At 39.7% G+C, this 144179-nt stretch overlaps 1 protein-coding gene across 1 annotated transcript; it reads left to right on the forward strand.

Moving 5' to 3' along the window:
• Positions 1-240: 240 nt before the first annotated feature.
• PRCP (prolylcarboxypeptidase) lies at positions 241-70828 on the forward strand. Its single transcript, XM_065882551.1, has 10 exons — positions 241-442; positions 37374-37514; positions 40610-40711; positions 43741-43922; positions 44159-44316; positions 45012-45184; positions 60188-60352; positions 61289-61476; positions 70083-70299; positions 70401-70828. The coding sequence occupies exons 1-9, from the start codon at positions 269-271 to the stop codon at positions 70297-70299; spliced, it is 1500 nt and encodes a 499-aa protein (XP_065738623.1). The 5' UTR covers positions 241-268; the 3' UTR covers positions 70401-70828.
• The last annotated feature ends 73351 nt before the right edge of the window (positions 70829-144179 follow it).

A 144179-nucleotide genomic window follows, 5' to 3' on the forward strand; every position in this document is an offset into this window, starting at 1 on the left:
GTGCGACCCGAATAAAGGTGGACTCTAAAGAGGGGATGGTACAAGAGAGAAGTAAAATCTGGCGGCACCTTCTGGGACGGGGACAGGGTCGGTCTGGCTTGGGCGACCCGGGTTTGCGCGGAGTTGCTGAGGGGCGGGGTGTGGCTTTGGGTTTCCCCCGGGGAGGAGGAGCTTGTCTGCCGCGGGCGGAGCTGCGGGCGGGCCCGGCTCGGGCTGCGCGCATCTGCCAGTCTCCCTTTTACCCTCCCTGCAGCAGCCAGCCTGAGCCATGGGGCGTCGCTCCCTCCTGCTCCTACTCCTGCTCCTGGCTTTCCTGACTCCTGGGGCCGCCACACCCGTACCGCCGGCCCTGAGGGCCCTCAGCAGCCTGCACTTGTCAACCAGCTTCAGATCCCGTCCCGCTGTTGCCATGAAGTACTCGATTCACTACATCCAACAGAAGGTAACGGGGAAGGGGTTTGGGGTGGCGGAGCGGGTGGCGAGGACTAGCTTCGTGGTTCCCAGGCACCAGAGCTCACCCGAAATTTCGGACCCCTAATGCCTAGGACTTGTCCGAACTTTGGCTTACACTTTACAGATGGTGCCCCTAGGTCCCCAGTCTGTTTAAATTCTGTCCTCCCATTACCAATGATTTATTATCAGTACTGGCTCTACACTCTCTTCTGTGACTGGCCACAGCAGTGACTTCAACGCCTTCTGCTCCCAGAGCCTGCCCTAAAGAAAACTCCATTGGCCTCCCGCCAAATTCAAATTATTTAATCCCAACTCTGGTACCTACTTCAAGGTGACAGTCATCCTTTGTCCCTAAATTCAAACTTCCAATATCTTATTAGATAATATCTAATATTTCTTCAATCTAAATTACCAGCCTGTTGTCTCATGTTCAGCTCAGAGTTGATTTTGTAGACCTTTTTAAATTTTTTTATTTTTTAAAAATAATTATTTTATTTTTGGCTGCATTGAGTCTTTGTTGCTGCATGCGGGCTCTCTCTAGTGATGACGAGCGGGGACTACTCTGTTGTGGTGCGCGGGCGTCTCATTTCGGTGGCTTCTCTTGTTGTGGAGCATGGGCTCTAGGTGCGCGGGCTTCAGTAGTTGTGGCACGTGGGCTCAGTAGTTGTGGCTCGCGGGCTCAGTAGTTGTGGCTCGCGGGCTCTAGAGCGCAGGCTCAGTAGTTGTGGCACACGGGCTTAGTTGCTTTGCGGCATGTGGGATCTTCCCGGACCAGGGCTCGAACCCGTGTCCCCTGCGTTGGCAGGCGGATTCTCAACCACTGCGCCACCAGGGAAGCCCCGTGTAGCCCTTTTATTAAGAGTTTTTAACCTTCCCTATTTTCCGTGAAACTGAACATATATGTAGCTCACGCTTGTAAAAGTTGTAGGATTTTCTCAAGATTTGGGGAGGGGGGTGGGGGTGAGCATCTCTATAGTTCTGAAGCCTGAGTTTAGGGGTTTAAGGTAGGCATAATGCCTTTGTACTTGGCTGAAGCATGAGGTAGGTATTCCCTGAGAAGCCTGGATGAAGAAGTACATCCTGTGTGAAATGACAGGATCCCTTACAGTTCTGTATTTCTGGGAGCCTGTGAAAAGATAGGCAAAGATTTGGGAAAGGTTGGGATTAGAACTGCAAGAGTCTGAGGTTTGGCTTTAGGAGTCAAATACACCAGGATTCCAATCTACTACTTCTGTGACCTTGGGAAGTTTCAAGTACTTCTCTGTGCCCAATTTCTAGATCTCCAGAGGATTTGGTGATGGTTAAATGAGAGCAGATCACATGTCCCTAGCAGAGTATCTGGCCTCAAGTAGGCACTTATTAAACTCATGGTTACTGACCTATGAATTCTGAATAGGAGTTTGAGATAGAGGGATGGTGTGAACTTACAGAATAATTTGTAAGAAATTGTTTTTAACCCAGAAATTTAGAGATTATGAGGAAGAGAAAGCATTCTAGTTCTAGCAGGAGTACTAGGAAACAGGGGTCTTTTTCTTAGGCAACTCTGTAGGCTACAGTTTCCTCATTTGTAAATTGAGAGATCTGGACAAGGACCAGTGTGTTTCACATTTTACTGAGGAAAATTAAGGGCTCTTTATGGAGCTGTCTCAAACCGATGGGGAAGGCCCAAGTGGAATCCAAGTTAGGGTACCCCAGAACTCCCTCTCTCCCTGACCTCTTTCAGCCTGAACTTTATGTTTTTATCTGTTTTATATACTGAGATATTGCAGAGTTCCATAATTAAAGTGAAATTGCAGGGGAACTATTGGAATGAAGATCTCTACAATCCTTTCAGGAATGATGAAAGACAACTATCAGCAGAAAAGTGGGGTAGAGAATGAAAGGGTAGAAGAGACTGAATGATCTCTTAGGTCCTAATTTATATTCCTTCACTGTGGATTCCTTTCTTGACCACTTCACTCTTTAGATATATAAGTTGAGGCCAGTTCTTTTTCCATTTTTAGTGATTTATAAGATCTGGCCTTAGCCATGTTTTGCCCTCTGGCTTATATTTAGTTCATATTTTAGGACACAGGTTCTACAAATGTTTTATTACCATGATAATTTTCTTTACATCAACTCCAATTGAGTTTTATTTCATTTTTTTAAGAAAAACTTTCACATATGTATTTGTTGCATAATAATGGTTTTATAGTAATTGCCAACTTTTCTGGACCATAGATTTTTAGTTGGGACTGAAAAGTATATGTAAACTCAACTTTAATTTTTTTAGTTAGAGCACATGAAATACTTTTATGCCTTTTAATAATAAACAATTATTATTGTAACTAAGGTTTAGTTTTTTTATTTTTATTTTTTTTGTGGTATGCAGGCCTCTCACTGTTGTGGCCTCTCCCGTTGCGGAGCACAGGCTCCGGACGCGCAGGCTCAGCGGCCATGGCTCACGGGCCCAGCCGCTCCGTGGCATGTGGGAACTTCCCGGACCGGGGCATGAACCCGTGTCCCCTGCATTGGCAGGTGGACTCTCAACCCCTGCGCCACCAGGGAAGCCCCTAAGGTTTAGTTTTTATTCAAGGTTTAATTTTCATCAAACATTATAATAATTTTATTTATCTGTGGTTATATCTGTCCAGCTGACCAAGCGATTCCCAGCTGTCCTTATATGCACATAAGCTCCATGAATGGTCTTGGTAAAAAAGCTGAGCCCTCCTTCATAACTCTGATTACTTGCAGAATGAAGGGCCAAGTCCTTGGTATTGTTCCTCATTTCATAACCCCAGCTGGTCTTTCAGCTTCATATCCTGCCACAGACCCCCGCCTCCCCGCGCCTTCCCTGTACATATATATTTTAGCAACATAGAACATAGAATTGAAGTTGACTGTGTCAGAAATTGTGTCTGGAATACCATCCGTCTTCTCCGCTAGTTAAACTCATACCTCTATCCCAGCTGAAATGTCAACTTTCTTGACTTTAGTTGGTCTTTTTTCACATGTACTATTTTGTATGTGTCTCCTCAGCTAGATAGCACTGTCCAGTACCCAGAAGAGCCCATACAAATATAAAGTACAAAATAAATATTTGTTGAGGGGGTGAATGGATGACTATCCAATGAAAACCCAAACAAAGCAAAGTCTACCGTTATTTAATTGACACAAATCATTTTTAATTTATTTTTCTTTTTATCTTTTAATTCTGTTCTTTACCAATTATATTTCCTCTTCTTTCAGCGTCTTCAAATGTTGTTGATTTAGTAGGAATATTTGATTTCTTTTATCCAAAATAACTGAATCAGGAGACCAGACAAAGGATAGCACATCACTCGGGCACATCAAGGCTCTGGGTACATGTGTGATGCCAGTGTTGTAAAAGGCTCCTTGGGATGCATGGCTTGTGGGTATGAGGTTTCCCTGCTCTTCATTACCCTCCTACTCCCACCTGAGCCCCTCTGACTGGAATGTGAATCCTGAGGGCATTTTACTATGTGATGTAGTGAGGAAGGAGAATGGGTCCTTTCAGGCTGTCATTTTCCTCACTGGTGAAAATAGAAATCAGTGTTTACTGAATTAGTCAGGGTTCTCTAGAGAAACAGAATCAATAGGATGTGTCCGTGTGTGTGTGTGTGTGTGTGTGTGTGTGTGTGTGTGTGTGTGTGTTTATGTATATCTTTCTCCGCAGAGAGAGATTAATTTTAAGAACTTGGTTCATGTGATTGTGGAGCCTTGTAAGTCCAAAATCTGCAGGGTTGGCCAATGGGCTGGAGACCCAGGGAAGAGTGGCAGTTTGAATCCAAAGGCAGTCAATTTGCATAAGTCCTTGCTCAGGAGAGGTCAGTCTTTTTTTTTTGGCCATACGCGGGCCTCTCACTGTTGTGGCCTCTCCCGTTGCAGAGCACAGGCTCCGGACGCGCAGGCTCTGGACACGCAGGCTCAGCGGCCATGGCTCACGGGCCCAGCCGCTCTGTGGCATGTGGGATCTTCCCGGACCGGGGCACGAACCCGTGTCCCCTGCATCGGCAGGCGGACTCTCAACCACTGCGCCACCAGGGAAGCCCCAGTCTTTTTTACTATTTGGGCCTTCACCTGACTGGATGAGACCCACCCACCTTATGAAGGGTGAAGCTGCTATACTCGAAGTCCACTGATTTAAATGTTAATCCCATCCAAAAAACATCTTCACAGAAACATCTAGAATGTTTGACTATTCTGGGCACCATGGCTCAGCTGAGTTGACATGTAAAATTCACCATTACATCTACCAAGTTTGTTGTGAGGGTTAAATATGGTAATTCAGGCATAGTGCCTGGAACATTAGGAAATTAAGGAGCTTAATAGAGTAAATGCTGGTTCCTCCTCTGCTCTCTCTTAAAACCACACTCTCCGTAGTGCTATACCTTTCAGGTTGATCCAGATGCTGACAGTTGTGGTAATGTCTCTTCTAGAAACCTGGTGGTCAGTCATCTACACTCAACTATTCTTATTTAACTACTGAACAGTGTTTATGTGAGAGCTCTGCATCTTGGCCCAGCATTGAACTCATGGCTGCTGACTCCTGCAGGGCCTTCCCACAGCTCCTTCCTTATCTACTGTGAGACCATCACAGTGGACTAAGCTATTTTGATTTATGTATGTCCCTTACAGTTCTACTTTCAATTCCTTTTCTGGGTTTCCCTTTCTTGTCATGGTGGCCCTGATGTCTAGTAAAACGGAGCTGTGTCAGGCCTCTTGGAAGGGCCTATTGCTTTTTCCCCTCCTCTTCCTCTTTTCATTTTTCCCTTCTTCTCTTTTTCTTATTGGTTCGTCTGTTGATGGCCTTCCCCTGAGGCCTGGAGCATACCGTCACAAATATTATGTGAATTCTGAACTGATTTCTGTTTTTGCTCACAGAATCATTGTCAGAAGGGGTCATTGTAGTCCACCCCTTAGATATGATGAATTGACTGTGATCAAAATTATGGAGGGTTAAGAACTTGATAGAGCTTGAATACCATACAGGTTTGAGAATGAATTCTGTTTCTAACACTACCTGAGTAACTTCAGACAAGTTACTCTGAGCCTCCATTCTTATAATCAGCCAAATAGGGATAATTTTACTACTCATCTCACAGACTTCTTGTGAAATGAGCTGATATGTGTAACGTGCTTATCAGGCACAGTTTAGATCACTTGGTAAACACTCAATAAATGGTAAATGTTATTTTTATTTTATCTTGCAGTTTCTTAATATGGCTTTTAACTTACCTCCTCTCCACTCAGAATTAAATGTTTAAGTCATTCCTTGTCATACCTAAAATAATTATTCTTGAAAATATGAAAATCTTTGTGAATTCTTTTCTGTTACATAAGTAGTACATATGTGTCTTTTTACCAGTGGGATATAATATAGTACACTTGTAAATAAGGCATAGAAATTAATTTTTTTCCTCACTTGAAATCATTTTCTTTCACATAAGACTGATATATAAAGAAAGTCATCTGAAGCTATTTCTATTTTTTTTCTATGCTATTTTGAGTTTTGGTAAATTGTGGAGGGGAAAATATATGATAATAAATGTATCCTTTTAGGTTTTTGCAAATACCTTCTCTTCTTGATAATAATACTAAATCTAACCTGTCTTTCTGATAGAAGAGTTTTGAATATTTTATCAGTTAATGCTAAAATGTAATTTCAGCAAAAATTTTAGATTTTGTACTGTCATGTTTGTATCCATCAACATACAGGGACTTTGTGCTTTAGCCACATAAAACACATTTTCAAAATTTGAGTGCTAGTGTCAGCCCTGCCACTAACTTGTGTTAATATTGATACCTTGGGCAAATTGCTTCGCTCTAGATCTCAGTGTACTAATATGTAAGATAAGAAGATTAGATCTGCTGATCTCTGATGCATCTGTAATTCTGTTCACAACTGCCTCCTGTCTATAGGGCATTATATCAGGAGCTGTGGAGATGTGAGCACAAGTTCTATTTTTTGCCCTACCCATTAATTGCCTTTGGTAAATCAGACCTAAACAATTTTTCCATGTCAACTTTGAATAAGATACAGACTCAAATCATGTAAAATGTTTTTTAAATTAAAAATTAGCTCTCCCACTGACACCATATTTATAACATAGAACATTGTATTTATGTTTATGATTTTAAAGTTTGCTTAGTTGAAGGTGGATTGGAGAAGAAAGAAGAATCAGAGGTAAGAAGAATAACTGATGATATGTGTTATTTGTTTTCCTTCCCAGTGCCTTGCATGGTACCCTCTACATAGTATTTCTTAATAAAGATTTTTTGAATAGAAAAAGTTGGCTATAAATTAAAATGAATATGGAGTAAGGGGGGGAGAGTAAATTGAAATATGCAGTGCATAAGTGTCTAATGCATTAATAATAATAATAATCTGCTACCATTTATTGAAATATTTATATGCCCTAGATACTGTGCTAAATACTTAATAGACATTCACTTATTTAATCCCTATAGCCATCCTACAAGGTAGATGCTATTATTGTCCAGCTTTATAGGTGAGAGAACTATCATACAGAGAGGTTAAGTTACATGTTCAAGGTAAACCACTTATCTGTACCATTTTGTTTTTCTAAAAATAAACTCATGAGTTCTAAAATGAATGTCATTACCCTGCTTGTTGTACTAAGCAGGATAGGCTAGGTTGTGCTGCAGTAACAAAACTCCAAAATTTCAGTGATTTAACCCAACAGAAATTTGTGGCTCACAGTGTATTTCCATTCAGGTGAGCAGAGGGTTCTGCTCATTACATTCACTTAGAGACTGAGGGTCTGATAGAGGCTTCCTCTCAATTTATGCTTTCACAATCAATGTAGCAGTGGAGAAAGAACATAGAAGGCTTCTGCTAGCATGTAAATGCTCCAGCCTGGAAATGATAGGTCACTTCCTTTCATAAGTCATTGGCCAGAACAGGTTACATTGCTTTCTCTAACCACAGGGTGGGGAGACAAAAAGTATTGACTCTGGAGTGCCTAGAAGGAGAGAAGGCACTAAAGACTGCCATACTTAATCAGTCACTTACTCACCTACCCATCCACCTACTCAATGTTTATCTAATTCCTTTTATATTTCAAGCACCAGGCTAGGTCCTGGGGAGGCAGAGATGATTACATCCTGGAGGACTTCACATTACATTTTTTGACCATTCCAATAGCACATACTTAAGTTGTATCTGAAAAATATGAAAAAGCACTAATAAATTTGTAATGTCTTGGCATTTATTTGATGTTACGGAAAAACCCGAACGAACACTTTGGCCAACCCAATATATGGCTGCAGCTCACAGATTGCTTCAAAAAATAACCCTAGAGTGAGGCTGGTCTACTTAGTATTTTCTTGCTCAGCTTACCATCATCATATATATGTACATATACACATATATGTACACATTGAAGCACATAATAAAAAAGGGAATTAATTTATTCATATTGTCATTCAGTAATTAAAAATAATTGTTTTGGGGCTTCCCTGGTGGTGCAGTAGTTGAGAGTCAGGGGACACGGGTTCGTGCCCCGGTCCAGGAAGATTCCACATGCCATGGAGCAGCTGGGCCCGTGAGCCATGGTAGCTGAGCCTGTGCGTCCGGAGCCTGTGCTCCGCAACAGGAGAGGCCACAGCAGTGAGAGGCCCGCATACCGCAAAAAAAAAAAAAAAAATTGTTTTGCTTTTTTTTTTTAATAAAAGAAACAATATATAGATTTATACAAAAAATCTTACTTGTGTTTTGTAGGTATTAGATAATTGTCCATCAAAACAGGAAAATTCTGCATTGATAATATATATTTTATTGGGGAATATATAAAAATCTTTTTTCTTCTAGTTCACAATTTAAGAAAAGTCCTAGTTATTGTTTATGAGCAGTGAACAATGAAATTTATTGATTATCTAATCTGGGCCAGATATTATGCTAAAATCTTTTACGTACCGGTTAATTATTACAATCACTTTTAAAAATAGATGGCTTCATTGAGGTTCATATAGGCTAAATGTCTCGATCAAGTTATTAAGGGACAATATTGTGAGTTATATTTTAATCTGTTGCTTCCAAGATCTATGACCTTTCATTCAGTTGACACCATGATGCCTCTATGTTGTAAGCAGTAGTAACAAAACTGACATCTCTGTATCTATTTATATTCCACATTTAGTCTTTACAACAATCCTGTGAGGTAGATATCATCCTCATTTTTAGATGTGAAACTACCAAGGTTCAAAAAGATCAAAGAAGGAAACATCCAAAATATTCTACTTGTAAATCTACTGGTTTTTCACTGTAAATATATCATTGTAAGTGATTTGTGGTGTATCCATTAAATGGAATATTATTACCTGTTAAAAATGATGGTCTTGAAGTATATCTGATGATGTGGAGAAATAGTCATGAATTAATGATGTGAAAAAAACAAAATGGAAAACTGAATGTACAATGTATTTCCAGATTCATTTACTCAATTTTTTTTTAAGTGCCTGCTATGTGCTAGGCACTATTCTAGGCAGTGGGGAAAGAGCATTAAAAGCGTTGGGAAGAGCAAGTACAAAAATCATGAGGTAGGTGTGTGCCTGATGGGAAAAACTGCAAGGAGGCCAGTGTGGCTGGAGGGATGGGCCCAAGGGAGAGAGTAGTAGGGGATGAGGACAGTGAGGAGGAGAGAGAATGTACATACTCTTCTAGTAGAGAAGGAAGGCAAATGAACTAGGGAAATAGAGTTTGACTGCAGGGCAGTTGTGAAGTCTCATGCAAGTTAGTAAGACCACATGACATGGCTGTATGTTTCTATAGCTACATTCAGTTTCTTGGGTATGGGTGTGGGGTTGATGGAGAATTCTTTTCAACTAGGATTTTGCCCTTTTGCCAAATGAGTAAAACAAAATGAGAGAGAGACATGGAAGCTGAGGGGTGTATGCAAAGGAGTTATGGACCACAGAATTTAAGCCAAGTAGGGAGGTGAGTGAGGATGGGGTGAGGGACAGTGAAAAGGTGGATAATGTGAGGTTGAAAGATTTGGAGAATCATAGTAGAAGAGGGAATGAGCTGGAAAGATAGAGGAAGTAGAATGCTTAAAATTGAGGGTGTGGCAGGATTACAGTTACTGGGAGTGACAAGGTCTAGGGTTTGACCATGGGTTAGTGACCAAGGTAGGTGAAGGACAAGGTCCTTGGAGGAGAGGAGCAAAAGGAACTAAAGGGCCAAGATACTGAAGTCACTAAGAGTTTTTTTTTTTTTTAGTAAGTATTTATTTATTTATTTTGGGCTGTGTTGGGTCTTCATTTCTGTGCGAGGGCCTTCTCTAGTTGTGGCAAGCAGGGGCTACTCTTCATTGCAGTGTGAGCGCCTCTCACTATTGCGGCCTCTCTAATTGCGGAGCACAGGCTCCAGACATGCAGGCTCAGTAGTTGTGGCTCACGGGCCCAGTTGCTCTGTCACATGTGGGATCTTCCCAGACCAGGGCTCGAACCCGTGTCTCCTGCATTGGCAGGCAGATTCTCAACCACTGCACCACCAGGGAAGCCCATCACTAAGAGTTTTGAAAGGAGTTATGTTGGAGCCACAGTGAACAAGGAGCTAAAATCTTCAAGGCATGAAGGGAAGTGAACCAGGGGTCAGTAGATGATTGTAGTGAGAAGGGTAGTGGGGTGTTATAGTTTGATGACATAATATTTAAAGGTAGTGAATTGGGGAAGATGGAGGAAGAATTAGGAACAATGGAAATACCTATCCCACCTCCAGACCCAGTGGTGGGAGAGGTTTGAGAGAAAAATCAACTACCAATTGAGAGGGTCAGATATGTTTAACAATATGTTTATAGCTGCACAGAAAAAGAGTAGAAGAAAATATACTAAAATAGTAACAATGGTGGAAAGATGTGTGATGTTTCATTTTATTCTTTATACTTTTCTGTATTTTTCACATTATCTGTGATGAATCTGCATTGTTTTATAATCCATTTAAAAAGAGTATTATTAAAAAAAAAAAAAAAGCAGTTGCCCTGTCCTGGCTCACACAGGCAGTATGTGGCAGTGTCAGAACCTGGGCCTCAGGACTCCAGACTGCACTACCCAGCACCACATCTCTGGGTAAATGCTCAGACTATTGTTTCTCTTTCGTTGCCTGGCTATGGCTGCTTTGCCATTTTTTCCTTGACTCTTTTACATCCTTATCTTCCATACACAGTTGAAACAAGGATGAAGAACTCATTTGAGTGGAGATAGAGAAAAAAAAGAACAATGGCCCTTTATAACCCCATTTCAACCTAAGGTTTTACTGAAAGGAAGGGGAGAAGAGGGTGACAGGAAAGAAGAAAGGTTTCCAGAGGAATTGTACATGTTTCAAAGAGACGGGGAGGAATTCAGGCCACCTAAGTAGAACCAAGGCATATATTTTCCCTAAGTCTCCAACCCCTCCTATCTGTACTTTTCACAGATAGGAGCCCATGGTTCCTCTCGTGGCTGCTTTGCAGATCATTCCCAAATCCATAATTGTAGATCGATCTGTCTCTGTCTCACTTTTGACATATTTCTCTAAGAATAATCATAATAGTAATAATAGAAAATATTTATTGGGCTCTTACTATGTACAAGGCAGTGTTCTAAACACTTTACATATATTAGCTAATTAATTCTCACAGTGACCTCACGAGGTCTCGGTACTGCTATCCCCAATTTATAGATGGAGAAACTGAGGCACCAACTGCGTTTTAATTACTACCTCATCGCCTCCTTATATTTCTACTTGGATCTGTAGTTCTAACTCAAAACCAGACTTATCTGGTTAAGTGATGACTTTCTCCTCGTGGCACTATTATCATTTAAAAAAAATTATTGAGGACTACATATATGCCAGGCATGGTTCTTTAGACAATAGTTGGACTGCTCGTGTGGAGCTTATTTTCTGGTTAGGAAGTAGATAGTAAGCAAATAAACATTAAATAAATAAGATAATTATAGATTGTAATGATTGCCTTGAAGGAAATAAGCAAGGTGATATGTATGTGTAAATATGGGGTACAGCGGATGGGAAAGGCTTATCTCAGGAAGGTTTCCCTGAGGAAGGGACACTGGATCAGAGAGGGAGCAGAAAGTATAAAGTCCCTAAAGCTTGAAACGTCAGGTATTTTTGGCTCTTCTTTCTCCCATATTCTTTGTAACAACAAGTTAGGTTGATTCCATTCTCAGAGTATATCTGCTTTTTTCACTTGTATGGCCGTCATGCTTTGTTGCAGCTTCTATTACTGCCTTCTTGGACTGGAAGAGTCTCTTAACTGGCCTTCCTTGCAACCTACAGTTCCCCCTCCACTGCAGTTCCCATGGGCCACATTAATCACCTCCCCTCCAGTCAAACCACTCTTCTGCTCAGGACCTGCAATGATTCCTGATTGTTTGCTTTATTAAGAACAAAATCCTGTATGTTTGAGGCCTTCCACCCTTTGGCTCCAACCCACCTTTCCAGTTCGCTAATCTGTTCTCCGCACATGCCCATTTCTTTCCTGTTTCTATGCTTTAACCCACATTGTCCCTTTGCCTGGAATGCCTCTCCTCTGGCCCTTCCCTCCTTTATCAACCCCTTGCATTTTTTAAGCCCCATCTCAGACACTGCCTCCTCCAGGAGCCATTTCTTAATCGCCCAGAAAGTGTGTGATTGGTCAGATCTTTCTTTGTACTTCTCTCATGGCATGTGTCTTACTCTAGCCTTGTGTTAAAACCTTTTGTTCCCCTTTTAAAGCAGGAAGCCTGTCTTGAAGGATCCATACCCCTCCACAGCATACAGCACACTCTTTTACTTAGTGTCATCTGCACAAACGTTTTTTGAATCTATATCTTCCCCCTTCCCTTTTTCTGCTTCTCTGCACATTGCGGTAAGGAAGGGGTGTGTATGTATAGGGTAGGAAAGAGTGTGGAAACTTGATTCTCAACTGTCTAAAAGGCTTTGGGGGAAGAAGGTAGGAAGCCAGGCAAATAAAAACAGGCTTACTTGTTCTCGTCCTCTTATCTGGATGATCTGGAAGCTGGTTGTCTGTACTGACCCTTCTCCCAAAGTATCTACATAGAAGGAGTTGTGGGAGGGAGTGCTGCAGCCCCTGTTTTTTCTGCTTTGTGTGAGGATGTGGGCTAGGGGAAGGATGAAGAATGAATGTATCAGGAACAATATCTCCTTAAAAGCTGCTTCTGTGGTGGCTGTGTACTGCCTTTGTTTATTAGAGAGCTAAAGTAAAGGGAGTACTTTTTATGGTTTTGGCTTTTCATTTGTAAACAGAGGCTAATTAACTATGCGTATTTGTAAATCCTTGCTGTCTATTGTGTATGAGTCAGTTAGTTCCAAGTTGCCCTTCGGTGCTGTGACTGGAGAGAAGCAGCTGCCCTGTCTCTGTCAGGCTCATGATCTCTTTCTTGCTGCTTGTATTATGAGGACTGCCCACGTGGGTTTAGGATAAGGCAGATTTATTAAAGTCAGATTTCTTTAGGAACTTTTCCCAGAGCAGCCCTGCAGTTTGGTTATATGATACAATTTATATGTATGAAAGTATAACTATTACAGAAGTTATGATAGCTAACATTTATAGAGTAAAGCAGCACAGTTATATATTCATTCAACAAATATTTATTGAACTCTCCCTATGTGCCATATACTGTGTCAATAGCTAGGGATAAGGGAAAAACAAAAACGTACATCATGAAGCTTACAGTTTAGTTGGAAAGAAGATAGTGACAAGTAATTACAAGTGTGATGTGTGTTTTAAGGAAGTAGTTTGCTGCGGAATCTACGGTACAGTCCTAAGTCTTGCGTATTAGGGCTTCCTCTGGTCAGTAATGGTGTTAAAGCAGAGACAAGAAGCTGAGTAGGAGTTGGCAAGGAGAAGGGAGGTGATGGAGATTTCTGTCCAGGTAGAGGATGTATCATGTACAAGATACTAATTTAGGAAAGAGTAGGAGGAATTGAAAGGAGGTCAGTAAGACTGGGACAGGGAGCACAGATGATGAGGCAGGAGGTGGGCGATCAACACTGTGAAGTCAGTGTTGTCACTATTTCCACTTACACACTCATGGTGTGGGTATTCCTTCTTTGAAGCTTTCATTGACTTTAAGAACATAACTTGGTGTTGAGTTGGTGCTGGGGCAGAGCACTGCTCTGTTCACCATAGTACGACATGTTCACCTTGTGATAGGTACTGCATATGTGCTCTTCATATAATTATCTTAAACCCTGCATGAAAGTACTACATCTCTTTGACAGAGGAATAGAGGGCTCAGAGATGAAGTAATTTTATTCATGATCACATAGCTGATAAATGATAACACTAGGATTTAAACTGAGCTTTGGTGTCATCAGAACCCATACTCCATGTTGCCTCTGTAATAGCTGTATTTCTGGAATAGATAGAAGATTTCGTAATTTATGGTCTGATTTAGAGATAGTTGTGGAAGTCATATTATATTAAGGAAATCCAGATTACACGTTAATAAAGTTGAGGAATAAGAGGAGTTTCAATTCTCTTTTTAACAGCAAGTTGGGTGATTTCGGAGAGTAAAAAGAAACATAACAGAGTTTTTAACAATACAGAGCTTTCTTCTGGCTTTGGTTTTCTGTTATGGAAAGAAGAATTTAAATGAATGGGATTATAGGATTATATGGTAGCTCTAACTACCATATGATCCTGCATTCCCATTCCTAGGCATATACACAAAGAAAACCATAATTCAAAAAGATACATGCACCCCAGTGTTCATTGCAGCACTATTTACAATGGCCAGATATGGAAGCACCCTAAATGTCCATCGACAGAGGAATGGTTAAATATGTGGTATATATATACAATGGAATATTACTCAACCATAAACAAGAATGAAATAATGTCATTTGCAGCAAGATGGATGGACCTAGAGATTGTCATACTGAGTGAAGTAAGTCAGAGAGAGAAAAACAAATACCGTATGATATTGCTTATATGTGGAATCTAAAAAAAATGTTACAAATGAACCTATTTACAAAACAGAAATAGAGTCACAGATGTAGAAAAAAAACTTATGGTTACTGGGGGGGAAGGGGGGGATAAATTGGAAGATTGGGATCGACATATATAACTACTATATATAAAATAGATAACTAATAAGGACCTACTGTATAGCACAGGGAACTCTTCTCAATACTCTGTAATGACCTACATGGGAAAAGAATTTTAAAAAGAGTGGATATATGTGTATGTATAACTGATTTACTTTGCTGTACAGCAGAAACTAACACAACGTTGTAAGTCAACTCTACTCCAATAAAAGTTAATTTAAAAAAATGAATGGGAACTACGTTAGTAACAGAAGGGGACTATGACACCTGAGACAAAATGTACTATGAAATATTTTTGGGTGGCTCTGTACATTCTAGAGTAAAGGATGTTACGAGACCTCCATTGATGATCACAAAAAGGCACTCTCCATGGGGAATAAAGTAATGAGGTCACTACTGTGGAACTTTGTCCCCTTAAGCTTGGTGCTTAATACAGTTTACCATAAATACATTAGCGCATCCTCCATTTTAAGCTTTCCTAGCAGTCCATGTACAAAATTTGGCTTGGAATAAGTTAATAAGAATTCATATAAAAGTCCCTAATCTATGCTGCGTGGACTAGTCCCTGCCATATCTTCATCTTCCACTCCACTTGCAGAGGGCCTTGCATGTTCCCCCTCCTACCCAGTAATTCCAAAGGACAGCGGTCACTGTTTGGCACTCTGTTTTTGCAAGTCTCCCAGTCCCTGGGTTAGGGAGTCAAGTCCAGTTAACTCTACCCATGTATTTTGTTTTCTTTAGAAGTCTGGATATTGGTCTCATCTTTAAACACGCTGTTTAGAATAATAGTACTAGGCTCCTGTTTATTTAATAAAGTGTTATTGTTTTAAAGGATATTAGACTGAAAATTTAAGCTAATCTCTTTAACCAGTTTTATGAGAAGGCCGGCTATTTGAACCATTGTTTTGTCACCTAAGAGGAAATAAGTAGTTCCTTGAGATGTGGCTTTATAATCTTCAGCATATGAAGTGATGAAGGGGATATCACAGATTATTTTAAATTTCTTTATAAATAAGATATCCAAAGCCACCGTGTTTCATTGCTGCAGTATGTACCTTTCCTCAGAGCTACATAATTTATACAGCAATGAATGTGTACCAAAAATATATTGCACTGTCCTAGCACTGGTTACTGGTAACTGGGCAGAAAGTCAAAAGCAAAAGCATATCCCATACTAGACCACAACATATTTGGTGTGTGAGATGCTCTCACTGTCACCAAGTCATTACCTAAGAGAGCTGAAAAAAATTTTATTTAAAATTTTACTTTGCAAGGTTATGGCTTTCTAAGTGAGCACTCAGAACAAATTGCTAAGGTTTCATATGTTAATTTCTTCCTTCTAAGTGGCAATATTAAACACATAATATAAATTGTGTATGTTCGTGTGTGTTTTTGGAAGTGGTTTCAGACTTGGAAGGTGCATGCTAATAATACACTGCAAAATATATTAATAATACACCAAGCTCTCACTTCCTGCCGGCCCTTGCTGGGCACTTGCATGAATGTATTATCCAAGTTAATCATCACAAGACACATCTGGGATAGGTATCATTATTATTATTATTTTTTATTTTACAGATAAGAAAACAAGCCCAAAGACATGAAGTACCTTGTTCAAGTTCAGATAGCTCTAATAGATAGCAGATTTGGCACTCAAACTCAAACCTGTCTTCAAATTCCCATCTCTTTCCACTACATCACAGAACATTTGTGGTTTTCAGGAGGAAAACAAAGTGTTTGAAAGATGCCCTTGGTACTGGTTAGATTTTATTAGTGTAAAAGCACGTGTGTGTTTTGTGTGTGTGTGTATTTAAGCCTTGACACACTTTGGCATTTTTGATAAGTTTTGCTGATAGCATATGACTAGCATGTTTGGCCAGCATCATTGTGATTTAATAACCTAATTTAAACAAGGAACTGCAACCCAAACAATGGCTGATTCATCAGATAGGAAAGTGAGGAAGTACTTGTTATCATTTGTCAGTTAATTTTTATTTTTATGCAGTTTGAACCATGGGTCACACTGCAGACACTGTACTTTAAAACTGTCGGAAACCTCTGTCACTTCCTGAGCACTGATGGCCTCTTCCTTTGAGGGAGCCGCTCATACAACAATTTTGGAAAGCAGTGGTGATGACTCCCTTCTCCTTGGCGTCGGATGCTTCCTTTCTCTTGAACAATTGGCTTTAAATGACCATGACTGGGGCAGCCAGTGCAGACCAAAACAGGCTTTTTGTTTGCCTTTTTATATAGTCTCGACTATATAAATATCTAGAAAATGACTACACTTTAAAAGAGAAGGGGATTCATATTTACCGAGCATCTCTCCATGATCTCAAAGGCAACAATCTTGGGTTTCACTCATCTGTGGTTCTGGGAGGCCACAGCACCAAGCTCTGTATATGTGGAACTGAGCTGATGGAATGACACTGCGTATTATGTCCTGTTTTATTGCAGACATTAAATGCAAATATCTGACCTTAGGCAAGGTATAGAAGAGCCTATTGCTGTTACTTATATACCTCCAGTGCTTTGGTCCATCTCTGAAGAATGTGAGTGTTACCATGGTGAAATGGATGTTGGCTGAGATGCTAGGGGAGTTACTTTCCAAAAAATATGGATCATGGTTTTTAAAGATTTCCAGAAAGGCTTTTTGCAGTCAAATTCTATAACATTGCCAAATCCTTTTATTAATTTGAATTTATAGTCATTTGTCTGTAGTGTCTATTCTTCATGTGACCTTTCTCTACTCCACACTCAAGGCAAATATATATGTACACTTTTTCCTGTTGGTCTTCCTGCAAAGCTTTATTCTTTAAATACTTCAATTTTCGAGGTGTCTGGCTTGTTTTAACACTCGCATGTTCCCTTCTGTTAAAAAATGTCTCCCTCTAGGAAGCCCTTTTTTGTTAATTGGAAAAGTAGTGAGGTCTCCTGTTGGTCTTTTGCTCCTAATTCATACTCCAATTCATTTACTGTCCCTCCTTCACCTTTGATTACACATATCTAACAAGTGCAGGCAACTTTAGTTGACGTGCAGATTCCATGTACTTCATTTAATTCCAAACTGACTGAATCCATGCCTCTCAGGATATCTTGACTGCCCCATCCCTGGCTTAGCTAGTGTAGGCTTAGGCAATGGAAATACATTTTAGGATCAACCTTTACAAACATAAATGTGCTAGGAAAAAAATCTCTAGTACTTGTTATTTATTATTGACACTTTGTGCCATGCATTACACATTGGTCATCTCATTGTTTTGTACACACTATGCTGGGATGTGGTTTATACAGTGCTGGTATCTCTCTGCTTGGAATGGTTTGTCTTTCTCCTTTCTCTGCTTGGCACGCTCCTGTTCATCCTTTGCTGCTCATGTCTTGCACCACCTTCTCTGTGAAACTTTATGGGACTGCTTTTCTTCTTTTCGATGGGCTGGGTAATTGACTTCATCCCCTTTGTGTCTCCCATTGCACTCTACAGATACTTCTGTGCTACTACTCTGGATTGCAATGATTTGTTTATATATTTGTGTTCCCATTAGCCTGTGAGCAGCCTGAATGCTGGGACCACATCCATCAGTGTATCTTCAGTGTATGCGCTCAACAGCTGTTTGAATGAATAACTGGCCCAAGCTGAAGTGGTTACTCCATCTTCTGAACGCTGTTAACACTTGCTTTTATTATATTTTGCCTAGTGCTACCAGCGTGGCATAGACACTGCCCAATCAAAGCAGAAACTGGTCATAGAGCTGAGGCCTCTTGCAGTGCTGTAGGTTAGTTCTTTAGGTCTGTAGGTGTGGAGAAGGGACTGGGGCAGCTGGGAAGTTAGGCACAGAGAAGGGGATGGTGTCACTCAAGGTGCTAAGGTAATTATTTGCCAACAGGTATGGAAGTGTTTTAATATTTTAAGAACTGGCTGAGTGTCAAGCCTTGGTTCTTCCAGGTAATGAGTGCCTTAAGAATAGGATGCTACTTACATTGCTTAGTATCCCTCATATGGCTACCTAGGTACAACTCAGAGGTATAAGCGTTCAGAATAAGATAAACTTTTATAACAAATATTAATGTTTTATTACATTTTGCATGAGACTCCCTTCTAAAATGCCTTTGATTTTTTTCACATTACTGTTAATGGCACTACTCTCTTCTTGGTCACCCAGAATAGGAAACTTTAGAATCATTTGATTCCCTCACCTTCACCTTCATGCCAAAAATCCAATCAGTCATGAAGACTGTCCATGATTCCTTCCTAGTTTTTGCCCCTTCCTTTACATTCCCAGAATTATTACCTTGTGTAGGCCCAAAGTAAACTACTGCAGTAGCCTCTTGAGTTCCTCTGTTCTTTAGGCCTCCGTCCAGGCCAGCTGGCACTGTGTTTTTTTCTCTTCTCCTCTTTTCCAATCCACATCTTACTGGGCCCTGCTTAAGCCTCACTTCTCAGGTCAGTTCCCCAACTGACCTAGCCTAGCATGAGCTATCCTTCCTTGGGCTTCCCTAGTACTTAATGTCTGTAGCATTCATTTGACTGTTAACTGTGCTCTACTTTGTGAAATGGCTCTTGTTGCCCGAATTATAATTACATCTTGGAATGTGATTTAATAGGTAGCTATCCCTCAAGTAGAAAGCCTTAGAATACACCCATAGGAGCATAATGATTCAGGCTATTAGATTTTTAAAATTTCTTGGTAGACATAGATTCTGTAGCTAGCTTGCTGAATAATGTGCAATTTTGTTAAAGAGAAATGCTGACTGTGACCCACTAAATGGAGTTTATAACCCACTAATGAATCACAACCTCCATTTTATAAAACACTAATCTAGACTAGATGGACCTTACAAAGATGAATCTTTCTCCTGTAATGGAGAGGTTAAGTCCTGGAAGCAAAAATCTTTACTAAGGGTGAGTGTAAAGTATTGCAGGAGAGGTATATAGCATGAGAGTTCAGAGGAGAGAGACCTGCACGGTGAAAACTATTCCTACTGTAAGGAGATGATTCTGTTTGGGGAAGAAGGGACTTGGGGACTTGGGTATCCCTTAGTAGTCTTACAGATTTTTCCTTTGGTAGTTAAATCATTCCTTTCAGGGGTTTTTCCTTTCACAGGGGCAGGTGGGAATAACACACATTCATTTCCTCTTTACTTGTTTTCTTCCTTAGTGTTTATGTGCTTGCATAATAGCAGGGCTTGTAATTGAGATTTCCTGACTTGGGTTGTATTTCTAAATACTAAGGAGCAAAAGCAGGATACTGTAAGGGAGAAGATTTATTTCTTGTTTAATACTCATCCATTTTGGGAATGAACAAAAAAGACTTTTTAAAATGGGGAACTCCAAGAGGTACGATGCTATGAGATGAAAACACCATCACTTACAAATGGTGGTAATTACCTTTTCATTGTAGGCTTCTTGAATTATAGTTGTTTTTTTTTTTGCGGAGCACAGGCTCCGGATGCGCAGGCTCAGCGGCCATGGCTTACGGGCCTAGCAGCTCCACAGCAATGTGAGATCTTCCCGGACCGGGGCACGAACCCGTGTCCCCTGCATCGGCAGGCGGACTCGCAACCACTGCGCCACCAGGGAAGCCCTTGAATTATAGTTTTAAAGGAAGGGGATATTCTTTTTTTCTTTTTAACATTTATTTATTTATGTATTTGGCTGCGCCAGGTCTTAGTTGCAGCATGTGGGATCTAGTTCCCTGACCAGGGATCAAACCTGGGCCCCCTGCATTGGGAGTGTGGAGTCTTAACCACTCAACCTCCAGGGAAGTCCCAAGGGAGGGGATATCCTATAGTAAGTAGCGTTGACAGACTGTAATTCTTACCCCTGAATAATTTTCCTAAGAATGTGCTTTCTTTTCCACTGATTTTTTCCTTCCCTTCCTTTCTTTCCTCCCTTCCTTCCTTTCTTTTTTAAATGAAATGAGCCTTTGAGGCGAAGCTTTTCTTGGTTATATACTTTCTGGCAGCTCTTTTCTCTTGTAGAAGATCCTTTATGTAAAGGCTATCTTGCATGATTTTTTCTTTTTTTTTTTTGCGATTCACGGGCCTCTCACTGTTGTGCCCTCTCCCGTTGTGGAGCACAGGCTCCGGACGCACAGGCTCAGTGGCCATGGCTCACAGGCCAAGCCGCTCCACGGCATGTGGAATCTTCCCAGACTGGGGCATGAACCTGTGTCCCTTGCATTGGCAAGCGGACTCTCAACCACTGCACCACCAGGGAAGCCCCTATCTTACATGATTTTTACTGCCTTAGTAAAGACAGAATTATACCTGGGGAAAATGCATTGTCAAATTGCTTTTTAGGTTCCCCAGGGTCACATGTTAAATGTTGTAAAAATATCCATATGGTTGTAATGTACTTTTGTGTGTTTTTTTAAATACAAAAAATAAAATTATTGATGGCCATCAATCCTCAGGGGTTATTTGCTATAATTCAATAAATTTTGAGCCTTTACTGTGGTCAGGGATTTGTATACATACTTGAATCCTGGCAACCTTGTCAGGAAGATATTAGTAGCCCCTTTTAGAAATGAGGCAACTGAGGTTTATAGATGTGAAACTATTTGCTGGAATCTACCTCACTGGAAAGTGGTACAATCAACATTTCAACTCAGGATTGCCAGACTACAAAGCAGGGCTTTTTCCACTGGATAAGGAGCATTTTCCTCTGGGCCTAGGGTTGTCTTGGAAGGCTTTACAGAGGGGACAGTGCTTGAGTGAACACCTGGATGGATGGAGGGTGAAGTAGGAGTTTTCTGTAATGACGTGAGGGAGGAGGACATTCCAGGCAGGGGTAAATCTGTTTGCAGCGTATTATATCCAGATGATATGAAAAAGCATGTTATTATCCAGATGATTTCTGAATTTTGAAGACTTGAGAAAGCATATTATATCCAAATGATTTCTGAATTATGAGAGGGGCAAGTGGCAGAAGATGAGGTTGGAAAAGAGGTGGTCAGGGTCCCAGCACAGGCATTGTCAGCTTCTCTGAGTTTGCCTCTTCTCTAGCCTCCTCTACCAGCAGTTAGTTGGGTTGTGTCTCCTCTTGGCTGCCATAACAAGCATCCTGTGCATAATGTGCATCCCTTGTGTAGAAATAGTTTCTTTACTCACTTGTTTCCACTAGTCTGTGTCCTCTTTGAGAGCAAAGACTGTGCTTTTTATCGTATCCAGTATAGCCAGACACATGCAGTAGGCACTCAGGAAGTGATGGGGTATGAAAGGGCCTTGTCCTTGCTAAGGAGAATCAATATTAATCATGGTCACTTCTGTTTGCCACTCTTCTACTCTTTCACAGTTGAGTAGGATTTTAACTTGGTAATTTTAGGATCTCTTCACATTTCCTGAGGCTAACACACCTGATAGAAAGCTAACAGAGGGGGCTTTCCCTGGTGGCGCAGTGTTTGAGAGTCCGCCTGGCAATGCAGGGGACACAGGTTCGTGCCCCGGTCCGGAAGGATCCCGCGTGTCGTGGAGCGGCTGGGCTCGTGAGCCAAGAAAGCTAACAGAGCCTCACTGGTGGCCCCAAGGGCCCGGAGTAGAGTTAACTGGTATAGCCCAAGTCCAGCCTGGGTTACTTGGTCTCCTGGTGTCACATCACACTTCTCACTTTTTCTGCTCAGTTCAACTCAGCAGTCATTGATGGAGCAAGTCCTGTGCCCATTGTACTTTGTGCTATGGGGATTCAGACATGAACAAGAAAGGGGAGGCAGTATGGCACGGTGGAAAAAATGCAGCCTCTTCACTTCATAGGGTTCCTGTGACGAACAAGTGAGAGAATGTACATTTAGCCTTTAGTGCAGGCCTTACATTATTCACAGGGCAGGTGGGAATAATACACATGGTTTTGATCAATAGATTCTAGCATCTTATTATATAGGGTTACTTTAGTCTAGGGTTTATAATAGTATAGCAGGTGTACGACATGTGTAAATAGGTAAATACAGTGCAAAGGCTACATTTGAAAAGCACTATAATAGAGCTGAAATTACCATGGAAGCACAAAGAAGGCAGGAAGACCAAGGAATGCTTTGTGGAAGAAGTGGCATTGAATAGAATCCCCTTTTCACACAGTTGACATACCTAACTAGAAGGCTGTGGAGATTAAAGGCTTAATTAACTATTGCGTGTTCTGAGACCCCTTCTCTGATCACCCTATTAAAATTAGGTCTATCTCTGTTATTCTCTGTCAGAGTCAAACCTGCACAATTACAGTATCTAAGTGTTTCTTCTTTTTGAAATTTATTTTATTTTATATTTTATTTTATTTACTTATTTTGTCTGCGTTGGGTCTTCATTGCTGCACACAGGCTGTCTCTAGTTGTGGTAAGCAGGGGCTACTCTTCGTTGCGGTGCACGGGCTTCTCATTGCAGTGGCTTCTCTTGTTGCAGAGCACGGGCTCTAGGCGTGCGGGCTTCAGTGGTTGCGGCACGCAGGCCCTAGAACACACAGGCTTCAGTAGTTGTGGCACGTGGGCTTCAGTAGTTGTGGCTTGCAGGATCACTAGTTGTGGCTCGTGGGCTCTGGAGCGCAGGCTCAGTAGTTGTGGCGCCTGGGCTTAGTTGCTCTGTGGCATGTGGGACCTTCCTGGACCAGGGATTGAACCCGAGTCCCTTGCATTGGCAGGTGGATTCTTAACCACTGAGCCACCAGGGAAGTCCCTCTAAGTGTTTCTTTATTTGTGTATTTGCTTGTTTATTATCTGCTTCTTTCATTAGACTATAAGCAGTGTGAGGGCAGTGACCATATCTACCTTGTTCACTGTTGTATCTCTAGTACTAACCCCTGGTAGGCACTCAAGAAATACTTGTTAAATGAATGAATGACTGTAAACAATGACTGTCATTTATCTGTATATCGTATTAGCTCTGGGCAGTTGCTATGCAGGACTGTTGCCTAATGACAAAAGCACCTGAAAGTAATCAAGGAGCAACTTGGTCCTGTTTGAACTTGCTGCCATTGTTCTGAGCTTTTTTGGATTCAGCTGAGGATATCCTTTTCCCTTCCTTTATCTTTCTTACAGCGCCCTTATCATTCAGACCGGATGAATGCTGAAAACAATGAGTAGTCTATAGAGTGTATTTTTAAGATGATGATTAAGAGTCTCTAGAGGCCATTTTATAGTGAAACCAGGACTGAAAATTGGATGTTGGAGTTCCCCAGAAGGAAAAAGCTCAGGCTGCTACTTTCTTCAATGCTTCCTTTTGTGTATGATCTTCATGTGGGCATTTTGTAAAGTTTAATTTTTTGGAATGCTAAAAGCCTTTAAAGTCATGTATTAGTGTAATAAAAAATTATTTCTTTAAAGCAATCTCTAAAGAGAGAATGCTGTAAGTTTTCTGTTTCAGCAGTTCTCACAATATGATTCACAGAAGGTCCTTTGTGGGGGAGGAAGAGATGCATTTTAACATTGTATAGTAGTATCTTCTTTGTATACACTACTTTTTTAAAATGTAGTTTATTGATTTGACAGAGGTAACCAGGTAAAGATTGTGGTCCCTGTTGTCTTTTGTCACACCAGAGAGGAACAGAGACCATCAACTTTGAGAACAATTACATTCTCAAGTTGTATAATTTCTTTAAATAGTTTCTGGATGAAAAGGGTAGAAGTAAAATCTGCTTTGTTCACATCCATTAAATGCTACTGGGAGCCTGATGGCCTTGGAACTCTTTCACCGTTTTAGCGGGGCTCTTGCTATTTAGAATGCCCAGAGTCAGGGTCAGTGCAGAATCAGTTATTAAAGGACAATAGTGGTGGTTATAGCTATTCAAAAGACTACCTTTTGTTGATTGCTGTTATGCAAATACTACTGATGTCATACATTGGGTCTTTTTTCATTGTGATCTTTCCTGGGTGTATTATGATTTTAGAAAGTGGTGTATGTTATATATATTATATATATAGTGACTGAGGAAACCTGGCTTATTTTTCAGTCTTACCATGATCTCTTACCTGGACCTTTCAGTAGCCTTTTGTTTACTCTTCTCCCTTTCTTTATCATCTCATTCTCCAGGCCAGTCTCCACAAAGCAGCCAGAGCGATCTCTTTAAAACATAGATCAGAATAACTCCTACAGCTCTTTAAGGCTTTCTCACTGCTCTTTGTGTTAAACTCCCTACTGTGGCCTACCTGGCCCTGAGCCTCATCCCATACCACAATGCTTCCCCTTGTTCACCATGTTCCAGACACTGTGGTCTCCTTTCTATTTTTACAACATGCCAAGTCTCTGAGCCTTTGTATTTTCTGTTCCTTTCTAGAGTTCTTCCCCTGGCTGGCTTCTTCAGGCTTTACCCCCAGTGCCACCTCCACAGAGAGGCCATCTATGTTAGTTTCTTAGGGCTGTTGTAACAAAGTACCACAAACTGGGAGGCTTAAAACAACAGAAATTTATTTTCTAACAGTTTTGGAGGCCAGAAGTTCAAAATCAAGGTGTCGGTGTGATTGGTTCCTCCTAGGGAGAATCTGTTCCATCTCTCTCCTAGCTTCTGGTAGTTGCTGGCAATCCTTAGTGGCTTGCAGTTGCATAATTCCAGTGTTGTCTTCTGTCATCACGTGGCTGTCTTTCTTTTGTATATCTGTGTCTTCACATGGCCTTCTCTTTGTATATGTCTCTGTGTTTCTTCTCTTCTTATAAGGAAACCGTTTATATTGGACTAAGGACTAACCCTATTCCAACATGACCTCATCTTAATTAATCATATTTGTAATGACCTTATTTCCAGATAAAGTCACTTGCTGAGGTTCCGGGAAGAACATGAATGTTGGGGGAGACATTATTCAACGCAGTACACCTTCCCTGACTCTCAATTTAAAGTAGGCTGCATTAGTGGATCTATATCTATAAACATACTCACAAGTTATTTATTTCTAGCCATTGGTGAGCAAGGCACTTCATTAGACCACATTTCATGCATTGTGCTCAATTCTGGGCACACCGTCCATGAAAGGGAAGATAATTGAACTAGGTTGTGAATGGGGTTGTGAAGATTTTAGAAATCATGTTATATGGGTAAGAACTGGGGTTTTGCTCAGCTGGAAGAAGAGTAGATTTGGGAAGTCATCACAGCCCTCTGCAGGAGGACCATCCCTTCAGAGGAGGGGGAATACGGACGATTGGACTGTAAATTACATACATACACAGGTCTGTATCCTGTACTTGAGAAGTATGGTTTTGCCTTTTTGGGGGTGGGGGTGGGGGTCTTTATCGTTTTACCTTTTACCAGATACCAGCCTCCATCTCTTCCATCATAAAGGAAGAAAAACATTAGTTTGTCCCCCTCATCTGTGGTTTTCCTTTCCACAGTTTCAGTTACCTGCAGTCAACCTTGGTCCAAATATATTAAATGGAAAATTCCAGAAATAAACAATTCATAAGTTTTAAATTGTATGCTGTTCTGAGTAGTGTGATGAAATCTCACACCTTCTGCTCTGTCCTGCCAGGACCTGAATCATCCCTATGTCTAGCGTATCCACGCTGTATATGCTACCCATCTGTTAGTATGGGAAAAAACATAGAATATGTTCCCTTTGTACCCACAGGGAACTGGTTCCAGGACCCCTCTGCGGATACCAAAATCCACGGATGCTTAAGGCCCTTATATATCGTACCATACAATGGCATAATACAGTTGGCTCTCTGTATCTGTAGGTTCTGCAGCCAAATATATGGGTAAGAATATGGAGGGCTGACTATATTGGGTTTGCCGACCGTATAGGGTTCAGCACTACCTACAGTTTCTGGCATCTGCTGGGGGTCTTGGAATGTACCCACCATGGATGTGGGGGGGATTACTGTATATGAGTTCTGGCAAGATTTTTCACTTTTTAAAATGGAATAAATATAACATAGTTTAGATTCCCTTGCAATTCAGCAAGCAGATTTCAGCAGCATTTGCCTGTGATGGAGAGGACCTCATGGCTTTGGGTATTCATGGCTTTGGGGATGCATGGACATCAGGGATGACCTCAGCTCCCTTGCCTCCTGTTCTCTGTCACAGCCTCTTTATGAAATTCCTATCCTAGTTTTATCCAGCCATTAAACTTCTCTACTCCTATCCTGGGTGGTGGATGTCTGTTGAAGCAAACCCACAACTAGGTAGATTGTTGTACCTGCAAATTTAGTCTCTAAACTCAGGGATCCTATGAAGGCCTGAGCATCAGTTCCTTCTTCCATGCTGCACTTTCACCTCTCTCTTCAAATCATTGCCACACTATGCCCTTTTACTCTCTTTTAGTAGATAGCCTTGCCCCCTACTTCAGTGATTAAAAAACTTAGTTGTTGTACGAGAGGCGTTTTAGCCAGAACCCCGTCAGCGTTCTCCTTTTCCACCTAGAGATGTAGTTCCTTCTGTACCCATCTGTACCTCCATCTACCAAAGGAGGAGGGGTTCCTCCTGTCCAAATCAAATCCCTCCATCTGTGTCTTGACCCCATTTTCTCCTGTCTCCTCAGAATCTCCCAGCATCACTAATCCCCCTCTCTCCTATAGTCTCAACTATTCCCTCTAATCACTTTTTGCCTTTGGGCATTATACCTCTACCATGTTTCTTCTTCATAAAACTCTTTGTGGAAAAACGTATCTTACACATTGCTCAAATCGACATTTTGCAGCACATTTGGGTATACTGAACATTAGTATGCTGCTGAATGATCCAGTATAATATACATTTTATAAGAAGCTGTCATTCAGGTTAAATAACTGTGCACTGCCAGAGAGCCACAGGTTTAAGTCCTTTACAGCCCTAAAAACTGTGACTATAACCCTGTCACAAGGTCATACCTGACCTTTTAGGTTATATACTTCAGTAAAATGCTAATTAGTCCTTCCCTTGCCCCTCCACCTAGATGCTGGCCTTTTGTCTATATTAATTTGTAGGTATTTATCTTCCTGTTTCTCCTCCCAGCAGAGGGCATGCAGTTCCTGGTTCCTCAGCAGTCTGGATAACGCTAAACTCTTATGAGTCGGGTTTAGGTTTTATGCTTGGGTTCTTCCTCAGGCACGTGATTTGTCACTGGGCAAAAGGCACATCTGACTACAGCATTCTGCAACTCTTCCAAAGCCAGTAACAGACCCAAGCAATAAATGAATCCTCACAAACTTGGTCGTGGGAACTTTGATTTCCATTCTCATTGCTTTGAGTCATGCTGTTCTCTGAAGCTGTGTTGGGTTTGTTTTAATACCATCTGCAGAGCTAGGATGTATGCATGCGTGCATTTATTCTGTGTATGGTCATTGATCTTCTACCATGTGCCAGACATTATTCTAGTCACTGGGGACTTAGCAGTGGACACAACAGATGAAAGTCTCTGCCTCATTAAGGCTCTATTTCTAGCGTACCTATTTCATTCACTGTTGGTTTAGAGAGGCAATCTCAGATTTCAGTTAGGTTTCTCTTTATAGGGAGATTTTCCTATGTACATCAGGTGGCAGCCTGGTGAATCTAATCTCATCTCCCATCCCTTCTCCTTATGAATTATATATCTTCTGCCACAAACAACAACAGTTCCTGAATATGCTTGTTCTGCAGTGTTCCTCATGCTCCCTTTGCTTGACATGCTTTTCTGTACTTGGAAAAATTCTTGTTACTCTTCTGAGTTCACCTCAGATATCACTTCTTTGGTGAAGCCTTGCATGATTCCTTCAGGTCGGAACTTAACTTCTAAGCTCCCATAGCACTTTGTATATAGAACTTAAACCATATCATCTTGTGATTGTTTATTAGTATGCTCATCACTTTTTTTATATTCAAAACTTGAGAGATTGAATTGTATCTTACTCCGTTCTCTTTCCTAATGCCTGTCACTAATGAATACTCAATACACATTTTTAAGTGAAAGAAAAAAAAATTTTTTTAACATCTTTATTGGAGTGTAATTGCTTTACAGTGGTGTGTTAGTTTCTGCTTTATAACAAAGTGAATCAGCTATACATATACATACATCCCCATATCTCCTTCCTCTTGGGTCTCCCTCCCACCCTCCCTATCCCACCCCTCTAGGTGGTCACAAAGCGCCGAGCTGATCTCCCTGTGCTATGTGGCTGCTTCCCACTAGCTATCTGTTTTACATCTGGTAGTGTATATATGTCCATGCCACTCTCTCACTTTGTCTCAGCTTCCCCTTCCCCTTCCCTGTATCCTCAAGTCCACTCTCTATGTCTGTCTTTATTCCTGTCCTGCCCCTATGTTCTTCAGAAACAATTTTTTTTTTTAATTCCATATATGTGTTAGCATACAGTATTTATTTTTCTCTTTCTGATTTACTTCACTCTGTATGACAGACTCTTAGGTCCATCCATCTCACTACAAATAACTCAATTTCGTTTCTGAGTAATATTCCATTGCAAATATGTGCCACATCTTCTTTATCCATTCATCTGTCAATGGACACTTAGGTTACTTCCATGTCCTAGCTATTGTAAATAGAGCTGCAATGAACATTGTGGTACATGACTCTTTTTGAATTATGGTTTTCTCAAGGTGTATGCTCAGTAGTGGGATTGCTGGGTCATATGGTAGTTCTGTTTTTAGTTTTTTAAGGAATCTCCATACTGTTCTCCATAATGGCTGTATCAATTTACATTCCCACCAACAGTGCAAGAGGGTTCCCTTTTCTCCACACCCTCTCCAGCATTTATTGTTTCTAGATTTTTTGATGATGGCCATTCTGACTGGTGTGAGGTGATACCTCATTGTAGTTTTGATTTACATTTCTCTAATGATTAGTGATGTTGAGCATCCTTTCATGTGTTTGTTGGCAATCTGTATATCTTCTTTGGAGAAATGTCTGTTTAGATCTTCTGCCCATTTTGGGATTGGGTTGTTTTTTTGATATTGAGCCGCTTGTACATTGTGGAGATTAATCCTTTGTCCGTTGCTTCATTTGCAAATATTTTCTCCCATTCTGAGGGTTGTCTTTTCATCTTGCTTATGTTTTTCTTTGCTGCACAAAAGCTTTTAAGTTTCATTAGGTCCCATTTGTTTATTTTTGTTTTTATTTCCATTTCTCTAGGAGGTGGGTCAAAAAGGATCTTGCTGTGATTTATGTCACAGAGTGTTCTGCCTATGTTTTCCTCTAAGAGTTTGAGAGTGTCTGGCCTTACATTTAGGTCTTTAATCCATTTTGAGTTTATTTTTGTGTATGGTGTTAGGGAGTGTTCTAATTTCATTCTTTTACATGTAGCTGTCCATTTTTCTCAGCACCACTTATTGAAGAGGCTGTCTTTTCCCTGTTATATATTCTTGCCTCCTTTATCAAAAATAAGGTGACCATATGTGTCTGGGTTTATCTCTGCACTTTCTATGCTGTTCCATTGGTCTATATTTCTGTTTTTGTGCCAGTACCATACTGTCTTGATTACTGTAGCTTTGTAGAATAGTCTGGAGAAAAATTTAATATAAATGTGATTTAGTATAATATAATTTACATATGACTATAGTGAAATAGAAATAGAAACATCATATGTACATAATACGTGTATCTTAAAGGAAATCTTAAGTGTTTACAAATCTATTTGCTAATTATCTTATAGGTATAGAAAAATGCACCATCCTAAATCCAGAATCCTCTCATTCTCTTTTAGAGTGACTTTTCCCCGCAAGGTTAACCACTAGTCTGACTTCTAACAGCATGCATTTTGAACCCTGACTTTAAACTATGTGAATATATCTTTATTTAAAAAGAAAGATGTAAAATAATTGACATTTTTGTATCTCAGGTTTTTTCATTTAAGAGTTTGGACTTGAGATTTAAGTTCCCTTACTGTCCTAAAATTTTATGAATCTAATATTTAAAACCTAACGGTTCTCCTGCTTTACTCTATTGGATTGGCCAAAAAGTCGTTTGGGTTTTTCCCATAACACGGAAAAACCCGAACGGACTTTTTGGCCAATCCAATACTTATACAACAGCGCCCTCTGACTATGTAACATTTACTAACATTTAGATATTTAATAATTGCAGTGACACTTTATCTCTAATTTGAGAGCTTAAAATGTGGTCAGGTAATTCTAGTGGTACAGAGCTTCCTGAAGCCACAGGAAGTTATTGATCGTGTGGTGCTCTCACGGACCTGTTTAGCCAGCAGATGATGCCAGAATCTTCCTCTGCTGAAACACCTGACTATTGTTGGACAAAACATGTTATTTCTTGATTTACTGGAATGTTTTAGGTGTTCTTAAGGGCAGGATATCGTCACCTTTGTTTTAGTAGAGCAGAGAATATTTTGATGTCATAGAATTTAGTAATTTAGAATGGGATTCTCGTTTTGGGGTCCAAAGTCTTTGGTCAGGGGAAAGGAGGCTTCCTGAACACTGTAGAATTGTGTTGAATCCATTTTCCTACCAAGTATATACTATTGAAAATAGTATATACTGTTTTTAGATGCTGTTGTGATATTTATTTATACCACTATTGAATTTATAATAGCTTCTCATATTTTCTCAAGCACTGGCTTGATATAACATGATATAAAGTTTCTATGAGAATTTTAACATTAACAAGAGGACCTTTTACACAGAAATGTGGGGGACCACATTAGGAAGATTTGGACTGCATTCATTTAATAATTATTTATAAAGTATCTGTCTTGTACAGGGGCACTGTGGTAGCTATTGTGTTCTTGCCTTTCTAACAATTCATTTGTAGGTGTAGGAAGCTGGATAGCCAAACTTTTTCCACAGCAGACTCTCTCATATCTTTTTATTCCCTTCCCAGTTTGTTTTATCTTTAAGTAAATAATTTATATCTAAGAGTTTCTTTTTTGAGACTAGGAGCAGGTTACAAATAATATACAGAAGGAAGGAATACAGTTTTCTCTATTATATTAATATGGACAGAAAGATGTGTGAAGATATGCAGCATCTTATTACATAGAAGTATGATTTCACTTGAAGGTTATCTCTAAGGAAACTTCCACCTTCCTTGTTAAAATGGAAACTAGACCTGCTAAGTTTGGCAATAAAGGGAGCATTCCTGTGGGAAGGGAATGACATTCCTGTTTCTTGGACTCACCTTCCTCTTGGAGAGACTTGTGATTCGTTTCCTTATCACCACCACCACTCTCATCAAGGGATACTGTTTCCCTTTTAATTCTTTTAAGTCAGATTTACTCTCCAATCTTTCCTGGTATCTTTGTAGTACAGATGAACAAAGGTAGAACGTTCAAAAGATTCTTGAAAGGTTCTGACATGATAAAGTAGAAATAAACCTAGTCACCCATGATCTGACTCATAAGATATGGCTTGCTCTCCCGTCTTGACCCAGTTCTGTGGCTACTTCTGGGTGAGGGACAACTTAGTAGGACTCCACTCATAGGACTTTTCTCCAACTATAGACCTAGATCCTGCCTAAACCCCACCTTCCTTTCAGGTTTTGGTTCCTTCTTTGAGAAATTGTGTCCTTCTAACATGAAGGTGTCTAGCCCTTCAGGGGAGATCAAGCTTGCCCAGAAACAATGTCGGTCTCCATTTAGGAACTCTAATAGAATGTAATGCCATAATTCCATAATTAATACAGGGTACATACATCAAATGGAAGAAAGAACATCTTATTTCATTTTAACATCTCTGGATTAGAATTGGAGACCAGAGAGCCCTCTTTCAAGGTGCTTTAATGTATTGGAGGTGTGAGTCTATGTTTTTGTCTTGTATATCTCTGAGTATACTTTTCATATGTCTAGTAAAATTTCAGTTAACTATTATCATATATCTGGGTATGTAAATGAAACCAACTGTATACTGAGTTTCTTAAAACTAAAAGCTACTAAGAGTCAACGTGATTTTTTTTTTTTATCAGCAGCCTGATTAAATGAGTTAAAAACAATATAGTAACAATTCTTGAGTCAGGTCAGTGAAAACACCATATGCTTCAGTATAACTATTAGTATGTATTTGGGGATATGTACTTCATTTTGCAAATGAAGATACTCTAGTGTCCCCTGCTGAAGGTTGACCCTATCTGCCATAGTGTGTTACAGTGAAAAAAAGCAGGCTGGATTTTGTCAGAGGTAGGATTGGGTAGTGGATAAAGCACATGAAAAACAATTATATTTTATATATTTTATAATTATATTATAACTGAAAAACAGTTATATTACCTTGGACAAGTTATCTGACCTCTCTGAGCTTCAGTGTCCTTATTATATAAGACTGGTATAGTGAACGTGCCCCCAGAGGGTAATGGGGAGGATGGTGAGGTGATTTGTGTAAAGCGCCAGCACAGTACCAGACACCGAGCAGGTGCTCTGTGTTAACCCTCACTCCAAGTTGCCACCAAAACTGTTTCTAATAGATGTGATGTTCTTACAGGTTTTTCTGGGTGTAAATTTTATTTTTGAGCAGTTTTAAAGTCCAAATAGTTATTTTTGCCACAATAAACTATTTAAAGGATGTTGTTCTCTTTATTCCTTCTTGCCTACCCATTCTCATGGATCTCTTTATCCTGTACAAGGTGAAGAAGGGAAGCATCTCTTGGAATTTCTAGGACCACATTCTAGAAAGGACTGCTGTGTGTGACTAGAGGTGTTTTTACTTTTTGAGGTCATGCCTGTGTGGCTTTTACAGTGCTATTAATTATTTTAGTTATCTCAATACACCAAATTGAAAAAACAATTAAAAATTCCAGGTTTGCCTCTGACTTATAACCTTGACAAAGGCACTTGACCTCTTTGAGTCTGGTTTCTTCAGTTGAACAACGCAGATCAAATGGCTTCTACGTCCCTGTCTCCTTTTATGTTGTGATTTATAAAATCTCTGTTCAGGAGCACAGGACTGTAAGTGGCGTGCAGGCCTCAGTTCTCAACAGCAGAGGGCATGCTGCACCTAGTATGCTGGGTCCTTAGGTATTGGAAAATATCTATAGTTGTGTAGCCCGAAGTTGATATCGTTGATAATTAGGAAGAGTCAAGAAAATTCTGCAAATTAATGTGTTGTAAATGATATTTCACTACCTCTTTCTAGCTGTTTAATATTTAGGTGAAGCACTCGAGATAGGAGATTTTGACATTCTAAGCGTATGTCCTATAATTCTGTGAAGAGCTTCATCACTGTCTGCCTTATTTACCCCATCTAAGTACTCCATGCTTAGGACTGGTGTGCAGATGGGATGGAGTGGAGAGCTAACATTCACTGAGCATGTATTATATACCAGGGACTATACCTAATACTTTGGATATGTTTTCTCTCATCTTCACAGCAATCCTTTGAGTTATGTGTTATTATCCTTATTTTATATAGGACAACAGCGGGGCTCACAGAGGTTAAGTGACTTGCCTGAGGCCCCACAGTAGGAATTCAGGTTTAGATCTGTTGACTTCTAACTTGCTTTCTTTCTGTCATACCAGAGTTCCACCCACTTTTCGCCAAGCTAAACAGTTAAGGATTGCTAGGAGCAGGAGTGTCCTGAGAGCAGCCACAGGAGGTTTGGCTTTCTCTGTCTAAAGTTCTTGTGGCTCTTGTAATTCTAGATACAGGCTCTTTCTCTGGCGAGAATTTTTTTACCATATACATTTAACATGATATATACAAACACATACCCATGTTTTCAAATTTGAAACCTTTAGACTGTATTATTGAAATAGGTTTCTTTGTGGGCTGCTTTTAAAGGGAACGGTGGTATCTCATTTTACAAGGCTAGGCTCTAAAGTCAGTGGGTAAGTTGAAAATCACTATGGCAGAATTATCTTTGAGAATACCAGGAGAAGGCATCTTGTTAGAGAGCTGTGTACTTCCTTCCTTTAAGTCCAACACAGCTAGTCCTTCCTCCTTTGTTGAAACAGATGATGGTTTTTCCCGTTGAGCTTCAAATGATGCAGTTGGCTTGTATTTAGGGGCCATGTTGGGTGGTAATTCACATCTTTAAACATCAGAGTTTCATTCAGCATACTGAGATGCTTACATATTAGAAGTATTCTGAAACCTAGATCAAGATAAGGAATAGCAGATTCTTGTCTTATTTGGGGGCTTATGCTAACTCATTGTTCTCAAAATGTTAGCTGTACATCAGAATTACTTGGAGGGCTTGTTAAAACACAAGTTACTGAGTTCTACTCCCCACAGTTTCTAATTCAGTAGGCCTGGGATTCAGCCAGAGAATTTGCATTTTTAACAAGTCCCAGATGAAGCTGATACTGATATCTAGGGACCTCATGTGGAGAAACACTACTAATTTGAATGGAAGCAAGTGGAATCAGTTGTCTATCTTCCCTTCACTGTTTGCCTGTTTCTCTTGCTCTTTTTTACTTTTAGGCTTAGTGGGTATAATTGAATTAGTTTAAGTTAAATCAAGGAGCTGTGGCTCAGCTAACTCTTTATCCTGTTGCTTAGTTTACTACTTGGCCTAGAACAAGTACTTGGCCCATTCAATAGATGCTTGTTGATATATAAGTGATTGAGAGAGTTAACATATGTCATGGGAGGGGTTTTTTAGCACATGGACATCATTATTATATACCTGTTCCATACAGACTGCTTATTTTACTGAAAGGTAGATAGTCTTTATATTAGAACAGCTTGTATTTTAGGACTATATATGGTGATGATCGTGGACATTGGGAAGTGTGCATTAGGTGCAGTTTTGAGAAACTTGCATTTTGGGACCTCTGGTATGAATGTGAAGTATGCGTGTGTGTGTGTGTGTGTGTGTGTGTGTGTGTGTGTGTGTGTGTGGTTGGAGTGGGTGCAGGAAGTTCCATCTGTTTTAGAACGGCCAAGGGAAATCTTACAAGATCTGGATTAGGTCAGAACCAGCTCCTGCCCCAGGAAGGCTGGAGCAGTACTGGATCAGCCTATGTGTGCCCCAGAGCACCCTGCATTCTCACTCCTGTCCCTCCAAAGCACTGAAGAATTCAAACACTATGACCCTAAAGGCTCAGTGGGCTCTGTCCTGTTGGGTAACTCTTTAAATTCAGATAGTTGTATATGAACTTTACCATATTATAGGGTTTAATAATTGTATTTTTTAAATGGTGAGTTTATTAAGAGAAGGTGAAAAAGCTCAAAAAATATATTTAAAGTGCAATGTAAGCTTAAAATTGTGTCATTCTGACATGTTTTATATTGTATCTCACAAAGTCTCAGTATCCAGTGTGTTTTTTTCTCTCAGTGTAGATTATATTTTTTCCTTTAAATTCATTTTACTTTTTTATGCTGAAGTATTTTCAAGTAAATTATAAACTGCATGACGTTTTCTCTCTAAATCCTTCAATGTACAGCTGTAGAAAAAGAAAAACATTTTTTTATGTAGCCAAAACAATATGATCACTCTTAACAAAATTAACAAGTCCTTAGTCTCACCTAATACCTAGTCCATATTTAAATTAACCCAGTTGTCCCTAAATTGTCATTTATATCTTGTTTGTTCAAACCAAGATACCATCTGGAATCATGCATTGCATCTGATTATTATGTTCCTTAAAATTTATTTAATCTAAAACAGTCCTTTTATCAGGATATTGCGTTGCCTTTTTCTTGTAAAATGTCTTACCTTTGGATTTGTCTGATTGCCTCTTCAGAGTATCCTCAGTTTGTTTTCCTGCCCTTTGTATTTCCCAGAAACTGGAAATTAGATCTAAAGACTGGACTAAGCTAGAAGTCGAACATTTTTGGCAAGAATTCATCATAGGTGAAATGTGCTTTGTGTTGTACCATGTGAGGAGATACATAATTCCTGCTCACACCACTATTAGTGATGTTAACTTTGATTACTAGGTTAAGGTGATGACAGCCTGATCTTGTGACAGTATTCTCTATGGTATTACTTTGGAAGTAATATGAATGTTCATTTTCCTGTCATCCGTTCTCCTAATGCTTTTAACACTATTTGGTAATTCTTGCCTGAATCAGTAACTTCACTAGGGTTTGCCAAATATCATTTTTCTAATTCTGTCATTCCTTCTGCATTAGCTGACATTTGGTAAAACAGAGCTCTTTTTCATCAACTGGGACTATTTGGTACCCTGAAATATAATTCTATTGGAAAGGCAGGTTAAATGTTGAGTTCTTTACTTTTTTATTTACAACTTCTAAGTGAGGAGTTGGTTTAATAAATAACTTAAATGGTGGCGAATGAATATTTTTCTTGCTTTTTCTTTTTTGATATCCTTATGGAGTAATGGATTTTCATGAATTGAACGTTTCAATCAACTACAATCATTATTCTTATGTTCAATTTGTTTTATGTTCAATTTATTAAAACTTTAGCCAATGATAGTCCTTTGTAGTTGTCTCCTATATTTGTTAGATATAACTCCATTAATTTTTGAGTGCTTCTTTGCATAGGAAGATGCATTGGTTTATCTCGTAGCTTTCTTGTCCCAAATGTCAGGCAGCCATTTCACTAACAAGCCCTATTCGTTTTAGTGGGAAATAGTATTAGATACCAAAATCCTGGCCCTTGGAATGTTAATTGTTATTGGGGTGACAGTGTTTATAGACCTTTTCAGTGGTCTGTTTAGTCCTTGAATTTTGATATTAAAAGTTTCAATAATGAAAATTCAGGTAGTAAGGAATGTCTGTATTTTAAAAATGAATAGGTTCCAATTAATAGGTTCTACTGTTTCATTCAATTTTAACATTATTGTTTTTAAGTAGCTACTTGACTTTATAATTGTATCTTTTGTCTTACACTGAAAATCTTGACCACCAATAACATTGCTTTATCTTAAAATATAAAGAAAATAATTTCAAAAGAACAATATCAATATTACTACTACTAATGAAACCAAGTGAAGTTTAAATTTTTTTGTGATTTTTGTAGCATAGATTGATTTTAATGGAAGAATAAATATAAATACTTGTTTGATATTTAATTGCTTTCCTTTGAAATATGTCTTGTCTGTTTCTTTTTTGTCATAGGTTGATCATTTTGGATTTCATACTGATAAAACTTTTAAACAACGGTACCTAATAGCTGATAAACATTGGAAGGAAGATGGTGGATCTATACTTTTCTACACTGGTAACGAAGGGGACATTATCTGGTTTTGCAATAATACGGTATGTGCAGATTTGTGAAACTCTGGGCTCAATTTCCTTTTTATTATGATCAACTGGAAAAATCTTTTGCAGTATATATGACTGAGTATTTCTGTATTGTGAAGTTCTTTAAAAAATAACAAAAAGATAAACTCACAGATAATAGAAAAACAGAAAAAGTACATGAATAGGCAGTTCACAAAAGAATAAATACAGATATCCAACAAGCCTGTTCAGCCTTAAAGAATTACACATGAAAAGAATGAAATACTGTTTTTGGACAATTGAATTTTAAAAGATTAAAAAAAAATCCCAGCTTATTTAACGATTGAACAAGGATATGAGGGAAATGGGAGTGGGAATGTTATGGCATATAGTTTATTATTATTATTATGGTCTCTAGAATGTGAACACAAGGGCAGGAATTTTTGTTTATTCAGTGTTGTATGCTCAGATCCAGGACTGTGCTAGGCATATAGTAGGTACTCAATAAATATTTGTTAAATGAATGAATTAATAAAATCTAAACAAAGCCAGTGCAAATAAGAAAAAATAATACAAGTTTGATTGTCAAATAGGAATGGACAAAGGTAAAACTGTAGCTATATTTTAGCTTTCCTGTTCTACCATTTTTCTTATATTTGTGAGGGTAAAAAAGTGTAGCTGTTATCTTGCTTCCCTGACTATATATTCTGTCATCTTTTATAGTAATGCTTGAATCTGTTAACAAAACTTAATTTAGGAGGACACATGGAAGGAAGAAATTTTCCTTTTTAATGTTCCAGAGCTAAGACTAGAAAAAGGCAACTTTCTACCGAAAAGATAGTCTGTGAATTACCTTAAAGTGAGGACTGAATCGTATTTTCTCCACTGCCAATGTCTGGCATGGTGCCTGGTATACAGGAAGTCTTAGTAAATGTTGAACTGAACTGCACTGAAAGCAAAGATATGAACCCAATTATACTGTGTTATCACATTCCACATTTCTGATTATTTCCTTAGGAATGCTAATAGTCTAAATATGTTAGTTGAAAATAAAATAATTCCCTAAGAGCTGAGATCCTAGATATCTGTCTCTCTTAGATGAGTGACAGATGAAATCAGGACTTACTTTCCATCAGATTCCTGCTCTGTTATTCTGTGAAACAACTGAGGCTGCCTTGTCTCCCTTTCTCTTTCTAATGTGATTTCTCTTTTATGCCAAGGCCACGGGGCAGCTTCTCCTATCCAGTTATTTTCCCAGCTCCTGTTCTTTATCATAGGTAGGCAACTGTTCCTGCCTCCACAGACCCCACTGCTCTGACAGGCACTGCAGCATAATTTAGTAAGACTTGCTGGGAATCTCTGACCTCTGAAGTGGTAGAAAGGAAGAGCTACTCAGGGTAGGAAGAGTTCCAGGTACCTGATAGAGGCAGATCCTAGAAGGACAGATCTTGACCCTTTCCCAGCCCTAGACATACCTTCCTTTACATACTAAAATGTTTGGGTTGCATATTTACATATTCTGGACATTTATTTATTGAGAGGCAGTATAGCATAGTGGTCAAGAGTGAAGATGTCAGCCAGTGGTAAGATTTGAATTCTGGTTTTGCCACTATGCTTTGTGACTTTGAGTAAGTTTCTTATTCTGTGCCTTAGTTTTTATATATTAAATGGTTATAATAATGTCTAGTTAATTGAGTTGTTATGAGGGCAAATAAGAATTAGGAACTTAGAACAATGCTGACACATAATGTTATTTAATATTAATATGTTACATGGACCTCTTTTGAAAAATAAAACACCCTGAAATAGGTGCAGGTAAATAATCAATACAGTTGCTTCCTCTCAAACCCTGAGGTCAACTCCTCTGGCTATTTTGATGGATGATCCTTACCCTTAAGAAGCTCATAGTCTGGTAGGGTCAGACACACATGTAAGCAAATATTGCAGCAAAGTAATAGAGATCTATACCTAGCACAGTGGTGTTGAGAGGAGGGTGTGATCAGTAAGCCATAGTGGGCGCAGGCAGAGGAGGGCATCTTGAGCTGGTGTTACAGAATCTGTAGATTCATGGCAGGGAATGAGCAAGGTGTTAAGAGAGAAAATGGGGGTTATTGAAACCATCACAGATATCAGGTTAAATTCTCTGTCCTCACATGCATACAGCTCTTTTAATTGTTCATTTATTGGTCAAGACAAACAAAAAAAACTTAGAGGTTCTTAGTCTTTGTTAGGGAGCAACAGCTCATTAAAAAGCAATAATGTGCACAGGGAATGACAAGTAGTTTCAATCTGTGCTAAATCTAGTCGATTGAAGTTGGGCACCTAGAATGCTTTGTTAAGAAGGATTCTGAGGGCACAATTTGAGGTAAGGGAAAAAATGCAATGGTTGATTAATGACTAGCATTATGTGTGGAAATTAGGAGGTCTTACTGCACTTGATGGTTGTGTTCTGGAGCCAGATGGCCTGTACTTGAATCTTAGCTCTGCCGCTTTCTAGCTGTGTGACTGTCACAGGTTATTTAAACTCTTGTGCTTCAGTGTCCTTGTCTGTAAAATGGGTATAATCAAAATGCCTATCTCTTAGATTGTTGTGATAATTAAGTGAATACATATAAAGTGTTTAGAAGGGTATCTGACAAGTTGTAAGCACTCAATTAATATTAGCTATGGTTAGCTACTATTTATCTTCATGTAAATAAGATTAACCTAAAACCCAAGGGAGTCCAATATGTTTATTTGTACTGTTCTCTTTCATGTTATAAATAAAAGTTATCTGTGAGTAGACAGATAACTTAGTTATCCACAGCTCTTTCCTAGATTTTTTGGCACACAGTGCAATTTGAAGGCTATTTTAGACATAATGTTGATTCTGAGGCTAGAGTGTCAGAATAAGGAGAGTTGGAATGGCTGGTAGTTGAGCAACTTGGGCTTATTTTTAATTGTTTAACTCTAATACAGTGTGAGATTGATGTGCAACAGTGAAACAGCAATTATATTGTTTACCTGTGGAACAAATATGAATTGTGCAGCTTCTCAGAGAACTCTTTTTGGTCCATTTCATGAGTTGCAAAGAGATTCAGACTTTTTTTCACAACCTGATTTTATCCTGTGAATTTGTAAATTCCTCCTAGGGGTTCATGTGGGACGTGGCTGAGGAACTGAAAGCTATGTTGGTGTTTGCTGAACATCGATATTATGGAGAGTCCCTACCCTTTGGTGCCAACTCCTTCAAGGTAAGTGTATTTTCTACTTTTAAGTTTAGAACATTTTCTAATTACATGTCCCACTGTAAGAAAGAAATGATAGCTTTAAGTTGAACTGCCTGAAATTTCAGTAATTTGTATTTAATCTTTACTTTTTATGTATAATGATCAGCCTTTAACTCAGTGTGATGGGGCTAGCCTTCACCAGGCAAATCTTAATCTATGGCTGCAGAGATTGGAGGGAACTTTTCAGTGTTTAAAAAATGTCGGTAAATAATCCGCTTTATAAATTGTACACTTAAATTATTGGGTCTACCACTGGAAAAAAATGTAATGAGTGCGCAAATGTTTGCTTAGTAAGGTGTTTTTCAATAAAATAAGGACAAATCATCACTGTGATTCAGTGAGGCCAACTGGCCACTTGGATTCCCTTCTGGCCTTTCTGTTCTCACAAGGAGCTTTGGCCTCAGCCAAAGCTACAAATCTATACTTAATAAGCCAGGACACCTTTTCCTCAACTGAGTCACTCATGTACTACCCTTGTGATTCTGGCTGTATGAATTTGCCATCTGTATTATTATTCACTGACTATTTAAATAACTCACTTTTTTTTTTTTTTTTTTTTGCGGTACGCGGGCCTCTCACTCCTGTGGCCTCTCCCGTTGCGGAGCACAGGCTCCCGGGCCCAGCCGCTCTGCGGCACGTGGGATCTTCCCGGACCGGGGCACGAACCCGTGTCCCCTGCATCGGCAGGCAGACTCTCAACCACTGTGCCACCAGGGAAGCCCCCTTTTTTTTTTTTTTGATGTGGACCATTTTTAAAGTCTTTATTGAACTTGTTACAATATTGCTTCTGTTTTATATTTTGGTTTTGTGGACCCGAGGCTCGTGGGATCTTAGCTCCCCACCAGGGATCAAACCTGCACCCCCTGCATTGGAAGGAGAAGTCTTAACCACTGGGCTGCCAGGAAAGTCCCACAACGTACTTTTCAAACTTAGTGTTATCTTAGTAAGGCTTTATGTACTATTTTTCTCTAAATTACATTGAAATAAAACAAGTATTACATTAAAAATGTTTGCTCACTACCTAAGATCATCATGCATACCACCGTTATACACATACCATGCTTTTGGAGAAATCTGCGTTAGAAATGATTGGGGTTAATCATTTTCTAGGCTTCCTGTTTTGAAAGGACTTTTTATTTTCAGAGGTTTTATTATCTCATGTTATAAATAAATAAATAATAAATAGTCCTTGTTTTATAAATGAAAAGCAGAGCAATTTGCTGATATTTGTTAGGCTACATGGGAAACTCTATCCTTTAGCTTATTATTTTGCATAATTATCTGATTAGGGGAGTTGACAGGTCCTGAAACCATTGGGAGGTAGTCAGCTTGTTGCAGATAGAAACATAACCTCCTCTCCTAGGTCCCTGTGGTTCATACGTTGCTAGCAAAATGGCGGTAAGGGCTGTCTTTGATATGCTTCCTTCCCTTCATGTGCTCACAGAATTTGTCAGTAGCGTAGGGGAGTATTACAGATATACTGTGAGAATTGGAAAAAAACTGCACTCAGCTATACATAGTGCCATGAAAACTGGAAGTAAAGAATAGTGACAGACAATGAGAGAGAAGGTAAGAAGCCAGAAAGCATACATCTTGGATAAGAGGGAAGGTTAAAGGAGTAGGAAAGAGGAAAGATGGAACTCTGGTTCCAAAATATACCAGGTGATGGGAGTAGTCATAGTGGTGAGACTAAAGTATGAAGGTCAAATAGGATAGTCTGATATGGGTATGTAGGTGTGTTAGTCATCTATTGCTACATAACAGTTTACCTTAAACCTTAGTGGCTTAAAACATTTATTTTCTTACAGTTCCTGTGGGTAAGGAATTAGGAGTGGCTCAGCTAGGTGGTTCTGTTTCAGGGGATCTCATGAGCTTAAGATGTCAGTTAGTGCTTCAGTCATCTGAAGACTTGAGTGAGGCTGGAGGACCCTCTCTGCTCATATGGAAGATCCACATGAGTGACAAACTGATGCTGGGTATTAGTAAGAGGCTTCAGGGTATCCCCTCTTGGGTTTTTCCAAAGGCCTGCTTGAGTGACCTTTTGATATGGCAGCTACCTTCCCTCAAAGTTGACAATCCAAGAGAGCAAGGTAGAAACTGCAGTGCTTTTTATGACCTGACTTTGGAAGTCACATATCACTTCTGCCACATTCTATTCGTGTTAGAGCCAAGTCACTAAGTCCAGCCCAAGTTCAAAAGGAGAAGAATTAGTTTTCACCTTTTCAAAGAAGACACTTCATTAGCCTTCTCAGCTAAGCAGGACTCTCAGTTCCACCTTCCTATACTGCAATGAGGAAATTCTCCCTAGGTAGAGAACTAGATGATCATGGAACTTACTTGCGGAGTATCCTTCTCTCAGGGCTCAAAGTCTTGTGTTGCTTGTTTTCCAGTGTCTGAAAATAGTTGTTCCATAGGTTGCTGTTTTTCTTTTTTTTTTTTTTTAACTCCAATTTTATACTTGTACATCAGGCAGGCTGATTTGTTCCAGTTGTTGGTATATCAGACATAATAATCATCTTTCTGATGAGGAAGGATGAGTTTTATTTTTACTGATGATTCTTACTTCAGTTTTCCACAGGGTTTAGTTTACCTTTGCTTATATGGTAGTCATTGTAAATGTTTCAAGATTTGAAATAAAATTAGAATAGAGTAGTTGTCTGTTAAGATTAGTATTGTATTCTATCACATTTGTTGTTAACTGTTACTTACAGTTTGTCTCTGCTGTTTCTACTACCTCAACAAGGTCTTTGGTAAATAGCATTTAATAGAAATTACATTTGAATGCAAAATACATTATCTTCTTCCCACAACTTAAAGTCACTTTTTCATGAGTTTAAATCAGCATTGCTATTGCTTTGACTGGGCGTTTTAACTCAGTTGCCTAGAAATTCTATTTGGAGAAAAGCTTATCTGGCTTTTTTCTGGATCTATGCTATGCCTAAGCTGCTATTATGTGCACATTTATACCCATGTTCTTTGTTATTTTTCCTTAGGATTCCAGACACTTGAATTTTCTGACAACAGAACAAGCTCTGGCTGATTTTGCAACATTAATCAAATACTTGAAAAAAACAATCCCAGGAGCTAGAAATCAACCTGTCATTGCCCTAGGGGGCTCTTACGGTGGCATGCTTGCAGCCTGGTTCAGGATGAAGTATCCTCATTTGGTGGTTGGGTAAATGCACTTACGTTGGATGTGAGCACTTTCTTAATAATTGTCAAGGCAACTGTAGGGATTTGTTTTGGGTAAAACATGTTCTATTCTGTTGTACTGAGATTTTTAATTTCTATTTCATTAACAGCTGTTACTTTTCTCACCATTTTTGTTCAATATAAGTTTCAATTTTAAAACTTGAATTCGATGAGTTACATTTTTTTCTTTTCTCCTTCCTTGGACTTCTTACCATTTAGAGCTCTTGCATCCTCTGCCCCCATCTGGCAGTTTGAGGATATGGTACCTTGTGGTGTATTTATGAAGATTGTAACTACAGATTTTAGGAAAAGTGGCCCAAATTGTTCAGAGAGTATCCGCAGGTCCTGGGATGCCATTAGTCGACTCACAGAAAAGGGTAAGCTTTAATTAAGAGAATGGAATCTTGGGATTTTTTACCTTTTAAGTATAAAATTTAACACTTCCCACTTTCTAAGTAAACTTTTTATATATTTAATTATAACATATGTATTTAAGTATAACATATAGAAAAGTACACAAATCAAAATACACAGCTTGGTGAATTTTTGCAAGGTGAATATATAGTGTAATGAGCATGCAGATCAAGAAATCCCCTCAGAAATCTCCTCAAGCCCTTTTCAGATACTACCTCTGCATTTATCAGGCTAATCACTATCCTGCATTCTAGAACCATAGATTAATTTTGCTTGCTCTTGAATCTTTTAGTAATCAGAATTACATAGTATATATTTTTTGTCTCTGCTGTCTTTTGCTCGGCACTGTCAGATAAATCCATTTGTATTATTTAGTTGTAGTTTATGCATTCTCATTGCTCTATATGTTCCATTTGTTTATTTACAAAAGGGAATGATTCAGAATACTAATTCTGGTAAGCTTCATGAAGATAGGCAACTTATCTATCATGAGATTAACCAGTTCTAAAAATATTTTGTTCAATGTTGAAAAAGCATTCTTGGAGAAACTGTATAGAAGACTGAGTTTTCTAAAATACCAAGTGAAGAATGAATGATCTGTAAAGCCCTTCCGTTGAGCAGTGCTTATTAGATTTCAACAATTTGATTCTATTCTCAGGTACTGGCTTGCACTGGCTTTCTGAAGCCCTTCACTTATGCACTCCATTAACAGAATCTCAGGATGTTCAGCGTTTGAAAGACTGGATTTCTGAAACCTGGGTGAATCTGGCAATGGTGGACTATCCTTATGAGTCCAACTTTTTACAGCCTTTGCCTGCTTGGCCTATCAAGGTAATAGGAAAATGTCCTTTCATCACTTTTAATCACATACTTCTCTCTCTTTCTCCTTTTTTTTTTTTTTTTTTTTTTTGGTGCATTCTCTGACTTTCAACATCAGAGGAAGTCCCAGTGACAAAGGGGCTCTGAAGTTAGTCAAACTTCAAACCTAGGCAAATCCTGGCTTTTGTCACTTTCTGGTTCCTCAAACTTGGACATGTTACCTAGCTCTTCTGAACCTCAGTTTTCTCATTTGAATAATGGAGATAAAATACAGAGATTACAGAGTTGTATGAATTACAACTCTTAGAACTAAGAACCAACTCTTAGAAATAAGACCAATAGTTGCTGTTAATGGAATAATTACTATGTACCAAATTCTGTGCTCTGCACTTCATATACACAGTTTATATATGAGACACATAGAGCTATATAATACGTGGTCCATGCTTAATAAATCACAGCTGCTGTCAAAGTGCTATGATTCAGTCAACTGCTAACACATTCTAAGTGCTACATATATCATAAAGGCATGATCCCCACACAGCAAGGTAGAGTGGAAAGAGCACTGACTCTGGTTCCTTGTTCAGAATTACCATTTACCAGCTGTGTGATCTTGGGCAAGTCTGTTCTCTTCTTGGGCCTCCGTGTCTTCCTCTGCACAATGGGATAACAATACCTATGTTCTCAATAGGGATGTGCTGAGGATCAAATAAAATATTGGATGTGAAAACACTCTGGAAAATTTAAAGACACTTGACACAATAAATTTTAAGGTTATTTTCATGCCAGAATTCTTTATTGTATGTGTTCTTTTTAAGCATTCCTTTGTAAAGAGCATTCCTCTTAGTTTTAAAAACAAAAGCTGGCCAACTTGACGGTTATTAAATTTAGAGAATACAGCAGACTCTACAGCTAGAATGAATGCTGTGAATGTAGATAGAATTGGTAATACAAGAACCAGGTTTCAAAAGCACTTTTAATTTAACTGTCCCTTTGAATGATTAAATGCACACCTTGTTTAAAACTTTGTAACCTAAATGGAACAAGATCATTTGCTATTAGAGATATTTTTCTTCATCTAAAAAGTAGAATGACCAGTGAGTATATTGCACATAGCAAGCCAGAGGTAAATGCATATTGACTTAAATTGAATTTTGACAATACAAAGTTATTTTAAAGAGCAGATCTCTCTCATGGTAAGAAAACCTAGATCAAAATAATGAGAAAAAACTAAATCCGAACCGATTAGTCTCCATAAATGTCTATGTGCTAATAATATCTTATCTTTCTGTATTATTTTACTATTTACAAAGCACTTTCATATATACTATCTCATTTAATCCCCACAAAAATACTGTGGGAAAAAAGAGTTATAATTCCAGTTTTATGGAGAGGACATTTAAGCTCAACTAAGAGGTAGTGGTAGAGGATATTTAAGCTCAACTAAGAGGTAGTGGAAGTGGGATTTGAACTCGAGTCTACCATTGTTCAGAGGCTATGATCTTCTCCCACATTGCACTGAACTAGAAGACTTGACTGAAGATTTGGGTAGATTGCTGGCCACAGTGTGACAACTATCAGATTTAACTTTGAACTCTGTGTACAACGTGAGAATTACATTTGCATCTTTATGCCCACTTGGAGAACTGAGTTGTCAGATGATAAAAACATATGGGCAATTCCCTCATTACTTAGAATAGGGGTTGGCAAACTTTATGTGTAAAGGACTATATAGTAAGTATTTTAGGCTTTGTGGGCCATGTAGTTTCTGTCACAGCTACTCAACTCTGTAGTTCTAGCAGAAAGTAACCATAGACAATATTTAAATGAATGAGGAACACTATGTTCCCACAATACTTTATTTATAAAACAGGCAGTGGGCTGTCTTTGGCCTGGGGCCTGTAGTTTGCCACCCTGACTTAGAAAAAATGCCAGAGGAATACAGCTTTTTAATATTCATTTGTTTATGATTTGGAACAGTGAACAGTCTAACTGGTTTTATCTCTGCTTCTTTAATGTTCCTTTTGAGATATTTTGCTGTTGAGTCTTAAACGTAAATATATATTCCATCCTATCTCTCTCCTAAATAATCACTCAAAATTAGTGAAGTATATCTCAAATATTTTGTCATCTGTTTTTGATTTAGCACAATCTTTCTTTTATCTTTTGTGTACATATATATTTTAAAAGTTTATTTCTAAGGCAAGATAACTTTGTGTGTCTTTGCCTCACAATCACCTTTCACTTTTTTTTTTTTTTTTTTTTTGTGGTACGTGGGCCTCTCACTGTTGTGGCCTCTCCCATTGCGGAGCACAGGCTCTGGACACGCAGGCTCAGCGGCCATGGCTCATGGGCCCAGCCACTCCGCGGCATGTGGGATCTTCCCGGATTGGGGCATGAACCCATGTACCCTGCATCGGCAGGCGGACTCTCAACCACTGCGCTACCAGGGAAGCCCACCTTTCACTTCTTTTATCTAGGACTTGTTCTTGTCATTTCCTCCAGTTAATATTTTTTTACCAACTTTATCCTTTCTTTTGAAATACTAAGGAATTCTTGATTGCTTATGATATATTTATAATTCTGTTTCCTGCCTGCACCCCACCGAAAGTAATCTCTCTTTGACTTTTGCTTGAGAAACTTCCATTGCCTACATCTATCTCTAATTTTATCCTATCTGATTTCAGAATTTTTCCACTACATGCCTCTCTTCCCAACTCTTAGCTTCAGATCACTTTCTTTCACTGTTCATTCTGTTTCTCCTTTCTTGACCCCCTCTCTGTTCTCCCAACCCCCTAATCCCTGGAACACTACCCAGTTGGGGACTGCTCTTTCACTTGGATAGTTCCATTTAACCAGGACTCCTCCTCCCTCTGATACACTTCCTCCTTTTAAAGGGCTGACAAACAGTCATCCTTTTCTGAGCCTGTAACTCAGGCTTAGGATGGTGAGATAATATGTAATAGTTGGGTTATGAAAAAAAGCAGGTGATTTCCAATTCTGCCTGGGCCTTGTACAGTTCTGAAGTATCCACATGCAGCAACTGAATGCCATTTTCCATGTCAACTCAAATATCATTCTTTCTAATTTATCTTTGAACCATGCACACTCAGACTCCATTTGCTTTTGTTTACTGTTAACAGAAGCTGCAACATTCATGCAGAAATAATCATGGACTTGGCTGATAGAACACAAGGAAGAAGAGAAAAGGGAAATAGAAAACCCCTCTGTCATTTGACTGCTCTGTCAGCATAAAAACTGCTAGTTCTCAGTTCTCAGCTTAATGACCAGTTCTAAAGGATACTGTAGAGTTTGTCTATTTTGGAATCATTTTTCAGCTGATAACTCACCAAATCTTTTGGCTTAGCCTCCTGAGCATGCAGATAGATACAGTGAAATAATAAGATATAAGATGGAAAATCTCTTCCGTTTGTCTTGGTGTTTGATAATGTATGCGACCTCTCTGGGTGGTTTAAGCGGTTTAGGTGCATTCTATGAAAAGGGAGCTTTTAATGACAAAACTAATGTGATTATCTGAGTGAGGGTGAGAGGCGTATTGAAGCCTTAGAGAAAGAAAATCTGTTAGAAAAGCTGAATGTATCTGCTTAATCCTTTCTCTAATGTGGATGGACCATACTCTCTGAGAAGAGATGGGTCTTTTATTTTAAACCTATCTTCTTTCCTTCTTCTTTAAAAACATTTTCTTTGCCTTCTTTTTCTCTCTTATTCAAATGCTTATCCTCATAGGTACAGGGACACTTAAAGCTTTTAAACAATTCATTATCTTCACTTTCTCTGGTGTACATGGATCAAAGAGTAGAACCTAAATATTTGGGTACAGAGTTGATTAGTTTGGTACTAAGATTACAATGTTCTACTATCTCCATAATTTCTACACTGTTTAACACAGAATTATTAAAATGGACCTCTTATGCTCTTTTTACATTTTTCCTGAATGTTCACATTTGTTCTAGGAAGTAGAAAGTGAATTAAGTCTGTCCATTTCCTGAACCTCATTTTGCTCTACTCTTTTACAGTTTCCTTTTCACTATTGCATAATAAGTTTTATAATTTTATATTGCCACAGAATCCCTTCTATCTTAAGTTTCTACCTAAAACAAATAAACTTAGAAAAATAGAATAAAAAAATATTTGTTTAAAAAATTAAGCATGAGGCTACAGGTATGTTTAGGTACTGTTCGTGTTGTTATTTGTCTCTTATATTATAACTTCTAGGTTGAGTGTGTGTAGTGTAGTGTAGTAGTTACAAATGGAGGCTTCAGAGTGGGTCTGCATTTGAATCCCCGTTCTGCTACTTCTTGGCTGTTTGACTTTGGAGAAGTTTCTTAACCTCTCTGTGCTTTAACTTCCTCAACTGCAAAATGGGGATAATAGTAATTATAATGCTTCTTAGGGTCATTATGAGGATTTAATAGGACCTGGTGTATAGTAAGCACTAAGTTGATGCTAGTTATATGCATATAATTGTTATTATATGATGTCAAAGAGACATTCGTATACCAGGACTTTGTAGCCAAAGTTTGGGTTCAGAACTTATATTCAGTTTTAAATTTGTGTATCTGTAGCAGATCTCTCTGAGCTTATTTCCTTCGCTGTGAAATGCAGATGGTTATTATATGTTTCTCCCCGGGTCATTGTAGGGAAAGCACCTGACCTCAAGGAATAGTCAATAGTTTTACTAGCAGACTCAGCCCCAGCTGCCTCCTTATCAGTAGATTTATAGTCTAAGTAGGAATGCTGTGCCTTTGTAGAAATTGTTTAGAAGACACTGTTTGCTAGTGTCTACAAAGTAAATGGAAAGTGCAGTACAGGGGCTACCTCCGTGCTGAGTATTTCGTATGGAAGTGGTTGGCAGAGAATCTTTCCTTGTCTGATTAGATCACAGTCCCTAAGTAAATAATCAACAGACCAAGTGCTTGCCCTCATCAGATGGGTAATACCTGCAAATTATCAGGCAAAAACTGAAGTATTGTATGAGGTTGAACCAAAAATGCCAATATTTGTGTTTGACTTATAAACATGGCAATTTCATATGGTTCGGCTTAACATTTACGTATTTTGTGTATCCTATAGATCTTTAATAAAAGTATATGAATATATCCTGTTGAATTACTAGTCTTTAAATAAGCATGGGAATAGTGCTGAGGTTTTGCTAGTATAATTTAAGTATTTTTGGGAAAACTTTATTTACTCTTGGCTACTAAAATTCTTAATGGAATACAGTCTTCCCTCAGTATCCATGGTATCCTCAGGGGATTAGTTCCAGGAGCCCCTGTGTATACCAAAATCCATGGAAGCTCAAGTCCCTTATGTAAAACGGTGTAGTATAGTCAGTGGGCCTCTGTATCCATGGGTTTCCCATCTGTGAATTTAATCAACCTCAGGTGGAAATGTCTATCCATGGATGCCAAACTTGTGGATATGGAGGGCTGACTATATATTTATTGAAAAAAATCCATGTATAAATGGACCCACCCAGTTCAAACCTGTGTTTTTCAAGGGTCAACTGTACATAGAGAAATGTAGAGAGTGTGTCTTTTATCTAGAGGATGATGCTTAGACTCACAGAATCTTTGAGTTAGAGAGGAAATTTAGAAACACCTAAAATAACAAAATTCTCTTATTTCAAATATTTGTAAACAAATTTTAAGTGATATTTTTCAGGCCTACTCTCTATCATACTGGTAGAATTATCACCTGGTACTTCCTTCCTATAAGGCAGTTTGACATGATGTAACAAAGGCCTTAAAAATGTTTATTTCCTTCAAACCAGTAATTCCTCTAAGAATTTATCTCAGGAAAACAAGTGTAGATAGGTAGATAGATAGATAGATAGATAGATTTAGCTCCAAGGATATTTATTGTAGCCTTACTTGCAATAGTAAAAGATTGGGGATGATTCAAATGACCAATTATAGAGTTTCTTCAACTATTCCTCAACTCCCCACCCTGATTGCTCCCCTCTGAATTTCCTCATGTTGGTCAGTGTCCTTATTAGAGTGTGGTGCTCAGAATTGGACACAGTACTCCAAGGGTGCTCTGACCTCACAGAGGACAGTGGACCCAGGATTGCCCTTAATCTGGACATGGAATTTCTATCAGCAGAGGCCAAGTTTCTGACCAGGATGTTCTCTCTGTGTAAGTGGGGCTGCCAAAACCCAAGTATTGTCAGCTGGTGCCAGTCCCCAGCCATGCTTGTGTCTCTTAGGGAGTGACAGTAACTGCTGTTTGCAGAGATGGCTATTCATAGGGACTCCTTTTCTTTGCCTGACAGAGGCCCAGTGTTCTAGCTCTGAGAGGGGATCTGATGCCAGCATGTGAGTCACACTCACTTGTTACTGTTCTCTTCGAGAGTATTAGGCCACTTGCTGCTGCATATCAGCACTCTCTTCTCCCCCTGCCCAGCTTGCACTGTCACCCAACCTCATCTACCATGCTGTGCTTGAACATAATGCTCTTCTCTGCATTGCATGGGTCTACTCCGTAGTTTTGTGCTGCATTTTGAAAGAGCTAAGTCTAGTGGGGGTGTCCACATGCAGGAAAGAATGCTGATCAACTGTTGGCATTAGATAGTTTAATAAATTCTATGATTGGTTCTTGATTTCCATATATTCTTGAGTATTTCTAATTGGCGTATTTCTCAGGAACACTTTCTGAGAAAAGGGCTATGCAATTAGGTATTTTTGACTTACCATGAATAATTGAGAGTTGTCAGAATAGCAAAACAATCTTTTGCCTTTTCTCTTCAACATGCATTTCCTTATTGCTTTAGGCTTGATAGGTTTTTGCAGCTTTCAGTTTAGTTCAGTTCTGTTTCTTTCTTTTTTTTTACATATAAATTAATTAATTTATTTTTAGCTGTGTTGGGTCTTCGTTGTTGCACGGGGGCTTTCTCTGGTTGCGGCGAGCGGGGGCTACTCTTTGTTGTGGTGCGCGAGTTTCTCACTGCGGTGGCATCTCTTGCTGCGGAGCACGGGCTCTAGGTGCATGGGCTTCAGTAGTTTTCACGCACAGGCTTAGTTGCTCTGCGGCATGTGGGATCTTCCCAGACCAGGGATCAAACCCATGTCCCCTGCATCGGCAGGCAGATTCTTAAGCACTGCACCACGAGGGAAGTCCCAGCATGGTTTTTTAAATTAAAAAAAAAAAAATTTTTTTGGGGGGGTTCTACATATAAGAGAGATAGATCATATAGTATTTGCCTTTCTCTGTCTGACTGATTTCACTTAGCATAATGCCCTTAAAGTCTACCCATGTTGTCACAAATGGCAAGATTTCATTCTTTTTTATGGCTTAATAATATTCCATCGTATACATGTACCATATCTCCTTTATTCATTCATCCGTTGATGAACATTTAGGTTGTTTCCATATCTTGGCCATTGTAAATAATGCTGCAATGAACATGGAGATGCATATATCTTTTCGGATTAGTGTTTTTGTTTTCCTTGGGTAAATACCCAGAATTGGAATTGCCAGATTATATGGCATTTCTAGTTTTAAGTTTTTGAGGAAGCCTCCATACTGTTTTCAAAGTGGTGTACCAATTTACATTCCTACCAACAGTGCATAGGGTTCCCTTTTCTTCACATCCTTGCCAACACTTGTCATTTTTATAATAGCCATTCTAATAGATGTGAGGTGATATCTCATTGTACTCTTGATTTGCATTTTCCTTTTGATTAATGATGTAGAGCATCTTTTCATATAACTGTTGGCCATCTGTATGTCTTCTTTGGAAAACTGTCTATTCAGATCTTCTGCCCATTTTTAATAGGATTTTTTGTTGTTGTTGTTGAGTTGTATGAGTTCTTTATATATTTCGGATGTTAGCCCTTTATCAGATATATGATTTGCAGATATTTTCTCCCATTCAGTGGGTGGCCTTTTCATTTGTTGGTGGTTTCCTTTGCTGTGCAGGAGGCTTTTAGTTTGACGAAATCCCACTTGTTTATTTTGGCTTTTGTTGCTTCAGGAGTTGTGACTCACAGGCTCTGGAGCGCAGGCTCAGTAGTTGTGGCACACAGGCTTAGTTGGTCCGCGGCATGTGGGGTCTTCCCGGACCAGGGCTCGAACCTGTGTCCCCTGCATTGGCAGGCGGATTCTTAACCACTGTGCCACCAGGGAAGCCCCCCATTGTATATTCTTGATTTGTTTGTCATAAGTTAATTGACCATATATGCATGGGTTTATTTCTGGTCTCTCTATTCTGTTTCATTGATCTACGTGTCTGTTTTTATGCCAGTACCATATTGTTTTTTTGTTTGTTTGTTTTGTTTTGTTTTTGCGGTACACTGGGCTCTCACTGTTGTGGCCTCTCCCGTAGCGGAGCACAGGCTCCGGACGTGCAGGCTCCGCGGCCATGGCTCACGGGCCCAGCCACTCCATGGCATGTGGGATCTTCCCAGACCGGGGCACGAACCCGTGTCCCCTGCATCAGCAGGCGGACTCTCAACCACTGCACCACCAGGGAAGCCCCATATTGTTTTAATTAATAGAGGTTTGTAATATAGTTTGAAATCAGAGAGTGTGATGCCTTTACCATTGTTCTTTCTCAAGATTGCTTTGGTCATTTGGGGTCTTTTATGGTTCCACACAAATTATAGAATTTTTAATTTTATTTCTGTGAAAAATGTCATTGGAATTTTGATAAGGATAGCATTGAATCTGTATATTGCTTTGTGTATGTATATTTTAACAATATTAATTCTTCCAATCCATGAGCATTAAATATATTTTCATTTATTTGTGTCTTCTTCAATTTTTTCATTAATGTCTTGTATTTTTTTTTTTTCGTGGTACACGGGCCTCTCACTGTTGTGGCCTCTCCCATTGCGGAGCACAGGCTCCGGACGCGCAGGCTCAGCAGCCATGGCTCACAGGCCCAGCCACTCCGCGGCATGTGGGATCTTCCTGGACTGGGGCACGAACCTGTGTCCCCTGAATCGGCAGGCGGACTCTCAACCACTGCGCCACCAGGGAAACCCAATGTCTTGTATTTTTTAATATGTAGGTCTTTCATGTCTAAAATACCTCCTCCCAGGTATTTTATTTTTTGTTTGTTTGTTTTTTTGTTTTTTTGGTGGTACGCGGGCCTCTCGCTGCTGTGGCCTCTTCCGCTGCGGAGTGCTCCGGATGCGCAGGCTCAGCGGCCATGGCTCACAGGCCCAGCCGCTTCGCGGCACATGGGATCCTCCCGGACCGGGGCACAAACCCATGTCCCCTGCATCGGCAGGCGGACTCCCAACCACTGCACCACCAGGGAAGCCCTATTTTATTCTTTTTGATGTAATTGTAAATGGGATTGTTTTCTTAATTTCTCTTTCTGATAGTTCATTATTAGTATATAGAAACACAGAAGATTTTTGTATGTTGGTTTTGTTTCTTGCAAGTTTACTGAATTCATTGATTTTTCTTAATAAATTCATGAATTTTCTAACAGTTTTTTTTTTTTGGCCACACCACACAGCTTGTGGGATCTTATTTCCCTGACCAGGGATCGAACCCATGCCTCCTGCAGTGCAAGTGTGGAGTCCTAACCATTGGACTGCCAGGGAATTTCCTCTAACAGTTTTTTGATGGAGCCTTTATGGTTTTTTATATATGATATCATGTCATCTGCATATAGAGGTAGTTTTACTTATTCCTTTCAGATTTAGATGCCTTTTATTTCTTTTTCTTACCTAATTGCTCTGGCTAGGACTTCCAATAGTATGTTGAATAAAAGTGGTGAGAGTGGGCATCCTTGTCTTGTTCCTGATCTTAGAGTAAAAGCTTTCAGCTTTTCACTGTGAGTATGATGTTTGCTCTGGGCTTGTCATATACAACCTTTATTATGTTGAAGTATGTCCCCTCTGTACCCAGTTTGTTGAGAGTTTTTATTTTTAATCATAAATAGATGTTGAATTTTGTCAAATACTTCTTTTGCATCTATTAAGATGATCATTTAATTTTTATCCTTTATTTTGTTAATATGGTGGTTCACATTGACTGATTTATTGATGTTGAACCATCCTTGCTTCCCTGGATAAATCCTACTTGATCACGGTGTATGATCCTTTTAGTGTATCATTGAATTCGGTTTGCTAATATTTTGTTGAGGATTTTTGCATCTATGGTCATCAGGGATATTGGCCTGTAATTTTCTTTTCTTGTGGCATTCTTATGTAGTTTTGGTATCAGGGTAATTCTGGCCTTGTAAAATGAACTTGGAAGTGTTCCCTCCTTTTCTATTTTCTTGGAAGAGTTTAGGAAGGATTGATATTAATTCTTCCTTGAATGTTGGTAGAATTCACCTGTGAAACCATCTGGTCCTAGACTCTTGTTTCTTTGAAGGTTTTTGTTTCCTGATTCAATCTCCTTACTAGTATTCAGCCTGTTTGGATTTTCTGTTTCATCATGATTCAGTCTTTTTTTTTGGCTGTACTGCACAGCATGTGAGATCCTAATTCCCCAACCAGGGATTGAACCTGTATCCTCTGCAGTGGAAGTGTGGAGTCTTAACCCCTGGACTGTCAGGGAAGTCCCCCATGATTCAGTCATGATAGGCTGCATGTTTCTAGGAATTTATACATTTCTTCTAGGTTGTTGAATTTGATGACATATAATTGTTTATAGTACTCTGTTATGATCCTTTGTATTTCTGTAGTATCAGAAATACACAGGATCTGTAGTATCTGTAGTATCTCCTCTTTCATTTCTGATTTTATTTATTTGAGTTCTCTCTCTTTTTTTCTTGGTCACTCTGGCTAAAGATTTGCTAATTTTATTTTTCAAAATCCAGGTCTTAGTTTTATTAATTTTTTTTCTATTGCCATGCTCCAGACTGCAGTGTTTCCTGGAGGGGAGCTTTACATGTGTCTGGTGCCCTGGCTTTTATGTCTGGCACCCCAGTTTTTGTGGCTCCCACCCAGGGGACACCCCTTGATCACCTGGCTCTGGTGGCTGGGGGTGGGTGGGTCTTACATTCCTGAGTCCCATGGGACTGTGCTATTGGAGCTCTGGTTCTTGTCAGGCTGCTACCCTCAGGGCACTGCATAGACAGTAGACTGAGGTACACCCCCTAGTCTTTTTGTGAAGGAGACTTCTTTGCTTGTTTGGAGCTTCTGCCTGAGGGGCAGGTTTCAGGTTTAACACGTATTTAGTGGCCTGCAAAGCTGCTCTTAAGGGATGTAGCCCACGGATGCCATCTTGGTGCTTTCCCTCTGCCTTGCTTCAGCTTGCTGATATCACCTAGAAAAGAGCTTATACACTCATCTGGAGCCCTGTTTTTTGTGACTGCCCAGTGGACACTTCCAGATCACCTGACTCTGGTGGCCAACAGGACTTATGCTTGCAGTCCCACAGCACTGTATATATTTGCATACTTTTAAAAGCTAGTGCTTGAGGGTCTGGCTTCTAGTCATCCTGAATGAAAGGGCTAAGATCCTCCCTTTTGGGATGCTGACAGGTTTTGGCATGTCCTCAACTACTTGGAGTTATTAAAAATGTAATAGGCTGCTTGGATAAGCACAAAGGTTTGAAAGACACCCAAGAGCTAAGGCAGGGTTGAACAACAAGGTTCATCTCCTACACGAGGCCACTCCTTCATGACTGGGAGAGGTGGTTTTTTCTATTATATAGAAACTAACACAGAGAGTCAAACAAAATGAAGAAATAGAGGAATATATTCCAAATGAAAGAACAAGATAAAACCTCAGAAGAAAATCTTAATGAGAGAGATATTAATTTACCTGATAAAGAGTTCAAAGTAATGGTCATAAAGATGCTCACCAAACTGGGGAGCAAGAATGGATGAACACAGAATTTCAGCAAAGAGATGGAAAATATAAAAAAAGTATCACATAGAAGTTACAAAGCTGAAGAATACAATAACTGAAAAAAATTACACTGGAGGGGTTCAACAGCAGATTAGATGAAACAGAAGACAGGATCAGTCAACACAAAGACAGGGCAGTAGGACTTATCCAGTCAGAGCAGCAGAATGAAAAAAAGTGAAAATAGCTTAAGGGACTTATAGACTAACATTTACATCAGGTGGTCTAACATTCACATCATAGGGTTCCCAGAAGGAGAAGAGAGAGAGAAAGGGGCAGAAATCTTATTTGAAGAAATAATAGGTGAAAGCTTCCCTAATCTTCCAGATCCAGGAATCCCAGAGAGTTCCAAATAAGAGGAATCCAAACAGACCCATACCAAGACACATTATAATTAAAATGTCAGAAGTTAAATACAAGGAGAAAATATTAAAAAGCAACAAGAAAAAGCAATTTGTTACAGGCAAGGGAGCTCCCATGACTATGAGCAGATTTTTTAGCAGAAACTTTGCAGGCCAGAAGGGAAGGACACAGTATGTAAGGTGCTGAAAGAAAAAGCCTTTCAACTAAAAATACTCTACCTGGCAGTTATCATTCAGAAGTGAAGGAGAGATAGAGTTTATCAGACAAGCAAAAGCTAAAGGAGTTCATCACCATTAAACCAGCCTTATAAGAAATGTTAAAAGGTACTTCTTTAAACTGAAAAGAAAGGTCACTAAGTAGTAACAAGAACTCATATGAAAGAATAAGTCTCACTGGAAAGGCAAATATATAGTAAAGGTAGTGGATTAATTACTTACAAAACTAGTATGAAGGCCAAAAAAATCAAAGGTAGTAAAAATAACTATGAATACAGTAACTTGTTAAGGATATACAAGAGAAAAAGATGTAGAATGTGACTTCAGAATTATAAAATGGGGGAATAATAATGTTGAGCTTTTCAGTGGGATCAAACTTAAGTTGTTATCAACTTAAAATAGACTTTTATCGGTATAAATTGTTATATGTAAGCCCCATGGTAACCACAAAACAAAAACTTATAGTAAATATACAAAAGATAAAGAGAGAGGGATATAAACATACCACTAAAGAAAGTCATCAAGCCACAGAGGAAGAGAGCAAGAGACAAAGAAAGAAAAGAGCTAGAGGAGCTACATAAACAGCCAGAAAACAATGAACAAAATGGCAATAAGTACATATATATTAATAATTACTTTAAATATAAATGGACCGAATTCTCTAATCAACAGACATAGAGTGGTTGAATGAATAAAAAACCAAGACCATCAATATGTTGCCTATAAGAGACTCACTTTAGATGTAAGGACACAAACAGACTGAAAGTGAAGGGATGGAAAATGATATTCCATGCAAATGGAAACCAAAAGAAAGCTGGGATAGCTATACTTATATTAGATAAAATAGACTTTAAAATAAAGACTATAATGATATACAAAAAAGTGTGTTACATAATGATAAGGGAGTCAATTCAACAAGAATATATAACATTTGTAAATATCTTTGTGCCCAACATAGGAGAACCTAAATATGTAAAGCAGATATTAACAGACCTAAAGGGAGAAATAGACAGCAGTACATGAACAGTAGGGGACTTTAATACCCCACTAACATCAATAGATAGATTATCCAGGCAGAAAATCAATAAGGAAACATTGATTTTAAACAGCACGTTAGACTAGATGGACTTAACAGATATTTATAGAACATTCTATCTCAGAGAAACAGAATATACATTCTTCTCAAGTACACATAGAACATTTTCTAAGATAGATCAAATGTTAGGCCACAAACAAGTCTTAGTAAATTTAAGAGGATTGAAATCATATGAAGCATCATTTCCAACCACAGTGGTATGAATCTAGAAATAAATTACACAAAGAAGACTGGAAAATTCACAAATATTTCGAGATAAAGCAACATGCTATTGAACAACCAGTGGGTCAAAGAAGAAATTAAAAGAGAAATTTAAAAACTACCTTGAGACAAATGAAAATGGAAATGTAACATACCAAAATTTATGGGATGCAGCAAAAGCACTTCTGGGAGGGAAGTTCATAGTGATAAATGCCTACCTCAAGAAAAGCCTCTAATAAACAATCTAAATTTACACCTCAAGGAACTAGAAAAAGAACAAGTGAAGCTCCAAGTCAGTAGAAGGAAAGAAATAAAGATTAGAGCAGAAATAAATGAAATATAGACTGTATACTTCAGCTTTAACATCACTATCTAGAGTTCAATATTTGTTTATAAATTTTTTGAGGTAAAATTTACATACAAATTGTGTGTTGTTTGTTGTATAGTCCAGACCCCTATGAAGATAAGAAATATTTTCATAACCTTGAAATTTCCCCATGTCCCTGACTAGTCAGTCCTGCCTTCACTCCCAACCCCAAGTATTACCTGTGACTTTTAGCTCTGATTATAGTCGAGTGTTAGGAGTATTTTGAACTGGGGAGCTGCCTGATATGCTTCTTATAATGTTACAGATGTAGGAGCTTGGTGTAGTTTTTCCAAAAGAAATTTCATAAATTTTGCATTTTCATAAAAATATAGTCATTCATTCAGTAAACATTTAGCTGCCAGATGCCTTGCTAAGTACCAAGGGAGACATTCTGGAATCAAATGAGTGCGGTATCAGCTCTGATAGAAATAAGCACAGGATGAGGAGGCACAAAGAAGGGAGTGATTTAGTTCTCCCTGACTTGAGGGCATAGGCAACAATGGCCTCATAGAGGAGGTGACACTTGAGCTGCGTTGAAGAAGATGAGTTGGTGTTTGCCAGGCAATAGTGGAGTGGGAAAAGGGCATTTCAGTGTGAGCGAAGGCAGTGAGGAGGGAAAGAAGTTGGTGTGGTGGGAATGGTTTTGCTAGGCTGGAGCAAAGGCTGCAGAAGATAAACCTAGAGTGGTAAGTGGGGAGGACTTTGCATACCATGCAAATGACTTTGGTTTATTTCTGTAGTTTGGGGAGTAATTTGAAAGGTTTATTCATTTATGAAGGTGGTTATATGCAATAGATAGAAATCGTCAGGCAATGCCGTTAGATGCTTAAGATTGTTTTATGGTCAAATCAAACTCATATTTCTTCTTTGTTTTATTAAACTGTAATTTTATATTTATATTCGACTCTTCTCCCTTTTATCTCTCTAAAATGACAGGTAGTGTGCCAGTATTTGAAAAATCCCAATGTATCTGATACATGGCTGCTGCAGAATATTTTCCAAGCTCTGAATGTATATTACAATTATTCGGGCCAGGCAAGATGCCTGAATATATCAGAGACAGCAACCAGCAGTCTGGGAGCCCTGGGTTGGAGCTATCAGGTAAGTGTGTATATTTCCCCAAGTGGAACTTACTTTTCACTGATATGGTTGTGCTATAACAGAGAATTTGCAAGATTTTATCACCTGGATCCAAATCTGAGTTCTATTACCGTATACTTTGAGACTATGGATAAGTTTCTTCACTCATACATTCATTAAATACCAATTTTTTTATTTTACTGAAGTAAAGTTGATTTACAATGTTGTGTTAATTTCTGCTGTACAGCAAATTGACTCAGTTATACATATATATATTCTTTTTCATATTCTTTCCCATTATGGTTTGTCACAGGACATTGAATATAGTTCCCTGTGCTATAGGGTAGGACCTTGTTGTTTATCTGTCTTATATATACTATATATACTAGTTCAGTTTGGTATTTAATCATCACAAAATATATTCTGAGTACTTACCACAAGTCAGGCACTTTTCTAGGCTCCAGAGACACAAAGGTAAATGAGATACGATCTAATCATCAAATATAGCTTGGTGGAAATGATAGGTAACTAAACTAATGTTACAACAGATCTTGGTAAGTCCTATAAAGGTAGCATTTTATGGACACAGAAAAGAAGAGGGAGTCTAACTTGATTCTGTCTGAGCCTCCATTCATTCCTTCATCTGTACAATGAGACTAGTAATAATAATAGTAATACTTTCCTCCAGAGTTGTTTTGAGGATTAAATATGATAATAGATGTGAAATGAAGCAGTTTGCAAAGAAGAAATGTATAGCCCCAACTTCTGTGACTTCTCAGCTGAGCCTTTCCAGGAATAATGAGAGGTGGTATGGCGTAAAGAACAGGGGCTCTGAAGCCAGACTCCTTGAGTTCAAACCCTGGCTTTACTGCTTACAAGCTGTATGACCTTGGTCAATTTCTTTAACATTTTATGCCTCATCTTCTCACTGGAATCTCTCCTGGTTTGCTTTTTCAGACCTGCACAGAAATGGTCATGCCCTTCTGTTCTAATGGTATTGATGACATGTTCGAACCTCACTCGTGGAACTTTAAGGAATTTTCTGATGACTGTTTTAAACAGTGGGGTGTGAAACCAAGGCCCTCTTGGATCCCTACTATGTATGGAGGCAAAAACATCAGTTCGCACACGAACATCATTTTCAGGTGAATTTTTGCTGATCCAAAGAAAACTTTGGTTGACGGAGACATTTTTAGAATAGCTGAGAAAAGAGAACCAGGAAAATGCTGCACAGTTACAACAATATAGAATACAGCAGTGGTATCCATCATGTTTTTCTACTGCTTGAAAGACAGAGGATGCTGAGAGGTGATATGAATTTTTGCTCTATTACCAGTATGCTTAAAGGCTTAAAAACAACAGCAACAAAGTTAAAATATTAAAAAAATACTCTCCAACACAAAGTGAAGCATCATCTGTTGTTCTCAATTTGTGTTACTATTGTTATCAATGATAATAAAAAAGTTTAATATATATTTAACAAACACTTTTGAAGTGCCCACTCTGTTCTGTCCCAGGCACTGTATGAGGCACTTTAAATAAATTACTTAATTCAATTCTCACAACACCCTTGGAAGCAGTTTTTATAGTCCCTTTTTTACTGAGGAGAAAAGTGAAGGTCACTGTGAGCAGTCACTTGCCAAAACTCATCCAGCTTTGTTTTAGTTACCAAGTGATAAAGTCAGTTTGCAACCTTGGTGTGTCTGACTACAAAACCCATGTTTGTTCTTCTGTTACACTGCTGCACTAGTAGTGTCATATTTGGTATTGGTTCACTTTGGAGTTAATTGAGTAGACTCTATGTGTCTGATTGCAACTTCAAAATTTCCATGTTTTGGCTTGAATATTAGGTTGTTAGTTATTAAAATAGCAACCATTTGATTAAAAATTTCCCCAAATCTATATGGAGATAGTAGAGAGATACCTGTACATATCCCTTAAACTGGACCTATTGTTTAAATTGTAAATGTCATTCTTTTACAAACTCTTTTAAACAGAGTTACATTTGACCTTCTAGACATGGCCAATAGCTTTTAGGAGTGAGGAATGCTGTTTTGACTGAAGGATCACTCTCTGGGTTTAGGCCAGTGGCACTGCCCATTTTGCAAAAGAGCCTCTGTCTTATTGGGTTCATGCTATTTTCTCACTCAGTAGGGTACCTGCCCCCACTATATGGAAAACTTAAAGATTCTTTTTAATTTCCTGAAATTGTTTTCCTTGTCCTCAATAGGAGTCTGCAAAACTATACTTTTCATCTCAACCTTATGAAGTGACAGTTGAGCAAATAAGTATATTTAAGGTATTTAAGGAAACTGCCAAGTTAGGATGTTTGAAATCAGGAAAACATGAAAGGACTGAGAGGACTGAAAAAGGCTTACGTATAAGCCTTGGGTGTCCAAGGTCATCTTGTTGCCTCAGAGGAGGAAGTACTTTGTCATGTTCTTGTTTTTCTTTAGGACCTTACCTCCAAGTAGTATTTGTATGGATTTCTCTAGCATGCCGATGCTGTAAGCTCAAAGCTGAAGTTCAAGTTGAATTGTAAAGTGGAGTCTTTAAATCCTTGTATAAAGGTTTTAATATCTGAGTTTTCGTCAAATACATTATCCTTTTATATTGGATTCAACCATTACAGATGAGTATTTTAGTGATCCATTTGTCCTTTTATACTGTTTTCCTCGGGGTATCAAAATAACAATCGTCATCATCATCATTATCATCATCATCATCATCGGTGGAAAGGATAGATTTTGTGAAAAAAGGTTGAGGAGTAGAACTGAAGCCAGTAGGTGGAAATTATGGCTCAGTGTTAAAAACTTCTAGCTCAGTGTAAGAAAGGACTTCCTAACAGAGTTGTGCAAAGGCAGAATGAGCTGTCTTAAATTACTTAAGCTCTTTGACCCTCAGTTTTCTCTTCTGTAAAATCACCCACAGAGTTGTTGTGATGCTTAAAAAATTTAACCTAGTGAAGTACTTGGCCCAGACCTAGCAAATATATATGCTCAAAAAATGTACGTTGAATGAATAAATGGAAGTATACTCTCAGCCTGTACTTTACCTTCTAGCCAACAGGGGACTTATCTGTCCCTGAATGTCCTTTCCTTCCCCTTTTTTCTTTTTCCTAAGGCTCGGGCATCCTCCAAGAAACCTTCCCTGACACCTCCAGGGAGGTTAGGTTTCCCCCACACACTTAGCTCCACTAAGGCCTGTGACTATCCCTTAGCGCCCTGTGTGGGAATTATCTGTTTGTGTTTTTCTCTGCCCCATGAGACTGTAAACTTCTCAAAGACAGAGACTTTGTCTTAATCATCTCTGTGCCTTTAGCACCTGCTACAGTGACTGGCACAGAGTGAATGCCTAATATGTTTGATAAGGATGAGGAATGATATAAAGCTCAGAAAGGCTTCAGAGGCATGTGAAAGTTTAAAGGCAGAACTATATGAAAATGCTGGTTTATCTTTGTGCAGTGGCAAGACTACTTTTAAAAAGAAATCTTTTCCCATATGCTGCTAGGTGTGAAGAATTCAATGTAAAACTTAAGTTATTTAAAAATTCAAAATTCTACTGCTTTTCTGAAGAAAGCATATTCTGAAAGTAAAAGAGCAGCTTTAGGTGTGTCTGTTCTGTCTACTTAGTGACCATCAGCTAGAAAACATTACTGGTTGATGAGTAAGAAAATGTCCAAGGAACCATGTGGAAAGTGTATTTTATGTTCATGCTTCTCTCAAGTCACCTCACACAAATCCAACTGTGACTGCTTTTCTAGTTAGAAAATTCAGTCTGTTTTTAATGGTTGGATTAGAGATTTGCCAGTTAAGAGCTTGGGCTTTGAAGTCAGGGAGACCTGGGTGCCATTCTGCTTCTACCCTGAATTAGCTTCGTGACCTCAGGCAAATTGCCAATTTTTATGAGTTAGAAATAATGACTACCTGCCAGAGTTACTTTGAGGAGTAGAGAGATTATCATAGAAGTGAGCACTGTGAGGGCAGAGGTTTTGTCTGTTCATGGTTAAGTCACCTGTACCCAGTCAGTACCTGACACATAGTAGGCACTCAGTAAATGTGTTGAATGAATGAGGATTTAATAGTAGCTATTAATAGTTCCATTTCAGCAATTTTCTTATTCCACAGTGGTTTTGTTAGAAGGATTTATTTTTTCCCCAACTCCAGTTGGTAAGAAATTATCTTACAAATGGTCATTTTCAGTTATTTAAATATAAATTCAAAAAGGAGTCTCTGAGAAGCTGGTTACTTTAACATCATTTCTCAGGCAAATTAATTGTTGCCAGCAATTAAGTGAGGCTCACTGTTGGGAATTTTATCCAGGCATCTAGATTCTCTCATGAAAGCCAGTATTTTTTTTTCCTGTAAATTTCCCAGTGACTGGTTTAGCTTTCACATGTCTAGAACCAAGAAATTCAAGTCCATGTGCATCTTAGGTCTCTCAGCAACTCCAAACACTGTTGCTAAGCCACTAGGCTGATTCAGATGACCTTTTAAATCAAATGCAGTTTGCTTATTATGTGGCTGTTGGGATAGCTTTTTTGTTTTGCAAATAATGGAGAGTTTCCTATCTGGGTTGGTCCTGTCAAATTGCAATAATGATAAAGGCCATTTGTTCACTTAAGAGAATCCAACTCCTTGTGTAGTTTACTTTAAAAATTTATCTCATAGTTGAAAACTAAGGCTCCTATTTTGCATGTGAGTTTTTCCTCTTGCTTTTAACAAAACCCGCCAAAAAAAGTACATTTTTGGAGTGATTTTTTTTTCCCCAAGAATGATGTTGTTAAGTTGCAATTGAATTAATTTTTTTAAGAAGAAAAATGTGGTTAAAAGTGTGGTGAGGGTAGAACAGGGGTCTTAAACTTGTATTTCAGATACACATGTATTTAACATACCTAAATGCTTATTTCTTTTTTAATTTGTACATTTACCTAGAAAATTGATTGCATTAGTTTTCTGACCAGATTTCTGTGAGAAATGCTATTGCATCCCTTTTCATTATTCATTTACCTCTCAGAAGTATTAACACTTCTTATGCTTACAGAATATGATAATAACTATAATAATGCTGCACATTCATGTGTTTTATAGTTTATACCTTATTTCCACATATATTATTCAACTTGGGCCTCACAATATCTCTGTGAGTGAGGGGCATTATCTTTAAAAAAATTATTTTTGGTAATACACATGAGAATTGAGGTTCAGAGGGGTCAGGTGACTTACCCAAAGTCATGTGACTTACTAGGGTATAAAACTTAGGTCTGCTGACTTAGTTCATTGTTTCTTGCCAGTATTACACATAGCTGAAGGTCAGTCTCTCTATATTTATATGAATCACTTAGGTGAACTCTGCTTTCCCATGTGAAAAGTACTGAAGTGACTTACATGTTCCTAAACTTGCATGTGTGTATTTATAGATCTCTTTTGTGTAGGGCATCTGATGTAAGGCCACAAATAACTACATACATTCTTTTTTCATTCATTCGATAAATATTTGTATGGCTCCTACTGTGTGCCAGGTGCTGAAGATACAGTAATAAAACAGACAAAAAGCCCTGCCCTTGGGGATTCTAGTTTGAGAGATGGATAATGAACAAGATAGCACTTATAAGCATGTTAGAAGGAGATAAGCGCTAAGGGAAAAAAAATAAATAAGGGGAAGAGGGTTATGAAATCTTGGTGGGGGTGGGGAGAAGTTTGAAGTTTTAGATGAGGTGACTAAGGAAGACCTCACCAAGGGGTGACTTTTCTTTTTGTGTTTTTGTTTTTTTGGGGTTTTTTTGCGGTATGCGGGCCTCTCACTGCGGTGGCCTCTACCGTTGCAGAGCACAGGCTCCGGACGCGCAGGCCCAGTGGCCATGGCTCATGGGCCCAGCAGCTCCGTGGCATGTGGGATCCTCCCGGACCAGGGCATGAACCCATGTCCCCTGCATCGGCAGGCGGACTCCCAACCACTGTGCCACCAGGGAAGCCCAGGGGTGACTTTTGAATAGTGATGTGGAGGAAAGAGCTAGCTAGCCACGAGTTCGGTGGGCTAAGAATACTCCAAGCAGAGAGGTAAGCAGAGGCAAAGGCCTTGAGAGGTAAATGTCCCAGCATGTTCTCCTCCAGGTACAGTGAGAAAGTCAGTGTGGCTGGAGTGGAGTTAAGGAGGGAGAGAGTAGCAGGAGATGAAATCAGAGAGGCAGCAAGGGCCCAGATCATTTAGAGACTTGTAGGTCCTGCATGTTTGGTTTTTACTCTGAAGGAAATGGGAAAACTTGGAGTGTTTTAAGCAGAGGAGTGACAGAATCTGATTCAGATTTTAACAGCATCAAATTGGCTGCTGTATTGATAATAGATTGCAGGGAGACAAGAGTAGAAGCAGGAAGATCAGTTAAAAGGCTCTTCAGCTGGGTTTCCCTGGTGGCGCAGTGGTTGAGAGTCCGCCTGCCGATGCAGGGGACACGGGTTTGTGCCCCGGTCTGGGAAGATCTCACATGCCGCGGAGCGACTAGGCCCATGAGCCATGGCCGCTGAGCCTGCTCATCCGGAGCCTGTGCTCCGCAAAGGGAGAGGCCACAACAGTGAGAGGCCCACGTACTGCAAAAAAAAAAAAAAAAAAAAAAGGCTCTTCAGGCTAGAGATAAGGGTGACTTAGACCAGAGCAGTGGCAGTGGGGTGGTGAGAAGAGTTCAGATTCTGGGTATATTTGAATTTATAGCTGACAGGATTTGTCGACAGATTAGATATGAAAGACAGATTAAAAAGTAACAAGTTTTTGGCCCAGCAACTGGAAAGATAAGGTTGCCATTGACAGAGGTTGGGAAGATAGTCGCAGGGCTGGTTCGGAGTTGGAGAGTATAAAGAGCTCTGTTTTGGACCTGAAAGCTTGAGATGTCTCGTTAGACTGCCATGTAAAAATGTCAAGTATATAATTGAATATTGGTCCTGAAGTTTAGGGGAAAGGTCCTGGCTAAAGATACTATTTGATAGCCATTTGTGTATAGATCGTACTTATAGATGATAGGGTTTTTCTTAAATGATTATGCAAATTATGGAAATAATTTCATATGTCTGATAATATGACCTTGAAGATTTGTTATTTCAGGCTTTGTAACAATATCAGCAAAATAGAATGTGCATTAAACAAATGTCAGAACACACATTAAAATGTTCTGTAAGTGATTTCAAGTGATTTATAGATAGACATACCAAGAGGTGCTGTACAGGGAAAAGTGACCTAATACCTACCATGGGCCAGGTACTTAAATCCAGCTGTTTCAGCCCCTGTTATATCCTGAGGAATCTAAGCTTCCATGAGATTAGGAAGATGAGAGGCAGGCCTGGGACTGGAACCCAGGTGTGTCTGATCCCGAAGTTTGTGCTCTTCTTACTCTGTACCACACAAGCCAAGATGGTATGTGCTGTTGATTTCCAACAGCAATCATGTGTCCATGAAATGCAATGTGTAGTATAAAATGAGCGTTGGAATAGGCTTACAAGATCTGAGTTTGTATCTCAGAGGCTTGATTTGAGTAAGCCTTCTAACTTCACTAGACATTAGTTTTCTCATCTCTAAGAGTTGTAATTAAACCTATCTCAATGGTTGATATAATGTGAGGTCAAATATGAAAGGCTTTGTAAACTTTAAACCAGTCAGAAATTGACAAACTGATCTTAAAATTCATCTAAAAATGCAAGGGACCCAGAATAGCTAAATCAATCTTGAAAAGGAAGAACAAATTTGAAGAACTCATACTTCCGGATTTCAAACTTTGTATAAAGCTACCGTAATCAATACAGTGTGATACTGGCATAAACATAGACATATAGATCAGTGGAAGAGAATTGACAGTCTAGAAGTCAGCCCTTATCTGTGTGGTTAATTGATTTTTGACAAGAATGCTAAGACAATTCATTGAGGAAAGAATAGTTTTTTTTTAAGAAATGATGCTGGGAAAACTGGATATTCACAGGCAAAAGAATAAAGCTGGATCCCTATTTCATACTATACAAAAAAATTAACTTAAAATGGATCAAATGATTTAATTGATAATTGAATTTAAAATTGAGCAAGGATCTGAGTAGACATTTTTTTCAAAAAAGATATACAAAAGGCCAATCAGCACATGAAAAAAATTCTCAATACCATCAGTCATTTGGGAAATGCAAATCAAGACCACAATGAGATTCCATTTCACACCCACATAGGATGACTATAATCAAAAAGACACTTAATAAATGTTGGTGAGGATACAGAGAATTTAGAACCCTCAGATGTAGTTTGTGGGAGTATAAAATAGAGCAGTCACTTTGGGAAACAGTTTGGCAGTTCATCAAAAGGTTAAGTCATTATATATCCCAGAAATTCCATTCCTAGTTATATACCCAAAAGAAATGAAAATATTCATCCATGTAAAAACTTGTACACAAATGTTCATTGGAGTAATATTCATAATAGCCAAAAAGTGGAAACAACACAAATGTGCATCTGATGAATGGATAAATAAATGTGGCATATCCATATACAATAGAATATTTTTGGCAATAAAAAGGGAAAATGTACTGATACGTGCTACAACATGGATGAAACGAAAATATGTCAAAGCGAAAGAAGCCAATCACAGAAAATACCCATTATATAATTCCATTTATCTGAGATGTCCAAAATAGGCAAATCTGTAGAGATAGAAAGTAGATTAGTGGTTGCCTGGGGCTGAGAGTGAGGGGAAGTAGTAGAAGGGAATGGGGATTTGACTGCCAGTGAGTATAGGTTTCTCTTGGGGGTGATGAAAACGTTCTAAAATTGATCGTGATGATGGTTACACATCTCTGAATACACTAAAAACCATTGAATTTGTACGATATAAGTGTCCCTTTTGTGGGAGATGAATTATAGCTCAACAAAGCTGTTAACAAATATTATTAGGGATGCTGTCTGTGTTTGTATTGGCTTTTTTTTCAGCTAAACTAAATATCCTGTTTCAATAACTGATCCTGTTTATATCATTCTGAAATGTGTTGTGTGAACCAGCCAGGACTAATAACCTAATAGCATTTCCTTAATTTTAAAGCTAATGTAAAATGAGTATCTTGAGTAATGCCCAAAAGTTCTGATTCTAGATTCAGAGCAATTTTTTCAGTCCTACCGCCCTATTTCCCAAAGTACTATACTAAGAGGGACATTTTTTTTAAAAAATGGTTTGTTTTTTTAAAGAGCCAAGAGATAATTAACATTTTTAAATATGGAACATTTTCTTTATCACTTTGGTATTTGGGTCTTAGGAAAGAAGGAGACTGGCTTTAATTGAAGGACTCCTATGTGCCTGACACTTATTAAACATATCCACATGTAGAATCTGATTTAACCCTTGAAGCAACCTTATGAGGTAGGCTTTGTTAACTCTACTTTACAGATAAGGAGACTGAGTCAGGTAACTTGTGTAAGGTCATACAGCTTTTGAGTGATGAAGCCAGGATTGGAATTCAGTCTTCTAAATTCCAAGTCCCAGTACAATCTAGGTTGATTCATGGGGCATCACCTTCAGTCTTCTCTGGTCCTATTTCTGTACCTGCTTGCAGAAATATTGTCAAACTCCAGGATAAAGCACCTTTCTATATGACAGATTAAATCCTCAGATCAAATCCCCCAGGTTATAAGCTTATAATTTTAGGTGTTATGCATATAGTAGGTTTCTCCTATCTTATATTTGTATAGATATAAAAAACTAATAATCTGTTTGTTTTTTTTTCTTTCCCTCACTTAGCAATGGTGAAATAGACCCATGGTCAGGAGGTGGAGTAACTAAGGATATTACAGACACCTTACTTGCGATCGTCATCCCAGAGGGAGCGCATCATCTAGATCTTCGAGCCAACAATGCCTTTGATCCCGTCACTGTGCTATTAGCCCGCTCCTTGGAAGTGAGACACATGAAGCAGTGGATCAAAGATTTCTATGCAAGTCTGAGAAAGATGCACTGAGTAACGTTTGATCATTTTCAGTTTCTTCTTTTAAGTTCATTCCACCCACACTTCCATTCACTTTGGTTTTCTGTACATAATTACTTTCCCTTGTTTATTAGATTTGGTGTGGTGAAGGTTGAGATAGAAGAGAACGTGATGGTGGTGATAGCAGCCATCCAATGACCTGAGTCCTTGCCATCTTTGTGCCACCTCCAGGAAGAATCTCTTCATGACAGCTTTCCCACACCATCAGTGGCCTTGATAACTAGAGCAGAGTATTGACTGCCTTTCACAAGAGGGGGGAGTCACTTCCTTGGTTTCTCTGAAAGCAGGGATTTATTGGTTTCGAAGTTGAAGTCTCTTTGGCCCATTTGTCACTAGCCCCTCCTCTACTTTCCCAAAAGGAAAAGCAGAAGATGGATAAAAATGATGTAATTGCAGCTGGTAGGAAGGATATCCAGTGCCAAACCAGGAAATGGGAACCATTTCTTTTGTGCTTGATTTAATGACTTTGAACTGTGCTGTAAATAAAGAATAGGGCTGGACCTTATACCTGTGTGTTGCTTCTGAAGCTCACTCCAGCTGTTGGGAATGCTGTGTGCACTGGGCTTGGCTGTTTTTGTAAAGTCCTTTAATTTTCTCTCTTCTATTTGGCAGCTTTTCTTAGTTCTGGGATATTTGCCACCATGGTACTGCCAGTAAGAAATCTGGCCTTTTTCTGCTCCATTTCTCTTTGTTTCTGAGGTCAGTTTTGTGGTAGTTTGGTCAGGTTTTGCCAGTTTAGGAAAATGACTCTGTTTTCCTTTTCTTTTTACATCTGAGCAGGTTATATTCTGTGGTTACTGATGATACTTCAGTAAGAAGCCTTTAAAAACTGATGAATCAGCTATTCAGAAGGTAAAATATAATTATGTTCAGCATTTTGGTTTTTTAATTTTATTTTCTGGTGATTGTTATGCTGTCATTAAAGCCAGAAGTGTCAGGACACTAAGAGGCAGGTGCACAAGAACTTTTCTGTATGGCTTCCAAAAGACAAGCTGACTAATTCATGCAGGCAGCATATTTGACATTAATAAATGGCTGAGCCGTTCCTATTTCCAAGGGGTTGGCTTCTTTCAAGCAGTTCTTACACTGAGACCTTTCTTCAGAAGAGCTTTTCTAGGATAACAAATAGGGTTGGATCAAAACCTTTCAGGGACAGAGAGACTAACAGTTTCTACTCTGTTGAAAGATTTCTTTTCCCTTGTTTCCTTTTATTTTCTCTCAGTTTTTTTTTTCACTCTGCCTTGGGAACATTTTCTGCTTTTTAAAAACTGTATCTTGAGCTTGAGTATTTCTAAAGCACTTATTTTTTTTTATAAGATGCAGATATAATGTTCATTCTTGGGTGGGAGACTGAAATATTCCCCTTACTTTCCCTGGCATCTGGGAGATACAGAAAAATCTTTGTCTGGTTTCGGAAGCCTTCACTTCTCATTGTGATAAGTTGTCCATCAAAGCATTTGGTCACTATTTTCATTTCAGCATCAGAGAAAAGTCTGCTGGGGTGGGAATTTAAGGGTCAAGACAATACTAGTTTTTATTCTTTGTCAACTAAGAAGTTATATAATGCAGGGTTTATGGGCTTAATGGAGAATATTCTTACTATTTAGGCTATATTGATTTTAGGATATTTTCATTGAAACCTTTTTTACTTAAAATCTTTAAAATACTTTGCCACTTCACTTAATATTGATTGTTTGGATGAGTTGCATTTTTGTGAAGAGAAAAGTTGTCAAAAAATGACTTTTTTATGTACATGTTTTTTCTATGTACATTTCATGACAGATAGCAACCTTAACTAAAGTTGGCCTAATTATAATATGCTAAAATTTAATTTTAAATTGAAAAATAATTGAAGCATCAAATAAGCCTTATTTAAAGCATCCCTCTAATTATTAGATGATGCTTTTGAAGACCAGGAAAGAGAGACACAGAGAGTTGAAGTGTTTTTTATTCTGTGTCTTTGTTACTCTAACTACCTAGAGTCAATGGGCAGAACTAAAGAAATTTAGAGATCTTTCTTAAGGGATCTGTAGAGTCAAGAGATTATCCAGAGGAGCCAATGTCTAGTCTAGTGTATTAGAGAGTTCTGAAGGCAACTCTGATGTCATCCAGTCCAACCACATCATTCATAGGTGATGGCATTGTGGCCCACAGAGAAGGGACTTGTCTAAGGCCTCACAGCTCATTTTTAGCAGAACCCAGCTTTGCATCCAGGTTTGTTTGTTGTTGTTGTTTTGTTGCTTTCACTTTATTGGTGTAGCTTAAATCTTTGTTTGAATTCAAGCAACAAAACCTCATTAAACCAACTTAAGCAAAAGAGGGAATTTATTGAAGCTATGTAGTAATAGCTACGGGACTTGGGTAACGAGGAATTGTGAAAGAATGGAATTAGGGTCTAGAAAGTCATTAAAAGTCAAGACTGCTACTTTCTCTCGCTTACAGCAGAGGTCACCAGTTGTCAACCAGTGCATACGATTTGCTTCTCTTATTTGTAGTTTGGTTAGCAGTCTAAAGTATGCATGTGCATCAGAATTACCTGAGGGGCTTGTTAAAACATTGATTGTTGAGCCCCATCCCAGAGTTTGTAATAATATGTCTTGGGGTGGATCCTGAGAAGTTGCATTTTTAACAAGTTTACAGATGACGCTGGGGAATCACACCTTGAGCACCACTAGTTAAGAGAATTCTGCATTTGAATTTCCTCAGACAAGGCATGTGCCTTCAGTTCTCCTCACTCCTGTTGTCCTACCTGATCCCATTTGAGTAGAGGAGCCCTGCCGAACGCTTCCTTTCCCATGGCTGCTTCATCTCTGCAGATCAGTTTCCTCTTCTCTGCTCACAAAAGGCCTGTGACGACTTCCCAGAATGGTGTCCTCAGGCCCCTGAGGCTGCACCATCTCGCAAGCCCACAACTCTCAGATGGTTAGGGAGGGATAAAATCATAAGCGCATGGCTTCAGAGACACACTATTTAGGATGAGGGTGGAGGAAGAGTATCTCAAGCAATTCAGTGTATATCTATCAAACAGTGTTTCTTGGAACATAGATGTCCAACAAAATGCCAATGACTTATGTAATAGAAAGATCCATAGTTAAGCAAGGTTGGAAAATGATGGGTTAAAGTTAAGTAGTTTTTTTTTTTAATCTGTAAATATGCAGTGTGACTTTCTGAAATGGTGATCAAGAATACAACTTTTGGGTTTCCCTGGTCGCGCAGTGGTTGGGAGTCCGCCTGCCGATGCAGGGGATACGGGTTCGTGTCCCGGTCCGGGAGGATCCCACGTGCCGCGGAGTGGCTGGGCCCGTGAGCCATGGCCGCTGAGCCTGCGCGTCCGGAGCCTGTGCTCTGCAACGGGAGGGGCCACGACAGTGAGAGGCCTGCGTACCGCAAAAAAAAAAAAAAAAGAATACAACTTTTGCTTACAGAAATGCTCTTACTTACAGAGCATTTACAAGGCATAAGATGTTGTTCTGGAACCTGGAAGATACAATGGTGAAAAAGCAAACACAGTGTCTCTACTAATGAGGTTTACATTCCAGTGGGAGGAAGGCACGAAATGTCAAATTATACAGACAGAGGGTGCAATTATAAGTGTTATGAAGAGTGGTGTTATTAGGAAATTTAGCAGGGAATAGTCTGAGCTGGTCTGTGGGAGCAAGAGAATGCTGTTCTGAGAGGTGATGTTTTAGGTTATCTAAACGGTAAATGAGGGCTATGCTAGAAGAGGAGTGGAGAAAACGGCATGTGCAAAAGCCCTGAGTGTAGTGTACTCAAGGAACTGAAAGAAGGCCTCTGTGTGGGACAGAAGATGACCACATGACCACAGAGAAAGTGACATAAGATGAATCTGGAGACCTGGGCAGGGAGGAAGCTCATTCAAGTAGACCATGATAAGGAGTCTTTATAAGGAATGAGAAACCATCGACTGTCCTTATTCAGGGGAGTGACATGGACAGATTTTCATTAAAAAGATCACTCTGGCTATAAATTGGAGAGTGTATTGGAGCGGGTAAGCATGTAATATAGGAGGCCACAGTTGCAGTTGTCCAAGTAAGAGAAAGAGAGCTTTGACTAGGGTGGTAGAAGTGGAAATGAGAAGTGGATGAATTTGAGAGAGATTTGGTAAGGAATGCCAGTGGGATTTGGTGATGAGTTTTATATGAGATATGAGTTGGGCAGGAGGTGTCAAGGTTGATGATTTCTGACTTGTGTGCTTGGGTAGATGGTGGTGCCATAAACTGGAAAGAAAGCCCCACTGGGTGACCAGGTTTGGCAGGAAGATTATGAGTTCAGTTTTGTCATGCTGAGTTTTATATACTTTTGAAATAACCAAGTGGAGCTAGCCGTCAAGTAGGACTGTTGGATGTAAAGATCTGTAACCCAGTCTGGGCTGGAGATCCATGGTCAATAGATGGTAATCAAAGCATGGGATGTGAGCTCAAGGAACTAGTGTTCAGGAAATATACTTCAGGAGCTGCTACTATACTGTACTTACCACAATACATTCTTAAGAAGACCCCAAACATCCTAATTCTCCTACAACTGTAGTACATTTGACTCCACTGAGCCAACCCATCACTTGATCCCTGGTACAGCCTTTGCTAAAATTGGGATCTACCTCTCTGCACTCATTTCCTGTTCTTACTGCTGCCTTTGACTTTCCTAATAACCTGCACTTCAAACACAAAAATTTCTGTTATTCTAAAATACTGTTCCTGGGCTTCCCTGGTGGCGCAGTGGTTAAGAATCCGCCTGCCACTGCAGAGGACACAGGTTCAAGCCCTGGTCTGGGAAGATCCCACATGCTGCGGAGCAACTAAGCCTGTGCACCACAACTACTGAGCTTGCGCTCTGGAGCCTGCAATCCACAACTACTGAAGCCCGCGTGCCACAGCTGCTGAAGCCCGCAGGTCTAGAGCCTGTGCTCCACAACAAGAGAAGCCACTGCAATGAGAAACCCACGCACTGCAACGAAGAGTAGACCCCGCTCGCCACAACTAGAGAAAGCCCGTGCACAGCACTGAAGACCCAACACAGCCAAAAATAAATAAAATAAAAAATTAATTTATTTATTTTAAAAAATAAAATAAAATACTGCTTCTCTGTCTGATTCCCTTCTTATCACTACCCTCCAATGTGTTTTCACTGGCAAACTTCTTTGCATCCTTCAAAGCCCAGATCAACTTGATTACCTATCTGAGAGCAGGGACTATGCCTTACTTCTTCTAGTAATCAGCATCTAGTAATGCCATGGCGCTGGGGAGCTGGTCTCAGTAGGCCCTCGGTAAATTTATACGAATGGATACTTTCCAGGGTGGAAAGGCCAAGATTTCTGTCCATCTCTATAGCCAAGGATCTTTCACAGCTCTGATGTGCTCACATGACCTCCTGCCCTGGGCTCCCCTGGATTTTGGAAAGTACTTCCTGCCCTGGGCTTCCCTGGGTCTCCAAGTACTCAAAACCTCTAAAACTTGGACCCACTGATTTCCCCTCACTTCAACTACTCATGCCCCAGCCTCCCTCTCCTACTCCATCAGCCTGGCACTTTTTATCAAGGGAGCTGAATATAACTCTGCCTTGATGTTAGGTGGGAATAGAACACTGACTAGAAATAGCCATTCAGGTGGATAGATTTCTCTGGAGCCACTTTTCAATGCAAGGGGGTGAAGGAAAGGGCTGGTTCTAACAGATTTTGCTGCCTAATAGTGGAGACACATACAGTTGCAGAGCTGAAAAGCAGTCTTGGGATCATTTAGTTCTACATGTGTGTTTAACATGGCTAACGTCTTTAATAAGAAACCCACGGGCTTCCCTGGTGGTGCAGTGGTTGAGAATCTGCCTGCTAATGCAGGGGACACGGGTTCGAGTCCTGGTCTGGGGGGATCCCACGTGCCGCGGAGCGGCTGGGCCCGTGAGCCACAACTACTGAGCCTGCGCGTCTGGAGCCTGTGCTCTGCAACAAGAGAGGCCGCGATAGTGAGAGGCCCGCGCACCGCGATGAAAAGTGGCCCCCGCTTGCCACAACTAGAGAAAGCCCTCACACAGAAATGAAGACCCAACACAGCAAAAATAAATAAATAAAATTAATAAATTCCTATCCCCAACGTCTTCTTAAAAAGAAACCCAGGCCTGGAATGTGAAAGTTACTTGCCCAAGGTCATACAGCTCATGTGTTTATTTATTATTTATTTTAAGATTTTTGTCACACCTGGTTCTGAAAGGATTTCAGGTGATCTAAAGATATACAGTAAGCACAGCATAAGTGGGACAGAAGAGATTTAAAAGGGATAGCGATGTAAAATTTATCTAGGAATGCAAATCATAAAGCAGCATTTATCAGTTTCCACAGAATGCTAGTAAGGCCAGATGTAAGTGGGTGTTACATAAAAAAGAGGTACATGATCAAACTGTTTGAATATGGTTAAAATAAATTTAAACAGATTATCTTTACTACAGAATCTCTCAAAACTTTGATATGCCACGTTCATTGTGAAATCAACAAGAATGTGACATTTCCCAAACTTATTTGATCTCGAACCCCTTTTTCAACAACATTTAAGAACAAATGCTTTGCCAAACACACACTGGGAAATGCTGCCCTGGAATTCTAGCCATTTCCTGATGATAGAGGCCAAGAAAATTTGGCTCTAAGCTTTTTATCAGCCATCTACAAAGAGGAAAACAAAGTCAAACAGTTCACACTGTACTTAAGATCAGTCAGCCTGGAGAGTCCCAGGCAGGAACTTCCTGAAAGAGCCTCAAAGTGGAAAAATGTAATATAATGAATAAGATTTTCAATTTCTCTATACATATTGCTAAATTTCACTGTATTCATTCTTATATGACCTTTCAGTATAAAGGAAAGTCATAACACCAAAGTATAATGATTAAACTGTAATGAGCTAATGAAATATACTACTGGTATGTATATATATTTGGTGTGTGTGTGTATTTGCTGATCTGACTTAATCTAGAAATATATGGATTTTATAGTGTCTGGAGGAACACTCTCAGTCAAAATTTTTCTGAATAGATGTTCGTTGGCCAGTTTAAATGTCATTGTAGATAGTTGAATAAGGGGAAGAATGATGTTTTGTAACACAAATGAAGTAGTTTGAAAAACTGCTTCTGAATCTACTCAGACATTTGTATCTACTATTACCCTACTTGGCTCACAGATGAACTATGGGACCAGTGGCAGCTCACCAGCCATGTGGAGACAGAGCAGAGATAGGGAATCAGGTGCTTCTATGCAGTGATGTTTGCATCTGTTAACAAACTTCCTCCTTAGCTTTGGGAGAGTGGTTTTAACTGCTTTTCTTTGTTTTGTAGCCCCTGAAATCTAGATGCAAAGAGCCAAAGAAAGGCGTGCAGAAAACCATCCATCAATAACTCCAAGATATTAAACTCCAAGTGAAACTTTTTGCTCAGGTGATATGTAAGGTGCATGACACTGAGGATGTATGGTAAATGCCCTTGAATAAGTGCAGTACAGTGGAAATAGCCAGATGATTTGATAAATGGCCTCCTTTTTCATTGACACAGGCTCTCAGATTATTCTTGTTTCAGAAATCTCACAGTCGACGGGACATTTCATATGTTATCATGATGTCAGTTCAATTAGTTAATCATCTACCTTCAGAATGGAAGGTACAATATAAAACAGTAAAGTAAATCATCTGCTTTATCTCTAAGGAACTCATGGTCAGTTACACTACCTGTTTTGTCTCCTTTTCTGATGCCACAAAACCCTCACCTGCGGGAGTTTATTCTTTAGGTCTAAGCCAGTGGTTTTCAACTGGTGTCAATTTTACCACCCAGGGACATTTGACAATGTCTGGAGATGTTATTGGTCATCACAAGTCGATGTGTATGTGTGTGTGGGGGGGAGGGGGTGGGTTGTACTGGCGTCTAATTTAGTGGACATCCTGCAGTGCAAAGGACAGCCTCTCACAACAAAGAGTTGTCTGGCCCCAAATGGCAATAATGTTGGTGTTGAGAAACTCTAGTCTAACCTAAATCTTCTCCATTATAATTTAAGGCCCTTTCCTCAAGTTTTACCCAGCAAAGGAGATGAAAGACTGATGGTTTTTCAGCTCATCCAATAGTCTTACACTCTAAAAATAACAATAGCACAGTGTATAGTACAGACACATTATCTTCTCTAAAATTTAATAACCTTTATTTTGAAGTCTGATTCTTAAGTTACTCCTTGAATTTCTCTTCACTGGGCCAAATAACTGCAATTCTTTGGATTGTTTGTTCATTTATCATTTGTTCATTCAAACGTTTATTGAATGGCTACTCTATGCCGTACAGTGTAAGGTAGTAAGAATTCAAAGGCAAAGCCCTATTGTTTTCAAGAAGCTCACTATTAAAGGGGAGAGACGGTCACAATGTCAGATGATTAAATACTTTGGGCTAAGAATTTGGGTTGCATTCAGAATGCTGTGGGAGCATGAAAGCTGAAGTGATGAATTCATCCTGAAAGTTTGAGGAAGGCTCTAAAGGAGAAGTAACATTTGAACTGAGACTTGAAGGATGGAAGTTTGCAGGGAGGATGGAGCTTGATGAGAAAGGCAATAAAAGCACTATTTAAAAAAAAATCTTAAGCACTCATCATGTACCAAGGGTTAGGCACCCATCATGTTATTGTGAAAAAGATAGACATAGCTCCTATCATCATGGGGGTTATAAAAAGAAAGCCAAAAGAAACCTCCCCTGTAATGCTTGTATCATAGTTTACATGAACTCTGCTGCCTGCTTTTTCTCATTTTGAGCCCCTTAACATCCCTGTGCAGGAAGCAAGGCAGATATTACCTACCTCCATTTTATAAAGGAGGACCATAAGGCCAAGAAAAATGAAGAAACTCTTCCACCCCCAACCACTAACCACAGATCCAGTAAATGGCATGTTCTGATCCCAAATCCTGTGCTTTTCTACCATTCCTTGGTTCCAAATGCAATTTCCTGTGGCAGAGAGGCAAGCACACTCTTTCTACGCCCCTCCTTTCTCTGCTGTCTTCATCCCTGGCTAAACTTTTGTTTTCTTCTGGCCCCAGCGCAAAAGAAGTTTTTCAGTCTTCCCAGTTCTGATTGCTAAGGGACTTCCCAGGGAAGGAAGGATTGAGAATTGCTGTCCTGCCACTATCCATTTGCAAAGTAATTTCTACCTTGATTTCCCAGATTTTTTGAGGAATAAGGAAAACTGAGATGTGGAACAGAAAATCCCTTTTGTTTGTCTTGGTGTTTGATAATGTATGCGACCTCTCTGGGTGGTTTAAGCGGTTTAGGTACTTTCTACAAAAGGGAGCTTTTAATGACAAAACTAATGTGATTATCTGAGTGAGGGTGAGAGGCGTATTCAAAGCTTAAAGAAAATCTGTTAGAATAGCTGAATGTATCTGCTTAATCCTTTCTCTAATGTGGCTGAACAATGCTCTGGGGAGCCATTGGTCCGTTCTTTCTTCTAGTAAATGCCTGTCTCCAGAGGTAGGGACTGTTTGCAGCTTTTGATACCCGTATGCTTCACCTTCTCAGCTGCACAAAAGTACAGGAAAAGCCTGGAGGAGCTCAAAGCACTGGCAGAAACCAAGTGTCTCCTGAATGCTGAGGGCAAAATATACAGCCCATGCATGCTTTCTCCTCCAGCGTGCGAAGAAGTAGGGGCCGCAGTAACCAGCGGGAATGGCATCTCGGAGAAGGGCCCTGTCTTTGTGCCTGCTTTCATTGGGTGCTGGGTTGAGGGATCACTTGTGGAAGCTTAAAATCTTACACCTGAGTTTTAAGAGTGGTCGAGCTGCTCCTTTTTGGGGGGTGGGGGTGGGCAAGAGAAGCATAAGAGGGGAGAAAAATGATACAGGTTTGGGTTCTGCAAATTGCTCTGTGAATTTGAAGCAAAATCAAAGTCCTTTCTCTCATTTGTGAACTCAGGATAATAATACCTGCCACATAAATTCACTGTGAAAACCAAAGTGAAAACCTGAATATGAATGTGAAAGTGTCACAGCCAATCTAGAGCATGATCAGATAACATGTTGTACACTTTTATTTTTTATTTTACCTTACTTTATTTAAAGTATTATTTTGAATTCTTGTTCTTTTAAGAATACCTTTCTTTTCTAAATGTATAATTCAATTTAACTTAAAACATTTATTCGTTACTTACTATGTGCTGGGCACAGTTCTGGGAATACAGATATGAATAAGTCTCTGAACTTTAAGGAAGTCATAATCTTGTAGGGAAGACAGGCCTGTAAAATTCAGCTTGATAAGTATGCATCAGAAGTGATTAATTTTAACCTGGAGTCAATAATAATAGCTAAATGTTATACAATACTTATTATTTGCCAGGAGCTGAGTCAAATGTCTTCCTTAGGTTACCTCATTCAATCCTTGTAGCCCTATGAGGTAGGAACTATTATGCCCATTGCACAGATGAGGAGGCTGAGGCTTGGTCAGATCAATTAAGTCACTTTTCCACCACCATAGGTGGTGGGCCAAATTAGAGTCCCAAATCTGTCTGACTTTACAGTTTAAACCCTTATTCATTGTGCCATGCTGCATCTCAAATCAAGGAAGACTTCCCTGAGGAGTTAACCACGGCTGGGTTTCAAAACAGAATTAGAAGTTTTCCAGGTGTATAGAGGAGAAAGGCAGATGGAATAGCATAGGTAAGAGAGCACATTGGCTAGAAAAGCATTTGTGCAGAGAGGAGTTAGAAGCAGTTTGTGATGATAATGGAGTGGGCAGTTTGGATGAGTAAGTTGGGGCCAGATTATGATCTTTCACACTGCACCTTTGTGGAAAAAGTATGTAAATTATTTACTTTAATTAATTACTTGATTCATATTTTGTTTATCAAAAAGGGTTTTACAGGACTTCCCTGGTGGTCCAGTGGTTAGGAATCCGTCTTGCAATGCAGGGGACGCTGGTTCAATCCCTGGTCAGGAAGCTAAGATCCCACATGCCGCAGGACAAATAAGCCTGTGTGCTGCAACTACTGACCCTGCGTGCCACATCTGGGGAGCCTGTGTGCCACAACTATAGAGCCCATATGCTCTGGAGCCTGAGTGCCACAACTAGAGAGGCTTCATGCTGCAACTACTGAGCCCACATGCCGCAACGAAAGATCCCACATGCAATGCAGCCAAAAATAATAATAATAATAAATAGTTTTTAAGAAGGGTTTTGCAGAAAGTGGGAACGGTAGCCACTTTTATGGTGCAGAATCACAAAATATACTTCAAATTTTAGAATCAGAAAACTTTCATGATGGAAGGCACTTAAGAGATCATGGACTCATTCTATGCAAGAGGAAATCAAGGTTGAATGCGTGTAAATGTCTTAATCAAGTTTACAGAGCAGTTTAATCAGCTGAGCCAGGAATATCTGTGTTTTTCAGATGGATTATGGAGTTAAAGTGAACAATAAATGATAGTTACAGGATTATCTTCAGGTGCATTTATAGAAATTGGTGAATTGAAAAGAAGGATAAATAAAGTAGATAATTGCAGGGAATGGGAATAAAGTCCTTAGCTGAAGCTGTAGGTTCCCCACTGGCAAACTTCATGACAGCTCTCTTTGAAGAGTGGTGTTGGATATGTAAGTGAGTGTCTTGGCTGAGCTGAAGCTGGGAAACGAGTTTGCCTGGAAAACAGAGTTAAGATATATCTTCCTACGTCTACTTATTACATTTTTTTGGCCACTTTAAATGGGGACCTGGAACAGATGTGAGCTGGTTCTTGTTCTCATTGAGCTCACAGTCTGAAAGATGGGACAGACAAGAAAACAGGTAATTGCAACCAACTGAATTTAGTAATAAAAATAAGGTATAGGATGCTACGGCAGCCCAGAAGGGGCATGAGTAACTGTGTTCTGGATGGGCAAGGAAAAGCTTCCTTGGGTCGGTGTGTGGGGGGGTGCAGGTAGTGACATCTAAGGTAAGACCTGAAAGATGAGTAAGAGTGCAATGCAGGAGAGGGCAAAGAGTGCTCTAGATAAAGGGAACAGTTTAGGCAAATACCCCAAGTAATTTGGGAAAGTTAACTTGAATGTACCATTCCCATTTGGTATAGCTGAAGTGTAGTGTGTGAGGAGGGAGTGATATGAGTTTTCTTCTCTGACCTCCCCTTCCCCAATATGCAAGTTTACATATACAGGCAGTTTACTAGAGAGTGTCACAACTCTGACAAAAAAGATAGAAATGCGTTTGGGAGTACCACAGAGAGCAGGTGTTGACGTGCTGGGAGCACACTAAATGATTGCAGAAAACAAAAACTCCAGTATTCCCCCCTCCCTGTCACTACAGCTATCCCACTGACCTGAGAACCAGCCTTCCTAAAGAAACTACTTCTCACCTCTAAGACAGAAAACAAAAAGGCATGAAATCAATGCTCTGAATGTAAACGAGACAAATAAATGTCAGTGCAGCAGGAGGGGAGAGCAATAAAGTGAGCAGGCCTGAGTGATGGTGGTAACCTGCTGAATTCTCAGGTCACAGAGTAATTTACTGACTGGTCCTAGGCCACTAGATAATTATCCAGACAGCCCTGATTCTGGTGCAAAGCCTCCTGCTGCTTATGTTATTAATACCAGCAGCAATCAGCGGGCGTTGGTGGGAGCAAACCGAGTCCCCAGGCTGCTGAGTGAATGCACAGGCACCTTCCAGGGCCTTCTGAGCTGGACCTCACCAGGAAAACTGGTCGGCTCCAACATTCAGCTCTTTGCCCAGCTGCTGTGTGGTCCCCAGGGAGAGGCTCCCCAAGGGTGGCTGAGGGCTTGGACAAAGGAATAAGATACTCAAGGTCTGGAGTCTGACCACCTTGTGCAAAGAACCTCTGTCCTGTCCCCCCTTGGATCTGACTGGAAAGTGACTCTGAGGCCTCCCCAGAATAACTTAAATTAATATCCATGGAGCAATGTCAAACACTTCTCTTTGACATGGCGTGGGAATTAGATTCCACCGCGTTTATATGGGGCCAGGGAAAGTGATGGTGTCTGTTTTAGGGTTTAATCATTTGGGAGCTTGACCTCAGGTAACCCTGAAGGGATTTGGTATGGGAGTAGAGCTCTCTTATCCCATATCCCTCTTTAAAATATGATAATATATGCAAAGTGCCCAGCACATAGTAGACATTTTCAGTCAATGTGACTGTACTCCCTCTTCTTCCTCCTATGACATTATGTGGTGAATGACCTCCTGACTGATCTTTCATTTTCTTTTCCCTTCAGGGCAGTGGTTCTCATTCCGGGACAATTTTGCTTCCTAGAGAACATTGCCAATGTCTGAAGAGACATTTTTGCTTTCATAACTGGGGACAGGAGAGTTAATGGTAATTAGTGGGTAAAGGCCAGGGATGTAGGATGCTAAACATCCTACCATGCACAGGACAGCCCCTCACAGCAGAGAATTAATCAGTTCAAATATCAGTAGTGCCGAGGTTGAGAAGACCTGCTCTAGGAGATTCTGCACACTGCAGCCAGAGTAATCCAATTAAAGACAAATCTTAAGTCACTTTCTTGCTTAGGAAGTTCCAAAGGGTTTAGTCATCATAAATGCATAACTAGTTATTCACTCACTATATAGGGAGCACCTGCCCTGTGGCAGGCACTGTGAGATTGCACAGATACATCTGCATAGGGCCTGCCCTTGAACTGATGATTGCAAAACACTGACTTTCTGTCATCTCCAGGGTAAAGTCCAACCAACTGAGGGTGGAGAGGGAATGTAGGGGAATGAAAAATGAGAACTTGGTTTCAGGACATGAGGAGTGATTCTGCTTGTGGGACATCCAAGAAGATTGCACAGAAAGGACAAGAAATATCACCATAGTTGCAGCAGAACTCTCTACAACCAGAGTGGTGGGGGTGGAGTGCTGTGTTTCTAGGTTCAGTAAATAGAACTCCCAGCTTCTCAGGTGCCACGCCTGAAGCCCAGGCTTCCTTCTTGACCCTTCTCTCTTTCTCAGACTCTCAATTCAAGTCTTTTTTGTGTATTCAATGAAGGAATTATGCCCCAATGCTTAAAGTATCTATTGTGTGTAATGAATTAACTTTTCTCCATTGCATCTAGAAATGGCACCATCCTTAAGAGAATTAAAAAAAAAAGTCATTCAAAATATTTTCTGTAAGATTTAATTTTATCGGGGGACTGTTGTTGAAAAAGGTTGCCATGCATCACGTCCCTATGGCTTGTGTTTTAGTTGAACTCATTATTATGATCTTCAAATATTTTTTTCTTTGGAGAAATGTCTATCCAGGTCTTTTGTCCATCTTAAAGTCAGGTTATTTGTATTTTTGCTATTGATTTGTAAAAGTTTCTTGCATATTTTGAATATTAACTGCTTATCAGATGTATGGTTTGTAAATGTTTTCTCCCATTTCATAGGTTGCTTTTTCATTTTGTTGATTTGTTTCTTTTTTTTTTTTTTTTTTTTTTGCAGTACGTGGGCCTCTCACTGTTGTGGCCTCTCCCACTGTGGAACACAGGCTCCAGACGCACAGGCTCAGCGGCCATGGCTCACGGGCCTAGCTGCTCTGTGGCATGTGGGATCTTCCCGGACCAGGGCACAAACCCATGTCCCCTGCATTGGCAGGCGGACTCTCAACCACTGCGCCACCAGGGAAGCCCTCTCAAGTCCATTCTCTATGTCTGCGTCTTTATTCCTGTCCTGCCCCTAGGTTCATCCGTATCATTTTTTTTTTAGATTCCATATATATGTGTTAGCATACAGTATTTGTTTTTCTCTTTCTGACTTACTTCACTCTGTATGACAGTCTCTAGGTCCATTCACCTCACTACAAATAACTCAATTTCGTGTTTTTTATGGCTAATATTCCATTGTATATATGTGCCACATCTTCTTTATCCATTCATCTGTCGATGGACACTTAGGTTGCTTCGATGTCCTGGCTATTGTAAATAGAGCTGCAATGAACATTGTGGTACATGACTTTTTGAATTATGGTTTTCTCAGGGTATATGCCCAGTAGTGGGATTGTTGGGTCATATGGTAGCTCTATTTTTATTTTTTTAAGGAACCTCCATACTGTTCTTCATAGTGGCTGTATCAGTTTACATTCCCACCAACAGTGCAAGAGGGTTCCCTTTTCTCCACACCCTCTCCAGCATTTATTGTTTGTAGACTTTTTGATGATGGCCATTCTGACTGGTGTGAAGTGATACCTCATTGTAGTTTTGATTTGCATTTCTCTAATAATTAACAATGTTGAGGATCTTTTCATGTGCCTATTGGCCATCTGTATGTCTTCTTTTAAGTCAAGGTTTTTTTTTTTGTTTTTTTTTTTCGGTATGGGGCCTCTCACTGTTGTGACCTCTCTCGTTGCGGAGCACAGGCTCCGGACGTGCAGGCTCAGCGACCATGGCTCACAGGCCCAGCCACTCCGCAGCATGTGGGATCCTCCCAGACCGGGGCATGAACCTGTGTCCCCTGCATCGGCAGGCGGACTCTCAACCACTGTGCCACCAGGGAAGCCCTGTATGTCTTCTTTGGAGAAATGTCTAATAAGGTCTTCTGCCCATTTTCTGATTTTTGTTTGTTTGTTTGTTTGTTATTGAGTTGTATGAGCTGTTTGTATATTTTGAAAATTAAGCCCTTGTTAGTTACATCATTTGCAAATATTTTCTCCCAGTCCATCGGTTGTGTGTTTTTTTTTAATGGTTTTCTTTGCTATGCAAAAGTTTATAAGTTTGATTAGGTCCCATTTATTTATTTTTATTTCTATTGCCTTGGGAGACTGACCTAAGAAAACATTGCTTTGATTTGTGTCAGAGAGTGTTTTGCCTATGTTCTCTTCTGGGAGTTTTATTGTGTCATGTCTTATTTATGAGGGAATGTTCTAACTTCATTGATTTACGTGCAGCATCCAACTTTCCCAACACCACTTGCTGAAGAGACTATGACCATTATTTTGAATGCTTTATCAGGTAAATCCCTTATCTCTGTTTCATTAAGGTCTGTTTCTAGAGTTTTATCTTTTAACTTTGTTTGGAACATATATCTCTGTTTCTTCATATTCTTTGACTCTTTGTGTTGGTTTATGTAAATTAGATAAAAGAGCCAACTCTCCCAGTCTTGATGGAGTGGCCTCATGTAGGAGATGAACCTTATTGCTCAGCCCAGCCCTAGCTCTTAATTGTCTCACAAACCTTTGTGATTGTCCAAAGTGCCTTCTTTGTTCTTAATGACTATTTAGTAGTAGGCGTGTCAAGACCTGTCAGTGTGCCAAAGGGGAGGAATGCATTCAGTACCTACATGCAGGCTGATTGGAAGCTGGCCCCTCAGGCAGCAGCTGGGAAAGTATGTATTTAAGTCCCTTTCAGGAAGAACCTGGTAGATGAGCATTTTTGCCTGCTCCTTCTGTGCTTGGCCTGAGGTGTGTAACCAGGGCGGTGTATTCCTGAAACCATCAAGAACTGTGTCTTTGTTTGCTACAGTCCTGTGGGACTTGTGGATGCAAGCCCCACTGGCCTTCAGAGCCTGGTGTTCTGGGGGCCTATCCCTCAGGTTAAAAGTTAGATCACAAAATGTGGGTCCAAACCCGTTGCATTTCAGGGAGAAGCTGGATGTTGGGAACTCCTTCCCAACTACATGGTGCTGTGCTGCTAGTAGAGTCTATGGTGAGTGTGTCTCAGTTTTTCCTACCTGTTTTGATATGGGTGTTTTCTCATTTGCCTGATGTGTAAGAGTTTCTCAGCTAGTTTCTGTATTTATTTCAGAGGGAACTGCTCTGTCTACAGCTGTATATTTGGAGTGTGCATGGGAGCACGGGAGTTCAGCAGCCTCCTGTGTCAGCAACTTGGTCAAACTCCTGAATGTCCTTAAGGTTTTTAACTAAAAAATAATAGGTTGGGTGTGGAGGGAAAAGATGTATGTGTATATTTTGACAGGAGGATGAAGTGGTATGTGTGGTGGTGGTGGTGGGGTGTGTGTGTGTGTGTGTGTGTGTGTGTGTGTGTGTGTGTGTATTAGGGGAAGGGGAAGGTAGGTAGTGGATGTGTGTAAAGCCTTCCATTTTTACTCAGAAGGTTATTGTGATGATAAAGGAGGTTTTACAGGATTTTAGAAACTGTTAAGTGCTGTAGAAATGTAGTCGCTATTATTGTTAGTGCCTGGAACAATATAAGCCAGCCTCTTGGAGATGGCACCACATTGGGCCAAGCACCTGGATTTTCTCTCCTAACCCCTTCAAAGCTTTGCTTCTTCAAAGCCCTGCCTTCAAAGGGGTTCTCCTTGGCCTAGAAGCAGAGGGGGAGTATAGAATTTATACCATCTATCCAAGTCAAGACAGATTAGAAAGGAAGGCAGGGATACTTCCCTAAGCACTGTGAGCAGGTACTCCCTTGCAGCAGGGAGTGAGGGCCCGGAGAGGCTTCTTGGTGGTTTGTATTTGGCCTAAACTGAGATGAGTTGTTGTGTTGTCTCTAGCCACACAGACATTGCCAAAGGACATTGAATCCTTAATATGCACAGCAGCCAGGCAGTGAGCTTCAGGATAAGATGCTGCTTGTCCAGGTATAGGTATAGGCGCTTTACTCTCTCTGGAGGTATCTCAGAAGTGAGAACTAGCCCAGGTATCAGGACATCTGAATTCAAGTTCAGGCTTTGCAATTCACCAAGTGTGACCTCAGGCAAGTTCTTTTATCATTCTGGACCTCAGTTTCCTTAAGTATGAAATTAAGGAATAGAATTTAAGTTGTAAGGGCACTGTTGAGAATAAGAAAAGAGACTTCTCCCCTCCTTTTCCTTAGAGCATTTTAAAAAGAAAACTTACAAATTCTTTCTCTACCCCTTTGAGATGTATATAAATCTTTTAAAAAGCACCTTGCCAGTTTTACAACCCAGGAATGCCTTTCAAGGACTTGGTAACCATCTCTCTTTTTAAAATTGTGGAGAAATATATATAACATAAAATTTACCATGTTAGCCATTTTATTTTATTTTTTTATTATTATTTTCACGTTAGCCTTTTTTTTTTTTTTTTTGCGGTACACGGGCCTGTTGTGGCCTCTCCCTTTGCGGAGCACAGGCTCCGGACGTGCAGGCTCAGCGGCCACGGCTCACGGGCGCAGCCGCTCTGAGGCATGTGGTATCTTCCCAGACCGGGGCACGAACCCGTGTGCCCTGCATCGGCAGGCGGACTCTCAATCACTGCACCACCAGGGAAGCCCACATGTTAGCCATTTTAAAGTGAATGGTTCAGTGGCATTAGATACATTCTCACTGTTGTACAATTGCATCACCATCCATCCTGGGAGACTTCTCTTTGAAAGGTAACCATTAAGGGGGACAGAACACCTATATCCCAGTTTCTGGGAGAAGGTAGGAGCCTAACCTCAGTGGGTGACCTGCTCCAGGTTGTAAAACTTCCTCCTTTCATAGAGATATGAGAAGTTTATTTTTCTTTTGGATGAAACCAATTAGCAGACATAGATGGCCCCGTCAGGTACCAGGTGAATATAGGATAAACTATATGTGACAAGTCCTCTTACCTGAGGACTAGCTCTTCTTTGCTTGAGAACATGTTTGAAATGGATTGCATCTGCTTTGGTTTGTTGGGGCTGCCATAACAAAATACCACAGACTGGGTACCTTAAATGACAGAAATTAATTTTCTCACAGTTCTGGAGGCTAAAAGTCCAAGATCAAAGTGCCAGCAGGTTTTGTTTCTTCTGAGGCCTCTCCTTGGCTTGCAGATGGCTGCCTTCTTGCTGTGTCCTCACATGGTTTTTCTGTTATGCACACACACCCCGGTGGCTTTTATTTTATTTATTTATTTTTTAAAATTTTATTTTATTTTTGGCTGTGTTGAGTCTTCATTGCCACCTGTGGGCTTTTCTTTCTTTCTTCTTTTTTTTTTTTGGCACGCGGGCCTCTCACTGTTGTGGCCTCTGCCGTTGCGGACGCACAGGCTCAGCGGCCATGGCTCACGGGCCCAGCTGCTCCGCGGCATGTGGGACCTTCCCGGACCGGGGCACGAACCCGTGTCCCCTGCATCGGCAGGCGACTCTCAACCACTACGCCACCAGGGAAGCCCGGGCTTTTCTCTATTTGTGGAGAGCGGGGGCTACTCTTTGTTGCGGTGTGCAGGCTTCTCATTGCGGTGGCTTCTCTTGTTGCGGAGCACAGGCTCTAGGCGTGTGGGCTTCGTGGCGCGTGGGCTCAGTAGTTGTGGGGCACGGCTTAGTTTCTCCGCGGCATGTTGGATCTTCCCAACCCAGGGCTTGAACCTGTGTCCCCTGCATTGGCAGGTGGATTCTCAACCACTGTGATACCAGGAAAGTCCCCTTGGTGGCTTTTTGTGTGTCCAAATTTCCTCTTCTTATAAGGACATTAGTCAGATTGGATTAGGGTCCTCCTTTTAATCACCTCTTTAAGGGTCCTATCTCCAAATACAGTCATATTCCAAGGTTCTGGGAGTTAGGACTTCAACATATAAATTTTGAAGAGGAAATGATTCAGCTTGTAGCAGCTGTATAAAAGGATGAGATTTCTTTCTGTCTTTGTAATCTCTCAGTGGATTGCCTGTTCTTGCATCATATTCTGGTTTAATACTTATTCAACTTTTAAATTGTTCAATAAACAATTTAATGAAATTGTTTTCTTTCTCTTTGGCCTTTGTGAAGGTTTCTGGACTGGGAAGAGATTTTGCTTTTAGTTATATTTTCCCAACAGTATAAAAAGTACTGAAGTGGGAACCAAGGTAAAAGTTTTGAGGTCTGCTCACTATGGAAAGAAGATGTATAGAGTCACTTCCTGTTTGGAGCTGTGATTTCCCAATCTTGATGGGCAAGTGGAAGGTGGTTCTTGATTGAGATTCAAGTTATTTTTCCAAATTCTATGTCCTATGGAAATGAAATCTCTCAATTCTTTTTCTTATAAAATGTACTAATGGTAGTGGGTTGGGGAGAGGGTGGAGGGGGAAAAGGCCAGAGCAAGAGCAGCCTACAAGAGCACATTCTCTAAAAGACACCAGTTCCAGTTGCCTCCAGATTCCTATTAAAATATCTGGATAAATGAAGCCCCTTTTATCAGCATTCCCCAAAGGATTCCAAGATGCATGCAAATTACCCCGGGCCTAAGGATTCACTGGCTGTGAGATGTCAGCAGGTTGATCTACTCTAAGCCAATTTCCCAATTTCTCTCCTTTTTAAAAAAATTGAAGTATATCTGATTTATAATATTATATTAGATTCAGGTGTACAGCAGATTGATTCAGTATTTTTACAGATTATACTGCATTAAAAGTTGTTATAAGATAATAGCTATAATTCCCTGAGCTATACAATATATCTTTGTTCCTTATCTATTTTATACCTTATAGTTTGAATCTTTTGATCCCATACCCCTACCTTGCCCCTTCCTCCTCCCCTCTCCCCGCTAGTAACCACTACTTTGTTTTTCAAATCTGTGAGTCGGTTTCTATTTTGTTGTATGCATTCTTTTGTTTTATTTTTTAGATTCCACATATAAGCGATATCATATAGTACTTACCTTTCTCTGTCTGAATTATTTCACCAAGTATAATATTCACTAGGTCTATCCATGCTGCCATAAATGGCAGAATTTCATTCTTTTTTATGGCTGAAAACATTCCATTACTGCTGTGATATATATCTGATATATATATATCACATCTTCTTTATCCATTCCTCTGTTGATGGACATTTAGTTTGCTTCCATGTCCTGTCTACATAAATAGAGCTGCAGTGAACATTGGGGTGCATGTGGCTTTTTGAATTATAGTTTTCTCAGGGTATATGTGCAGTAGTGAGATTGCTGAGTCATATGGTAGTTCTATTTCTAGTTTTTTAAGGAACCTCTATACTGTTCGCCATAGTAGCTGTGCCAATTTACATTCCCACCAACAGTGTAGGAGGGTTCCCTTTTCTCCACACCCTCTCCAGCATTTATTAATTGTAGACTTTTTGATGATAGCCATTCTGACTGGTGTGAGGTGATACCTCATTGTAGTTTTGATTTGCATTTCTCTATAATAATTAGCAATGTTGAGGATCTTTTCATGTGCCTTTTGGCCATCTGTATGTCTTCTTTGAAGAAGTGTCTGTTTAGATCTTCTGCCCAATTTTTGATTAGATTGTTTGCTTTTTTGTTATTTAGCTGTATGAGCTGTTTGTATATTTTGGAAATTAACCCCTTGTTGGTCACATCATTTGCAAATATTTTCTACCACTCTTTAGGTTGTCTTTTTTTTTTTGCGGTACGCGGGCCTCTCACTGTTGTGGCCTCTCCCGTTGCAGAGCACAGGCTCCAGACACACAGGCTCAGCGGCCATGGCTCACGGGCCTAGCCGCTCCGAGCCATGTGGGATCTTCCCAGACCAGGGCACAAACCCGTGTCCCCTGCATTGGCAGGCGGACTCTCAACCACTGCGCCACCAGGGAAGCCCATGTCTTTTTGTTTTGTTTATGGTTTCCTTTGCTGTGCAAAAGCTTTTAAGTTTAATTAGGTCCCATTTGTTTATTTTTTTCTTATTTCCATTACTCTAGGAGATGAAAGACGAATCCAAAAAGATATTGCTGTGATTTATGTCAAAGTCTGTCCTGCCAATGTTTTCCTTTAGGAGAATTATTGTATCTGGTCTTACATTTAGGTCTTGAAACCAGTTTGAGTTTATTTTTGTGTATGGTGTTAGAGAAGTTTCTAATTTCATTCTTTTACATGTAGCTGTTCAGTTTTCACATCACCACTTATTGAAGAGACTGTCTTTTCTCCATTGTGTATTCTTGCCTCCTTTGTTGTAGATTAATTGACCATAGGTGTGTGGGTTTATTTTTGGGCTTTCTGTCCTGTTCCATTGATCTATATTTCTGTTTTTGTGCCAGTACCATACTGTCTTGATGACTGTAGCTTTGTAGTATAGTCTAAAGTCAGGGAGCCTGATTCCTCCAGCTCCATTTTTCTTTCTCAAGGTTGCTTTGGCTATTTAGTGTCTTTCCATACAAATTAAAAAAAAATTTGTTCTAGTTCAGTGAAAAGCCATTGATAATTCGATAGGGATTGCATTGAAACAGATTGCCTTGGATAGTATAGTCATTTTGACAATATTGATTCTTCCAATTCAAGAACACGGTATATCTTTCCATTTGTTTGTGTCATCTTCAATTTCTTTCATCAGTGTCTTATAATTTTTGGTGTACAGGTCTTTTGCCTCCTTAGGTAGGTTTATTCCTAGGTATTTTATTCTTTTTGTTGCAATGGGGTTGTTTCCTTAATTCCTCTTTCTGATCTTTCATTGCTAGTGTATAGAAATACAACAGATTTCTGTACATTAATTTTGTATCCTGCAACTTTACCAAATTCATTGATGAACTCTAGTAGTTTTCTGGTGGTGTCTTTAGGATTTTCTATGTAAAGTATCATGTCATCTGCAAACAGTGACAGTTTTACTTCTTCTTTTCCAATTTGTATTCCTTTTATTTCTTTTTCTTCTCTGATTGCTGTGACTAGGACTTCCAAAATTATTTTGAATAAAAGTGGCAAGAGTGGACATCCTTGTCTTGTTCTTGATCTTAGTAGAAATGCTTTCAGCTTTTCACTGTTGAGTATGATGTTACCTGTGGGTTTGTCATATATGGCCTTTATTATGTTGAGGTAGGTTCCCTCTATGCTCACTTTCTGGAGAGTTTTTATCATAAATGGGTGTTGAATTTTGTCAAAAGCTTTTTCTGCATCTATTGAGATGATCATATGGTTTTTATTCTTCAATTTGTTAATATGGTGTATCACATTGATTGATTTGTGTATATTGAAGAATCCTTGCTTCCCTGGGATAAATCCCATTTGATCATGGTGTATGATCCTTTCAATGTGTTGTTGGATTCTGTTTGCTAGTATTTTGTTGAGGATATTTGCATGTATATTCATAAGTGATATTGGTCTGTAATTTTCTTTTTTTGTGGTATCTTTGTCTGGTTTTGGTATCAGGGTGATGATGGCCTCATACAATGAGTTTGGGAGTGTTCCTTCCTCTGCAATTTTTTGGAAGAGTTTTAGAAGGATCGGTGTTAGCTCTTCTCTAAATGTTTGATAGAATACTCCTGTGAAGCCATCTGGTCCTGGGCTTTTGTTTGTTGGAAGATTTTTAATCACAGTTTCAATTCAGTGCTTGTGATTGGTCTGTTCATATTTTCTATATCTTCCTGGTTCAGTGTTGGAAGGTTGTGCTTTTCTAAGAATTTGTCCATTTCTTCCAGGTTGTCCATTTTATTGGCATATAGTTGCTTGTAGTAATCTCTCATGATCCTTTGTATTTCTGCAGTGTCAGTTGTTAATTCTCCTTTTTCATTTCTAATTTTATTGATTTCAGTCTTCTCCCTTTTTTTCTTGATGAGTCTGGCTATTGGTTTATCTATTTTGTTTATCTTCTCAAAGAACCAGCTTTTACTTTTATTGATCTTTGCTATTGTTTCCTTCATTTCTTTTTCATTTATTTCTGATGTAATCTTTATGATTTCTTTCCTTCTGCTAACTGTGGTTTTTTTTTTCTTCTTTCTCTAATTGCTTTAAGTGTAAGGTTAGGTTGTTTATTTGAGATTTTTATTGTTTCTTGAGGTAGGATTGTATTGCTATAAACTTCCCTCTTAGAACTGTTTTTGCTGCATCCCATAAGTTTTTGGTTGTTGTGTTTTAATTGTCATTTGTTTGCAGGTATTTTTTGATATCCTCTTTGATTTCTTCAGTGATCTCTTGGTTATTTAGTAGTGTATTATTTAGCCTCCATGTGTTTGTATTTTTTATAGTTTTTTCCCCAGTAATTGATATCTAATCTCATAGCATTGTGGTCAGAAAAGGTACTTGATATGATTTCAATTTTCTTAAATTTACCAAGGCTTGATTTGTGACCCAAGATATGAGGTATCCTGGAGAACGTTCCATGAGCACTTGAGAAAAAAGTGTATTTTGTTGTTTTTGGTTGGAATGTCCTATAAATATCAATTAAGTCCATCTTGTTTAATGTATCATCGTGTTTCCTTATTCATTTTCATTTTGGATGATGTGTCCATTGGTGAAAGTGGGGTGTTAAAGTCTCCTAGTATTATTGTGTTACTGTTGGTTTCCCCTTTTATGGTTGTTCGCATTTGCCTTATGTATTGAGGTGCTCCTATTTTGGGTGCCTAAATATTTACAATTGTTATATCTTCTTCTTGGATTGATCCCTTTATCATTATGTAGTGTCCTTCTTTGTTTCTTGTAATAGTCTTTATTTTAAAGTCTATTTTGTCTGATATGAGAATTGCTACTCCAGCTTTCTTTTGACTTCCATTTACATGGAATATCTTTTCCTATCCTCTCATTTTCTGTCTGTATGTGTCCCTAGGTCTGAAGTGGATCTCTTGTAGACAGCATATATACAGGTCTTGTTTCTGTATCCATTCAGCCAGTCTGTGTCTTTTGGTTGGAGCATTTATTCCATTTACTTTTAAGGTAGTTATATATATGTATGTTCCTATTATCGTTTTCTTAATTGTTTTGGGTTTGTTATTGTAGGTCTTTTCCTTCTCTTGTGTTTCCTGCCTAGAGAAGTTCTTTTAGCATTTGTTGTAAAACTGGTTTTGTGATGTTGAATTCTCTTAGCTTTTGCTTGTCTGTAAAGGTTTTCATTTCTCCATTGAATCTGAATGAGATCCTTGCTGGGTAGAGTAATCTTAGTTGTAGGTTTTTCTCCTTCATCACTTTAAATATGTCCTTCCACTCTCCTCTGGCTTGCAGAGTTGCTGAAAGATCAGCTGTTAATCTTATGGGGATTCCCTTGTATGTTATTTCTTGCTTTTCCTTTGCTGCTTTTAATATTTTTACTTTGTATTTAATTTTTGATAGTTTGATTAATATGTCTCTTGGCGTTTTTCTCCTTGGATTTATCCTATATGGGACTCTCTGCTCTTCGTGGACTTGATTGACTATTTCCTCTCCCATATTCGGGAAGTTTTCTACTGTAATCTCTTCAAATATTTTTTCAGTCCCTTTTTTTCCCCCTCTTCTTCTTCTGGGATCCCTATAATTTGAATGTTGGTGAGTTTAATGTTGTCCCAGATGTCTCTGAGACTGTCCTCAATTGTTTTTATTCTTCTTTTCTTTATTCTTCTCTGTGGTAGTTATTTCCACTATTTTATCTTCCAAGTCACTTATCTGTTCTGCCTCAGTTATTCTGCTATTGATTCCTTCTAGAGAATTTTTAGTTTCATTTATTGTGTTGTTCATCATTATTTGTTTGCTCTTTAGTTCTTCTAGGTCCTTGTTAAATGCTTCTTGTATTTTCTCCCTTCTAATTCCAAGATTTGGATCCTCTTTACTATCATTTCTCTGAATTCTTTTTCAGGTAGACTGCATATTCCCTGTTCATTTGTTTGGTCTGGTGGGTTTTTACCTTGCTCCTTCATCTGCTGTGTAGTTCTCTGTCTTCTCATTTTGCTTAACTTACTGTGTTTGGGGTCTCCTTTTTGCAGGCTGCAGGTTTGTAGTTCTCGTTGTTTTTGGTGTCTGCCCCCAGCGGGTAAGGTTGATTCAGTGGGTTGTGTGGGCTTCCTGGTGGAGGGGATTAGTGCCTGTGTTCTGGTAGATGAGGCTGGATCTTGTCTTTCTGGTGGGCAGGACCATGTCCCGTGGTGTGTTTTGGAGTGTCTGTGACCTTATGATTTTAGGCAGCCTCTCTGCTAATGGGTGGGGCAGTGTTCCTCACTTGCTAGTTGTTTGGCATAGGGGTCCATCACTGTAGCTTGCTGGTCGTTGAGTGGGTCTGGGTCTTAGCATTGGGATGGAGATCTCTGGGAGAGCTTTTGCTGTTTGATATTATGTGAGGCCAGGAGGTCTCTGGTGTACCAGTGTCCTGAACTCAGCTCTCCTACCTCAGAGGCTCAGGTCTGACACCCGGACGGAGCACCAAGACCCTGTCAACCACACGGCTCAGAAGAGAAAGGAGGAAAGAAAAGAAAGAAAGAAAGAAAAAATAATAAATTAATGTTATTAAAAATAAAAAAAATTAAAAAGTAATAAAAAGAAAGAAAGAAGAGGGCAACCTCACCTAAAAACAAAAATCCACCAATGATGAAAGTGCTAAAAACTATACTAAAATACAAAAAAAATACAGACAGAACCCTAGGACAAATGGTAAAAGCAAAGCTATACAGACAGTATCACACAAAGAAGCATACACATACACAGTCACAAAATAGAAAAAGGAAAGAAATATATATATATATATATATATATATATATATATATATATATATATATATAAAGGAAGAGACAAACCCAATCAATAAATAAATCTGCCAATGATAATAAGCTCTAAATACTAAAGTAAGATAAACATAAAACCAGAACAAATTAGATGCAGAAAGTAAAACCCAAGTCTACAGTTGCTTCCAAATTCCACCACCTCAATTTTGGGATAATTCATTGTCTATTCAGGTATTCCAGAGAGGCAGGGTACATCAAGTTGATTGTGGAGATTTAATCCGCTGCTCCTGAGTCTGCTGGGAGAAAATTTCCTTTCTCTTCTTTGTTTGCACAGCTTCTGAGGTTCAGCTTTGGATTTGGCCCCTCCTCTGTGTGTAGGTCGCCTGAGGGCATCTGTTCCCTGCCCAGACAGGAGGGGGTTAAAGTAGCAGCTGATTAGGGGACTCTGGCCCACTCAAGCTGGGGAAAGGGAGGGATATGGAATGTGGGTTGGGCCTGTGGCTGCAGAGGCCAGCGTGAAATTGCAATAACCTGAGGCGCGCCGTGTGTTGTCCCTGGATCACGGGACCTTGGCAGTGGTGGGCAGCAGAGGCTCCCGGGAGAGAGATGTGGATAGTGACCTGTGCTTGCACACAGGCTTCTTGGTGTCTGCAGCAGCCGCCTTAACGTTTCATGACGGTCTCTGGTGTCCGTGCTGATAACAGCAGCTCCTGCACGTCTCTGGAGCTCGTTTAGGCGGTGCTCTGAATCCCCTCTCCTCACGTACCCCGAAACAATGGTCTCTTGCCTCTTAGGCAGTTCCAGACTTTTACCTGGACTCCCTCCTGACTAGCTATGGAGCACTAGCCCCCTTCAAGCTGTGTTCACGCAGCCAACTCCAGTCCTCTCCCTGGGATCTGACCTCTGAAGCTAGAGCCTCAGCTCCCAGCCACCACCTGTCCTGGAGGGTGAGCAGACAAGCATCTCAGGCTGGTGAGTGCTGGTTGGCACCGATCCTCTGTGCGGGAATCTCTCTGCTTTGCGCTCTGTACCCCTGTTGCTGAGCTCTCCTCCATGGCTCTGAAGATTCCCCCTGCCAACCCCCATCTCCGCCAGTGAAGGGGCTTCCTAGTGTATGGAAACCTTTCCTCCTTCACAGCTCCCTCCCACTGGGGCGGGTCCTTTCCCTATTCTTTTGTCTCTGTTTTTCCTTTTTTTCTTTTGCCCTACTACGTGGGGATATTCTTGCCTTTTGGGAAGTCTGAGGTCTTCTGCCAGCATTAAGTAGGTGTTCTGTAGGAGTTGTTCCACATGTAGATGTATTTCTGATGTATTTGTGGGGAGGAAGGTGATCTCCATGTCTTACTCCTCCACCATCTTGAAGGTCTCCTCTTGCTCTTTCAATTGAAAGCAGCAGTTACTCTGCCTTTTCATTTTGCCTAACTTTCTCTGCTTCTATGAATTTAGGTGGAACAATTACCTATTGTGGTCTTGAAGGGGTGTTCTTACGTGGGAGCATTCATATACAGACTGCATATGCCCAATGCCTTTGGTGAGAGAGCTGGATTTGATGTGGACCCAAGTCACGTCTTTCCTCAAGTTGTGCTGGCAGCTATCACCTTGGTAGGGGGTGGGGCTGGAGATGGAAGTGCTAGAGCTGGAGCCCTTTGTAAGGTGAGACATCCCCTCTGCTCTGGCTATCACCACTCCATTGGGGGTGTGATCTAATCCCAACTGCTGGAGCAGAAGCCCTGAGGGTCTGGCCCAAGCTGGCTCTGTTTCCTTTAATTGTGTGTTTTCCCTTCTCTCCTCACTGGGATGGTTGCCACAGAAGGGAGCAGTGCTGAATCAGTAATTCATAAGTGTAATGGAATTGTAGAATGGGGTCTATTATCATTTGAGGCTGCTCAGCGAAAGTTAGCCAAGTGTCCTCCCTCTAGCTCATCACTTCCAGAAGCATAAGAGAATATAAAGTACCCCACTGGTTTGGGTTTTGGATCCATTCAATTTGCTTTTTCATTTTTGTCCTGACTGTGCCTTGTTCCTTTTGAGACTAATTTGGTGCATCAACAGATTCCCGCCGTCAAGCCCAATCTCAGCCATCTTTGACTTCTTTCTCTGGCCTGAACCCCACGTCCAACCCATTGCCAAGTTGGTTCTTCTGTTATCCCAATACCTGTCTCATCTGTTCATCTCCACTCATAAAGCTCATAGTAGCAGCTTGATCTGATTTCACTGGGCCCGCTCCTCAGATTGTCCTCCCAGCTTCCTTTATTTGGTGAAGTGTTACCTGATTTTTTAACACTCAGATTAAATTTGGCCAGTTTGTTAAATCTGTGTTGAAACTTCCCCTTGAGGGTTACTATACTGTATACTATGCTTTATACTTATTTTTTTTAATTGAAGTATAGTTGATTTACAATGTTGTGTTAATTTCTGTTGTGCGGCAAAGTGATTCAGTTATACATATATATACATTTAAAAAAATGTTCTTTTCGGGCTTCCCTGGTGGTACAGTGGTTAAGAAGCCATCTGCCAATGCAGGGGACATGGGTTTGAGCCCTGGTCTGGGAAGATCCCACACACTGCAGAGCAACTAAGCCCGTGCACCACAACTACCAAGCCTGTGCTCTAGAGCCTGCGAGCCTACTGAAGCCCATGCGCCTAGAGCCCGTGCTCCACTACAAGAGAAGCCACCGCAGTGAGAAGCCTGCGCACTGCAACGAAGAGTAGCCCCTGCTCACTGCAACTAGAGAAAGCCCGTGCACAACCAAAAATAAATAAAATAAATAAGTTTTAAAAAAAGGCTTAAAAAATTCTTTTCCATTATGGTTTATCACAGTATATTATTGAATATAGTTCCCTGTGCTATACAGTAGGATCCTGTCGTTTATCCATTATATATATAAAAGCTTACATCTGCTAACTCCAGCCTCCCACTCCATCACTCCCCACCCCCGCCCACTTTGGCAACCACAAGTCTGTTCTCTATGTCTGTAAGTCTGTTTCTGTTTTGTAGATAAGTTCATTTGTGTCATATTTTAGATTCCACATATAAGTGATATCATATGGTAATTGTCTTTCTATTTCTGACTTACTTCACTTAGTATGATGATCCCTCGTTCCATCCGTATTGCTGCAAATGGCATGATTTTGTCCTTTTTTATAGCTGAGTAGCATTCCATTCTATATATGTACCACATCTTCTTTATACATTCATCTTTCACTGGACATTAGGTTGTTTCCGTGTCTTGACTATTGTGAATAGTGCTGCTATGAACATAGGGGTGCATGTATTTTTTTGGATTAGAATTTTGCTTGGATATATGCCCAGGAGTGGGATTGCTGGATCATATGGTAACTCTATTTTTTGTTGTTTAAGGAAGCTCCATACTGTGTTCCATACTGACCACACCAACCTACATTCCCACCAACAACTTACATTCCCACCAATGGTGTAGGAGGGTTCCTTTTTCTCCACACTCTCTCCCACATTTGTTACTTGTAGACTTTTTTTTTTTTTTTTTTTTTTTTTTTTTTGCGCTATGCGGGCCTCTCACTGCTGTGGCCTCTCCCGTTGCGGAGCACAGGGTCCGGACGCGCAGGCTCAGCAGCCATGGGTCACGGGCCAGCCACTCCGCGGCATGTGGGATCTTCCCAGACCGGGGCACGAACCCGCGTCCCCTGCATCGGCAGGCGGACTCTCAACCACTGCGCCACCAGGGAAGCCCCACTTGTAGACTTTTTAATGATGGCCATTCTGACTGGTATGAGGTAATACCTCATTATAGTTTTGATTTGCATTTCTCTAATAATTAGTGATGTTGAGCATGTTTTTATGTGCCTGTTGGCCATCTGTATATATATTCACTTATATTTTGTACACACCTCTTGTAGCGTTCATAATATCACAATGTGCAGTGGACTGAATGTGTCCCCCACCAAATTTATATGTTGAAATCCTCAGCCTCAATGAGATCGGAGATGGGGCCTTTGGGAAGTAATTAGGTCACGAGTGTGGATCCCTCATGAATGGGAACACAGTGAGAAGGCAGCAGTCTACAACACAGAAGAGGACTCTCACAGAACCTGACCTTGCTGGCACCCTAATCTTAGACTTCCAGCCTCCAGAACTGTGAGAAATAAATTTCTGTTGTTCATAAGACACCCAGTCTATGGTAATTTGTTAACTAGAACTAAGATACAATGTAATTACTTGTTTTTCATGTTTATTGTTTTCACTAGGCTGGGAAATCCTTCAAACAGGGATTAACTCCCCTCCCCCTTTCTAAACTATCATTTATTGATGAACTTCTATGTGCCAAGTACTATTTAAGAATTGTACCTATGTTATCTCATTTTATTGTTTCCTCAGCAACCCCTGGAAATAGATATCATGAGTCCAGGTTAGAGGTGAGGATTATAAGAACAGAGAGTTTATTTATTTATTTAACATCTTTATTGGAGCATAATTGCTTTACAATGTTGTGTTAGTTTCTGCTTTATAACAAAGTGAATCAGTTATACCTATACATATATCCCCATATCCCCTCCCCCATGCATCTCCCTCCCACCCTCCCTATCCCACCCCTCTAGGTGGTCACAAAGCACCGAGCTGATCTCCCAGAACAGAGAGTTTAAGTGACTTGCTGAGCTGCGGTTTGGAAATGTCCTTTTTGTATTCTGTTGTTTCATCCAACTCAGTGACCAGGCATGTGGCAGATGTCCATTGCTGAGTGGCAAGCTAAAGTTCCTGAATGTAAACCTCAGTTTAGATACCACCCGTTCTAGGTACCCTTCTGTACCCTAATGTTACCTCTTTGTTGTACATAAATCCTGATCAATCCTCTGTTAACCACCCTTATCACTCTGACTTGTGATCTTCCACTAGGCAGGTCAGTTTTCTAAGTGTGTTGAGCCGGGTAGATGGATTACGCTCCTCTTCTGGTCTGAGGGGGCAGGGGTGGGAGGCTGGCCTGCTGGGCCAGCTTGGGAAGAAATGCTCCAGGAGCACCCAGGGCCGAGGCAGTTAATTTGCCCCAGTGGTGAGGAGGAAATTTCTTGTAAAAGCGAGCTCCCCTCAGAACAATGCGGCCTTTTATTTTTTAGCTTTGGAATGGAGCCTAGCTGTCCGTGGAAACAAAGAGAGGAGAGAATCACTGAACCAGTCTCGCACATAAAAAACTGACCATGTCTGTCTTTGAAGTCTCCTTTATGTCGTTTTGAAAACTTTGGATTATAGGGGTGCTTTTTCCTCTTTTTCTTCCTCAGTTCCTTACCCCACCCCAATTTTTTTTCAGAGAAAAGAGAGAACTGGGTGTAAGGGAACCTTTCTTTGAAACAGGGCAGAAGTCATTAATTAAGGCTCCCATTCATTCCTGCTGACACTTGCTCATCAATCAGATTTCCTCTTAGCATTCTGATGACCCTGCTGACCTGGAGTCCTCCATACTGTCTGCCAGACAGAATTGAAACTCAGACCACACACCAGAAAAGAGAGTGAGCCCTGGCTCCTGGCTTCCTGAGATGGAGGAGAAAGTGTCTGGGGACAAAGCTGGCTGGTCGGGAGTGCTTCGGCATCGAGGTGAAGGTGAATAAAGAAGATATTTTCCCTGCGGAAGCAAGTGTTGCTCACTTCACTGAAACAGTGATCTATAGTTGCCCTTCCCTTTCTCCCCTAATCCAGGGCCAGCCATGCAGCTCGGAGCCCGGCCCCTGAGCCAGGGAAACGAGGCTAGCAGTTTCTCTGCCAACACGGCACTTCTGAAAGAAGCTAACAGCTCGAAGCCTTCTTTCAGAAAAGTACAGGGAGCTGTTCTGGAGATGACAGTTGTGGGGAGGGGTAGTCAGCCTGAGCTGTGGGACATTTATTGTATTACTTATTCACTTATTCACTCAATAACCATTTACCTGGCACCCACTGTGTAGTAGGCATCACACTAGGTACTGAGGACAGAACTGTGAAAGAGGGAGATGCAGTCTCTCTCGTCATGGAGCTTATAGTCTATCTGGGAATGTACCTGGGCCTTTTCTTCAAGAAAAATTGGGTATTTAGGAGGACTGACTGTGGTCATGTGCAATTAGAATTCAATGGCTATGTGTTGGTCTCCTTCTATGTACTAGGCATACTGAATACTGAAATGAGAAAGTAAAAAAAGTGTCCACTTTCCATGTCCTCAAGAAATTAACGGAGTAGGCAATGGCAGACTGGTAAACAAGCTCATTAGTATTCAGTGTGATAAGTGTTATTACAGGTACATACATGACTCAGAGGAAATAGAGACTAGTTTATTCCTCATGGAACTCCTTGGCTCTTACTCTGAGTGCAATGGGAACTGCTGAAAAGTTTTGAGCAGAGAAGTGACACAATCTTTCACATTTTAAAAAGTTTGGAGAATAGATTTAGAGGGCAAGGCAAGGGAGGAAATAGGGACTCTGGTTAGTAGTTTTATCGCAATAAACCAGGTTTGTTGTCTTGGACCAAAGAGCTAAAAATGTAGGTGTGGAGAAGAGGTTGGATTGTAGATATTTGGAAAACACAGACAGCAGAACTTGGTAATGGATTCGATGTCTGGTATTAAAGGTGTCAATGTTGACTCCAAAGTTTTTGACGTGAGAAGCCCGAAGTTTGGAGTTTTCATTAATTGAGATAGAGAAAACTTTGGAAGTAGAGGTTTTAAGGGAAGATCAAGAGTTTGGCTTCAGACCTGTTAATTTCAGATGTCTATTAGACTTCTAAATAGAGTTATTTGATTAAACAGTTGGATATTTAAGTGTGAAAGGTGAGAAGTCTGGACTGAATTTATAAATTTAAGAATTGTCAGCCAGGCAGTTGTACTTGAGATCATGAGACTGGATGAGATCACAAGGATATGAGTACATGAAGGAAAGAGAGCAGATCTAAGGGCTAAGCCCTAGGGTATGCCAATGTTTAGAGGTCAGGAAGATAAGGAGGAACCAGAAAAGGACACTGAGAAGGAGCAGTCAGTGAGATGAGGAGGTTTTCAGTTTCTTGGATTCCTAGTAAACACGATGTTTGAAGGAGGGAGGAACCAAATATATCAAATGTTCCTGATTGTCGAAGTAAACTATGATTAAGAATTAGTCATTGGATTTGCTTGTGTTGATTACTAAAGACCTTGATAAGAGTAGTAGCTATGAAATGGTAGGAGTGAATTCTTGTTTGAGATGGATTCCCTAGAAAACACAAAGAGAGGAACTGGAGAAAATGAACACGAGACAAACCTTTCAAGAATTTTGCTTTACAGCAAATAAATAAATTAATATTTTTTAATAAATGGAAGAATTTCAGGCGCTGTTTATGTAGATGGGGATGATTTTATAGAAAGATAGTAATCAATGACATAAAAGAGAGAGAAGAGAATGACTGGAGTGATGCCCTTGATTATAGGGAGAGGAGAAAGAATCACTATAGGAGTAGACAGGTTGGCCTTTGGTAGGAGGAGACTGTCCATTCACAGTAATGAGAGGGAAGGTGGAGAACGTGGGCACAGACACATGTGTGAGGGCAAATGTGGTGATGCAGCTTCTGAAGTTCTATGTGAAAGGCAGCAATGATGGAAGAGGGGTGGAGGTTATAGAGAGGAAAACATATGAAATACTTATCTGAGAAAGTAGGAGAGTGAATGGATCAGGGAGACAATTCCTGAGCTCTGAGGGTCTGCTCAAGCTTAGGAGTCATGAGCTTAATTCAGACCAGTCAGCATAGTTGTGTGTTTATTTCCAGCCAGGTTCAGCTGCTTAGGTGCCGGCTAGGAGAAGTGAAGAGGTGGATCTCGCTGAGGTTGGAATTTTTCAAGAAGAGTACAATGAAGCGAGAAAGGAAAAGAGAGCCGAAGGAGCATGTAAGGGAGAAATTATTATGTTGAATTATAGATGCTAAGCTGGATAGAGATGAGAGGGAAGCCACAGCAAGGTGCTATAGTGGGGAATAGTGAAAAAAAGTAGGATCTATAGATTGTAGGTCTTTGTGGGGTCAAAGACTTGTTGGAATTGGAATACCCAAACTGGAAAGGTAAGAGGTGGTGGTGATCAGAATTGGCATGCTTGGAACTGAGATGAGGTAGAAGTTACAACTCTTTGTAATAATAAGGTGTAGGATATGACTATGGGGATGAGTGATTACGTTGGGGTATAAGACAATATCACTGGAGGAGATGAGGTCAAGGAACACAAAAGCCAGGACATGGGGAAGAACAGCTATATGATTATTGAAATTATGTCTCAGTGAAATTATTGAATTATAACTGAGAATAAAAGTGAGATACAGTCTCCAGGAAATGAAAGAGCATGACTTAAAGGTCAGGAGGTGACAGCAACAATGAGAGGGTAGAGGGTAGTATGGTCTGGCAACATTATTCAAAGTTGGGAGTTTTAGGAGGAAAGGGTAAGCGTGGTCAAGAGACACTAGGATGGGAAAGGAGAACATTTACTTCACCTGGGTCTGTGGTACAAGGGGTTTGGAGATAAGACAAAAAACACTTGAGAGCATTGATGGGTAAGCAGTGCCCTGCCAAGAGAGTCAGATTTCTGTTAGAATAAGAAGGCAAAGGGACAGTACAAGATCGAGGATATTAGGATTTGCTGATGACTGCTCTGACTTCCAGAGGGATACAGAGGAAGGGTCTCCTCAGGTATTTCCTGAAGTCAAAGGCATCAGAAGTTTGGATATAGAGAGCCAAGTGGGGGATGAGAGCCCAGAGGATGAGGATGCCCTGACTACAGGGTGTCTGACTTAGACAGGTATAAAGTGCATATGAGATTAAGCTTGAAGGTCTCAAGGCAGATAGTAGTGTGAGGCTGTGAGTGTTAGACAGGGGAAGGAGGGGGAGGTCAGGGTCCCATCAGAAGCACAGAATTCGGAGAGAGGCGGTCTTGTCTGTTTCAACCCAGCCTCCAAAACACTCTTCTCATTTATAAAGCACAAGGTACTCTGAGGCTTTCTTTTTCTTTTTTTCTTTTTGATGCAGACCATTTTTAAAGTCTTTGTTGAATTTGTTACAATATTGCTTGTTTTATGTTTTGGTTTTTTGGTCGTGAGGCATGTGGGATCCTATCTCCCTGACCAGGGATCAAACCCGCACCCCCTGAACTGGAAGGTGAAGTTGCAACCACTGGACTGCCAGGGAAGTCCCTCTGAGGCTTTCTTCTGACTTTGTTGGTGGATTTTTCTGGTGAAACTGGGTTGCTGTAACTTTTTAAAACCATCTGTGTTGATATTATATAATATAGACCTGCTTTAGCTCTCCGGATAAATTGGGGTCTTGGAAAGTAGCCTTGTTGGCCTGCCCCTAAATTTGACTCTAGGAATAATGAATAACTCAATTTGGCTGAACAGAATCACTAGATTAAAATAGAACATTTGTGATAGGATATAACTGAGCCAGGATATCTTTGATTTTGAGACGTCTGGCAAAACACTAGGGAGTAACAGTTCATTGAATCTTAATATGTTCCTTGGGCCAGATCTGCTAGTGGTATACATGCCTTTCTAAAAATATACTTTTTGGACATTCAGATGAATTTCAATATAAATCTTGTTGCCTTGTAGCTCCTTGCTCAATGACTCTTTCATTGGGAGGGCAGAGAGACAAGATAGCAGAGTAGAAGGACCTTGGGCTCATCTCCTCTCAGAAGCACACCAAAATCACAACCAACTGCTAAACAACCATCGATTAAAAAGACTGGAACCTACCAAAAAAAGGTATTCTACACCCAAAGACATAAAGAGGTTTAGGACATAAAGGACAGTTTCACTGTCCCTCCACAGTGAAACTGTAGGAGGGACACACTCATTCTATAATCCAGTCCCATACCACTGGGTGGGCGACCCACAAACTGGAGAAAAATTGTATTGCAGTTGTTCTCCCACAGAAGTGAGAGCTCTGAGTCCCACATAAGGCTCCCCAGCCTAGGGCTCCGGCATCGGGAGGTAGAGCCCCCAGAGCATTTGCCTTTGAAGGATAGTGGGGCTTGATTGCAAGAACCCCACAGGGCTGGGGAAACAGAGACTCCCCTCTTGGAGGGTGCACACAAGATCTCGCGTATTCTGGGACCCAGGGCATAAGCACTGGGATGACAGATACCACCTAGAACAAATTGTCTATTATTCAGCTTTAAGTTTCAGACCTGAATTCATTGATGAATCCTTAGGAGGAGAATATTTTTGAGAATCAGGCATTTTTGAAAGAAAAGATTGACTTCTAAAGGTCTTGAGCTACCTTTATATATCAAAGGTGAAGCTTAGATTTCCTAACGTGAACATTTAATTTTAGCCGTGGTTTTCAGACTTTTTGACCACAACCCATGGTAGGGAATACATTTTTAAAATCATCACCCAACATACACACACATGTCTATATTCATGTAAAATTGAAACAAAAATTTCAGGAAATAAAAACGAACAGTACAATTAAAAAATGAGCAGAGGACCTGAATAGACATTTTCCTAAAGAAGACATACAGATGATTAACAGGCATCTGAAAAGATGCTCAGCATCACTAATCATCAAGGAAATGCAAATCAAAACCTCAATGAGATATCACCTCACACCTATCAGAATGGTTACTATCAACAAACAAGAAATAACAAGTATCAGCAAGGATATGGAGGAAAGGGAACACTTGTGCACTGTTGGTGGGAATGTAAATTGGTGTAGCCACTATGGAAAACAGTATGGAGGTTCCTCAAAAACTTAAAACTAGAACTACCATATGATTCAGCAATTCCACTCCTGGGTATATATCTGAGGAGAATGAAGGCACAAATCCGAAAAAATATATGCACCCCTATGTTCATTACAGCATTATTTACAGTAGCCAATATATGAAAGCAACCTAAATGTCAATCAATAGATAAATGAATAAAGAAGATGTGGTGTATATATACAATGGAATATTACTCAGGAAGAATGAAATCTTGTCTTGCGGCAACACGCATGGACCTAGAGGGTATTATACGAAGTGAAATAAATCAGGCAAACACTGTATGATTTCACTTATATGTGGAATCTAAAAAAACAAAACAAATGAACAAACAGAACAGAACAGAAACAGGCTCATAGATACAAAGAACAAACTGGTGGTTGCCAGAAGGGAGGAGGTATGGGGATGGGCGAAATAGGTGAAGGGGATTAAGAAGTACAAACTTCCAGTTATAAAATAAACATGTCATGGGAATTTAATGTACAACATAGGGAATATGTATAATCAGTACTTTGTATGGTGACAGATGGTAAACAGATTAATTGTAGTGATTTTTTCATAATGTATGAAAATATTGAATCACTATGTTATACACCTGAAACCAATATAATATTGTAAATAATTATACTTCAAAAAATTTTCAGAAAATAGTATTACTCTTACTTCAGGGGATGCCCTCTAATATTTTCTATTCTGTTCAATTCTATTTTATTTCATTTATAAAAATGCTAGTCTTGACCCACTAAATTGATTTTGCAACAAATTAATAATTTATAACATAATTTAAATAGCTACTATAAATCATAGTCCAGGGAACAGTCAGAGTACACAGGGAAAGGCTCTGACTCATGAGACTGAAGAAATTTCACCTGTCTTAGCATTGTTAATGTTGGAAGAAGAGAGACCATGGAAGAGGTAGGGTAAGATAGACACTGGAGTCCTCATCATGCCCCCCCTCCTTCAGGGTACAAGCTTGAGGTGTGTGTATGTCACATTTATGTGTATGAATGTGTATGTGTACCACAGAAGTCTTCAGATAGGTATGAGGGAACAGTAAGCATTGGAACTAGTGGCCTGGGTGCAGGGCCTAGGGATGCTTCAAGTCTCTAGGAGAAGTTGTGCATTTGGGTTAGTACTAAACCTAACCAGAGTCAGGAACTGTACAGTGTAACAGTACCTGAGAATTGGTCTAGATAGATGGTGTAAGATAGCACTGCTGGTTCCCTTGGCTTGTAAAGAATACAAGGAATTTAAAAATTTCTGCTTGGGTTGGTGATGGGGCTGAGATGTGCTGAGAAGCTTGGTGGACTAAACAATAGGGCAGATAGCAATAGAAATTTTGCAACCACGGGCAAATGACTAATAGTTTGAACTTTAATAGCAGCAGACACTGATATGATATCCCTAAAGATCTGATGGCATCAACAACACCTCTGTGTGTACCAGTCTAGGGACCAGACATGAGGGTGATGCATAAGGAACTTCCTAAAGAGATATGAGGGACTTCCTCCCCAGCTGCCCCGGACCTGTGTAACCCCCTCCTCACAGATCCAAATACCATTCCTGGGGTGGATTACAAGTAGGAGGAGAAAGCCAAAAGCCTGAGCATTTACCCCCAAGACATCAAGATACACGCAAGAGATTGGTAGTTGCCTTTTTGTGTCTGGCTTTGCTGTTCAGGACTAATGGTGGCTGAATATCTGACAGGTGATAAATGGCAACCATTTATTTCCCTTTCTGTAGTCTGAGGGTTGGTAACCACTGCAGCAGAGAAGCCGCTGCCCAAAGCTGGGGTGAGGCGGGAGAGGGGGCTTCCGAAGATGCTTGGCCACAGGCAGATACAGTTACACAGGGCTCTGCTTCCAGATCCTTTGAAGGAAGCTCCTGCCTGTATGCAGACCTTTCTGACCAGCTGGTTTGGTGCCTTTTCCTCCCTGGTTCTGAAGCATCAGAGAGGGTGAGGGATAAGGGAAAATGCTTTCTTGCTGACTAGAGACCTAGATTGGAAGTCTGAATTATTTGGCTTTCACATTAAAAAAAAAAAAAAGCTCTAAATGAATTGTGAACAGAGGAACTGATGTGTCTCTTATCAGCCTGCTGCCTGTTGACTTTGGCTGGGAGATAATCACCATGGTTAACAAGGCTCTTGGCAGCCAGTTATTATTCATTCCTGACCATTCTCATTCACCATTGTTTTGGCATATAAAACCCTGAAAGAATATGAAATCCCCAGTGCTCTGCTGCGTTGTGAGTTTCTCTTTAGGAACCACAGCATCCTTATCCTTTCCCCAGCTCTCTCTCCCTTCCTCTCACCCCTACCAACTGCATGGGATAAGGAGGGGGCTGAGCAGATGGCCTTCCAGACCTCATAGCCTCACTCTACCCATAGGAGCTTTATGAAATGACCTTCGGGGCACAATGTACTCCGAAGGGTTCCTCTGTGAAACAGTTGAAAACTACACTCTCTCAGATGTTCACGATCTCCAGCTACAAGCCCTGACAGGGGTGAGGCAGTTGCATTCAGGCTTCCTGTTCTCCACCCATTGCATAAGTAAGTACAAATCATTGTTAGCCCTTGTTATCTGTCCTCCCCCGATCTGTGACACTAGAAAGAAGGTGAAGGAGCCCTGGTGCATCCTGTTTGTACAGGTGTCTGACAGCTGATTGAATTCATTTTTTAAGTCAAGCCCCAAGTCTCTGAAGGTAGAGCTAATTTTCCTGTCAGGAAAAGGGTGGTCACTCAAGTTTTCTCAGGCTTGGTCCAAATTTTCTTTGGTCCCTGGGGTAGGTTTGAAGTGCCACAGATTAACAGTGTCCACGTTGTTCTGTTTCTTTAACTATCCTGGGCCACTTACTCAAATTCACCGTGGGAGGATACAAAAGGAGCAGCAGGATTGGCTTCCGGTCTCCAGAGGTAATTTGGGCGTCATCACGAGCTTCCTCCAACCCAGTTCCTTGCTCCCTGGTGCCCAGTTTGTCTCTCATTGATCCCTTGGCTCTCTTTAGGTGACATACTATTTTGGACTCATTTTCCATCACAAGGTCATCATTTTAAGATATATATATATATATATATATATATATATGTGTATAGTTTATTTTGCAACTGGGCCTAAAAGTGTTTCCCTGCCAAAGCCCCCATTCCCACACTATCTTGAGGAATAAATCCTAGGGCAGCCTCTTGTCTGAATATTTTTGTCAGGGAAGAGCAACAGGAATGTGCACAATTAAGGGAAGTCCAGAGGAGATGGCAAAATCTGTCAGGAATGGAAAACTGGGCTAGTACATAAAGTTGTTAAATGTTACCAGGACCTGAGACAGGTGATCAAGACCCAGCTTTTATATTCATGGTGCTCATAGACCAGTGGAGGGGGTATCTTCCAAAGCAAATAGTTCCAATAGTTTGTTCAATGTCTTAATAGATTTCATAACAAAAACCAAAGGAGAGAGTAATTGTTAGACTGTTAAGATCTATGAGAGCAAAGATCCTGTCTATCTTATTCACCGTTATATATTTTGAACTTAACACACTACCTGGGACATAATAGTATTTAATATGTATTTGTTTAATTAAATTGATTCAATTATACCAGGTATATCCAATGGCTTGATTGATTCATTCAATTATGAAGTCATTCATTTAATTATTTATTCACTCCTTAAATAGTGTTAGCTATTTTTAGGTATTAAGGCAATTTATCACCACTTAATTTGAATGCAGTTATCCTTCAATAACAGTAGGAAGAATTTTGATTAAATATAAATGAGAGTATGACCTTGGATACACCTACCCTTAGTTGTACAATCATCATGTGCTGATTCCTCACAAGATGCATAGTATTGTTCTCCATAGGCAAGTAAGAAAACAAAAGTTTATAGAGCTGAAATAACTTGCCCAGCTTATAGAATGGGATTCAAACCCAGGTCTGTTCGCCTGACTCCAAAGTCTATGATAATTGCCTATCCTACACTGCCTGTGCTAGAGTGTGTGGAACCCTAATGTAAGGTCTTGGAACAGTGGATGGATCTGGACTCAGGCAGGGCCAGGGCTGAGAGAAGAAGCCTCTTAGCAAAGGTTTGTAGGGCCTTGGAACCCAGGTAAAGTAGGCTGGATTCAGGAAACTAAAGTGCAAAGCAGGAAACCATTTGCTAAATTTCATTGAAGGTCATTTTTAGGGTATACCTCTCATTTCCTCTTTTTGCCAATATCTTAATAACACAGCTGCAGTGTGGTGTCGTATGAAGAATCTTAGACTTGGGCCTCCTCCTTTCTATTTGGTGGCTTTGAACATTTTGTCAAGTGGCTTCATCTCTTTGGATTTCTTTTTCCTCAGTTTAAACATGGAGATTTTAACATTGGCTTCACTTTGTGACTAATAGGATAATATGAGAAACAGTTTGTGAAGTACCACACCGTTTGGATGCTGGGGCTCTGTATCCACTGAAGTCTTATTCTTATGTGTTACATTTTCTATAAAACCAGGGCTTGAAACTGGTCTGTGGACAATAGGCCTGGAAAGCAGAAGTTGGTGGAACAGTGCATGTCAATGATTATAGGGCAATGGGGCATCAATTAAAAATGGACTGCAACCTTCTTTGGGGGAGGTTGTGGGACTTAATGCAAAGTAACAAGAAATGCTCATAAAACAGCTCTTTATGCAGAGAGGAGCCAGTTTTTGCCTTGTTGCTAAGGTCCTGATTGTTTCCTGGCTGTTTTGTGTGTCTGTGTCAGGCCATTCTGTGTGTTCCTTTCAAAAACTTGGTGATATTGGCCTGCAGATAATTAGATCAGTGTCATCACTTTCACTGTCCCCTTTTTTATTCTGCCGGGACAATTTGCATCAAAATAGAAGTGGGTGATAGTCCTTTCCCATTAACAAGGCTTAATTTCTTACTGGGACACAACTTGGGGGAGTTATCACACATAGGGGCTTTGGAAAAAAGTCTCAAGTCAGTAAGTGAGTGAGCCTAGTTTAAAGGGGCTTACAAGACCCAAATGTTCAGATAAGTCATCCACTTCCCAAACTGACCCTTCAAATCTTCGCCACATGATATAGAAGAGCTTCATCTGGGGCTTCCCTGGTGGCGCAGTGGTTGAGAGTCCGCCTGCCAATGCAGGGGCACAGGTTCGTACCCCGGTCCGGGAAGATCCCACATGCCACGGAGCGGTGGGCCCGTGAGCCATGGCTGCTGAGCCTGCGCGTCCAGAGCCTGTGCTCCGCAATGGAAGAGGCCGCAACAGTGAGAGGCCCGCGTACCGGAAAAAAAAAAAAAAAAGAGCTTCATCTGGGGTTAATCAGGATACAGCTTGTTCCAGAGAAATTTTTGGAAGCCCACACTCTGAGTGAAATTGGTTCTGATGTTCATGAGCACAGATGTATATGATTTCGTAAATCTTTCCTCAGTTTAGGTCTTATCAAAGAGCTAAACCTAATAAAAACCTGTTTGTAACAAAGCAATTTGGGAGAAAGATTCACGTAGTTGTCATTAATTTGCTGTAAAGCAATGGAGGTATAGTAGAAAGAGGATAGATTTAGGTGTCAATCAGAACCAGATTTAAATGCTAGCTTCACTGTGTACTAGTGGTGTGGTCTCAATGACCCATACCCATGGCTTCATGGGGAATTCTCTGTTACCATTAAAAAAATTCTAGCCTGGTCTACATGTGGTTCCACATGTTTTACTGGCTCCAGCCAGAAGTGTGCTTTAGGAGCACATTTAAGAGCAATTTTGTAGAAGTCAGTCTCTTTTTTCCCAGCCACTCTGCTTGCACAAAGTTGTGCATGGGTTTAACAACATGGGCCTCCCCGTCTGTAAGGCTGACCTACCTATCATTACAGCTGAAAGCCCAGCTTGCCAACAGCAAACATGAATGCTGAGCCCCTTACTTCACACAGTACCCAGGGGGTTGATTAAAATTTCCCTTCCATCACTGAGGGAACACATTTTCTTTTCTTCTTTTTTTTTTCAAACAAATTTTCTCACTAGAATAGTCATTCTGGGTATAGATTTGCTTTCCTTCCCAAATGCTTCTGCCAGCTCCATCATCTATGGACTTACAGAATGCCTTATTCTCCACCATAGCACCTCACATTTCATCGTTTTGTCCAAGGAAATAATGATTTACAGCAAAAGAGTGAGGCTAAGGGCTCTAGCTCATGGGAATCATTGTTTTTATTGTGCAATCACATATCTCATTATCCAGAGGAAGCTGGCGTTATAGGACAGTAGAATATCAGCTGGGAAACAACACTTTTAGAGGTCGGATGCTATCCTACAATTTGCAGTATATGCTAATCTAGTGGCCAATATATGATGCTGTTCGTCTCATAGGTAGAATACACAGGCCTGGAAATCAAGGGGTTAAAGTGGGAGTTGCTCCTTTCATCACCCCAAAAATTTCAGAATTTTTTCTTCGCATATTTATGTATTTGGCTACTGCTGATTTTAAAAGTATTAATACTCAAAGAAAGTATGCTTTCATCAGGAAACATGCAATGGTTCCATTGAATTGGAAGTTGAGACTGTCACCTGGCTATTTTGGGCTCCTCATGTTATTGATCTAACATAAAAAGAAGGGTGTGACTGCCGGGGCTGAGGTGATTGATTCTAATTTCCAAGGGAAAATTGGGCTGCTGCTACACAGTGGGGAAAAGAGAACAATGTCTGGAAACTAGGGGATTCTCCAGGTGTACTATAGTGACCCAATAAAGGTAAGACTGCTAAAGCTTCAGACCCTTTAAGAATGAAGATTTGGGTCGTTCCACAAGATTATGAACCTTAATCAACTGAGGTAATGGATGAAGGAAAGAGGAACATGGAAAGTTAGTGGAATAAAAAAAGTGTAAACCTCAACTAGAGCATTGTGATCATTTATAGAAGTGAGAATTATAGCAGATATTATTTCACTCTTTGATTTTATGTGTATTTTAGTATATGTTAACTATTTTGCCTCCCTCCTTTCCTCTTATTTTTTATGGAATTGTTTGTTGGGATTAACTTTACAATTTACTATTTAGGCTACAAAATATTCAAGTGCAATTTTGACTGAACTAAAACAGAAGTTAACTTCATCCAGAGATGGATATGGTGGCTGTTGGGACTCTGTCTCCCCTTTTTGGGTGAGAATGTCATCCTTTGTATAAATGTTAGTTGCATCTTGTTAGGAGGCAGCCGGAGGCTGTTGCTTCTGTTGTATGAAAATTTAAATATGCATAGAGAGCTTTGATTGGATGCTGAGTAAAGGGGTATATTGTGCATTCTTTTTACTTACCTATTGTCTCCTAGATCTAAGTGCACTATTCTATATTCTGTACTGTGATGCTGGGGTGGGACTCTGCAAACTACTTTTCCTAGATTTCCTTGCTAGCTGGTTTCCCTCAGTTAGTTTGTGCCAGTGAGAGGCACTGGTGGGAAATTGGAAAGAGAGAAGAGAGGAGAAGGGACTGCCTCCCTGTTTTCAGCTCCCTTTGGTGTCAGCTGAAATTTTGATAGTGATGGTATTGCATCTGTAGAGTGAGTTAGTATTGCCATCTTAACAATACTGTCTTCTGATCTGTGAACATAGCATATCGTCCATTTATTTAGACCTTCTTAAATTTCTTTCAACAATGCTTTGTAGTTTTCAGAGCGTAGGTTTTGTACTTTTGTCAAATTTATTCCTAAGTATTCTATTCTTTTTGATGTTATTGTAAACAGAATTGTTCTCTTGATTTTACTTTTGAATTGTTCATTTCTAGTGTATAGAAATAAAACTGATATTTTATGTTGATTTTGTATCATGCAATCTTGCTGAACTAGTTTATTAGCTCTAATAGTTTTTATGTGGATTCCGTAGGATTTTCTATATATAGGATCATGTCGTTAGCAAATAGATATATTTCTGGCTTTCCAATCTGGATGCTTTTTATTTTGTTTTCTTGCCTAATTACTTTATCTGGACTCTCCAGTGCAACACTGAATAGAAGAGGTGAGAGTGGATATTATTCCCTTTTTCCTCATCTTAGAGGGGAAAGCGTCCAGTCCTTTACTGCTAAGTATATGATGTTAGCTGTAGTTTTTTTGCAGTTATAGATATTATTTTTGGACTTTATGTATAATTTCTTAGTGAAATTAATTTTCAGTCCTTTTATGATTATGAAAATATTGTTCATAGACTGACCCATGCAGTAGGTAGTAAAAGATCTATGGAGACTTGTGTCTGTGTATACATCTCATCCACTGGAAATTCCCAGAAATAACTTTAAGAAAAGCTTATTTTCTCAATTTAGACTAACAGGGCTCTTGAAGCAGATGGCATTTTTGTCTAGAAAAACATAAGACTCTACCTCCATTTCCCTTTCAAATTACAGTTAATTATTTAAGCATAAATAATTCAAACCTCCATTTAAATATTAGCTTACTTGTTCCGCCAATAGATTTAAGCAAGTAAATTCATTTCTTCAATGGAAAAATAGCAGTATAACAGGCTGTAACAGAATCGAGAATATCGAAAAAGAGTAGGGCAGAGTCAAGCCATGGAGTTTAGATGGGGCTGAGGCTGGTAGCCTGGAATAGCATGGAAGAATCAAAGAACCAGAGGCCCCTATTAGGTGGAAAAGCCTATGTAAAAAAAAAAAAAAGAAGAAGAGGTAAACTAAAAAGTTGGAAAAATTGGAAGTTGTCATCAAAAAGTGAGATATTAGGGTTTAATATTTCAGAACTGAAACATTTTCACATTTGGATCAAGCCCAGGGTCTGACAAGGGTTGTGGGTGATTGAAGCGAAGCAGGTCTCTGTACTTTCCCTATTCCCTGGAACACTTGTCACCTTTCCCTTTGCCATTCCTACTGGCCAACTTCTGCTCAGTCTTCAGGTATCAGGTGCAATATTATCTCAAAGAAGCCTTTGTTGAGAAAGTGTCTAAAACATGGAAATACAGCAAAAAGGTAATTCTATGCCTTTTCAGTGTCATACTAAAAAACATTATCCAATAAATTTGTCTAAGAATCATCTGATAAAACTTTGTTATGGTTTTATTGCCCTGTAGAACGTTAACTTAGCAGTCTTATTTTAGGATTCTATTTTTTTCACTGATTTTGAACTGATTTTGTTATCCTACTCTTTCCCTTACTTGTGAGTTAATTAAAATTATGGCACCCAATTTTAAAGTATTTGAATAAGAATTATATCTTTAACATTTTGAAAATTATACTTTGAGTCTTTCTCCCCATCTTTCTATTATCTGTCTCTCCTTTCTGTTCTCATAGCATCCTGTGCTTACTCCATACATTGCATTTTATATCTGTCAGTTTCATTCATTTGAGGAATACGTATTACATTCCTCCTAGGTGCCACATACAGTGATAGGTGCTAGTGATACTGTGTTGAACAAGTCAGATATGGTCTAGCCCTCAAGGACTTTTTCTGTTGCACAGCCTTCTCCACTTACCAGAGTGCAAGTCTCGTAAATATAAAGACTATATCTTAGCAGTTATGGTATTCTCAGTGTTTAGCATTGTGCTGGCCTACAAAAGTTGCCCAGTAAATATTTGTTGGATAAGTGCATGGATAAATATTTAACAATGGAAATGTGGCATGCATAGAACTGAGATGCTAGCGTGTTAGATGTACTGTATCCTTGAACATTAAAGTAAACTAAGGCAATGGCAGGTATTAGAGTGGAGAAGCAAACTACACCTCAGTCTTCAGTAAATGGAGAGAAGTGACTGGCTTGTGACAAAACCTTAAATTATAGGAAGTATCTACATGCTTGGAAGAGGAGAAAAGGCTGGAACTGGCCCTGGGAATTGAATGAAATGCAAGGCAAAGTAGGATGCTTAGGGTAAATTTAGGTTTTCATTAAGGCAAGATGGTAGATGGAATTTGAGGGAAGAGTTGAGAGAGTTATTTTCAGTGGAATAGCTTTCTAGAAGGCCCTGAGGAAAAGTTTGGGTTGGAGGGATTGGGAACAGTGAGAGGTTGATTCAAATCAGAGGATGAATCGAGATGACAAATTTTGATCACAACTTAAAGTTTGATCATATAAAAGCTCTCTCTTTCGAGTTCTGTTTCATAGCACTTTATCTCCTGCTGCCTGGTCTCATGGTCATTCTCCTCATTCATTGATGGTGTCAGACCCTGGCTTCCATGCCACTCTCCAGGCCAGTGTCTTTCATTATCCTAGTGACATTAGTGTCTACATGGACAAGCCATCCAAAACCTTTGTCTTTCTCTTTATTGAACTCTTTATCACAAATGTTTATTGAATATTTTCTTTGTTTCATTTACTATAATACATAGTGGGTTGAGAATGATTTAAAAAAATCATGCCTCCCATTGTCATGAAACTTACTCTGTACTGAGTGACACTGACATTCAATATAAATGCACAAGGAGGTATACAATTGCATTATTTTGGTACCAATGTTATAAAAACAGGTACTATGAGAGAGAATAATGCTGGAATCTAATCTAGCTGGAGGGGCAATAAAAGAAAGTCTCTCTGAGGAATTAGTATTTCATCCAAGCATAGAAGAACAAGCAAGAGTTATCCAGACAAAGAATGGAGAGAATAATTGAAAAACTACCACATGGGGTACAACGTTCTGGTGAAAGTAGCTCTGGCCTAGGAGATAGAGAACTTGAGTTTGGTGAGAGTTTGAAGTTCAGCTACACCTGGCTTGGATTGATAAATTGTCTTAGACAAGTCTTATTCCCTTTCTACATGTCAATTTCTCTGACTTTCTCTTTGGAATGTATGAGGAACTGTAATGGCAGATACACATTGTTTTCATACTACTTTTATTTTAACCTCCTTTTAAGGAGTATGGTTACTGGATGGAAGGCCCTTAGTTCAGCTGAGGCCTTGATGGATTTGGAGAGGCAAATTCGGAGGTAGGAGTTAGAGAAAGCTGAACTATCCTTTATAATAAAAGGAAGATAATTCAGTGGTGGGTGGTGGGTGGGGACCCACAGTTCAGGAAGGAAAAAACCCACTTTCGAGGTTGTATGTTGTGAATATAGAAAACTGACCTGTTATGCACAACTGTTCCGCCTTTTTTTGATTCAGTACTGGGTTCCAGACAGAACTTATCAGATTCTTCTGAGAAGGTTCTCTGGGTAATTCTCTTAGAGAATTAACCCCTTTAGCATTATGTAGTGTCCCTATTTATCCCTGGTATCTTACCTGTGTAAAATTAATATAGCTACTTCCACTTCCACTTTTTTTGATTAGTGTTGGCATGGTATATTTTTCTCCATTTACCTTTAATCTATATGTGCTTTAATTTAAAGTGGGCTTTTGGGGAATTTTCTGGTGGTCCAGTGGTTAGGACTTGGCCCTTTCCTTGCTGGGCCTGGTATCCAGTCACTGGTTGGGAAACTAAAGATCTCGCAAGCTGCGTGGTGCAGCTAAAGAAAAAAAGAAATCCACCAGAAAAAATAATAAAGTGGGCTTTTTTTGTGGATAACATGTGGTCATAATTTTTGGCAATCTGTATCTTTAAGTTGATGCTTTTAGACCACTGATGTTCAAAGTAATTATTGATAGTTGGATTAATATCTGCCATATTTATTACAGTTTATTGTTTGTTGCCCTTTGTCCCTGCTCTTTTTTGTTTGTTTTCCACTCTTTTTCTGCCTTTTGTTGTCTTAACTGAGCACTTTATATGATTCCATTTTCTCTCCTTTCTTAGCACAGCAGTTATACTTCTTTTTTTACTTTTTTTAGTGGTTGCCCTTGAGTTTGCAACATACATTAACAACTAATCCAAGTCTATCTTCAAATAACTATATTGCTTCACAGGTAGTGCAAGTGCCTCATAATAACAAAATAATTCTAATTCTTCCTATCCCTTGTGTCATTGCTGTCATTCATTTCATTTATACATAAGCATATATAAGCATATAGATATACACATACATATGTATGTGTACATAAGCATATATAATCAAATACATTATTGCTATTATTATTTTGAACAAACATCTGTTAGATCAATTAAGAATAAGAAAAATTAAAGTTTTATTTTAGCTTCACTTATTCCTTCCTCAGTGCTTTTTCTTTCTTTTTGTAGATCTGAGTTTCTGGCCTATATTATTTTCTTTCTTTCTAATTACTTTTTTTTTTTTTTTGTGGTACATGGGGCTCTCACCACTGTGGCCTCTCCCGTCGTGGAGCACATGCTCTGGACACGCAGGCCCAGCGGCCATGGCTCATGGGCCCAGCCGCTCTGCGGCATGTGGGATCCTCCCGGACCAGGGCATGAACCCACGCCCCCTGTATCGGCAGGCGGACTCCCAACCACTGCGCCACCAGGGAATCCCTAAATTACTTTTTTTAAACATTTCTTGCAAGGCAGGTCTACAGGCAACAAATTCCTTCAATGTTTGTTTGTCACATGAAAAGATGCTCAACATCAGTAATCATTAGAGAAATGCAAGTCAAAACCACAATGAGGTATCATCTCACACCAGTCTGAAGGGCCATTATCAAAAAATCTACAAACAATAAATGCTGAAGAGGGTGTGGAGAAAAGGGAACCCTCCTGCACTGTTGGTGGGGATGTAAATTGATACAGCCATATGGAGAACAGTATGGAGGTTCCTTAAAAAACTAAAAATAGAACTACCATATGACTCAACAATCCCATTTCTGGGCATATACCCTGAGAAAACCATAATTCAAAAAGAGACAGGTACCACAATGTTCATTGTAGCACTATTTACAATAGCCAGGACATGGAAGCAACCTAAGTGTCCATCGACAGATGAACGGATAAAGAAGATGTGGCACATATATACAATGGGATATTACTCAGCCATAAAAAGGAATGAAATTAAGTTATTTGTAATGAGGTGGATGGATCTAGACACTGTCATACAGAGTGAAGTAAGTCAGAAAGAGAAAAACAAATACCATATGCTAACACACAGATATGGAATATTAAAAAAATGGTACTGATGAACCTAGTGGCAGGGCAGGAATAAAGACGAAGACATAGAGAATGGACTTGAGGACACAGAGAGGGAAGGGGAAGCTGGGACAAAGTGAGAGAGTAGCATTTACATATATGCACTACCAAATGTAAAATGGATGGCTAATGGGAAGCTGCATAGTACAGGGAGATCAGCTTGATGCTTTGTGACCACCTAGAGGGGTGGGATAGGGGAGGTGGGAGGGAGATGAAAGAGGGAGGAGATATGGGGATGTATGTATACGTATAGCTGATTCACTTTGTTATACAGCAGAAACTAACACAACATTGTAAAGCAATTATACTCCAATAAAGATATTTTTTAAATGTTTGTATGTATTTATTTCTCCTTCACTTTTGAAGGATAATTTTACAGGGTACAGAATTTTAGGTTGGTGAGTTTTTTTGCTCTCAACACTTTAAATATTTCCCCTCTACTCTCTTCTTGCTTTCATGATTTCTGAGGAGAAGTTGGATGTAATTTTTATCTTTGCTCCTCTATAGGTGAGGTGTTTTTTTTTCTCTCTGGCATCTTTCAGGATTTTTTCCTTATCTTTGATTTTCTGTAGTTTGAAAATTATATCCCTATGTGTAGCTTTTGTTTGTTTGTTTCTGTTTATTTATTTATTTTTGGCATTTATCCTGCTTGCTCTTCTCTGGTCTTTCTGAATCTTTTATATGGTGTCTAACATTAATTTGCGAGAAATTCTCAGAAATTATTGTTTCAAATATTTTTTCTGTTCCTCTTTCTCTTCTGCTTCTGCTATTTTCATTACTAATTTTACACCGTTTATAATTGTTCCACAGTTTTTGGATATTCTGTTCTGTTTTTTTCCTTTGTTTCTTAGTTTTGGTTGTTTCTCCTGAGATATTCTCAAGCTTAGAGATTCTTTTCTAGGCCATGTCCAGTCTACTAATAAGCCCATCAAAGGTATTCTTCATTTCTGTTATAGTGTTTTGGATCTCTAGCATTTTTTTGTTTTTTTCTTTACAAGTCCCATCTCTCGCTTACATTGTCCATCTGTTCTTGCATGCTGTCTACTTTATCCATTACAGCCCTTAGCATATGATCATAGTTATTTTAAATTCCTGGTCTGATAACTCCAATATCAGAGTTATATGAGTCTGGCCATATATGAATCTGGTTCTGAGGCTTACTCTGTCTCTTCAAACTGTGTTTTTTGCCTTTAAGTATGCCTCATAATTTTTCTTGATAGTTGGACATGTTGTACTGGGTAAACAGAACTGCTGTACATAGGACTTTAGTAATGTGGTGGTGAGAGGAGGGGAAGCATTCTATAGACCTACGATTAGGGCTTAGTCTTTTAGTGAGCCTATGCCTCTAGACTGTAAGCTCTGTAAGTCCTTCTCAGGTTTTTTCCTTTCCCCAGGTAGGTTGGGCTCTGGTTAAATAGTTTCTTCTGAGAACTGACCTTGTTCAGAACAGAATGGTCTGGCATATTTCAAGATGGCTTCTTCTCCCCTCCCCCTGCTGAAAGCACAACAGGATTTTTCTCTACTATTCACTGTGATAATGGGTAGAACTCCAATAAGTAAAATTTACAAAATTGTGGAGATTCCACGATGACAGTGTCCCCCCGGAGTTTTTATCTCTCCGATTTTTTCACACTGAGCCTCCAGCAATTTGTCAATTACAGTTCTGGTCATCTTACCCCAACACTGGTTCCCATAGATGCTTCTGTTCTAGTAAGTTGTGATTCTCTGTATTCGTCTCTCTCTCTCTCCAGTTTGGAGGGTAGTGTTTTGCCCTGTGACCTCAATTCTCTTATGGAGCTAGAAAGAGTTGTTGATTTTTTCAGTTCTTTTTTTCTTCAGCTTTTTACTTTTTTGGATGAGGTAGCAACTTCTAGGGTCCTTTCATCCAGGACCCAGAAATATTTTAACTTTTTATACATAGCTCCCAGTTAAATTATTTGGTTTCTAAAAGAATAAATTTTAATCTGTTTTCTAAATGATATACTTTAAATATGTGAAGAGAGCTATTGTGTCATTTCTAAGTTTCCCTGGGCTAACATTTTCCTTTCATTGTCTCACATTCCCTTTTTTCTCTTCCCTTTTCTTTCTTCTCCTTTTTTATTTTTTACTCTCTAGTCAAATATTTCTTAAACCTCTATCTGTCATACTTTCCGTCAGGCACTGAGGACATCTTTTTCCTTTCCTCAGAAAGATTACACGCGGGTAGGAAAAAAGGCACATAAAATTTTATTTCTTAAAATAAATAGAAGAATTCAAGGATATTCTGAATCCTATAGAAGCGTACTTTCTCCTGTGCTTTAATTTTGATCAGCATCACTCTCCTGGTCATTTTCCTTTAGACAAGTTGTAACATATTAACATTTTCCTTAACCTGTGGTCTGGCTGTGGTCAGATCCAGAAGGTTCTCTTATCTCCCATATTTTAAGGCTAAATGTCTTTTGAGTAGGTTGATGATTATTTATGTAGGACAAGTCATGACTGGAAAAGTGCATTTGAGTGACTCGTGCCATGTGTAAAAGTTGGACCCTTCTAATATGTATTTTCTAATGAATATTTACCGCACTGCTAAATGTCAAAATGTAATCAGGCTCACACAGGATGGCACAGCCATTTTGAACTCTGGCAATCTTTTATGGAAAGTGAATGAAACTTTGTTTGCTCTGATGCAGGTGTAGACCCTAATAACCATCGGGGCTCACACTGAGCAAAGTCCCCCAGAAGTTGTCACAGGCAGCAGTTTTTTACGAACCCAGAATTTCATGGTGTAGAGAGCCCATGCTTTACATTGGTCAACCGTGACTCATTGGTGGTAGATGGACGAAGAATAAAACAATACTATTTAGTGGGTCACCATAGTTACTATTAAAAATGAGCACATCTAGAGATTTATTTTTTTCAACTTCAGGATATTTTCAAGGCGGCTTTGAATTGCTCAAAGCAGAATCCTAAAAAAATTAAATTGATGGCTTAGAATTCAAAATGAAAAATAAAGTAGGTTCCAGAAAGGGAGCATAAAACTTCTTAGAAAGGAAGTTTTGCCTTTTCTATACAGCTTTGCAACTGAAAATCTGTGTTTGGATTCCAGTGACCCTGAACAATGAGGGTGGAAGTGGGCCTTTATTTATTTCACATTGCCTTTCAGATTTCTCTTTAAATTCCCTGTGATGAGTGACTTTTGTCGTTTTTTATGGTAAAACGATGCTTAAAGATGAAAACCAGGCCTTGACTAGGGAAGCCTATAATGTACCCAGGAGCCGATTCTGTATAAAGATTTGAAAACATGAAGGATAAGGGGATATTGAAAAGAATAATTCCCAGCTCACAGCAGTTTAGCAGAGAAAAGCTAAGACCACCATATAGTTATGTTATCTGCCAAAACACAGTGGCTTTTACTTCTTGCACATGAGAGTTATTGGAAACCATAACATTCCAGCATATTTTAGTAGAAGTTCTATCTCACCATGCTTAGAAGTGATATAACTCAGAAGAAGAAGTTGAAGAGAAAGTTCTTTGGTGCACTTATGCATACTGCTGAAATCTCAAACTTAAGAGAGAGGCTACTGAGTTAGATGTCAGAGCACAATACTCAAATCAAATATAACTCTGAGCTGTAGTGTGAGGAGAAACAATTGGATCTCCTCCTGGAGAGATTCCTTATTCCTGAAAGAGAGCAGAAAAACTGAAAAGAATGGCCCTTGGTCCCTCAAATGTCCCAAGAATGAAAGAGAAAGCCTGGTCTTAAAATAACTTTAAAAATTAAACAACAAAAAAACATTTCTTGTGGCATATTTCAGAGTCCCTTCATATTTCCTTCCCAAAATTAGGTCAATCCTTTGTCTCCTCTGAGAACCCAAGACTCACTTTGGGGCGATGCTAGTGAATAAAAAGCATCACTATCTTAAGTGTGCATTCTCCGCTTTTATGTCTCATTGCCTGTCACAAGGAAGTTTCCTGGACATTTTACACTTTTTTAAAAACTTCAATTCAATAAAAATGAAGATTTTCCTTTTAGGTCACCATTTCTTCTGGCAGACTGAGTCTAAAGTGCACTTTATTTCCCTTTAATTTAACAGCTCCAGCAGCTTTTCCAGTTAAATCGACTGTTCATTATTGAGCCCCATTTATGAAGGGGCTGTGCAGTGCACTTTAATGAATCCTTGGCACAAAGCTCCCTTTCAGGACTGGGAAAGAATAGGGGCTGTTCAGGCCCTGTAGGGCTGTATGTCAAAGCCAGCCCATAATGCCTGTCAGCCAAGGGCAGAAATTCCCACTGATATAAGAATGTGCAAGAAATCAACTTTCACCACCGACGAGCAGATTAAGACACGATCAGGAAATGAGACTGTAGGTTGAGAACAGTGACACCTGTTTGAACAGAGCATTTTCCCATCCCTTGATCACTGTGTGGCTGGAGCGGGGTCTGGTAGAATCAGCAGCACAGCCAAGGTCTCATAGCCTTCCAGGGTCTTCTGAAAGTGGATGGAAAGACCAAAAGACGACTGGGGGTGGGGGTACCTTTGCTAGGTCCTGTGCTAAGTGTGCTCACATTCCTTTTTCCATTTTAATCCTCATAACAAGCCTATGAGCATTACTTGCCTGTGACAGGGGAGGAAACTGAGGTTCATATGCTTTCATTTCTGGTTCAAGGTTACACTACTAAGTGGCCATGAAATGGCAATGATGGGCTAGACCATAGGCCTGTCTGGCTCCCAGGTGTTCGTCTTTTCCAGTGCTCTGAAGTGAGGCTTATCAATAGATTTCATCCTTTGAAAATATCCAAGCTCTAGCCACTAGTAGTATGTAAAAATTTTTAATTGCATGGGGTATATGTTGAGCACCTCCTATGTGCTAGGCATATGTGATATACATTGGGGATACAGGCTGTTGAGTCATGGCATGAAGGTATGAGGAGTGTGGTTACAGGCCTGCTTTTTGTGCTAGACAGGCCTGGGTTTGAATCCCAGCTCTGACCATGTATAACTTTCATAAACTTCAGACCTTGGGGAACCCTGGGGAAGTCCCTGTCACTAAGCCTTGGCTGTGCTGCTTTTTCCTCAGCCTCCACCCCAGCCACGCAGTGATCAAGAGATGATGGCTCAGGAGACTCTGTTATTGCCGACTACTCTCTGAAGGGTAATATGGTCCAGAGGATTTCTGCAGAAAGGAGTCCTTGACGCTTTGTGTTACATTGACGTCATATGATCCCTGAGTTCTCAAGGTGGGTGTGTGGATTGTTTTTTTTCTAGTACCATGGCTTAGATCAAGCCTGTTGACATTTACTTTTTAAAAAGATAAAATCACTACAAATATAAAATGAACCACATGTAAGAGATTCTATTGAACTCATGAATTAGCGAGGGAACCACTAAGATGTTATGATTGGTTCAAAGAACATTAGAAAAGTCAGTTATATATTATATAATATTAGGATAAATTTACTGGGTTACATAAAAAACTGGGTTATAAATCATTGTGGTTATCTGTTCCATGGGCAGAAATTATTTGCATATCCATGAGACAAAACCCTACCAGGTAATAAGTGATTTCACTAAATCAGGGACCTTCAATCAATAGCAAACTGTGAGAGAAACGAGATTCATACCTCCAGACAATCTCTGAGTGGCCTTTGTTCCCGTAAAACATTGAAAGAATGTGGGACCCACCTTTCTGCCTTATTTCCAAGTGGATAATTTTTCTGAAAAGCCCTATATTTTATAGACAAGTAGATTTGGACCCACCTAGAGAAAGGAAATGATTTGCTCGCATGACAGTGGGAAAGTCAGAACTAAAACCCAGGTCTTCTATCTCCCTAAAAATGTTTGTTCCACTTTACTGCTATGGAACCACATAATGATCCTGTTTCCTCCACTGAAGACTAGAGAAGGAGAGAACTTGCACTCTTCTGATTGCAAAGAGTGAAGGGGCATTGTATTTTCTGGGACAGGTTTTAAATTAAGGTCAATTAAATGTGAGAATAAGAAATATATGCTAATTGACCTATGTTACTGAGGTACAAATTAGGAAGTTAACCTTGGGTTTACTTCTTACTAATGGCACAGAGGTAGTTTGGTTTCTTGGAGTGGGATCCCTGCAAACAGATCCTGAGATGGAGAGTTGTGGGTAGAGGTTGATTGAGGAGGACTCCTGGGAGATACATCTGTAGGGAAGTGAGGAAGTCGAGACTGAGTGGAAGGAGAAGGAAGCCATCACTCTCAGCTGATCTTACAGAAAGTTCTGGAGTTGGGATTGCATTTCAGACTGGACTCAAATTGAAGGAAGTGGGGTGGGGGGGGTGGGGTCTGGCCTTTGTATCCTTCCATCAACCAGTCACTGGTCTCCAGTGCACTTGGGAGAGGACGTGACCTGGGGCAAGGCAGTGTCCTTCAGCTGTGGGCAATGCTTGGTGAGGGGTCCATCTGTCAGCCATCAGCAGACAGTAGATTCAGCAGCTGAGGGATGGGTTCCTCAGCCCCCCAGAGAGGATCTGGGCAGAGCATCACGGTATCCACTATGTCTGGCTTCTACTACAAGATTAACTGTAATAAAGAGATTTCAACTCAAGGGCCAACATTGATGGATTAGCAGTCTCGGGAGTACTTGTTCGAAGGGTTCTAGGCTCGTCTGAGCTCAGTGGAAAGAGTGTGGGGATTGATTAGTGATGTCTGTAGGACAGTGCGGGCGTGATGCTATGTTTCTTTTTGGACTTAATGGTGGTGTAGGTTGACTACGACACACAGTTTGCTGGGACCATCCTGGTTTATGCTTATGTTTCCAGGGTAATTTTTTGTTTTTTTTTTTCTGGCCACACCACACAGCTTATGGGATCTTAGTTCCCCAAGCAGGGAATGAACCCCGGGCCCACTGGAGTGAAGGCGCTGAGTCCTAACCATTAGACAGCTAGGGAATACCCATTCCAGGTTAATAATTAATAAATGTTACCTTTTATTCTCACAAACATCTTCCTCCACAAGGTTGGTTTTATGGTTATCCTAAGAAAGAGATTCTTCTCAATTTTGCTATTCTTGCCTCTCTCTTCTGAAAAGTATTCCTTTCTCTCTCTGGGCTCCATTTGGGACAAGTGGCCTTGTATCCTCGTGCATTGAGGGTTTCAAAGAAGACTGGCAGACAGAGTTTTCTTTAGCTACTTCTGCTTCTAGCTTAGCAACACAAATCTCTCTTGAGGCATAGGTGCAAACACCCCTGGAAACCTTCCTAGAATGGGCAAGGAGGAGGTGGAGTGTGGAGATGTGAGACAAAGTACAGAGAAGATAAAACAGGCTGCAAACATAGAAAATTATTCTGCCAATGTTAAAGCAGAATTTTGCAGATACAACCACTGTCTGGCCTGGGTGAACGTGTGTTGACCCTACATTTAAAATGAGAGACTCAAGTCTGGAGGGGAATGTAGAAATCATCTATCCATTTCACAGAAGGGCAGCAGGCAAAGGCTACACTCTAGGTACTTGTAGAGCAGGGATCAGGACCCCAGTTCCTTAAGCCTCCCTGGCTAGTACTACTTCCACTGGACCAAATTCCATTCTCCAAGGAGAAAAAACAGGGTCAGTAGCAGTGACAACAACACGGAGGCAGCGATTTGGCCTGGGATAAAAGAGAACGACTGCTCTCAGACCTGGGATGACTTGGCAGAGGGGCTGGCGAGAAAACTGCTATATGCAAGAGCATCGGCATTATTTTTCCTGTGTAAACAGAGCATGACATCATGTTGGGGGCCAGAGTCTTCTCTGGTGCCAGGAAAGTGACAAATGCTAGAAACTGCTACCAGGAACAAGGCAGTTTGCCACACGCCATGGAACACAAAGATAAATAAGCTCCTCTGCTCAGAAATCTCCAATGGTTCTCTCCATTTTCCTGAGATCAAATCTAAGCTCCTTTACACAACTTCTGAGGCACGCTTTCCAATTTTTTGTCCCTCTAATCCCTGCCTCACACCCCGCATTCCAGCCACATAGTACTGTTTAAACTATCCTGACGCCACCCTGCAGTTTTCTACCTCCATGCCCTGGCTCATGAAGACTTCTCTGTAGGATGCCTTACCCTGTTTTTGAAAAAAAAAAAAATCTATCAAAACTCTCCTTAAACTGTATGGTCCAACTCAATGGCTTCTCTATGAAACCTTCTCCAAACTTGCCATACACAGCAAATCACACCCTCTTGTGTGCTCCAGTGATGATCTGCTTGTGCCTCCTGAGGACAGCAGCATGTCTGTGCCATTTCTCCAGGCCCAGAGCATGGTGTCTCTAGGATACAGCAGATGCTCCTCAAATGTCTGCCTATTGAATAAATAAATGACATGACTGTCAGACTCAAAGAGATCCTTGGGAACATGTCTGTCTTCTCAGGACCAGGACTTATGTATGTATCCCTGGTACTTAGGATGGTGCCTAGCACATAGTAGGTCCCATTAGATATTTATCAAATGACAGAGACAGACAAGTACACAAATAGGTGATTCATGGAAGTCTGAGTTTGGGGATAGGAAATTTAGATTTGAAGCTAAACACTGTCAGCACCAGCTGTTAGACCTTCAGCAAGCTGCCTAAGCTCTGTGAGTTTAGGCGTCGTCAGTGAAAGGGGGACGATATTAACTAGCTGAAAGGGTTACTGTGAGGATTAAATGAATATTATGTGAACGTACCCAGGACTGATTCCAGTGTAAGGTGAGAGCTCAATAAATGCTTGATGAGTGGATGGACAGATGAATAAAGAAGTCCCATAGAAGAGATAAAGGTAAAGTATCAGGGAAGCATGAGGGAGGGAGATATGACAACCTGAGTTGGTAACAGAGACGTGGAAGGGCTTTTTGAGAGAGAGGTTAACATTGAATGTGGATTTTGCAGGCAGACTAGGATCTTCAGAAAGTGCAATGGAATTAGTGACACCCTAGTTCTACCTTATAGAAATCTATTCTAATCTATTTTCTGCTGCCCCAAATGCTATGGCCAACAAAAGCCACTTTTGTAGTAATGAGGAACGACCAAACATAATATAGCAAAACTAGCCCTAGGCAGGGCAGTCTAAATCTAGATTCTCTTTCTATAAAAGTGATCTTGAAGGGCTGGGGGAGGGGGATTGAAAGATAGGTGTGGTGTCCTAAGACTCCAAAGCTCCCCCTTAACTCATTTCCTACTCCATGCGGTCAGGAAGTGCTTTCTGGAAAGAACAGGCAGGTTTAATGCAATTATGTGCTATTGGCCCTCCCCAGCGTGGCCATGTGCTTGGCAACTCCAGCTGGCCTCACACAAGAGAAAGCAAACTTCAGCTGCCCCCCGGGCCATTGTTTTAGCACTCCTCAGAGAAGTGTTCCTGCGGCTGATCGGAGCTGCTTAAGCTGTCTAATTGAATGAATTCAACCTCATATAATAGGATCTAGGTCTTTAAGCATTTCTGTCTGGCACACCGGATATTGGACTGGGGGCTGCTCAAGTTACCCAGCCTCCCTGAGGCCCTGGGTCTCCCTGGTGCCTGCACTTGTCACATTTTGGTGTAAACATTTTCTTGGGCTCAGAGCAGCCTTCTGCTCTGCTCTGATAGAACTGGTCCACATTGATTCAAGAGGAGTAAGATATCAGGTATTTGAATGAAATCCGAACAAAAGAAGATTCCGCCTGGAGGGTCTGTTGTGATTTTCCTCATTTCCAGGGAAAGGAGGGGGCACAATTGCTCTTTGGAAATCAAGCCCTTCAGCTCCATCCTGTACTCCTCTGTATGGGCCTGCTGCAGACTGGCCGGGTGACTGAGCAGGCGCTGAATGAACTGTAATGACAGAGAAGGCGATGGAAAAGCAGGTCCATCTTCTTCAGCCTTGCTCTCTGCCAATCCATCCTTCATTCTCACACCTAAGTGAGATTTCTTTTTGTTTTTTTATGTATAATTTACAGACACAGACTTGACACATTTTAAGTGTACAGTTCCATGAGTTTTGACAGGCACACACATCCATGTAAACAACACCTCAATGAAGATACACGTTTCTGTCACCACAGAAAGATCCCTTGTGCCCCCCTTCAGGCAATCCCTTCCCCCACAGGCAGCCACTGTTCTGATTTCCAGCACCATAAATTAGTTTTCCTGTTCTACAATTTCATATAAATGGAATCATACCATATGCATACCTTTACAGCTGGCTTATTGGGTCCAACATAATGTTTTTGAGATTCATCCATCTTGTTGCATCAGTAGCTTGTAATTTTTTATTTTTTTAATTAAAAAGTTTTATTTATTCATAGCAGCACTATTTACAATAGCCGAGACATGGAAGCAACCTAAATGTCCATCAACAGATGAGTGGATAAAGATGTGGTGTATATATATATATATATATATATATATATATATATATATATATACAAAATGGAATATTACTCAGCTATAAAAAAGAATGAAATAATGCCATTTGTAGCAACGTGGATGGACCTAGAGATTATTGTACTAAGTGAAGTAAGTCAGACAAATACAAATATCATATGATTATCGCTTATACGTGGAATGTAAAATAATGATAAAAATGAACTTATTTACAAAACAGAAATAAACTCACAGACATAGAAAACAAACTTATGGTTACCAAAGGGGATAGTGGAGGATAGGGGGAGATAAATTAGGAGTTTGGAATTAACATATACATACTACTTTATATAAAATATATAAACAAAAACGACCTACTGTATAGCATAGGAAACTACACTCAATATCTTATAATAACCTATAATGGAAAAGAATCTGAAAAAGAATATATATATGTATAACTGAATCACTTTGCTGTACACTTGAAACTAATACAACAATGTAAATTAACTATACTTCACTAAAAAACTATAAGACAGTTAAAAAATTTATTTTATTGACGAGTAGGTGCTGTACAATATTATAAAACTTACAGGTATATAATATAGTGATTCAGAATTTTTAAAGTTTGTACTCCATTTATAGTTATTATAAAATATTGGCTATATTCTGTGTTGTGAACTATGTACCGTTTTATTACTTAATAGTATTCCATTGCATATATATATATATATATATATATACTCCATATTCAACAGAATACTCTGTCTCAGTCTCTCTCTATATATATATAATTAAAATATATACACTATATGTAAATAATTATATATAAAAACATATATACTATGCTATATATGTATAAAATAATTTTTCTAAAATAAAGAACTGACCATTCTTGGTGCCTAGAGCCCTTCATCAGTCCCCCATTGCTTATGTAATAATGCCCAAACTTTTTAGGATGGCATTCAGGTCTCTCTCCTTTGACCATGGCCTCATCCCCTGCCAATTCCACCTATGCAAACCATATTCCATGTACACATTTCACAGTTCTGCTAATACATTCTGTCTCCTACCACTGTGTATTCTGACCTGGCTGTGTCCTCACCTGAAATGTTCTTTGCTCTTCCCCCCATGGCAGTTTTCATCCCAGACTTCAAGCCTGTGTGAAGCCTTCCCTCACCTCTGACCTCTGTGTGGCCATGACCCCTTATACATCCCACAGTTACAGACTGGACATTGGGGTCCTCGAGAGTGAGATAGTGCATAAATTTTCTTGGCAGCCCTAGGGGCAGAACAGTGCTGTGCTCTGAGAAGAGAGGATTTTCGGAGAGCAAATTGATACTTTCATTGGCTGGGTAAGGGATTCGGTTGTTCAGCGTTATGCAGAACAGCTTTAACAGCCTGCATGAATCAGGGTCTCTTCACAGTCTGTGAAACTGGCTGGAAAATCAGGCGATGCAGGTGTACTACCTCACTGCTGACCCCATTGCTTCAGAGAGCTAGTGCCCATCTCTAGATCACTTTGGGGGGGCTCCTTCTCAAACTTTTGATATCGGAGAAGTTCTCAGTGGGAACTCAGCACACATGCATGCCACTAATTTTTTGTTTTTGAGATATAATTCACATACCATAAAAATTCACCCCTTTAAAATGTGAGGTTCAATGGTTTTTAGTATATTCACAAAGTTGTGTAACCATCACCACTATCTAATTCCAGAACATTTTATCACCTCAGAAAGAAACCTCACTCCCATTAATACAGATCACTAATTTTAGACAAATGAAATAAAATGTTAAAAAATTAATTATGGACTATAGCATGAGAACACAGCTTTAAAAATAAAAATATTTTGTATCAGTCAGAGGAGTGAAATCATATGCAGTTTTTCAGCAAGATGACTCTGTCTAGATCAGTAACAGATTGCTTCAGCTATAGGTCAGATTTTACAACTAGACAATATTTCTTTTTCCCTATGTATACCAATTAGAAGTTCTTACTCCTGTTGCCGAAACTCAGCCTCTGTTCACCCGTGAATAAAAGTGCGGAGACAGAGCTTTGGGTGAAGTAGAAAAGAGCAGCTTTTATTGTTTTGCCAGACAAAGGGGGCCACAGAGGGCTAATACCTTCAAGGCTATGTGTCCCACCCTGGAGCGGGTAGTGAGGAATCTTATAGTGTTCAAGGAGCAGGGTGACATCAGCTCAACAGCTGGACATTCTGATTGGCTGGTGGTGAGGTAATGGGGAGTCAGCATCATCAACCTCCTGGTTCCAACCCGTCTGGGGTCTACATGCTTGTGGGCAGCATACAGTTAACTTCTCCCACCTGGTGCGGCTTTCAGCATCTGCCTCTTAGGGTCCTTCTCGGTTATACACACAATCATAGGTTGTTGGGAATGACAGCAAATGTTTGGTGGTTTTCTTGGACAGTTCTGGATATTTGGATCAAATAAGGCATCTTGTCCATTCTACACCCAAAACCATGCTTCTTCCTTTTTCTGCTAGCAGAACAGTGATCTGTTTAGGTGTTGGACAAAGAGCCCTCCATCTCAGTAAGTGTAGATGCCTACGTGATCCATGGGTAAATTATGATCGTCCTAAACAAATCGTAAATTTCTTCCCATGGTCACTGAGTCGTTTAAGGATAAGCATGTAATCTGGTTTGGGGTAATGAGATGTTTTTCTGAGGAAGGATTCCCTTTCTGTATAAAATCATAAAGGCCATGAGGAAAAGTCCCTTTGCCCCTTTGGAATAGGGGTGTGATGGCTGGAAGTGGATCAGCCATTTTGCAACCATGAGGCTCCCACATAAGGATGAAAACAAACACATTAAGGAAGACGGAGCAGATAAAAGAGTTTGGGCTCATGGTGGTGCCAATGTGCAGCTGAAGCAGTGTCAGGATTTGCTCACATTAGGATCTCATTCTTTAGATAGATAGATGAAGATCTCATTCTTTATCTGTCTATCTGGTTTTCTATGACCACCAGTCCGATTATAAAGACCAAGAAATTAAAAAGAGATTTCTAACTTAACATCCCACGAGATGTTACTTTTAATAAGCATAACATGCTTGAACATTTTAATTTGGGAGGTGGAGATGAATGGACTTCCAACTCCACTACTGGCTGCATATGGCTCTAGAAAGTACTTTTTTATGCTCCATTGCAGTATGTTGATATAGTTTTGAAATATTTTTCAATAATGTGCCTTAATTATTTCTTGGATAAGTGAAGAAAACCATCACCTAAAAAGAAAAAAATATCAATCCTTAGGTAATCAAGTTGCTTTCTCCACAGTTTTATTCCTAAAAATCCTGTTACCTTATCCTCAACATAAAGCAGTCTTGATATTTCAGCTCTAACATGATTAGTCCTGGCTATTCAGGATACTGAATATGTTGCTAAGATAAGGCACTTGAGAAGTACTCTTGACATTGCTACAAATGCCCTTATTAGTATCATACTGTAATTGTTAAGTGTTATCATAGTGTAATTGTTTCTACTTGGAATAGAGTAATTGTGGAAAAGCTCCTATAGAATGACTTTTTAAGTTTAAAATTTTAATTTGTTATTAAAATAAATATGTGCATGGTTTAGAAAGAAAAGTATTAGAATTTTCTCCCCCATTATCCCTATTTCTGACTCTTACTTTAAACATTTTACAACTTTTGTTTTTCTTTCTATTTTTACCTACACGTTTCAAAATAATCTCATGTGGCAGGCATGGAGATGCACTGCTCAGATTCCTCTTCAAGAAAGTATTCATTGCCCAGCTGCTGCAAGTACACTGAGCTGACAGCCTTCAGGTGTTAACGTGTTCAGACTTCTTGCTCTTCTAAGCTGAGGCCACCACGCTCTTCTGGAGGTGACTCCATCCGATGACTGGGCAAAGTGGTGATGCACAGGCCTAGCCATTTCTGACTGGTGTATTACTCCTTTACTGAGTCATCTTTACTCCAAACGTCCCCTCCGGGCTTGCAGAGAATTTTGTCAGGTCCATGGAACTGTCTGAGGCCCTCCCAGCTGGATTCAGCTTCCTCTTTCCTTTCCTTTCACAGGTCTCAGATCTGCATTGTAGTCTGTAAGCTTTCCTTGTCCAATTCTACTTTCTCTCCCTCTTACCTTTCATAAGTGTTACCCCTCAAAAAACTGCTTGCCCTGAAAACTCTATTACTTATAGAACACTTACACCTTTTCCACCCGTGGGGTACTCCCCCTCTTCCCTTTCCCAGTCATCTCAGTACAGTGATAACACAGTTTGGTTAAATTTTCAATGATTATTCTATTATTATGTGAATATTGTTCACAGTTCCTCTACATTTTACTAAAATTTCTTGTACAGCTTTTTGTTTTGCCTGAAGTTAATAATTGCCTTATTTTGGGGGGATTTAGCTTTCTATGTATATTTCACTTTATGTTTCCCTAAACACATTAACAGAAGGAGAACACCTTCTTATAGAATTTAGAATGCTTTTGATTGCAAAGTAACACCATACCCAACTAAAAGTAGCCTAAAAAAATAGGTTTATTATCTTACTCTTAAAGAAGTCTGGAGTCAGGGAGTTCTGGGGTTGGTTAACTCAGTGACATTATGATATCATTGAGGATTCAGGTGCTTTTCATATTTCTGCTCTGCCAACCTTAGCATGTTGATTTTTTAATTTTGAGGCTTGAATCCTCATGGTTGTAAGATGGCTGCTGCAGCTCCAAGTATCACATATATAACAAAGGCAGGAGGGAGGGCATTCCTTCCTCTCTCTTTCCTTTTTCTCCTTTTATCTCTTTTAAAAATATGTACGTGAGGAGGGACTTTCCTAGAATTCCAAGAGTAGATTTCTCTTAATGTCTCATTGGCTGAGATTGGCTCTCATGTCCCTGCTGTAGTTAAAGGGGACATGCAACTGTCTGTCATTTTCAGCCTCCACAGAGAGAGGTGCGCTCTGTCAGGTAAGAATAAGAATAAGGTTAGGATATTCAAAGCAGCAAGAGTGAGACTTCCCTGGTGGTGCAGTGGTTAAGAATCCACCTGCCAATGCAGGGGACATGGGTTCGAGCCCTGGTCCGAGATGATCCCACATGCCGCAGAGCAACTAAGCCCGTGCGCCACAACTACTGAGCTTGTGCTTTAGAGCCTGCGAGCCACAACTACTGAAGCCCGTGTGCCTAGAGCCCATGCTCTGCAGCAAGAGAAGCCACCGCCATGAGAAGCCCGCGCACCGCAAAGAAGAGTAGCCCCAGCTCACCGCAACTAGAGAAAGCCTGTGCACAGCAACAGAGACTCAACACAGCCAAAAATAAATAAATTAAATAAATAAATTTTAAAAAAGTAGCAAGAGTATCTGTTATCTCCTATCATCACTGTCAAATAAATAAGAAAATTGATCACTTCCACTGATTTTTCTTTGCAACATCCCCTCCTTCTCCAGGAATTCTCCATTTTCCTGTTCTAATTTAACTGATCGTCACCACCCAGCCTGCTATATGGCTGTGGTAGTACTTCTCTCTGTCACTATCCAGGTAATTCTCTTTGACTCTATCCTGTGACGCATCCCCTGTTTTCTGGATACCATTTTCTTCTGTGTTTTTCATGGAGCACATTATTTAGTGGTCCCTTGAGAAAAGTTTCTTGAAAGGCAATTTCATAAGATATTGTATGTCTGAAAATGTTATCCTATCCTCATGCTTAATGAATCATTGGATTCGGTATAGAATTCTAACTAGGAAATAATTCCTTCTCAGATTTTTAAGGGCATTGCTCCATTTTTTTCAAGTTCTGGTGTTGTTAATCAGAGGTCTGATGTTGTTATCTTATTTTTATTTTTTGTACATCACATTTATCTCTCTTTAGAGTCCTTTAATATTCTGAAAATGTATAATAATGTGCTTTGGTGTGGATCTTATCGTTGTTTACTAGGCATTTAGTAAATTCTTTTAATCTGGAAATACATATCCTTCAGTCCTACAATATTTACATGTTTTATTTCTTTGATAATATTTTCTACTCCATTTTATCTATTTTTTTCCCCCTGAAATTCCTCTAGGCTTAATTTTGAACGTTTCTTGGACTTCTTATTCATCCTAGGAGATTTCCTTAACTTTATCTTCCGATCCTTTTATTGACTTTTAAAAATGTATTACCACAAATTTCTAAGAGTGCTTTCTTATTTTTGATTTACTCCCTTCCTTTTTTTTGTAGCATCTAATTCTTGTTTCATCTAATTTCATCTAATTCTTGTTTCATCTTGCAATATTTTCTCTTATCTCTTTAATCATTAATCTTATTTTATCTCTGAATTATAATTTATATGGAACTTTTGCTCTTTGCATTGTTAGTTTCCTGTGGGATTATTCCCCCTAATTTTTTTGGGGGGGCTCTCTATTATCCATGTTGGAGGCATTGCCAAAATATTTGATGAACGCTGGATGTGAATTTATATTTAAGATTGGATAGCTATTATAAAAAGCTTATTGAAAATCCACCCAGTCTTTTCTCTTCTGCTAGTAACCCTTCAGAGAAGACTACTCCAATTTCCTGACTCGGGAGTATGTGACCTGCTGCAAACATTCTAGAAACTGACTGGAAAATGAGGCTGAGGGTCATTATTCATTATTCATAATGTAGAATTTCATTTAATCCCTTTGTTTTCAGTAGGGTGTGTCATTGCTCACTCTACATTGTACATGGAATCCCCTATGCTAGAACCATTCTGGTTCAATCCCGTAGAAAATAAAATTCTTGTTTTCAACCAAGGGGCTATATGGAATGGGGGAGGGGATCTTGAATTCTAATTGCTTCTTATACAGGCTTTCAACCAATTCTCCTATTTTCCCTCTCCTCACGCTTACTTTCTCAAGTACTGAGGCTTTCCTGGGTTCTGTGGCTCAAATCAATTAGTTTCCAAATTTCTTCTTTTTTTTTATTTCTTTTTTTGCAGTGCTTATACAAATTATTATACTTACAGATGTGTTTATGCCAGCATGTATATTTTATATTTTCATTTATCTTGTTTACTATATATATTTATAATGTTTTTTACTATTTTTCTCACTAATTTAGTACTACAAAATTGCTTTGAAGCCATTGATCTGCTTTCATAAATTTGAGATATAGATGCAATATATTAATAATAAAATGGAAATGTAACCAACAAAAACTCTAATGTGTAAATTACATAAACTTGAGGTAAAAACCATATCTATTAACTGACTGATCATGTAGTTTAGCTGGAACAAATGTATGCAGTCTTTGATATACATGTGCAACCATTAGGTTATGATTATAAAGAAAAACTGTGATTTCTTTGAAAGCCATGATTTCTTTTCTTGTGCTGTTGACTCCCTTATTTATTTATTAATAATTTATTTATTTATTATGGCCACAAAAATGTTCTATTTTATTATACCAATAATGATAATAATATTAAAAAACCCTGACATTAATAATAATAGTCACCATTTACCATGTTACATAGAGTAGATGTCAAGCACTGTATTAGGTGTTTACATTGTCTCACTTACATAATTTTTAATTTAAAATTTATAAAATATATGTACACAGGGCTTCTCTGGTGGCGCAGTGGTTGAGAGTCCGCCTGCCCATGCAGGGGACACAGGTTCATGCCCCGGTCCAGGAAGATCCCACATGCTGCGGAGCGGCTAGGCCCGTGAGCCATGGCCACTGAGCCTGCGCGTCCAGAGCCTGTGCTTGCAACAGGAGAGGCCACAACAGTGAGAGGCCCGCGTACCGCAAAAAAAAAAAAAAAAAAAAAAAAAATATATATATATATATATATGTACACAAAATTGTTTCAGCTTTTTTTCTTTTGAAAACACCAAGCCATCTGGGGATCACCTGAGTGATCACTGGTGACAAGCAGTGGGGAGGAGGGCACAGTTTAGAAAACACTGACTTAATGATTGTCTAGGGTAAGGAGAATCCTTTGTTGTTTTTATGCATGTACCGCTTGCTGGCCTGGTTTAGCAATATTCTGGAAAGCCCATAACATTTTTTTTAAAAATTGGACAAATGGCTATTGGTAGGATGCTTTCCGATTGCAAAATGCTTTCACATTCATTATCTCAGTTGAAGTGGGCAGGGCAGGGATTATCTTGCTTAAGAGATATTTCCAAGGTGTTCAGTTAGAATGAAGGCTTTCTGTTCAGTTGCTTTTAGCAGATTTATTGGAGTGTGGTGCTATTCTTCTATAGTGACGTTTATTATTTAAAAAATAGCTCATCAAACTTTTTGCATAACAAATCATCCCAAAATGTATTGCCTTAAAACCAAAATTTATGATTTTACATGATGGTATTGGCTGGCAACCTGAGTGGTTCTTTTTTTTTAAATAAATTTATTTATTTGTTTTTGGCTGTGTTGGGTCTTCGTTGCTGCACGTGGGCTTTCTCTAGTTGCGGCGAGCGGGGGGCTACTCTTCCTTGTGGTGCGCGGGCTTCTCATGGCAGTGGCTTCTCTTGTTGTGGAGCATGGGCTCTAAGTGCATGGGTTTCAGTAGCTGTGGCACGTGGGCTCAGTAGTTGCGGCACACGGGCTCTAGAGCGCAGGCTCAGTAGTTGTGGCCCACGGACTTAGTTGCTTGGTGGCACGTGGGATCTTCCTGTACCAGGGCTTGAACTTGTGTCCCCTGAATTGGCAGGCAGATTCTTAACCACTGCTCCACCAGGGAAGCCCAACCTGGGTGGTTCTTTTGCGGGTCTTTCTTGGAACCACTCATGTGGTTTCAGTTATATGATGATTTGACTGGGTTTGGAGGGTGCAGAACAGTCTCACAGGCATGTCTGGCAGTGGTGCTAGCTCTCATCTGGGGCACCTTGATTCTCTTGGGATCGTTCATAGCATGGGATCTTAGTGTTGCGAGAGTGTGAAAGTGGAAGCTGCAAAGCCTCTTATGTTGCATGTTTGCAAAGGTTTGGAATTTGTGCACTGTCTCCAGCATAGATTCAGAGGTGTGGAGAAACAGATTTCCAGCTCATGATGGGAGGAGGGGCAATGTCATACCGCAAAGGGGCTTGGGCCCAGGGATCAGTGATCCGTTAGAGCCGTTATTATAAGGATCAGCCACAGCTGTTGTCTCTGAAGATTGTTCACTCCATTTTACATTTTCCTCCTCATTGAGGACCCTTGAGAGAAATACCTGATTGGCTCTAGAACCAAGGATCCTTCTATTTATCCTAAGCAATTGGTTTCCTTTTATGTTTTGGGTAGTGTTAATTACGGTAACTGACCGGATTTCACTTTTTCCATTGGCTCTTAGGAAGATGAGTGCCAAATATGCAATTATTTCTCAAGGATATAATATATATTTATAAGGTTTAATCTCATTCTAGGTCCCAGGGCCCACTTAATACTTTACCTTTTTATTTCTTCATGAAATCCTCGTACCTTTTTTCTTTTTTAATAAGTCTTTTATTTTAGAATAGTTTTAAATTCACAGAAAAATTGCAGAAACAGTACAGAGAGTTCCTATATGTCCTGTACCCAGTTCCCCTACCTATTGTAAGCATCTTACATTACTATGGTACATTTGCTGCAACTAAGGAACCAACATTGGTACATCATTATTAACCGAAGTCTATACTTTAGATATCCTTAGTTTACCTAATATCTTTTTGTCTGCTTTGGGATCTCATCTAGGTGACTACATTACAGTTCTGTGTCTTAGGGTCCTCTTGTCTGTGACAGTTTCTCAGACTTCCCTTGGTTTTGGTGTCCTTGGCAGTGTTGAGGGGTACGGGTCAGACATTTTGTAGAATTCCCCTCAATTGGGATTTGGCTGATTTGTTTTTCTCATGGTTAGGTGGCAACAATAGGTTTTGGGGAAAACCACATTAGTAAAGTGCCATTCTCATCCCATCAAGGGTATATATTATCAATATGACCTCACCATTGTTAACCTTGATCACCTGGCTGAAGTGGTGTTTGCCAGGTTTCTTTACTATAAAATCACTTTTCCCCTTCTTTCCATACTGTTGTTTTTGGAAGAAGGTCGCTATGCACAACTTACACTTAAAGAGTGAGAAGTTGTGCTTCACCTCCTTGAGAGCAGAGTATTCATATAAATTATTTGGAATTCCTCTTTATGGGAGATTTATCTATTACCCTCATTTATTTATTTATTTATTCAATCATTTGTTTACGTCAGTATGGACTAATGGATATTTATTTTATTCTTTGTTTCATAATCCAATATTACATTATTTATTTTGTTGCTTAAATTGTTCCAATTTTGGTCATTGGGAGGTCTTTTAGTTGGCTCCTGTGTCTCTTTGACATAGTGTTTTGAGCACTTCTTTACTTTTCTGGTACTATGAAATGTTCCAGGCTCATCTTTTATATTCCCTACCTCCAGTCCTAGAATCAGCCATTTCTCAAGGAGGTCTACTTCCCTTTATTGGGGAATGGTATTAGGAACCAAAATTTGGGCACTAGTTTGCAGTTTAATTTGTGTTATCTCATCGCATTTTATGTATTCTCATAATTGGTCTATATTTCTTTCTGAAATAAAGTAGAAAAGAATAAATTAATAAACAAGACACAGTTAAAAAGTAGATCCAAACCTTAAATCCAGATCTTTTCTCTCCAGGTCTTATTTTCCTTTGGCATAAACCAAGCCCAACAATATCTCAGATACGGAAAGAAAGAGACATACTACAGAGTTTACATTGTCTCTTGGCTAGACATTTGATAATCCCAGCCCAGTTAGTGTTGTCTCCTACTATTTTCCTATGCATATCCAGGAACACAGAAATCCTCATTACTCACTGAAAATGCCATCCACACTCATTTGAAAAATCAGTATTTTAACTAATATATAATGTATATAAATAAATAGTAAATTAAAACATTCTCCTTGTAAAAATGAAAAGATCTTAGCTAAGGACAAGCATTAGAACTAAATTTCCATGCAGTCTATATCGAGTGTTTATTTGTCTTTATGTACTTTGGGAAATTCTGCTCTTCCTGCTGTATTCAAATATCACATTATCCATGTCTTCTTGCCAATTTCCTTTATCCGAGTGGATTTCTCTTTCTATTGAACTCACAGTGATTTGTTTACACCTTATTTTACATGGCTTTGCATTCTGCTGAATATGTGTCTGCACTGTCTACCAAATCATGAATTCCCTGAAGGTAGGACTCTGCTTTATGCATCTTTATGTTCCTCCAAAATCATACCACTTTCTGACGCATAGTCTGAGTTCAATAAATGTTTGTTAAATAAATGAAAGAAGGAATGAAATGTAAAGTAGTGTATGCCTTATTTTCACAACTACATCAATATTATGAAAGGAGCACCAGACCAGTAGTTAGTAGATCTTGGTTTTACATTGAAGCTATTCATCACAGTGCTATTTGTAATATAAAAGGTCTAGAAAAACCCAAGTAATTTAATCATAACAGAACTGGTTTAGTAAACTATGGTAGACCCACTCAGTGGAATACTACACAACTGTAAAAAAAAATGAATGAAGATGTATTGCTGTTAAGTAAAAAAAACAAGGAAGAAGAAAATGTATAATAAAAATATGATTTCTAACAAAGAATAAGCCTGAACCCAAACAAAACAAAACAACAACAAAGATTACCTATAGGAAGGGGGGAGAAAATTGGGTGGAGGAGACCACAATAGAAGCTAACTCTCTTTGAATATGTCTTGTGATATAGTTTTGACTTTGAAATCATGTAAATTTTTTTTTTTTTTTTTTGCAGTACGCGGGCCTCTCACTGTTGTGGCCTCTCCCATTGCGTAGCACAGGCTCCGGACGCACAGGCTCAGCGTCCATGGCTCACGGGCCCAGCCGCTCCACGGCATGTGGGATCCTCCCGGACAGGGACACGAACCCGTGTCCCCTGCATCGGCAGGCAGACTCTCAACCACTGCGCCACCAGGGAAGCCCAAAATCATGTAAATTAAAAAAAAAATATAAAACAAAATTAAAGATTTATAAAGCAATTTTATATAAAGCAAAGTAATACAAATAAACCTAACTGTGTATTGAATTTGTGGTATAACCACACAGAGAGTATTTTTTAAAGTGAATTTAAAACAGTAATTGGACTGTTCATCACTAGTGGGATATGTTTTGAGGACAAAATAATGGAAAAAAGGAGAAAAAATAAGATTCTTTGTAGTAATTATATTATTAGTAAGAATACTGGCATTGTTAATTTGAAACCATTATAAATATTATAGCATATATTTTATAGTGTGTGTGTGTGTGTGTGTGTGTGTGTGAGAGAGCACTATAGCATAAAAAAAAAAAAACAAAAAAACATGAATCTGACCAAGCCCCTATATCTACTCCTCATTTTCAGGAAACACAGGGGCCAGAGAAACATATTAAGTGATACCAGGGAGATGGATGCAATCAACCAAATCCAGAATGTGGGAGAAAATGACAAGGTAATGACCAGTTTCTTCAGTAAACCAATTGCAAAGAAAACAAAAGGTGGGGGGTGATATACATGTAAAGAGACTTAAGAGACATACCAAACAAATTATTTGCAATTTCTTCCATTGAGGGCTGGATTCTAATTTCTCTCCTCTTGAACTGGCCTTAGTGATTTGTTTGACCAATAGAATGTAGTAAAAATGATGTTCTGGGAATTCTGGAGCTAGATCATAAGAAGCCTGACAGATGTCACATGGGGCCTATTGTAACACTGTCTCTGGGATTCCTGAGCCTCCATGTAAGAAGTCTGAGTACTCTTACACCAGCTACTGGTGGATAGGCCAGCATGTGTAAGCACAGGTGCAGTCATGTGAATGATGCCATCTTGGATCCTCCAGACTAGCCATTGTCAATGTCACATGGACTAGAAGGATGGAGGAAAGGATGAGAAAGAAAACAAGAGATACATTTTAGGGAGTGTACAATTTGAAAGGCAACATTATTTTGTGATGAAATTGATACTTTATAAATTGTGTGTGATACTGAGGAATTAATTTGTTTTATTTGAGGTTTGAAAAATAGTGAATGACAAGCAGTTGGTATGGGAAGAGAGAAAGAGAGTAAAAAAAGATGCATAATTATTTCTCCCTTTATGAATGTGCATTCCTGACAGCCCTGAGCACTAAGATTGTCCTGCAGGGAATATGATTAAAGTTACAAAGAGGAAAACAAAATAAGTAAGTCAGCTTTTGATCCTGCTGCTATATTTACCCACAAGAAAGGAGGCAGCTCTCAGGTGGGCCTTTGTCTAAGTAATGTCCTGAAATCCAAGTGTAAAAGGACAATATGAAACCTCAATTCTCCCAAACGGTTTGGGGCAAGTTCAGCCCTTGAGTCCCTGGGGGGCTTGGTTCCCAAGGAGACTAATCCCACTTGCTCAGCATTAAGTATCAGTGGGGCAAAAGAGCTCTAGTTTGGAGCTCCGCAGAGAGGCCCGAGTGCAGGCTGGAGCCAGGTCCCTTGGCCCCATAGGAAGTGAAATGGATTGATGTCAAAACCACTCAAGTGAGCGTGCTTGCTCAGGGTACAGGAGGAGGGGCCTGATGGGCTGGCAGGAGCTGGCCTCTTACTTTGCTGAAGCTCATTCCATCCGAAATAGAGCTCTTCCCCAGAGGAAAGGGGAAAAGCAACGGAGACCTTGAGGTGGGGTCCACATGTGCCTTTTAACTGCACATTGGAAGCACTAAGGATTTATTTTGG

The sequence above is a fragment of the Phocoena phocoena genome, chromosome 8, assembly GCF_963924675.1.
Source record: "Phocoena phocoena chromosome 8, mPhoPho1.1, whole genome shotgun sequence".
In the NCBI taxonomy this organism is placed as follows: Eukaryota; Metazoa; Chordata; class Mammalia; order Artiodactyla; family Phocoenidae; genus Phocoena; species Phocoena phocoena.

What these genes read in the sequence shown, in the direction of transcription:
- PRCP (XM_065882551.1), top strand. Translation starts at nt 269, where the DNA reads ATGGGGCGTCGCTCCCTCCTGCTCCTACTCCTGCTCCTGGCTTTCCTG. An exon ending in TTGGTGCCAACTCCTTCAAG is followed by an intron (nt 40,712 to 43,740) that starts GTAAGTGTATTT and finishes ATTTTTCCTTAG; the next exon opens with GATTCCAGACACTTGAATTT. An exon ending in CCCTGGGTTGGAGCTATCAG is followed by an intron (nt 60,353 to 61,288) that starts GTAAGTGTGTAT and finishes TTGCTTTTTCAG; the next exon opens with ACCTGCACAGAAATGGTCAT.